Genomic DNA, 144,179 nt, shown 5'->3' with positions numbered 1-144,179 from the left:
TCATGAAATCCCTTTGTATGAAATGATCAAACTACGTCAACAAAGAGGGGTTAATGATAGGATCAACTCATCGCTTGACGACTTTATGATGTTCAATTGTTATTATGTACCACTAAAGGCATATAGTTTTAATTGTACCATGATGGAGGCAAACATTTGTTGAATGGTGATAATATATTGTTACACGCAATTTTAATTGTTAGTATGTTTTCTTTACCCCAGTAAAGTTGCCTAAAGAAGATTGCTTGTTACCTCCTTAATAATTGATGTTATCTGTTTGTATATCTAATAATGCAACAAAGTGTTAATAAATAATTTAAAATAATATACCTATTTGGCATCTAAGAAAGCATATTATATATAAAGGCTCTCAGAGGCTTTATTTTTTAACTAACTATAAACTGTAAAGTCCTATTGAGGGTATCTAGATCATTCTCAAAAGTTTACTGAATTTGACCTAAATTATGTATGTGTTACATAGGAGCTATTATTACATATTACGCATATAAAAAGTAATTGCTTTAACTCTCTGAGACCTTCAAACACATAAGCACTAATTTCTTATAAACATTACCTATCTTGGAAAAATTAATATTTTCTTTAGACCGCTACTTTTAATCAAACGACTGTTGCAGAACTTTGACCTTAATAAGTTACTCGTGCGATTTTCCATTTTATTCAAAGGTCAAAGGTATTTGAATAAAGTTCTAACACGGGATGTAATTATAAGGCAATTAATACTTCCTTAACTTTGTAAATAATGTAGACGTGACAATTTTAATAAGTTTTATATAGCCATTGAAAGTTTAAAAACATGCTTTTTAAAGTTATGATCGTTTAGGATAGTCCTAAACGTATCTCGGTATTATTAGGTTTATTTCTGACGTTTTGACAAGTTTGTAGATAGGAATTTAGATAGCTCTACAGCCTTTTGGTCTCAGCCTCAGATTTGTGTTACTTTTGATCTTCTGTATTTTTCTTAAGAATTTTTTATTGGACTAGTGAGAAGATTGAAGATTGAACAACATTCAAATTAGTGAATTCGAAAGAGTACGAAATATTATTTTCTTACAAGTTTTAATTATTATATAATTAAGACTAATGCGTACGTTTTAAGTGACGATCATAAGCGATGATATAACTGATTTTACTGGAAATAAATGTCGCTATATGCTTACGTCTGATTATAAAAACTAAATACACTGCTGGTTTTTTTCTAGTATAGTCCAGATATCTATACGTCAAGAGGCAACGTACGTGTGGCAAGTAATCCATCACATTGGATGATTCGCTGCCACTCGGACTGATACGCCACATCATCAATCAAACCGGGATTGAGCGCAGAGTGCGGGAACAATGAAAAAATAAACATTTTGTAAGGGTTAAAATTTGAAATAGTCGAGAGTATAAGTGTAGGTGTAAACTGGCTTTAAACATTTAAAATATGAGCTTATAACTAATACAAAATTAGTTAGTATTATTAGAGTTGCGACGCTGGATTAACAAACAACTAACTTGACTTATTGAAGAGTTCTTGAACTGAAGTGATACTTACGTTATTGTTATATTATCAGAAACGAGATTCTTAAATTACAATTTATGAGTGTAGTGAAAAGTAAAGGGCTCATTTTGGCTTCAATTATGCGATGATTGCTTACATTTTGTTAACGCTTCTAATTATTAACTAAAATATATATTTAAGTAATGTAAGTTTACATGCCTCTAGCCGAGTTTTTTAAATTAAAATTAATTTAATTTATTTAGATGTTTGGTTATTAGATTAAGGTTCTTAAGAATTTAAACGTTTTTGCTCAGTATTGTCTTTGTATATTAAAATTACCTCAGTTGCTTATGTACTTACAGGATTTAAAGCAGAAGTAAGGATCATTTGGGTTGTAAGGCTGTAATACTAATATATGTAGTTTGTCGTGATATTATAACAATATTTTTGATATGTAAGTTAAAAATTGATAAAAGTCAAATAGTTTTTAGATTTAAAGAAACTAGCGACAATTAGTGTATCGTACTACGTACGGAGTCGGATTTTTGATCGCAAAGCCACCAGAGTGAATATAAAATCAATATTTATTTTGACACAGGTGTTTTGCCCTTACTATTAAAGATATAGGCTGTTAAAGTGTCCATAAAACTTGCCCTATCCTTTTATCCTATATAAACGAATTCTGATCCGACATTTTATTAGGATCATAGTTTAACGAGCAGTAATGTGCTGGCTTGAGCACCTTCAGAGGTTGCGCCTTCGAATCACGGCAGATCCAATGGACTGCATATTAATTGATGAAACAGATAAAGAAATTTTAGGCTATAACCGAAAGGTTTTTTTATATGTAATACGCAGAGATCCAGAAAGTTTAGTAAAACTGATCGAGACTGGTATAGTGGAGGACACCATACTTCGATGTCCCCCTGGTCGCTGGACCGATCAAAGGCCCTTACAGGTATAACCTTTTTACCTGTAAAGAGGTTTGCCTCAACTAACACGATATTTAGAAGAACCTAGAGGTTAGTGCAAGTGGTGTGTCATACTTTATACGTTTTGAAGATATAAGTGAGTAGATAGAGAGTGGTGTGTGTGTAGTGTCAGTGTAGTAGTTAATAAGCTTTTGCATCATGCTCTCTTTTAAGCTCAAGTTTCTATTTAGTTTAAATTTTTGCTGTTTGCCTGTATTTCATATTTTTAAGAATGCAATAGAACTTATAAATAAATAAAAACAAAATTGTGGCTTAGTTGGTACTATGCTGGTTACCATGGTAACTATTTTATTTCCATATGAAGAAATTGGTAACCATGGCAACACAGTGTTAACTTATATCTACATAACAATTAGATTGTAACCGACAATTTTATAATGTTTATTTGTATAAACAAAGTGTTACATCTTTCTATGTAACGTATTTCTTATTAGGTACATAAGAAAAGTATACAACAGTGACGTGGAGAATTAATGTTTGCAGTTTGCGTCGGACTGAGATAGTTTGCCATTCAACTTTGCCACTCGAAATATTGTCTACTAAATGTGCAAGTTTTGAATACTGAAAACAGACAACTTAGAACGGTGGTTAAACTTATCTGAATTTAATCTAACTGAGTACAAGTTACGTAGTTTTAAATTGATATTTTTCTACGTACACTTCGAAAATAGTGCGCCTGTAGATTAACAACATTATCGTTGCATTTGTTTTGAATACAATTTATGGCAATTAAGGGTGATCCAGGCATCATACACCCAGAAATTACCGAAGTGTGTTACAGAAAGCCTAATTTTATTTCTTTACGCGTTAAGCCAAAAACGATAACGTTTTCGTATATATCCAATACTCAGCACTATTCTTCTTCAGTCACGTTTTTAATATCTGAAGGTTGTGTTAGTAGGGCCGGACAACTTTCTTCACTCTTCACTCAGTACAAACTACATATATTCTTACATCCATAAGGCCATTTTGAAGAAGAAAGATTTGTATTTTTCAGACCACTGCACCAATTTCAAAAATTATTTAATTTTTTTTATCTTACAGGAGACAGACGGGCAGGAGGCTCACCTAATGTTAAGTGATACCGCCGCCCATGGACACTCGTACTGCCAGAAGGCTCGCAAGAGCGCTACCTTTTAAGAATTAGTACGCTCTTTTCTTGAAGCACCCTAAGTCGAATTGGTTCGGAAATACTTCAGTGGGCAGCTGGTTCTACATATGGTGCGTGGCAGAAATTGCCTTAAGAAAAGCTCGGTTGTGGAACGACGGACGTTAAGGTAATACGGATGGTCAAATTAAATGCTGCATTATTACTGAGTAAAATCTATTTATTTTCATAATTAAAAAGACTACATGAAATAGATATAAACTCGCCAGTGGTATATGAAGTCAGGCTCTTAATTAAACGAGTAAACAGTCTTTTTGCGCATAAAAAGTATATTCCTAACAGATTATGTTTTTATCATAGTAGGAAGACCGCTGCATGGTTGATGTTGGATATAATTTTTTTGCGAGTCTGTGGTCTTCCTCTAAGTTTTATTTTCGCTGTGCATGTGGTAATATTTTAAAAATAAATATAGACTATGTTACTTAGGGATCATGTAACATTCTAATGGCATACCAATTCTTGAAATCGGTTATGTACTTTTTAAATAACATTTTTATAATGTATTTATTATAGGTACAGCTTATATGCAGATTCAATAAAAAATGTGTGCGTGTACTCGTGTACACACGTAAGAAGTGAAACTTCTTTATGACCTTATTTTAAAAAAAATGATCTACTATATGCAACTTTACAGAAAATGGTTAAATAAAATAAAATTAGATAAAGTTTAACATACATGGCAAGAAACTAAACGAAAATAACATACAAGAAAAAGATGGCACGTAACGGAAAAAAGGTGTCACATACCCAAAAAATGTGACGGTAATTTTCCTCCGGTACACCTATCAGCCTTATCCCGACACATGACGTCAACTTTTTGTCCGAGGCATGCCGGGATCCTTAACATGTTTTACTCTACCGAGAGAATTTGACGACCTCAGTGATTGGAGACGCACGCTCAAGCCTCTAGGCCATCACTGCACTAGAAGAACGACAGTAAAACTTAAATTAACTGTAGAAATTATCTTAAACCATGGAAAGTTAACTGGAATTCAAAACTTCATACTGCGATGTATTTATCCAGTAACTTTCAATGAAATGAAACTACGAACTCGCAAGATACATTAAGAAGCTTAAACCTAAGTTTAACTTAAAACAACTATGATACGTCTTTATAGTAAACTATTTTCCGGGGCCTTATAACAGAACCGTTATTTTAAATAATACAATAAAAACAGAGTAAATTGATCTTAAACACTTGGGGTTTAACAATCTTTGAGGCAAAAAATTTAAGTTTCTAGTTGGTTGAAATGCCAAAGCCCTCCCAAGACATATTCCACATTTGGAAGTATTACTCGTAGTGATCTGCATGCAAGACGCTATGTCCACATAAGGAAAACCAATGTTTAAAGAACTTTATTTCGCATAATAAAAAATGTATTTTATTTACACGAGAAACTTAATATGTATATATACGAAGCCATCAGCCGTCCCAAATTTAGACAATTAGGCTCATTTTGATGTTTCTTTAATGCCTTTTTGAATTAGTTAAACGCGCTAATATTACGAATGTTAGCCGGTAATTGATTAAATATTTGCACACCCTCATATATTTAATATATTTCTTCGAATAATTTTTACGCGGCGGAAACTCGCACGACGAGTATTGCGTGTAGTGGTGTGTTTGATTTTTGAAGTGAAACTTCTTTATCGGAAAAAAATACCGTCACATTTTTCGGTTACGCGTCACATTTTTCCGCTACGCGCCAGTTTTTTCTTGTCCCTACCACGGTTGAGTCAAAGCCATTAATAAACAAAAATATATAATAACAAGAACTATTATAGTAATAAATCTATTACAATTATTGATATTCTGTAATAATCTTAGTAGGTATAAGGTAAAATGATAATTGTATTATTTGTATTCATGTCTATGATAATAAAAGCCTTTTGTTAAACTTTATCTAATTTAACTTTATTGAAAAAAAATCTGTAAAGTTGCATATAGAAGATCATTTTTCGAAAAATAAGGTCATAAAGAAGTTTAACTTCTTACGTGTGTACACTAGTACATGCACACATTTTTATTTAAAATGATACTAACGCCCATAAAAGAAATTAAACGGTATTTTTTCTAGCAACCTGTTCTAGTGTGTACGTCCTGAGTCAACTGGATGTTTTAGATAATAGAGAACATTCTTTTCACACACCTACAACAGAAGGATACGTTCATGCTAAATGATTGAATGCTATTAATGCTAAATATTTTTCTTTTAGTAAGGAATCTCGCTGTTCGCCTTAAGGACTTTACAGCTCAGGTCGGGCTGTTTTGGCCTGAGTTGGCGTTTTACCCGCGGCTAGCGGAAGGGCATCTCCTGTGAGACTCGAACCTCGGCTTGGGCCGTCGCGGGGTGGTCAATCGCCTGAAGGGCAGATTAGAATCTCACTGTAGTGAGCTAAGTACGTAGTAAAGGTCCTAGTCTTTCCCGAAATGCTAAATAAAATCTTATGCTACGCTTACAATGCTGAATAGATTGCCTGCTACTATACTCCTGGGTCGTAACTATGATGATTTAGTTTATGGTCACGCTTATAAAATTAAGAAAGCCCTAGTGAGAAAAACGTACAGCATAGGTCGCACTGTTTTTAACAAACTAAGACAAGGCAAGACATACATTTGCTTCATACTAATGTACATTTAAAGAACTAATCTACAATGACAAATTCACATCAAGTAATTAAGCTGCGGTACTTGAGTAAGATTGATTAATACGGGCATCAATCATTGGACCAAAGATCGAAGACGTCACGTCACATAGATTTGTTAAACCAGGTGTGAAATATTTGCAAGTGGGTTTCTATTAGGTATAACGTTTTCCTCAGAGAGGCACGTCGTATACGTATTTTTTTACATTTAGGTACATGATTTAAAATTTAAAATTCCCTTTAAATATAGGAAATTAAGAATTAATATCCCGGAGGCATCAACTATATGGTACATGTAGTGTTTTTATAGCGTTATATATATTTCATTTAAGTAAATTGTGAAGTGAGAGAATAGGAAAACATTAAATAAAAAATATATTATAAAGCAGACTTTTTATTTAGAGTTACAATAGATATGTCTTTTCGACATAACTTTAATATACACTGTTTGTGAATTTGAACAAAGGAGTTACAATTATTTAGAAACGAACACGGGTAAGGCTACTTGATAAAAATGTTTTAATTTATTTTCAAGCAGAAGCAGAACACAAACAGTGTTTAAAAAAACACCGTCGTTTTGGTACAGCGGACTTCTGTATAATTACTAACATTACAGCACAGTTATTTCGGTTTGAGTACGTTTCAAGTCTACCGTTTAATGTTTCTGGAATGTAATTAATATTCAACTGCTTTAATTAGCCTTTAATACAATAACTTGCTTCTATGGTATTTACTTCACACAAACAGAGGGGTTTTGAGTATTTATTCTATGGTAACATTAAATAGCACGGAACATTGTATTGTATTTTCACAAGTAATTTAAGTTCAAATCAAATTTATAGTAATTTTTTTTCCTAATTTTATTCTTTCTAAGATGTGGGAGCTAAAATAAACTCGAATTTAAATTATATAGATTTTTAAAATTCGAATGAATTCGAAATATTATTTGATTTGAATTTGGAAGCTTCTTTTGGTATATTCGTGTAAGAGTAGTGTTTTTATTACATATTTCTTATTTTAAATTTGGAAGTGACATAGTACGAAATCTCTTGTAATAGTATCATGCATGCATATTTTCTGACATTCTATTGGTTTGCAGGAAATAAAACCCAGCCTAAAAAACAAACGGTTTTAATAATATTTCCTACATTCATAATTTTGTAAAATCCGAAGCGTTAGTAAATGAAAGCACATAATAGAGAGCTAGAGGTATCCATTTGCAACCAACGCCGAGGCATTATCGCTGGGGAACAATGTATTGCGAATAAAAGCAAAAATATTGCAGTCTAAACGAGATGCGTTTGAAATGTCAGATCAATGTGAACAGGTGACCTGGTTGCATTAAACCTTCGTTCACGGGTCACATGTCACGATAATTGAGACTTTAAAAATGGAAAGAAATATTCGCATTTTGATGTTTGACAAGCAAGGTCGTTAATCTATTATGAAGTTGAGTCAGTAAAAGATAAAACTTTTCATTTATTTTAGTGCGAATATGGGAAGATGAAAAACCTAGTGATTTTAATGATCCATTATGATTGTCCTATCGGTTGTGTACCGTGTTTCGGTATAACATTGTTTAGTATTACCCAAGCCCAATTAATACACTATTCTCTAAATGTAAAAATAATTACATCATACCCTCGATCATGTGATCGTGCAGGCGCTTTGGCCAGTCGCAAGAGGCGAAATTCCATAATTTGTATCTAGACGCATGGCGTTCCACAACACAGTGCTTTTTAAGGGACTCTGTGCCGTGCACCAACGAGAAAAGAGCATACCATTCCCTGAAAGTGACATCGTACCCACCAGGCGTTGCAGGCGATTAGCACCAAATTCAAAGTGTGTGAAGAGGTAACGTGGAGGAGTCATAATCAAAAAAAGTCATCAGAGGGGCAGTTCTGTAAATGTCAATGATCTTGTTCAAGTGGGAAATTATTTTATACAACAGGGGGCAAAATGGCGGGAGGCTTATTTGATGTTAAATGATACATGCCCATGGACACGATGCCAGAGGGCTTGCTTGTGCTTTACCAGGCTATTTAGTATTTGGTACGCTCATTTAGTGAAAGACCCTAAATCGTATTTATTCCGATCAACTCCTTTGATCCATGGTCCGTGGTAAATCCTGTGATGAAGAAGATGCAGATATAAAAAACCAATAAAACCTTATTGTTCGAATATTAATCTATTCTTGGATTATTTATCAGATATTGGTAACGCACTTGGGCGTTCCTGTATTGTGGGTGATCAGTCTCCTCCGAAGTTTATATATAATAAATAACAAATACTTAGTCCTATAAATATGAAGTAAACTAAATAACTAAAAAAACTAAATAAATAGTGAATCAAATATTTTGATAGAATTATATACGCGTGATATGTGTGGTTGTATATGCTTGTGGGTGAAAGGGCGCACGAAAATGGCTTCCGTATCCGTAGACTGCTTCACCTCAAACCACCACAATTAATCAATTTTCTGTTGCTCCGTAGTCGTTATGTAGTTTTTGGTTTACAAGGAAATTGTAGGGAACTACAATCATGACGTTTAACCTGACTTATTGAAACAAAATATCATAATAATAAAGTACACCAACAGGCGTACATTTACGTACATTATAAAAAATTAAAAATAAATAAATCAGTGGCGCTACAGCCTTCCAGTCCATTTGGTACACAGGGGATCGAACCTACGACCGCAGGGATGAGAGTCGTATGCTGAACTCACTAAGCAAACACTGCTTTTACATTTGAGAACAAAACACAAACACACAGTCAAGAAAGTTTAAAACGTGCAGTAACCAGTAGACATTATTAATTTGTACCTACTCTAAAGATACATTAAAAGGTTTAAACATTATATTTTTTTTATAACTTTATTCATAAGTAAAATTCACAAGTACTCTTATAAACGTCAGAAAAGAAGTTAAATTAATTTTAAATTTACATTTACTACCAGTAAGGGGAGCGGGCAAGAAGAACTGGCAAAGATCCGCCACTCTTTTTGATCGCTAAGTTTTGAGGCATACAAATTGTTTGGAATCAATCCCAAGGATTAGGAACATTTAATATTCATCAAAATATCACCACATTCACGAGTTTAAGCACGACGCATGGACAGCCAAGTTAGTGGTATACAATAATATATCTATTATTCCAAGTTTCCCTGACAAGATGTACATACATAACCGGTGTGATACAGCAAAAGTTACCCATTGTGGTTGAAGGCAGACTTTGTCGTTTGAAATTAAACGTAAGTTCTGCGTCGTTAAAACTTGCTGTTTGTTTTAACGGTAATTAAAACTAGTCTATTCGGATGCTTTGAAAAGTGAGCTAGTGAATAAGTGTTCTCCATAATGATGTTTGTTCCAATCTATCTTCTCTCTATAGATTCCATCAGCACTTGGTCTTCTGTGAAGATTGTGACACCAGCGTGTCTTACCATCAGATTCAGATACGAATGGCTTTAAAGGTGGCATCCGTTTGTGAACATGTTTCATTTGACGACCCGAAGATTCAGTCTCGTCGAACTTACCTTTAGATTCAAAATAATAGATTAATCATAAAGGTTGATGTTTTAGACAGACAAAATTGTCAATTAAATCCACCATACCGACGCGATAATAATTTAATTGAAGATTAATTTACGTAATTTACGCATATTCACCTTAATTTGAAATTCCTTATTACATTTTCTATTTTTATATTCCTTGTGATATTTTTCTTGAGAATTTGCAATTAGACGTAACCAAATCTGCGCGCAGGTGTTCACGTTCTTGAAGGTGGGGTGCGAACGTGGATAAAGCTTTATGCTTTAAGAAATTTTGTCCTCATTAACACCCATATTTTACATGTACAATTTAATTTAAATGCCATTGGACGGTTTTAACAAGTGTTTTAAAGTAAGAAGTACCATAAATGCCTTTTTGAATTGCTATTTCTCTGCCAAGTTTTTACGTTTATCTATTGATCCTAGAACCATAGAATCTATTGTTGTTATTTATTGACATAATTAATCTAGGGTTAACACACTTAGACCTTAGACTATCCTTGATGAACGATGGACGAAAAGAAAAGACAAATAACGAGTTCTATTGTCGTTAGGACGAAGGATCGTGTTGCGTGTCTGTAATTGGACTAAACTCTTAAATTAAACAGTGAAAGTATTGATTCTGTTTTTTGATCATTATTGTTAAAGTTATATTATTTTTTTATAAAAATCAGGCATCAGGTGGTTCGTGTATTTGTTTCGTGATCGTTCGTTATTTCTAATAGGTACGTATGATCAAGCTTTTTCACGTGACATTCGCCGGTTATATTGACCAAATCGGAGGTCCCGGCTGAATTTTATTGTATTAGTCTACTTAATAACAACGTCATCGGCTTTTACGACCAAATATGAGTAATCCCTTCGATGTCGTTATTACATATAGTGTGAATTTTGAGTAAGGTTAAGGTGGTTCATTCATGGTTTTATGTCAATTAACTTAAAAATAAAGTAAATGTTGAAGACCGAAGGTGCGGAAGGTTCATTATCATTTCCTATTTGGTATGGTAATACAGTCAAAATATGTTTTAACGTCATCGAAACTACTACGGACTACTCAAATTTGGTCGTAAAAACCGATAGTCGTAAACGACGATGACGTTGTTATTAAGGACCGAATAAAATAGAATTCAGCCGGGACCTTCGATTTTGGTCAATATAACCGGTATGTTGTTCTAAACGATGTCGTAAACGGTTTTGACTGTATCTTCAACATAATCTACATACAAAACAATTCATATATATATATTTCAATAGTCATATTACCAAATCAAGACAAACAGTAGATCAAAGTTTAGAACTGTCAGGTCAATGTTAATTAGAATCGTCGTGAATACGCATGCCGTAGTAAACACTAAAAACTGATGTTGTTGATATAGCTCGTTTTGAACTTCAAAGTGCTTTTCGGCAATTCAAGTATAATTACTTGAATTGCCGGTGTTAATACACCAGCTATAAATTTGCAATAGGTAAAAATAAGTTCATTTCACTTTGATATAGCACTTGGTGTTACTCAGTTTCTCGCATTTGTTTATAAAAATACAGCTATACTTGTCAAGTTTCAATACTTACAATGAAAATTGAATCAAAATACACATTTACAATTATATACATATACAAGACAAGGCAAATTTAGCTCCATGTCTTTATTTGTTAAAATCTCCCCTCTCATCAAAAACTAATAATTTAAAAGCTGGCGCGGCAGAGCAGGCAGAAAATAATAAAAACGGCTCAGTCTTTCGTCCAACTATGATTTTGTACCTTGGCGCTTGGTACATAGTATCGGCGGCACCAAAGTTGGTGATTTCCAAGCTCGACAATCGACAATAAATACAGCTGGAAGAAATGCTGCCAGCGTCAAAGATATACTACAATGCCGCAGGGAGCAAACTTTTTAAATTTGTGATATATCTATTTATCAATTTTATTTCTCTTACAACATAGTAATGTTGTATAAGAAATAAATACTGTATAATACAAACACTGTAATAAATTAAATCACCCTATTTCACATCAACTGTAACGTAAGCCCTTTGCAATCCGTTTTCGTTGAATTCCGAGACGTGACTTGGTGAGAATAAAGGGATTGGTGTAATACCGACCTAGTTTGAGTTGCTTAATAGATGCGTATCAGGCTCTAGGATTAGACTTAGAGGCTAGAGTAATGTATGAGACGGATATAGATTAGGAGATCAAACTGTAATTAATGCTTCTAATAATCAGGGCCTGGTTTATAGGGGTGTTCAATATAAAGTGTTAATGACTATGATGCATGCAAAATTATCTTTTGTTATTTTTCGACGTAGACAGGGATGGAGTATACACTACGCTACGCTCTACGCTTTATAAACGTTTGTTCTAAAGCAAAAAAAATCTAAAAAGCTTCTTACTGATCCGTTGAAAAATTGTGTACCGTGGCGACTGCTGCGTCATCATCTTCAAATTTATGGCCCCTGAAATTGTTTAACCGCTGAGATAAGTAGAAATCACTAGGAGTTGGGTTCGTTGAATATGAAGGATGTTGTTACATTACAAAGGTAGATTGTGCATGGCATGACTGAAAGGGCATCGTAGCTTAAGACTTGGGTGTTATGTCTATGAACTATGAACAAAACAACTTCAGCGAGCTTTCCAGGACGTTGCTTACGTTTTTTCTCAAGTAGTACTTTGTACCTTACGTAGCTTTGTCATTTATCCAGCATACTAAGTCCCCATAATAGTGATTACATGATTAGGGTTTTCGGACAGTATTACTAGGCTGGCGCAGAAATAGCCATTTCTTGTAGTTGGAGGTGACGGTGTTTTCCTAGTAAAGGACTATTTTTTTCCTGGGTCATAAAATTGAAGCCATGTTTCAACTGTGAATATGAATTAAACCAAAAATCGGTCAGGATATGTAACTCAACATCTTATTAAAATTCTTAGTCAGGTTTGTTTTTGCGAATTGAAAGCATTCAGGGCTCACAGCGCTCTGAGCTGTTTTCGTACTGAAACGGTTGTTTATATTATTATGGACATTTCCTATAGAAGTTTTTATTTCTTCAGGTATATAACAAACAGTAGCAGGACGATTCACCAAGATAAAGTATTTTTTTTAAAAATTTGAACTGTTATGTAGGACCGTGCGTGCGTTAATGTAAGTTCTTCCTTGCTTGAACTCAGCTCACCAACGCACAACCGTAGAATAAAGAGGATCAGGAACCTAAAAAGCACTCAGAAGCACTAATATTGCTTTTAGGTCTTGATTTAACAGCTATGTTGTAAAAAATTTAAGTAATTTTACTACCGTGTGAACTTCAATTTTACCCATTTTTAACAACACCTTCCAACACGACGCAAGTAAATTACTTCTATTTTTAAATTATACCTAATGTAAGCGTTACGCAAAACAGTATTGTTTTTATTTGCAAGGAAAATGTTTCTCATCGTTATTATTTTATGAACATCCTTCGTAAAGTGTGGGTTTCTAAATGTTTAATCTATTCGAAACTGGAATTTTCGGGATAAATAAACGTGTATTATTTACTAAAGCAATACCATAGACAATAGGGTCAATCATTTGAAACCAATATTTGTAATGGTAAAGCAAATTAACGGCAAACAAAGGAATCTCGTCAAATTAATTCCCTTCAACGGCCATTAAAAATATCACATTACAGAAATATAAATCATTGAAGTTTGCTTTATATGAAGCCTTTTTTATTTGCTTTGTTTCGCCTTTGTTACTTAGCTTACTTATTTTAGTAGCTACATACCAACATGTAGAACATTTTGGTACCCTATTGAATATATTCGCTTTTTCGGAATAAAAACCTATGTACTATATAATATACATTTTTAATGTTTTGCTAATCTTTCTCTCCATTAAAAACTTGCTAAGAGTTTAAGGAATAAATTTATAAAAAGACTAGAATTGGTCCTCCCGTCTTTTGCACTTGGATCAACATACTACTGAACATACCGATCACATGGAACAAATTTGCGATTCAATTATATATATATATAAACACATATATATAATTCACGTAAAAACAACCAAAACCAAGTAAACTATTTTTTTTATTAATTTGTATCTTAGTAAACAAACGAATCAAATAAAATTTAATTTAATTATCAATCTCTGAACGACAAATCGATTTGGCTTTAAGAAGCACGATCATACTCGCACTTAGCTGAATATGGAGATATAATTAATTCACCCATAAGCCTTCAATAAGAAGATTAACAAAATTTTCTATAATCTCATAAAATTGTTAAACAACAACTACAACTACTTAGCTCAACTAAATCCGATTCCAAAGTTCAATTTGGATCAAACAATATTCTGCGAAAATTTAGATCTGTTTACCTTTTATTAAAATACTAAAGAATCACGCCGTTTCATTCCCTAATCATCTATGTTTCGTTAAATTTCCCAAGATAAAATATGCTTACGTGAAATAAGATTGTGTCAAAGATCTTATAGTTGCGCTTAACTATAGGAGGCGTACTATTTTTTAAATTTATATAATAATTAAATATTTGACGTACACGTGACGTAAGTGTAACGGACTAGCAACGAATTCAGACGTAAGATACCTGCCCTGATAGATTGCCCCCAGTTTAGTTCGTAGTTGGCGGCGCTGGCGTCGTTATCTGTCTCTCTTGCTCTCGTAGATATGATACACAGGGGGAACGTCCGTCTCTCGTGCTTTCGTATTGAAGATACACTGGGGGAACGTCTGAATTCGTTGGATCTACTGAAATGTTAAATTATTATTAGCTCCCTACCGTCTTTGTGTATCATCATATAGTTATATAATAACATCCTTGGGGCAAAAGTGATATTGGCAAATCTTAATAAAATCGTTAGGTGACATTTAACATATTTCATTTTACAAAACTGACAATTGACATTGTTGTTTGACAATAACCAGTCAACCTGTGAGAGGTGCGCTTTATTCTCACTTATCTTTAACTACTTAAGTAGTTACCGAAAATGCTAAAGTTTTATTGTTTTAGATTTTATCTTATTAAAGGAAATACAAGATGTATTTAATATTATAATACAAGTGATATTTTTAAACATTATACAATAGCGTCTTTATTATATGTATATAATGAAAGGTATTAAAAGTTTTCTTATAACTGAAGGTTGTTTAAATTTAAGGTAAAGGGATGCTGATCTCAATCAAACTTTACCGACCACTCAGAGTTTGTAAGTTTGTCAACTTATGCTAACTGCATTCTTCAACAGGATAATTAGTAAACAATTTTTATTCTAGGAATATTTTATATATAATATAACAGGAAATTGTTTTTTGTACAAAACTAGCCAAACCAATAAAGAAAAAAATTGAAAGTTTTCCATTAATAACATTCCATTTTTAGAAATATTTTCTAAGAGTTAAAACGAAAACAATCAACAAATATAATTAAAAAATGTATAGTTTGAATTGCATTAAAACTTAAGGTAATACTTAGATAACTTAGAAGTTAAGCTGGTAATTTACTGTTTTTTTAATTAGGCCAAGCAGATAACAAACAAAATCATTAACTAACAAATGTACTTAAGTAAAGAGAGTATAATTCAGCCTGCTAATAGTGACGCTTTCTGTGGGTAATATAAGTTAATATACATACAGACAAAATTTTTAATTTATATTAAATTAAACATTCCTATATCATATTATATTTTATTAGTCCTCCGATCGATCAATCAATCGTAAAATAAATTGGTGTAGTATACAAAAAAAAATATTACGAACCTCTATAGAAATGTATATTCGGTTTTTTATACGTGTATTTTTTACGGATATTGACTGAAAAACCATCACTTTTCGCCAATTACCACATTTTTCTGAATCCGCTGGTAGAAGCGATAAGCACCATCTCAACAGCGAACCTAAAATTGTTTAGGTTAATACCGTCTGTGAAAAAACGGTATTATTTACTAAAACACCAGTGAAGCTGCGACCAAAGGTCTTGACCTCAGTTTTGTGTATCTGTTTCGTGATCATTTGCTTTCTTTATTATAACATACAAGGTAAGTAAGTCAGCCATCTGTGCCTAGACCGCAGCATGCTTAACATTAGAAAAATGAATAAAATAAGAAGCGTTACTAAAGCTTTAGGCACGCTAAACTATGCTCTAAATCTTAAAAGGCAGGGCATGTAGCAAGACTCTCTGACGATCGATATACCATAAGGGTGATCTGGCCCTATTGGGAAACGATACAGAGGAAGAACGCCCACGAGTTGGGCGGAAGACATTGCTAAAACGGCTGACTCGAGCTGGATGTAAATCGCCCAAAACCGAGATACCTGGAAGATCCTTGGAGGACGCTTTCACCTGTGGAAGGGTTCTTGCAAAATAATTAGGAAATTCTTAAAAATATATATGTAATATTTTACTTGAAGTTACTATTCTTTTGAAAGAAATAAAAAGAGATTTTTTATTTTATTTTTATTTTTATACACGTGACAGCAGTTTCTATTGGAGATAAGCTCTTCTATCATTCTTACAATTTAAAAAGCTTTGACGACGTCATTATATGATTATAAATTTCACAAACACACATACATGTAAATGCAATCTCCCCCTCGCCCCACTCTACATTAAACAGATTTACACATTGTAACCATTTCACTGTAGGTGTTTTAATTAATGTCCGCAATTCGTAGTACCGGTCATCTTCATCTTAAGTAAGGTGGAATTGTCTTGTAAATTACAACTGTGGAAGTTCCTGACGTGGATTGATATAGCGGAGCATTCACGCTGAAATATCCAACTTTGGGGTAATTTGTATTCAGGATAAATATGTGCTTGTAAAGTTAGGGTTATAGTCTACGTCTTAAGTTTACCTTGGCTTATTTAGTGCCTTATATATTACGTGCGAAAATCTCTTTGTCAGGATTGTTGAGTTACTTAAGATTTCACCTGTTTGTGATTAAGTTTATTCTAAAACTTAAGGTAAAGTGTTTAAGTAGTTTATGTTTTAGTTTAAAGTCCTATCCACATAGTACTGCGTTTTTATTATTATTAACATAAGTATATTATATCATAAACATGATCATTAACATTCTTGTATTCTTTCAATTTTAATATTATATTTACGTTCTTAATTGTAAGGAAGAGATTTCTTAAATACATTATTTGTTTCCATTCTAATCACCCCTCTTCCAAAAATAATTCCTTAAATTCTTTATCTTCTGTCATATAGTAAAGTTGTAATTTTATGAAACTTTTTTTTATAAAGTGTTATAAGTTACAAAAATTTCACCACATAAAGATAACTTTACGTCGTAATTGAATCCATTAAAATCTCATCTACGGGTCCGTAGGTATATTGAAAATTATATTTACACATGATACTTTTAATATATGAACTTTAAATTAATAATATTGTCGAACAATAAATATATTTATTTTTTAATACACTTACGATACTAAATCAATTTTAACTATGCAATAAGATAGTAAAAATTACACATTTAGTTGAAGGTGTATCATAATTCAACACATTTATGTAAGTATGAGGCTATATACGTAAAAATGAACACACTAAAACATTACACACTACTTAACTTTGACGTTTCACGAACTGTCATTGCCATACAAATAAAATTTTCGACTTTCTACATACAAATTACTTTCTTAGTACACTACTACAAGGCATCTTAACTAAGTCCCGTCAGTGAGAGACTACCGCACGCCATATAACAATTTGATATAAATGGTTTAATATTAATCTTCAATGTGTAACCTTCCATAACGCCTCGATCGTTTAACTAAATAATAGTAATGCGAGGTTTATTTAATTATTTTTTTAGTGTTACACAGATCCTAGCTATTAGTGTGTCAAACAGAAACTAGTTAATAAAGCAACATACCCAGGCCTTTGTCTCAAACGACAAATTAAGTTTCGAAAGCGCTTGGCCTCCAATTTTCCTTTCATTGGTCGTTCAATTTACATGAAGAAAAATATACCCCTATTGTCTTAGGACTATTGCTTGTAAACATTTGAATTAAGGTAAACCTATTTTATAGCTTTATTATTGTTGAAATTGTATTAGACTTGTTATACATAGATTACAATATGATGATCGCTTATTCTGCCAGTCATAATGTCTTTGTTTTTTATAGTTTGGTAACATGTTGAATTTAATATTCACAAGACTCAGATACTTTATTATTACATTATTTTATAACTACGTCATCATAGTATTACTTGACCCATTATAATAAATATGACTCGTAATACATTTATTCCAAAAGTAGATTTAGTCGATTTCTAAAGGGAGATCGTCAAATGTTTTTACTGGTTTTATGGTTAACTAGCATTAGCATTTTTTTGAAGCGTGACTATCTTTAATAAACTCGTCATAAGAGCCGTCGTAGATGGCAACTGAACATGGTCACCTAATATTTTATATTAAAATAATAATGTAATACAGAATACTAATTTTATTCATAATAAAATCCAGAAGCATTACAGACACTGTCGTTGCTTAGGTTACAAAGGCCACTACTTTCCTCTACATGGGTGGGCTTCATCAGCGAAAATGGCAGTTCGTGTCGACAAATTTTCATTCAAATTTAGTTTTCCACTTTCTGCATACACTACTCAAACTCAAAATAACTTTTCACACAGGTAAACAAGTACACTTATGAACGTCAGAATATAACTTAAATTAATTATAAATTTCCATTTACTACCAGTTCGCAAGTCAAGGGCGTAGAGAGAGCAAGAAAGTTGCCGCCGAAAGTTTTGAGTCATACAAATTGTTTGAACTGGAGCAAATCAATCCCAAGTATTAGGATCATTTAAATATTCATCAAATTTATAAAAACCTCTATTATATTATTGCTTATACTGTTAAGGCATTTCGACTAAGCCCCATAAAGGACGTATACGTGACACACGTCAATCTTTAAGCCTATAGTCCGCATTCAGAAACTGCACTCAGATCCAAAATAACCTGAGACAACATTTGAAATTAAATCGGTCATTGCTACTCAAGTCACAACTTTTTTCCAGAATGTATTTTAAGCGGCGATCTACTTTAGTTAGATTCGCTGTAAAATAAATCGACAACATTTTTAGGTTTGGGCCTCAGAGTTTTCTATCTGTTTCATGATCGTTTATCAATCTAGGCAAAATAGGCAAGTAGGAGATCAGCCTCCTGTGCCTGACACACCCCGTCGACTTATTGGGTCTGAAACAATTCCTCGTGATGTGCACATAGACAGAAGGTCCATTGGTGTACGTACAGCTGGGGCTCGAACCAACGATTAGGGATGAGAGTCGCTCGCTGAAGCCTTTAGGCCAACACTGCATTTTTTTTTGCTATTTTACTACATATAAATCAAATATAACAGTGATTTTTTTATAATGTTTTATATGCACAAAAAATTTATTTTATGTAAACTTCATGATTATGTACTCCTGGGGTATAAATTATTTTAACAGTGTAGAGTCTACTGCATTATCAATCTTTCTACGACAGGTATTGTTATGTTTTCCTAGTTCACAAAACTCTTATCTATATGTGAAAATATCTCTAAGGTGTATCTCTAATTGCATCTTAATTATTTGTTCCCTGCGGAAAACTTCTGGTTGAGTTACATTTAATAGATCCTCAAATACCGAAATCAAAAAATGTGTGTGAACTTATGTACACGCATTATATTTCTTTGGCGTAACAAGATATAAATATTTTATTAAAATTTATCTTTCGCCTTAATCTAAGTTTGTAAAAAAAACGACACTAACATTTAAAAAAGGTATTTAATACAGTGAAAGTTTTTTTTATAACGCCTTATCTAGTTAAATAAAGTTTATTTAAATATCACAAAAAAGTATTTCTACATAATTAAAAAAATGCAGATTATTTATTTTAAAATGTTGACTATGCTAACTTAGGGTCGGTTTTTTGTGACGGAGTGCGCGCGCATCGTAAGAATTTACTCTCATCATTAACCCTGACGCACCAAAACAAGTATAACTTCAAAAATATACATCAATTCTAAAAATAATTACCCGCCACTACCCGTTATATATTGAACTTAAAAGGAATAAACATATTTTATTATTACCAGTTCTACAAATATCATTATGTAAGGTAAATTATACTTACTTGAAAAGTGCTGTTACATAAACCGAAGGTATATCAGTATTTGCAACTCAGGTACTGTTAATCCAACAGCCTGCGAAAATCTGAAATCTCTTTTAAAATTATGGAGACTCATTGTTTATTGGTCTTGCGGTCTTAAAAGCTGCCTCGGTATGTTAATGTCTAACCGTCTATGATTCTAGTCATCAAAAAGATTCCTGTAATAATCGATGTCATCAAAAATGTCGATCTTTCATCTGTAAAAATATATGGCTTTGTAAAGTAACTTCGACATTAACATATCGAAACTTAAGAAAAATAAAAAGATATTCACAGAAGTAACCAGAAAACAGCTGGCATTACAATAATATACACACAAGAATCTCCTTTCACGCTACCCATTCATGGTAATCATCTGATTGACATTTAATATTCTTTAGGATAGATCTCGACCTAACGACTTCCGATAACCAGAGAGGCGTTCGTTAAACTATGTAATAAGTCATCTTTTAGAATAAAATAACATCTATTAGTACTTGGGTTATGAACATCGGCGAAGTTAAAGAATGGAATGCTAATAACTGAGAACCCTAATGAGATGAGAATGCTAATAATCCCTGAACTTAAATCAATACATAATTGAAAATATAATTATAAAACAACTCATGAATCAAATTCTATTTATTAGCTGGGAGCTACGTACGGCTAAACAGTAAGGAGATAGCTTCTTTTTAATTATTCAATATTTATTTAAAAATAATATCTCTACTGTACAACCACGCCTATATCGTATCAATAACATAATTATTATGATTCATGTGACTTCCTCGTTGTCTATGTTATTATTAGTCTTTGTTTTTATACGCAAGCGTGCTGTATCTCTGGTGAAGCACGAGCAGGGGAGCTCTAACGGTAATAGCGGGAAGGCTGGATGGCCTTCACATGGATGCCCTGCCGCCTTCATGTGCCAACATGGTAAAAAAAATGATTTAATATACCTAAATTAATATAATATTTAAGACGATCTTGTAACTAAAACAATAATAAACATATGATCTGCTTAAATTAATAAATTATTATTATTATTTATGTTAAAGTTCTTGTACGCCTTATATAGCTTTGCATTACACTTTGTGCTCACATAATTTGATTACGATTATTCTTACGTTTTGAGGAGATTGAAAACAACAATGCCGCTCGGTGCCTGTTATTATATGACTGTCCTGATATTTGCCGCAAGGAGTTTTTATTTTTCTTACAATTTAAATAAATAGACCAAGACTATCTAATCTAAAGGAATACATTCAAAGGTGGTGGAAACACTGTTTTTTTACCAAATTTACCAAAGTATTTAATAATTCTTGATGACATTTGGAAAAGACATCACACAGCTTGTCTGAAAAAGAGGAACTTTGTGGGATTATCCCTTTTTACTTGAGCGTTACGCATAATTTAATATGCCAGTTCACTGTCCACCCTCATCCAGATATATAACTATACCCATAGCTAAACAATTTATAAGAAATTGTGTTTCCGTTATCACTGTATCTATTATAGGGATATATGTAGTGTAGTAAATATAACGAGTGCGTTTTCTAGGACAACTGATCAGTGCCAATAATTATTTATAGATAATTATGGAAATTAGGCACAGGAGGTTGAGCACCACTTGCCTATTAGATTAACAAATGATCATATATGATACAGATATCTGGGGCCAGACCTAAAAAGGTTGTAGCTCCATTGATTCATTTTATTTAATTATGGAAATTGGTTGCAAGGAAATAAGAGACCAATGGATGGTTTCTGTCGCCCGTATATCAGAGGAAACCGGCATGCTTTAGACAGAAAAAGTCGAAGGTGTGTGTTAAGGAAGTACAAAGTTTGATCACATACTTGCCTATTAGAAATCATCAGGGAACAGTTTCTGTATAGAATCCAGTCCAAGTCCAAGACCGTTAGTATACGTTAAGAATATATTGTAAAGGAGGATCTGTGTAACAGACTGGTTCTGATTCTTGGTATCACTAACAACCTTGGCCTTCGCTGTCGCACATGTCCCCTAGGTACAAAGAACCCGAATTCTTGAATAACACTCGGATTGCTTATAATCCCAAGACAAAATAGTTGACCAGCTGTTTTGTTTCTAATTTATTATACCCCAACCCTAAGACGTGATAATATCGTGAGAATAATCACGGCTGTGATTTCCACAAGCGTGAAAATGTTGAAACCTATGGCCTATTAGGCACTTTACAAACTCACGAATGTTTCAAACCGTCTTTGACGTTATAATAAGCATCTGTTCCTTGCAAAATGGTTTTGATAACATTAATTATCTGTTAAAATATGACAGTTTTGGTGATAACTTTTAATGACACTTAATAGTTTAAATCTATAAACGCTCTCAAAAGTGTTTAAGTTTAGCGAGTACTATTGGCCTTTCTATCTAAATTGTATTAAGTAAAAGTAAAAAAGAGAACAATTCAAAATAATTAAATTTATGTGTTATGATGATTTCGTTGTTTATCAAAACCCATTGATTTAACAATTTCCAAACGATTAATACACTGAAAATTATTACAAAATAAATATCAATATTATTATATTCACACATTCCCGAAATTGAATCATAAATTAATAAAAATAGCAATATGATTAATATGCACAAATCCCACTAATTTATAATTATTGAATTCACATCTTACAAATAATCTATTTTCATTTCATATTCCAATCAACGATTAATTAAATAATAATTTCCTCGTATTCCACACTAAGTAACATCATCATATGTTACCCGACAATGATGGTTTAGTACCGTGCGATAATACGTAAGCAAAATAAATGGAAATCGCTATTGTTTTTGACAGAGCACCAGTAGTCTCACCTCATCCGACGATCTACTTCTAGTAGCTTCTCTCGACTCTAGTTCTTGTGGTAGCCCAAGCTAGACAAGCGTGTTTCCTCTAGACATAAAAACTATGTTTAATACGTTTATTAAGACATCTACAGTGTGCGGCTCGAACCATTATAATGACGTCTTGTATTGCGCTAACGATTACAAGCTTTCAGACTTGTATCGACTTAGGCCGTGACCAGTCAGTCAGTGGTTCGACTGTTCATGTCCTCCTTTTAGGTTTGAGGACGAGCACATCTTGCTTGTTCAAGACTATTCGAATTACAATGCTTAAAAACATTATTACTATACTTTACATTACTAGACAAAACTCAGAATTCTATTTACTCGTGGGTAAATTATGACAACATAGTAATTTCTCGGTGAATGTCTCTAGCAATCAATTTAATATTCAGAAATCCAAATCCAGCCTCCATTTACTGGATTACATAGAACAAATTAATTTCGTACCCCGCCCTCATACCTCCGCTGTCTTGTTTTGTATGATTGAGCTTTAACTACATACAGTATTTCTAGTTAACTAGGTGAAGAGTTAAATGCTCGCTAGAAGTATATTTAGAGATTTTTGTTAAAAATAATCCAAATGTCAAAAACAAATATGTTTCAACAGCACACATTTCTATGAATAAAAATTATGATGCATTTTATTGATTCGCCCTTGCTTCTATTAAACAGTAGGAGAAATTGAATTCTGCCATCACTCAGTGTAGATTGTATGGAAAAAACTGAATTCAGTGAAGAATTTTGTCTAGACTAGTTTAAACATGTAATCAGTCTGATTGAAGTGTTTTAAATTATGTGTTATTTCTAGTTATACATTGTATTTACATTGTACAGAAAAGAGTATAAGTACAGTCCTTAAAACGGTACAATTTAGTATTAATAAGTTTATTTGTGATAACCGATAACTTAAGATATAACATGTTAAGATTTGACACTTTTCTACATTCTACTTTTAAAATAAAAAGCGGATAAAAGGATTAATGAAGTGGCCGGGTTTCGGAACCAATACATCATTTTCAATTTCAGCACTAGGCAGTTGTGTATAAATATATAACATATTTTAATCAATTTGAAAAAATTATAGTAAATTTCTACTTGTCAACTGTCTCCAACACTTGCAAATGTACCTATTCGACTTGCGACAGCATTGACAGATTGCATTTCCTTTCATCTGACAATGGAGTGTACGGCTTTGTACCTGTGAAATTATAATATGGCCCGACAAAGCCGCGAACAACACAACTGACGATTGAAATATATGTCAACTTTAAGACTTTATGAATATTTAAATATATATTATTCGATTCAGATCTATCAGGTCAATATGCTGTAATTTCTTGATGTCCTTAAGGTCCCAGACCCAACGTTTCGGACGTATAGGCTACTTAAAACTTAGTACTCATTTTCACATTTTGTTTAGTCAGGTTGGTATATTTTAGGTTTCGTAATCGTTTGGTTTTTGATTTTACACTTATCTAGCCCATCGCAATAAAGACACTCATTGGGGCTGGCGCCTAAGTCCATGTGCTTGGCCCTTTAATTTCAGTGTTGGTCCCTTTTCTGGGGGTGGGGTGGTTCTGAAACCTAGGTACTTGGCAAGAAGGACGAGGCCCTACTTATTGTCGAACGAAATATTCTTCGTATAATTTTTGGCACTAGTGACGGTGTACGCAATACGCCAAAGTATTCGCTTCAATAAAGAATTTTATAAGGTCGCCCAATTTAAAGTTGGACAAAATAAGATAAAGTTTCCGATAACGAATGATACTTGCGGAGGATAGTGAGTGATGAAGATGATAAATTTTAAATGTATAAAAAGTGTTTCTTTACTGCTAAAATAATTTAAACATATATTATGTCACCGTAAAATTCAAAACACTAATATAATCCATGCCACGATGTTTCAGTCTACAAAAGACATGTCGCAGTAAAGTAGTTCAATCAGAGAGTTAATTGAGTCCCTAGACAGTTAATTAAATGACGATATTCAATCAAGTCGTTAAAGTTCCGTCAGACAAGTGAGTGAAAGAAACGTTTGACGAGTTTCCTAAACGTTCCTAGGTAACAAGACTAACCTAACCGTGTTCAATAAAGCGATCTTCACGATCATACCGAAATTACAATAACAAATGAAACAATCATGGCCGAGTGTGTTTTACTATCTTGTTTTATATTGTTAATCAACACGCTGGCTTTCGGTCAGACACAAAGTTAAACGTTTTCGACGCTGCTTTATTTAAAGCAAAATGCTAGCGAGTTGATTGAATATCGACATTTAATTATCTGTCTAGAGATTCAATTAACTCTCTGATTTAACTACTTTACTGCGATAAACACGAGTTTGAAACGCATGACACGTCAAGTGACTGTCCTGTGACTATACCCAAACCCGCTTTTGCGGCATAAAGCAAACTGTGACATGTACAGATGCTGTATTTGGGAAAACTATATTTAGTTCAATTTTTAAATTAAAAATAGATACTTCTTCTTTAAATTAATTTGAAGTATTAGGCACATTAAATATATAATCAAGATTAGTAGTTGTACAAATATATAATTTAAACCAGGTTTAGATTCCAAATACAACTGTTAGTTTTTAAAAACGTACCTATTCCTACTTTCTATATATTATAATAACTAATAAGCTATTATTTGTTTAGATTTTTTATAGCGCTACAACATACATATATAACATATTTATAGTTTTGTTTTCATTATAGATATATCTAATTTTTGTAATGCAGTGATATAAAAATATTACAATAAAATTTCGAATGCGGTATATTGAAGAAAAATCCAAAACTTTAAGAAGTACGGATTGGAATTGGGACAAATGTGGCGTAGCAACTCTATTCAGGCACTGCTTTGAATATCCTTAGAAATGTATGAAATTTTCCCAATAATACGGTAACAGGTTTGGACGTGGTCCAACGTTTCTTATCCAGACTCACGGTTGGCCATTTACGTCGTGTTGCCAGTTAATTAAAACATTTTAGCCAAGATAACATCCCAACTTAAATTACCAACTAGATAGTCTGCTTTATAGTGCAAAGTTACAGAGCGTTTATACTTGATTATGAAGCGTACTGTGCTTAGCCATTTCTTCATAAAAAAAAACATATTATTCACCACAGAGTAAACACGACGACATAGACAAGAAAGCGCTTTTCAAATAGACAAATAGTTTTTATAGGAATAAATAGCGGTTATATTAGCCAACATATTACAAACATCGTTTGACCGCTGAGCTAGATGAGAATAAAGAAATAGAAAAATGTTATTACTACGCCAAGGCACTTTTGAATATTGCATTCAATGTATTTAATAAAATGTTTTGCTTTGATTCAGCCAATTTCGTTTCCTTTGTCATGCAAAGTAACATTTTTAGATGTAAACTGTAACTGTAATATAGTAATTTATTTCAATGTAAATATTTTATTATTTATTTGCCGAAGTCTAACAAAGATGGTACCCGCTTTTACTTTTAGGTTTATTTTTCTATTTAGCGTTGCTTTTCTCTTACATTTTTATTTATGACAAAAAGCTTGACTAATCTTATCAAAAAAGTATTTTTATATTTATTTATATATACATTCTAAAACAATGTGAATGCCTAAAAAATACAAGAAAATATAACTTCTCCAATTTAACATACATACACATCAATTACATTAGAACATAAGCAATATATCAAAAGATAAAAAGAAAATTAAACAAACAACCACAAAATAAATCAAAATAAAATAATAATAATAATAACTAAAAATTAATAATAAACTAAAACTAAAAGATAAAAAATAACAATAATAAACAAACAAACAAAATGAAAACTTAAACAACAATAAGAGCCTGCAAAACAAAGTTACGGTTCTGGATCTTAAAAGACTATTTTAAAACCGGAAAAAACTATCATTGTTCAAATCAAATATTATTAAAGTACATTATTGACAAAAACTAAATAAACAGTTCCTATAGAGGTCGCTCCGTGAAGTCTGCAAAGTGCGTAGGAAACTTCTGTGCTTCTGAGCTAGGCTGGCGTAGTTAGCCAGAACTTTACGCTCAACGGACCTAATGAAAGTCTAAGTGTGCCAACTGAGTACCGTTAATGGTAAATCTAAAACTACCCGTTCTCAAATCGTAGAACGGGTGACAAGATCTGAAAAGAAACTTTCTGCTCCTGATTATTCGCCAAGATTTTCGTTTGATTAATTGATTTTTAGAACGTGTAATGCATTTTCTATTGGTAACTTTGACATTCATTTATACTGTCAAACATTATGATCAAAGGCATGTCCAACCAAGCGCCCAATTGGTAACTTCAAATTGCGTAAAATACCTTGACGTTTTTATATCCAATTTCGATGCCATATCAGAGCTACGGATAGTAAGAGAACTATTTTTTTGTACATAACAACAGTGGTGGTACTCTTTAACTTACAATACCGACACTGAATATGAAAGTACCATATCTACATAATAATTTAGTTATCTGCTACATTGTTTTTCATAACACCAAGCGCCTGTTAGTGTAGTTTTTTTATATACCTAAGACGAAGACCATGTGGCCTTCACATGTAATTATCAAATCAATGTATACAAAATATTGTAAATACACTATTTTAAAAGAGTAAGTATGAAGTTTCTTGAAATGACTACTACCCATTCCTTTTATTTTATATATTTTTAACTTTTAATTTTGACTTTCAAAAATGCCTTTTTAATAAGCCTAATTGATATAAATGATTTGACTTCGACTTCGATCGTAACAATTTTTTATGCATGTTCGATGTGGTGTTCTTTAAATAGCGATTGCCAAACTTGGGATCGTTCGGAACAAAAACTTATTATTGGCATTGCTTTTGGAAGTTACAGAGTAAAGTCCCTGGTGTCTATTTCCGAGTACTACTATCATTCACACTAATAGAAAAGTTCGTTTGACAAAAGTGCATTCGAACCCATGACTAAAACAGCTTATGATAACTTTTCGTTAAATTAAAACAGGTAAAGTAATTATCAATTTTACCAAACTCAGATATACATTTTGAAAATGGAAACATCTCAAAATCTCTTTTCTCTGCGAGGAAGCCACGAATCATAGAAAAGCCAAAAGGGAATATTTTATTCCGTTCTCTGCATAGGTATTAAATTGAATTTGAGGCAATGCAGTAGCTCCGTATATAGAATATACTAACATCAAATAAACATGTTTGAACTTGCAACTGATTTTGTTCTTAAACGCGGTGTTTCAGTCACGATGATATAGGGTTTAAAACGGTTTTGATATAAATCATATTTATACTTACTCCACTGGTCATACTGGTCCACACTGTCTTCAACTACTTGTTAGTGCAAATTAAGGATTTCAAAAGTTTTGACATATAAAAACCTTCTATTATTATAGTATAAAAAAGATTTTGTTTGATCTTAATACAGTTGATTTTAACTGTTAATAGATGTTTTTTTCTAAAGGATAATTATTAAGTCGGCCAATCGCCACGTTATGTCGCTTGCTTTGTATCGCGTGGCTACACACAGATTTTATTAATAAGGGCTTCATACGTGACTGTTTTGTGCGTCTTGTGAAGTTTACATGTTTGTACTTAAAGGTATGTTATTAACAATTTTCTGTATTTATTTTCCGCTTAGCGATTGATATTTGATCTTTTGTCTGATTTACATAAATCAAAGGATTTAGTTACTCAGTTATAATTATAATTGTCTCAAAGCTTTTCATACGCACGATAAGCACGTAAGTTAAACTTCAAGCGATTTCAATCATTACAAAGTTACCAACTATTAATATCAACATCGTTAATACAAGTACTGTACAATCAAATTAGTGTTCCAAATTCAAACAATGACACATGTTATTATAATAGTTATGATGTAGGCTTTGATATTTATAAATTCATTATTACTATTCTGGTTTTACTGAAAATAAATGAAATCGATTGGGTCAACAAATTTTCCTTTGAATTTTTGTAATTTTCGAACAGCGTCTATATACTTCGTAAAATAGTGACTAATTTGATTTAATAAACTAATTTATATGTAAAACGTCTAATGGTATTTCGATATTTTCCCGAGATGTTTAGAAAGTAACGAAGATGAAATTAATTTTTCTCACGGCAATTCCCTTGGCATTTTTAATTACTCGGGAGGAAGAAGCGGCAGCTTTTTGTTACTGTAATTATTATTTCGCAGAGATTCTTTTAAAAATAAGATTTTAACTGATACCTCAATTAATTTTTAAACGTATACGTTACAAGTTTATTGTTTTAGTTAAACCATTCAAATTTCTTAAGAATCTTAATGCTGTGCTTATAAACTACTTGGCTAGATTTTAGAAGTTGTTGTTACGTTATTTAACAATTATTCAACAATTCATTGTTAGAATAATGGTTTACTTCAAAAATATAACGGACACGTACCAAAATGTAATAAATTATAAAGAATCCCATTTTAATATGGCCATATACTCGCGGAAACCTTGGCGGCCTTGTGAGAATTAGTAAGCTCTTTTCTTGAAGGACCCTAAGTAGGATTGGTTTAAAAATACTGTAGTTCGTAGCTGGCACCACATAGTGGCGGTACGTTTCAAGAACTGCCTTAAATAACAGTTAGTTGTGGAACGACGGACGTCGAGGAGATACAGGTGGTACTCTGTATTTTGCCTCGACGTCCTATGATGAAACTCAGCTGCAGCTATTAATCGAAATAACTCCTCTAAACGTGGTAAAAGATGCAGAGGGACCCGACATCTTTACGCAACGAAAAGGAATCAAGCTGCTCGAAATGATTAAATTATTTTTTTTTCTTAGATAGATGTTTAGTGAGATGTCGAGGTGCCTTCTTATTTGGACCTTTCAATATTAAAATTGCTATGATATGATTAAAGACATGATACTATAATTAAATCTAGATAAATGAATTATTTTCAAGTGTCATATATTTTGTATGTAGCTTCTTGTAATCAGCACAGACTCTTCATCTCCGTAGAGACCCGTTGCTTCGATACAAAAAAGTCGGCAGGTTGCGAGAGTTTAAAATATTTCTGTTTCTACACCTATACCATGTTGCATAAATTTCCTTCTGTATTAAACAAATCTACGATGCCATTGGTCGTTATGTCTTCAAGAATCGTTTATACATTTCAAATGCTATTAAGTTTGCTCTTAGAGTTATAGGAATTTGATTTTTATTCTGAAAGAGCTGTAACGTATTTGCCTCGAAGCGAAATGCAATTTTAGATTCGTCGGGATTTTTAGGAAAGCCTAGTAACTAGATTATCATGTGGGTTTGGTAAACTGTATGAAGTTAGAAAATATTACGAACGAAGTAATAATATAAAATGCTTGACCTGGGTAGTCTGAGTATAAAAAAATCTCTTTATATAATTTAACTGCAGAACTTTCACAGAGCCAAATCTGTCAATGCTTTATATCATCATCACCTTGATGTTGATGTGACCGTAATGGCTTATTATATACTAGCTGACCTGGCAAACGTCGTTTTGAGTTGTATATTATGTTCAGGAAACATTTTTTTAGTTCAATAAAAATATAATCTATCTACTATAATATATTATCTACTGTAATAAAAAATCGGGTTGATCGTAGATGGGTGACAAGGGTTGTATGTATTTTTGTATATTTTATCATAAAAAAATTTTTTGGGGTGGACAACCCTTATCACTTAGGAGTTTGAAAGATAGATAGTAGCCGATTCTCAGACTTACTGAATATGCGTAATAAAATTCATAAGCATCGGTCGAGCCGTTTTGGAGGAGTATGGGAACGAACATTGTGACACGAGAATTTTATATAGAGATAAGGCATACTATATTCTGTAATTTTATTAAGCGTTGTATGACAAATGGTACTTTTGTAAACTTCTCACATCATTGAACAGCACGCCCATTATCTTAATGCAATCCCGCAACTTGCGGAGTAAAGTGTATTGAACGAAAGAGTAGTAGAAAGAGCGCGTAATCAAATTAATGACGTGTATAGGGCGCGTTAGCAAGTTGCGCACTTCTCAAAGCAGATTCCAATACATCCGTATTAGCTTAAAGGCCAGTGATATTCGAAGTTACGAGTTCCAAGTTTGCGGGTGAAAGCGGTCTAATCCTAAGTACTTATGTAACCTGTTTCTTTATATGTATTTTTTCGTATAACCTAACGAAGTGTGTAAAATTATACTTACTATAATTTATAATTTAACACACTTTTATAATTATTATAAACGAATAAAAAATAAGTGATGTAAAATTATATTACGAAAATCGATTGGCAACAAAACAAGTTATAATAAAATATATGACTTCGTAGGAACTGTATTGCCTCTGACTTTTTGACTAACTGTGTACAGGACATACAATAAAACAAAATTAAAACTAAAAATAAAATTTAATTGCAATTTCAATTTGTGATAAATTTATAACTGGTAGGTAACTTTATAATGAAAGTCTTTGCTTATGACAATATTTTCGCGGCACACTACCACTATGTGGAACCAGCTGCCCACTTAAGTATTTAGGAACTAATTCGACTTAGGGTTCTTTCAGTAAAAGAACGTACCAAAGGTCAGCAACGCATTCGAAACTTCTGGAAGTAAGTGTCCATGTGTCTGTAATGCAAAAAAACATCTCAGATATAAGGCTAATAACATCACTTCGCTTAATTTAATGCTAAAAGTCAGTCCGCTAATCATAAGTGAAGCGGTAATTTCAAAGTTGTTATTAATATTTTAGAATACGTTTGCACTGCACGTAAACGCATCATAAAATTTACCGGTGTTATCTATTCGATTCAAATGCTTTACTACAGATAAATTTAACTTCGCAGTTAAGTTCTTACTTGAGTGCTAACATTAGGGTTACCAGGTGCGAGATATCACGAGGATCTTCTTTATTTACTACATGTAGCGTGTAAAATTAGTAAAGAAAGAAGATATATCCAACTTCTATCAAACGTGTTGAGCAGCGTTTACCAACGTGTTAATGCTTTATCGTTAAAGAGGGTTAATCGAAAATTTGTTAAAGTTATTTAGAAGTTTTTCGTTATATGTTTTGAAAATTTTCTTACGTTTATTAACAATTTTCTAGTAGTTTCATAAGTGTAGAAACATAATTTTTAATCATATTTTTGTAATTAAAAATTATGCTACGTAGGTGGAATAAGAATTTTAGGAAGGCTAAGGTGGGGCATGGTATGGTACAAAACAGTTTGGGAAAGACCCTTAGAGCGGTTGTAGAGCCTTACATTTTCATAGATATTCTATACATATCGATAAGCTTTAGGTTTTAGAAGCGAACATCGCTCTGGTAAAATATTTTTATAAAAAAAAAAAACAATCCTGATTAAAATTTACAGACGAAACAAAAATAAACATAAGAATTAATAGGGAAAATAAAATATACAAAAAAATAATGAATAGTATAGGCACTAACAAATAATAAAACCATACTCCAGGTTAGCAGGCACACAAGTCCATGTTCGTATGGAAAATATGTAAGCAATGTATATACGTGTAAAAATAACATATTTTCTACTATATATGCTAGCTATATTAAACGAATCTGCTACTTCCAGCAGTATACAGTAAACAAACAATTCCTAATTCAAAAATATTACCTGTGTTAACCCTCGGTGTCTAAGTACCGTTGGAAATTTCATTTGCAAAGTGCGTCCATTACCAGTCATTTAACTTCGACCGTTAAACTAGTGAAATTAAAGTGAAGCTTAGCTGTGCATCGTGGTAATGCCTTTCTACTTTATCTTTTGATAATATAATGCAGGTCCTTAGAGTACAGAGTAATTAGGTTTAAATACATGATACATTTCAGTATCAGTACCAGGGTTGTATAAAGTATGTGAGGTTGAATAAGTTTGTAATAGTGTGTAATATTTTGTCTAGAAGTACAACGAAATAATGAACATTATTCAATGATGTTTAAGATTAATTAATTTATTATACATGAGCAGTGTTGGCCTAGTAGCTTCAGCGTGCGACTCTCATCTCTGAGGTCGTAGGTTCAATCGACTCTCTCAATGTGCGGACACTTGCTCGAACAATCAATCAATCAATCATGAAATAGATATAGAAATCTAAGGCCCAGACCTAAAAAAAGATTGTAGTGCCATTGATTTATTTTTTTTAATTTCCAAAAATGATAACTTACACCGAAACTTCACTGATTACTACCAATTGTACGAGTTTAGCTTCAATAACAAACAAATTAATTCGAAGAAATTTTATTGTTGACATGAAAGAAAATATCATATTTTTATGAACAATATTTCAGCTATAAACTTGGCAACATGGCTTTACAAGCTTTTAAGTGAACATAAATCTTGCTGATACTTGAACAATAATGACCAATAAAACACGATCTATTATTACACTGTCTTCATAAAACAATTTTGTTTTGTGTGGATTTTCACAGGTGTTTAATGTCATTGAACATATATAGCTATGTTTTGTATTATCTATAAGGGTTGTTCACCTCAGAGAAGTAAGGGCTATAATAAGGTCAGTTACAAAGTAATATACGTCGACTCTTTTAAAAATTAATGTTAGTTGAATAATTAAAATTATATAAAATCAACGTTTCTTGTTCGAATAAAGAGTGGTTATGGGATAATACAGTATTAGTTTTTTATAGTTTCAGAACTGAATAAAACACTACATACTACACTGGACATGAGTGTAAAGATTTGAGTTTCTATGGAAGTGTTTAAATTGAATTATTGCTTTTGAGAAATTTATGCAATAAAACTTTGGTTGCTTTTAAACAATTATATAATCATAATATTTTGGTGTCACACCTTCACGCTGTCACGATTGTAATATATACATATATTTTTTTAATAGAACAGGAAACGATTAAGAGGTTAACCTGATATAATGTGATCGCAGCCCATGGACATTCACCCTGCCAGAAGTGAATTGCCGGCGTTTTAGGAATTGGTGCTCTCTTATCTCCAGTTTATGTTCAAGCTGCACCTTCGTGGTTGATGGTGCGTCACCTAACACTGATTTTCTATGAGACAGTGGTAGTACTCCGGTCGTGCACCCATTTGCCTGAAGTCTGAAACCAACAGCATGGCACTCCCAATTAATATAACGTTTAAAACAAACATCTTCAATTGGTAAAAAGAGATCAGAGAAATTCCAATACTTAGAAAAAAAATTCTGGTGTAGCTGAGATTTCTACTATATATTAAGAAAACCACTTTTTGCCCGAATTGAAGCTATGTATTATTATTAAAAACTTATAATTATTTAACGTGTCACCGTGACCACGCACGCTGAAAAGCACGCGAAACGTCGGAAAAATTATGTAAATAATTATAAGTTTTTAATAATAATACATAGCTTCAATCCGTTCAAAAAGTATTTTTCTTAACGTGTAAAAGCTATGTTAAAAAAAGACAATACTTACTATTATTTAATTGGAGTCTTATAGTTTCGTATGACAGTAGTACACAATCCTTATACATCTACGTCACTCAACACAAAGTATTTTATTACGCCGCGGCTTCGGTCCGCCTCGTCTCTTAATTATTTTCTTCCATTTTGTCAAAGAAAAAATATCGTCTACGCGTTTAAGCATCAGATTTTGTGATAAATTTAGACACCCCGCCGTTGAGTGTCCTATAATTATCACCGCTGTCTTTTTTTGTAGGGAATGCACATTTTTAGGATAAAGAACACTATTAATCAGTCCTTCGGGGCTTGTGTTTATATTTTTTAAATGATGTAATTATTTGAAACGTTCAATCTATTTCACTACGATGTCGGAGTAAATATTTATTGAGTTCACTTGTGGTTTTTTAAGACATACGTTACGATACATTTACAAAATACTGCTTCAACACATTATCGAAACACAGTCACGATTTTCTAGTTTTAGTTATTCCATATTAATATAATTGATGAAAATATTTTTAAATAGCAATGCGTGATCTGTCGCTAATATGTATTGAATAAGTGATACTTTATACTATCATTTATTCAATACAAAAAGTGTTTCTTTTTGGTTGCTTCTTGAGAAGAATTGGTAAATAACATTTCATAATATTTTAGGTACATCAAAGTCAGACGTTCAACTTTCGTATTATAAATATGAAAATACAACCAGACAGGCTTCAAGTATGTAAAACGCCCAAAATAAATGTAAATTTAAATGAATAAAAAATGTGTGCGTTATTTTACCTTATTTTTGCAACTTTACAGAAATTGGTTAAATAAAGTTAAATTAGAAAAAGTTTAACAAAAGGCTATTATTATCATAGACATGAATACAAATAATACAATTATTTGATATTACCTTATTACTACTAAGATAATTACAGAATGTCATTAATTGATATAGATTTATTATTATCATTGTTATTATTATTCTATATTTTTGTCGGCTCGAATCTCTTCGAATCAATCAACTGAAAAATGTGACGCGTAACCCAAAAATGTGACGGTAATTTTTTTTCCAACGCCGATAAAAAAAGTTATCTAATTAATTAATGTCTGTTTGCTGTTTTAAGGCCAGTGTCCCAATTGATTTTTTTTCTATGTGCCCTTGTATATATTACTATCCGTATACATCTGGGAGTAGGGGATTGCGCCCACCGATGTGGCACGCCGTACCATCCTTTTCTCGAAGCATCATCATCCCCCTAACTTCGTTGTGGATAAAATTAAAACTATAAATATATATTGACTTGGCAATCGCACTCAAAATATAATTTGATATAATATATATTATTTGTGAGATTAATTGTGTGTTGCCACTTGTGTCCATGTGATGTATTTATTTAAAACATAAAATATTTGTAATATTGATATGGTCAATATAAGTTGTCATTACGTTAACTTATACTAAAACAGAAGGTCCTTTAAGTACTGAAAATTAATCGACTTGGTATTAGATGGATCTCAAAACGTTTGCGTTGCGAGACTTGTTTATGATTTGACCGCATCTATTTATACTTGCTCGTACTGTGAAATTATAACTGAAATGGGCATGCCTTAGGGTAATATTCAAAGTCAACACTTAGCTCCCTGTATGAAAAAAACGTATTGGATGGAGTTGTGAGACCACAAGTTTGACATTCCTATTAAGAAAATTATCAAAACCAATGTAGAAGTTTAATGCCATGACAGGATTGTAGCATCGCTGGATTATGATATCTAGTAAACGTACAAATTTGTTTAAATGAAATTTCTTTAACTTATTAAATAAAGGCGAAGTTATTACATTTTCAGCGAGCGAGACTGTAGAGCGTCCACGCAAGGGAGGATTCAGTTTTTGTTGGTAGTTTTTACAGATTGTGCATTAAAACGGCCACTTTACTTGAACATTCTTTCATTGAAAAAGCTTGCCAACGATGGGCACACAGAGACATTGGTACATAATAAAATACAAGTTTTATAGAATGAGGATAACTAAGCATATCATTATTCATAATATAACAAAGAGACTAGAATACAGCTATATTTATTATAAAGGACTTGAAACATAAATCTATTAAAGGATTTACTTAAACCACTCTCGTACCAAAGACAATTATCAAATTATTTCAATTGAATCGTAGTTATACCAGTTATGAAATAAACCAGATATTCGGTACACAATAAAATCCGTGGAGACCATAACTAATAATTCAAACGATCCGGAAAGCTTTGGGCCACCTGGTCGAGGTAATAACATTGGCTAGGTGTCGTTTACCAGCCCACGATTATTGGTAACAGTAAAATATTAGAAACGTTTTCCTTTGTATAACAGATGGGCGAGATATTTGTATGAAACTTAGATTTTTGAATTATTTGAAATATACAAGCCAACTTTTGTTTATCTTACTTAATAATTTTAACATTTAAATGGTGTACCTATTCCATTAATTAGCTTAATTTATAGTATAATTATTTTTGAAGTGAAACTTCTTTATTGGCGTTGGAAAAATATTACCGTCACATTTTCCGTTACGCGCAATTTTTTTTGTCCCTACCACGGTTGATTCAAAAGGATTCGAAGCTATTAATAACAAAAATATATAATAAAAATAACAATGATAGTAATAATTATATTACAAGTAATGAAATTCTGTAATAATCTTAGTAGTAATAAGGTAAAATGAAATAATTGTATTATTAGTTGTATAGATCGGTTTCGAAAAATAATGTCGTAAATAAGTTTCATTTTTTAGGTGTGTACACTAGTACACGTACACATTGTTTTGCTATATATAATAAAATATTTTGCTATTAACTACAGAACAATGAAATAAAAATGAACCGTTTGAACGACTCCTGTGGTTGTCGCAATTTCTTCGTTATTTTAACGCACTAAACACAACGCAAGTGCATAATTATTCTGCAATTATTATTCACTTCCATATAAAAGCAAGTTTAAATGAAAACTGAAAGTAAATTAATAAGTTTTCTCCTGACGTTGCTAATTTTTAACTCCTGTATATTTAAAGGAATACTTCCATTACTTTGGCCTACGATCGAACTTTTTAAATTCCTCCTTCACTATCACTACCATTCGATTGTGGAATGCTCTGCCTGTAGCCAGAGCAAACAAAATTTACATTTAAGAAATATGAACATTCTACCAATAACGTTGGTTATTTTAACCTGCTTGTATTTTTATGTTAAGTAGTTTTAAGCTCTGTATTGTATTTTTAAATGTTTACTTTATTTATGTTTGGTTTACTTTATTATTTTTCAACTTGTTGTGGTATGTAATAAAAACTATTATTATTAGTATATCTTCACCAAGTGTAAATTGGACTGTTAAAAAGAATAAAGTCAAAGTCAAAAATAATTTATTCATATAGGTAACACAATGTACACTTATGAACGTTAAAAAAAATATACATAAAATGTATCTAATTTTACATTAATGCCACTTTTCCAATCAAGAGCGTAGAACGGAAGAGAAGAACTAGCAATAAACTCTCCTAAACTTTTTAATCGCCAAGATTTTCTTGTTTTACACAACGGAAAATGGTAATGTAGCTTAAGGAGCTGCAACCATTACACCATGTTCCACATGAAATCTTAAGTAATGAATGCTAATAAAATAAATTAAAAACAAAGATTTTTCTCAGATTGTCAAAGATCCTCTATTAGCAGGAGGCATGGTGAAAAAGGAGCACGCACTTACATTCTCCTGGGCACAACACGCAAATACATAGTCAAAATAACTAACATCACCGCATACACGAATTCAAGTACGACCAGTCACCATATGTGGCACCCGTTCCCGAGTATGGCGCATCGGCATATTTTAGGGAGAGAGAAAATCCGACGCATGGACGCCCCCACAAGCAATGACATTTACGCGAGCATGACGATCCTTGAAACGGTATCATGTTGAGTTTTGATCGCAAAACCTCATGGTTAAGATACATGTGCTAAGTTAAAAACTTATTACTTTAAAAGAAAAAAAAGCTTAGTTAACACGACGCAGCAATTTCGTAATTTAGCTACAAATTTTAATTCAGACTCATGTTCTATGTTTTTTCGCGTAACTTTCGTTAATTAAGATCCGTCTACTTTACTTAATGAAAGTTAAATCGCAGTGTAATTCTTCAATGGTCTTTGCAAGAAATATGGCTACCACACCTCAAGGATTCGACGCCACAGTATAATAAAACAGTAATAAAACGAGCAACTATATTTTCTAATAAAATTTAATTCGTTTCACTAATTAGTTCCTCAGTTTAAAAACTTTAACTAAAAATAAAAAAAAATTATACATACGTAGCTTTGTAGGTCATTACCGGTAATTTGCAGAATTTTTTTCCGACTATTAAAATAACCAATGCGCGTTTAAACACAATAGTCAGCTCAGCGACCTGGAAATAGTAGTATCGACTCAATTTCCACACTAAGACACTCATTTGGTGCGTTGTCAGTAAGGTCGTTGCTAATTAGGACAGCCTAGCTCCTTACAGAAGCACTTCGCAGGCTTCACGGAGTGGCCTCAGTGCTCCGAGGAGATCTGTTCGATGGGAAGCCACAAACACGCTTTCCAGGACTACGTGGGTACGCCTAGGACAAAGAGATGTTTACTAATGAGACCTTGGCCCGTAATTGTATCATTATTTTGAGATTAATTATTTTCATGCTTAGAAGTCGCTTTTTCACTTGCGGGTTTGAAGCTGGCGGTGCCATTCGTTGCACAGCGATTATCTTTCATCAAATAAAATCGAACCTTGAAAGAAAATATTTTTTTAACCGGATTAAAGCTGTTTGTACTATTATAAACTTATAATTAAATTTAAAATAATTATAAATTTATAATAATACAAATAGCTTTAATCCGTTTAAAAAATTGTTTTCTTTCAATGTGTAAAAGCTATGTTAACCAAAGACAATACTAAAATCGAACCTAACCTAACATCCGTTGCATATAATCGACTAGTTTATAATTAAAATACTTTTGTTATTCATTAAAATGGTTCCACGACTTTCCTACTGATATTTCTTCATGCCGGGAAGTCATTATTCCCCTCTGTTTCACGCTTAGATATTATTTCCGGTCATGCTATCAGGCTGAATTATTATTTTATCGCGCTAATAAAATTAATAGCTGCCTTCCCCGCATTAGAGAACAATTGATGGCTTCTGTATCTCGTTTTCTTGCGAGTTTAGGGCGTATTCTTGTAATTTATTTATTCTAAATAATAGTTGGGAATGATTTTTGCTCTTTACGTGAATAAACTTCAGTCCCGACTTCGCACTGGATATTAAATATGTATATGACTTTCTCAGACTAGATATTGTTGTTTTCTGTAGAACAATATGTCTTTTAGTACATCTTCGCTCTTTTGCCAATAGTTTCCGCGGCGGCATATATCGATATGTATTTTATTAATATTTTTCATAACATTACAGTAATATATACATTCATACGATTTTAAATATTCTATATCTTAAGTTCGAAATAATGTAGGATTTAATTAGTGAAATATTTTTTCAAATCAGTGTAGTTTTAAGCCTATGCGGTTCAAATCTTTCCTCTGTATAGTGTAGGTTTACAATTGTAGGGCTCAGCTAACATTATTTTTAAACTTCTTACATGATACATTGCATACTAGTTAACTGTAGATTCGATACCCAGTTGTCCATGGGCTGTGACAAATGCTCTTTTTGGGCATGCTGAGGGTAAATTGTAGAGTTTGTTATTTATATTCATTTTATCCTTGTAGTTTCAGAAGCGTTGCAACTTGCAACCGTTTGTGCAAAGACCCGAAAATAAACGATCCGTCATCGTCTAGTACTTATCTTCTACACGTACGGTTGTTAATATACTATAGGATACTTTGACACCTTCTAGAACATTTAACGTTGGAAACGGCGTATAAAAAAAGTGGCATTGAAACATAAATTAATAAAATGTATAGCATAAATATTCAAATATTATGTTACGGAAAACGACGGCCATGTTTAATTAAATAATTAATTCTGTGGTTTTTCTTACAGCTCTAACAAGTACTGAACGAGCCTCAACTTTGTTAGTTATTCGGGTAATAAATAAATGATAGCATCATGAATTATACCATTAAAATACTTAAGGTTGAAGATTTTGATTGGTGTAATGCAATAATTTAAAAATCTTTTATTGTTTCTTTCAAACTATAGGCTATACATAATATATATCAAAGTCTGACCACTGATTTTATCAATGTATGTACTAAAAATGTATTAAAAAAAGATTTAAAAAATTGGCATGGCATACAGCTGGTAAATCATGAGTGCCCTATCCTGATACCGCAGAAAAGTGTTCATCTAATGGCTACACCGTGCGACTCCCATGCATAAAGACGTCAGTGTGTGTCAGACAAAGGCTAAAAGGTTGGTGCCACTGGGTTTTTATAATTTATAAAAGTCTTAATAGCATTCACGTTCCCATTGTTAAATAGACACAGACGTGCTCAGAGTTTATTTAAAAAAATTGAATTGTGTACTTCTTCGGATTTAAGTTCAAAAGTTTCAAAGCTTTATGTAAGTACAAAAATACCTTTTAGAAATGTACTATTAAAAAAAGAGAGTTTATTTAATAAAATTTCCTTTGTAGAATATTTAGATAATTGTAAGTATAAATTATATGAGAAACATTTTAAATTAAAAAAAAATATTCAAAATCTACAAGCCACATGGCTGCGATAAAATTCTAGGCAACAGCTCGATTAGAGGGTTTAGCTACTTTGAATTCATGAGCGAATCAGGGTTGCCTAATAAAATTTCAAATGTCTCAATTACCCAAGTATGGTTCAGAATTAAAAAGTATCACAAAAGTTAATTAGATTAAAAAAATTACGTTACTAGTAGTAGCGTGAGATACACATGTTGGTTCATAATTATTATTTTAAAAAATTAAACAGAATATCGTAACAAAAAAAACAGAACACACTATATAAAATGAAATAATTTGTTTAAATTTAAATTTCTTAATGTTTAGAACACGTTAATCACTCACCTTATGTAGTTTGAGACGCAAAATATTTGTTGTCTATGACATACTCTAAGTGTTACCAATCTATGGCCGCACCCACTTTGAACATTTGGCGCCATTAGGTTTCGCAATTTATGGATAGTTTATGATATTGTATAGAAATTTTTATTAACGCCAATTATGAAAAGGTTTTATTGTACCTACTGCACGTAAAAATACGACTACACTGTCGCTACTAGAAGTTATTGTACTGGTCCATGTGATTTGGCACCTACCATTAATGGAACTTATCAATGCTCGACATATATTACGAGCATATATTTTAAGTATTAACTATAATATATGTCAAGCATTCAGGAGTTCTAATCCATGGGTACAACTCACAACGAAGACGTCATTCCCTGAAACATAGTTATTTTGGCCGCTAAGGATACATACATCTTCTCTAGATTAGCCACTGGGGCCTTTAGCCCAGTCTGTGGTTAGACTGGTCCAGAATCCTCCCTTCAGGTTTGAAGACCTGTTCACCATCTTTCCTCCACATTCTCAATGGGGAATCGAGTAGATATACGAATTAAGTTTGATGGCGATTTTTTATATGGATGTTCAGATATGTTAACATTTTGTTTTGAAGGTGGGTTTATTGCACTATTTATGTATTTTAACGTGACGATCTACCATTGACGGACTGATATAACGCCTATTTGCACATGCTGTTCATTAAGTAAAGAGCATTGTCAAATATAACTCTGTAGTCTTTTCGTTTTGTTATGTGGGTTTCTAAAAAGATAGAAAGAAGGAATAACTTTATTACACATAATAAAATGATATTGTAAAATGAGAATGTACACGTGTACATTCTCATTTTTTCATTTGACATACTTACATAGGAAGATACTTAAATTTATAAATTCTGCATAAGACTTAGTATAATTTTACTATACTTGTACAAAAAGTATAAGACAGATTCAGAAGATGTTGCTAAGTATGAAATGTTTTTTGAGAAAGTGGTCAAATATGATAGGGCTTATTAGGCGTCACTTCCTCTTGTATTGTAACACATTTTTTCCCAGTAATCGAATACAAGATGATACGGTATAAACTACATACCATAATAGCCCATAATTACCACATTATATACAGATATTAACTATACATTATTTAGTATTTGAATCTTGTTATAAATTAACGATATGTTTCATTAATACAGCACTAATCAATTAGAAATACCACAAATAAACCAACAGAAATGTTTTCCTCGCCGCTAACTGAATTAACAAGTAACAGGTACACAAGGAAGACAAATCGCTTGGTATCACGCTTCGCGCTAAATTCTTGTTAAACTATAAATTATTTTAGCCGTTCCACCCTAATGGTAATCGACGGGGTCGGATTTATATTATTGTAGGATTTCTATAATGTTGATTTAATAGAGGGTTTAATACAATAATAATAATCAATGGCGCTACAACCTTTTTAGGTCTGGGCCTCAGATTTTCGTATCTGTTTCATGATCGTTTGTAAATTGAATAGGCAAGTAGGTGATCAGCCTTCTGTGCCTGACACACACCGTCAACTTTTTGGGTCTAAGGCGAGCCGGTTTCCTTACGATGTATACGTTTATAACATACAGTAGTCCTGCTTTAGACCAGTGTTTCCCAATGTGGGACTACGTACCACAGGGGGCAATTGATGATGAAATGAATTGATGGCCTTTTTTAATTATCACCACCCCCCCTCCCTGCATGATAAAGGATAAGAAGCTAAAGCATATCACAAAAAAGGTTGAGAAACAATACTTTACTCAGTTTTTAGTCTCGAATTTGATCCTTACATTGATTGTGCGTTTGAGTAGTGGAAATACGACAAAACACCTGCGTTTTAATATGTTGTAACATTAATAATAATTTAGAACATAGTAAAGGATCATAAACTGCTCTTTAAAAAAAATCTCAATGAAAAATCCTACTTGACTATTTTCTATTATGTGAAAATAATTTCAACCAACCATGTCTCTAATCTGTAAAATCCGCTTGTAGATGACAGAAACGCTGGAAGAGCTACACATGTTAACTTGCATACAACTAGTCCGCCAAAGCGAATAGGGAGCGATACCTGATCCCAACAATATTTTCATAAAATACGGCTAATATTAGGTCCTTACATATGAAATTGGCGTATTTCGTACTAGCCACTTTAATCACGGTGTTCTCCTCTTTGGTAAGGAATTCCAAATTCAAATTTGTACAGCTATTTATACATGTATTTGTGCTTCGACCGTCATTCATTTGTTTTTTTCTGTTTGCGTCACTCATTTTACAAAATGGAAAACTTAAAGTATCGCATTATTTACGAGAACGAGTTCCGCCGTGGCACTAGTGCTGCGGAAACGACTCAAAGGGTGAACGATGTGTATGGCGGTCATGTTGCAAAAGAAAACACAGTTCGTTTTTGGTTCCAACGTTTTCGTTCTGGACATTTCGACCTGCAGAACAAGCCCCTTGGACGGCCTGAGACCCAAGTTGATAATGAAGTATTGAAGGCTATTGTGGAAGCGGATCCATCGCAAACCACGTCCGAGTTAGCTGCAGGCTGCGGTATTAGTGATAAAAGTGTTTTAATTCACTTGAAGCAAATTGGGAAGATTCAAAAGCTTGAAAGGTGGGTACCTCACAAATTGACTGAAGCAAACCGGCAAACGCGCGTCGACTGTTGCGTTACATTACTGAACCGGCACAATAATGAAGGTATTTTAAACCGAATCATTACCTGTGATGAAAAATGGATTCTTTACGATAATCGGAAGCGCTCAGCGCAATGGTTAGATCCTGGCCGGCCAGCCAGATCCTGCCCCAAGCGAAAATTAACCCCAAAAAAGTTACTTGTAAGCGTTTGGTGGACTAGTGCCGGTATTGTTCATTGCAGTTTTCTCAAATCTGGCTAGACTATTACGGCTGATGTCTATTGTCACCAATTGCAAACCATGATGGAAAAGCTAGCGGCTAAACAACCTAGGCTGGTCAATCGCTCCACGCCACTGCTACTTTACGACAATGCTAGACCACACACTGCACAACAGACGGCTACCAAATTAGAAGAGCTTCAATTGGGATGTCTAAGACATCCTCCGTACTCCCCGGACCTTGCTCCAACAGATTACCATTTTTTTCGAAATTTGGACAACTTCTTGCAAGGGAAAAAATTTAACTCTGTTGGGGCATTCCAAATCGCCTTCACAGATTTTATTCATTCCCGTCCGACTGGTTTTTTTTAGTAAAGGGATCAATGAACTACCTATGAGATGGCAAAAGTGCATAGAAAACAATGGTTCATACTTTGATTAATTAAATATGTTATATTTAAAAATATTCGACTTTTTGTTCCTCCCATACAAAACGCCAATTTCATATGTAAGGAATTAGGTCCTTCATGAGGCTTTTTTAAATTATGTCCAAATACAAAAAAATATTTCTATAAGTATTAAATTGCTGTAGGAATAGAAAATAAATCGGTAAAAATTACCAAATACTTTCTATATTTATTTTCTTAGTCCCTCTTAAACAGAGCATAGCATAGAACTTTATCATTCACGGATATGACAAATCCATAAGTATATTTTGTTTCTATGCTATTATATATTCTATACTATAATACATATTTCTTTGTTTTTTTCTCCCATGCACATTATAGACTAAAACTAGAAGAAGAAAGGGCTGATATAATATGAGTATCATAGAATTTTTTTAGAATGTAAATTATCAGCTTTCCTGAAGTACAAAAGTACTATAGATAAGATACCAATATTAATTTGCTACGAATCTAACCTAGGGTCTCGATATTAAAGCTAGCTAGCTCAATGTATCAAGTGGAATGGTGAAAATAACTAAAAACACTTAAACACACTGAAAATCGGCGCTGCGTTTTTGTCGCGACATGTCGAGTGCCTGTGAAATAATATTTTATTTCAGTTTAAAAAGATTCGAAAATATATTTTAATGCCTGTAACATGCCTTGTTACTATTTAATATATTAATAACTATTCTTTTTGTAGAATTGAAACTTTGGCTACAACTAAAAAAATGCGTCATCAAACAATATATGTTATCTTAATAATAAAAATAGTCATATTGAGATATCAATCCAATAACAGTTTGAATGTTTAGTTCGCGTATCCCAAGACACTATTTCGCTCGAATATTATTTTGTTGCATTTACAGAGTAATGCTAAGTGACCACGCACACTGAAAAGTACACAAAATTTAGAATTATGTAAATAACTAATATAATATAATAAATAAGTTTTAAAAATAATACATAGCTTTAATCCGTTCAAAAAGTGTTTTTCTTAATGTGTAAAAGCTATTTTAACAAAAGACAATACTAATGCTAGGCAACCAAACATCCAGCTACGACCAAATAAATTCGTAAGAAATAGTGGGGCGTACCCAGTTGCTAAATAAATCTTAAAATAAGAACACTTGCTTTGTTATTCAACTTAGTTTAAATCTAATATTTTTTGTGATTCTTTTGCCCGTCACAATTGACAAACTGCCTTTAATAATAGTAGAAAATTGTATAAGAGTGTAGTGAAAATGGAATCCATAAGAGAATATTAATATATCTGCTCATCATGCATGCTCATGGACATGCTCTGTCCATGCTCAGCTAAAAAACAAGTTTTTGAGATGCAGGTACTTGTTAAAATGTGGTTTATTTAGCCTTCATTATCTCCTTTTTTGTGTTCGTCTTCAAACTTTGTTTTCTGTTTGAACCGATAGGGTGGTAATATATTTCTAAAAAGCTGCTGTAATCGAACACAACAAACAAATTAAAATTCAACAAAAGCAACATTCATGTTTCAGTTTTACTTAACATTCACAATTCTACATACCTTTTCTTCTTTCTTCCAATTAATGCAGCGTTCTTTTATTATTATGCATTTTAAAATCTTTTAAAACTGGTTATTATAATCAAAATAAACAACCTCGGATCAAAAACACAGTGACTGGAAACGTCAAACTGACAGAAATACGGTTATCACAGACAAATTTGTTTGTTTATTAAGTTTATCAATGAAATGTGACGTTACCGTTTATACCTATGGCATAACGTGGGAATAGTTATACCAACGTTGTAACGAGTTTATAAGTAAGAAATTATGATCTCCTTATTCTGAGATTCTAAGTATAACTATTCCTAGTATAAGGTTCGAATAAGTAAGTTTTTTTTGTACCACTGTATAATTTTAAGAATCCGCCAAAGGCCTTTCTACGCAAGATCGCGTCGCACACGTAAACAAACGTCAAGTTTTCTATGTCTCAATTATAATTCTTAATTTACATACAGATATATTATATAAGTCCAATATTGTATTTGCATTAGACAGGCGAAGACATATTATTTACAAACATGCTATGCCATCGTCGACTACACTATATCTGTGACTGTTTTGTGTCACGTGATCAATATTATTACTTTTGGATTTATTGCAATTTGGATAAGTTATTTTACACAGATAACTCTCAATAATTTGTATTTTTCATAATATTAAATGGCCTATACTACTGTAAATTAATAACGGGAAATTGTCGTTAACTATTCTGTCGAAGTGTGGTCGTCGTCAGGTTACATTTAGATGTGGGCGGAGTAACTTATTCACAAGCTAGACCAAACGCCCACATAATCTTTTAAAAAATAACAAACCCCGAAATAGATAATATAAAATCTGATCTCATATTGCTAAACTAAACACTATGCTCATGGCTAAATGGAATCGAATAAAACGTTTATGAAAACAATGCAGGTGCTGTTGATATCGAATATTTCGGTACGGACATTCCCGTTCAATACAACATTTATATTCGACGGTCGTAATTTCCATTCTATAGAAACGATGAACTAGTTGTAGGTAATATTGAAGTCTTGGACAAATCGAAGTCCTCTTTGTGGCTTTCAAATATCAAATCATGTTTTAAAACCGAAAGTTACTGTCTGCAGCTTTTGGCTAAAACCTAGAATAATTAGACTTGGGGATATTTGACAGTAATAATTATTTATTTAAGCATGTTGCGCTCGCCGCTCACAGGTACACTTACAAGTAACCCAGATGTAATTGAAATAATTGTATTTAATAATGGGATTTGGAATGGATTAAAAGAGGTTCTTATAGATCCCATAGTACCTAATTCAATATTAATCTTCTATGGAAAAAAAGCTCAGAAAAATGAAACAAAAAAAGCTTTGAAATAATAAATAATAACTAAGCGTTTTGGATGAAAAATAATAACAGACCCACTAAGTACCACAACCAATGAAAGCACTAAACACTACTTAAGTATGTATTAGGCAATTATCAACATTTTTATATCCTTCATACTGACATACAAAGTGGCGAATGCATGAGATAAGCTGTATTATTATTTATAACCCGACTTCAGCATATAACCCGTATCACCTCGATGACCGTTGTTCCACAACTGAGCGTTTCCTACTGAAGTATTTCCGAACGGTACTTCAAGAAATGAGCGCACCAATTTTCAAAAGCCTGGCAACGCAATGGCGGCGGTATCACTAAACATTAGGTGAGCCTCCTGCCCGTTTTCACCCTGTTCTATGATAAATAAATATAAGATAATGGTTAGAAGCCTTATATCGATATTTATTAACGATTTCATGAATAGCAACGTGCAGTGGTATATAATAAGTAAATAAAATTTCAAGCCTATCTTCATCATACTGACATAGTTAATTATATGTCAAAGTACACTAATTTTATTGCTTTGTATGTTGATATAATTTTGTCAAACTTTCATGAAGACCGGAGCTATACTTTTAAGTACAAGATGAAAACGTCTCAGTGGGGAACACGAATGTCTTTGACAATCGCGGTGTAGGGCCGTAATAATTACGTACGTATTAACCATGATTTATAAACTTATTATACGGTTTTAAATGTATGATTATTTGGTGTATACAGTATATATACTAAAAATATTGATGGCTTTCTCGGAAAAATAAAGTCCAAGACCAACCACCATATATTCTATAAGTTGGCATGTTCTTATTTTAAATGTATCATAATAGCCAGTGCTGTTAGAATATTATACATAATAAGAGGTTGTATATCTATCATACGCTATCGTTAAATTACGCATTTGTACTGCTTTGAATTAAGGTTCAATTTACGATGAATCAATATAAAGTATACTTTGTATCAAACAATATAACTAGACTCTTTGTATTTTAGTATATACAGAATTATCGCCGATATAAATTAAATAAACTTATATGATACATATCTCCGGGCAAAAAGAATTGCAATATCGCGAGTATTTCTGGCAAATACAGCTATATCCCGGTAAAAATGCTAGATCCGGGATCTCAGCTCGAACAGGAAAAGATAAAGTGAAGCAGATAAACATACAGCTACAGCAAATTGAAGATAAATGGATATTCTCTAGCCTTTGAATAGAAAATCCAACACAAAACACTCTGCAAGGTATTTACCGTAAAGCTGGAATTAATAGTCGCTGTATTAGGAAATATTTTAAGATTTTGTTTCTTTACGCACTTCATTTTCACTCAGAGAAAGGAGGATTTGTTTGCCAGTGCTATGTCCCTCAGACACAAGGTGATCCTGTACAAGGCCTGCATCCGACCGTGCATGACTTACGCTAGCGTAGGCTTTGCGCATTGTGCCCCCTCCTATATTCACCGGCTACAGGTGCTTCAGTCGCGATACATGAGAATCGCGACCGGTGCGCCCTTCTACGTGAGAAACGTCGATCTCCACCACGACCTGGAGCTCCCTACCATAGCCCAATGGATGAAGTTGGCGTCCACACGCCACTTGGACAAGGCTAAACACCATCCCAATCTGCTGGTGCGTAAAAGCATCAATTACTACCCCTTCCCGACAAAAAAGGTTCGTAGGAGGCCTCGACATACATTAACGGATTCGGACGATCCAATTACCGTAGCTAACAATAAATTAAAAGCCGCCCGCGCGGCCAATAATCATAAAAATAGCCAAACACAGATTAGGGTAAAAAACCGCCTTCATCGGGGAAGGCAAGGACCTTTACTTCGCACTTCACTCACTCCACTGAGCTTCCGTCCTGCCCTTCAGGCGATTGACCACCCCTTGGAAAATAGATTTAGATTTGTCTAACATTAGCAAGTTTTTTTTTGTGTTATTGATTTCTAAATCACTTAAATAGGTCGCAATAGTAGTTTCATTTCTTCTCAACACTTCATACCCTACAGATCTCTTGCTACATTTTGAAATTACACTAACAAAATATTTTAACAAAACATAAGTACCCACCTTTAGTAACATTTTGAAAATTTCAAACAGCCAAAACTGTTTATGACGACATCGTTAAGAACAACATACCGGTCATATTGACTAAAATCAAAGGACCCGGCTAAATTCTATTGTATTAGGTACTTAATAATACAACAGCTGTTAAGACCATCGTTTTTTACGACCAAATATGAGTAGTCCCTTCGATGTTGTTCTAATAGATTTTGACTGTATATCTATCCATTTAGTGTAAATCCTTAGAGTATTCACGGAATAATCCATTTTAGCTGACACTTATAATATTTTTATTAAGCTAGGATATTCTTGAAAATTGTAATAATATATACAGATGATAATGTTAGGCATTCCTTGCTCGCGCTGAAATATAATTAATATCTTTAAGTTATCTGTTCCCCAGAAACAATTCACATACACTTATATTACACATATATATATATATATATATATATATATATATATGTGTAATATAAGTGTATATATATTTAGTATATATATTTCTATTACATAGTGTTTCATGACTATGTAATATAAATAAATGTATTGCTTACCTTTAGGTGGTCTTTTACCAGATGGGTTGTACGAAAATAATTTGTCAAAAAAGAATAAGAATACAACAACTTAACAATATTCATAGCAGGTTATTATTGGCAAGGTATTTTTATATTAGTACATTTTTATATATTTTGAATTCAAACAATGTATCCCCATAATATATTTGTAGTTCTTATAATAATATTTTAAGTCAAAATCAGTTAAAATTATCAGGATACTAAGGCAGTAGTGAAAACCAAGTGTGTCCTCTTGGAAATAAAAGTAACATATGTATGGTTGCCTCTGTGGTTTATACGATTTTCTATTAATTGGAACTTTGAGTCTACTTTTTCTATAAAAAAAATCCGTGTCACACATTTAGAAATAACTTTTCTCTTCATAGAGTCAAGTCACATCCAGTCATTGTTACTTTGAAAAACTCGTAGAATATTTATATAAAAACTACAAAAACCGCGTCGCGAGTAACACACCAATTAACATTCTCAGCGTCAAATTGAACGTTTTATAAAACTGAAAAAAATCATCACAGTTGTTACAATAAACATTTTTAAGAGATATTTACAAATAAAATGCCAGGATCATAAATAATCCATGAACTTTATAAGTGCGACTTCGGTTTTAAAGAAAATCCAACAATCTCAAAGTAATGAAACTCATAAAGAACAAAAGGAAAAGAAAATATTATTGGGAATGTTATTTGTCTCCTTTTCGGATGATTCGAGATGAAAACAACGATTTAATAAAAACGAATGAATATTTTATGAATTCTGTAGTTAAAGAACACGTTAACCGCATTCCTTTCTATTATACAATAATACAAACACGAATTATATTGGATGTATAATTATTTAAATGTATTAGACAATTCTTTTAAATATTAATTTAAAACGATTATATAATGAATCGACTAGTACTGTAAACAATGTGGCGACTTTTTTGCTAACAACCTCCAGGCATCCTAAGTAAGAAAAATAATGACTAAAAATGTGTGTGTGATTAATGCCGGCCGCTTTCTCTCAACTTCTTGCTTTAATCTCATCAGTTGTTCAGAATGATCGCAGTAGAGTTCAGAATCGATGGTCCTGCCTGGTAACAGCTCATAATGAATAATAAATCCCACCACACACACACAGCATCACCTTACTGTGAGTTATCGCGAGAGTCTGTGAAGCCTGACTGGCCTATGACCACGACCTTTTTCGCACGTTCTTGTCGTACGTGATCCACTTTTCATCACCAGTTATCAGCTTCTTTTTTGCTACTCTCACAGACACTGCACTAGGTCTATAAACATCTCGTTGCGTTTTTACCTTGTTTGAAGTAAAATTTACACTTTTAATGATACCAGCCAGGTACATATAGTATATAAGCAAAGAGATTTTATTACAAGTTCATACATACTATAATTCGAAAATGTTTTTTCACCAACCTAATAGAATATAGTAAACGCTAGCGGTTAAACAAGGCACTTATAGTTTTCATACTAAATGTTTAAAGAATATATATTAATACTTTGTTAAACTTATCATTGAGCAACTGTATCCCTAAGTCTCATTGTTACAGTAGAAATTCCATTTTACCACAGCAAATAAGATTTTTTAATAAAATGCCACAAAGCATTTTAAAAACCCTGATTCACATTGCCTATTGAAACATAATTTCCAAAATGTTCAAGGAGAAATATAAATATCGACTATGAATCATCAATTGAGAAGTTTGAAAATGCGTGTTTCGCAAAGTTTATTGCTACCGAGAACTCTTTACATAATAACGCCTTAGCTTTTTTCTGACGTTAGAAGTAAAAGAAGAGACAATGAGAGATGTTTTTCCTAGTACTATGTACTAAAGAAAACATAATCATGAAAGCTAATTTATTTGTTAAATATTTGAAATTTACATCAAGATCCAAATCTATTATTTTTCCGGGCCACCGTTTTGCAACTGTATAAAGCGCAAATTCGGCCCCACATGGAGTACTGTTCACACTTCTGGGCGGGGGCTCCCCAGTACTAGCTCCTTCCACTTGACCGTATTTAACGATTCGAATCGTCGACGACCAATACCTTTCCAAGCGACTTGATTCTTGGGCGCTGCGTAGAGATGTGGAGTCACTCAACATCTTTTACCACATTTATCATTGAGAGTGTTCAGAGGAGATGTTTAGATTAATACCTGCAGGTGAGTTTCATCATCGGACGTCGAGGAAAAATACCATTAATTCATTCCACAACTGAGCGATTTTCAAGGCAGTTTTTGCCGCGCACCACTACTATGTGGAAGCTCCCCACTGAAGTATTTCGGAACCAATTCCACTAAGGGTCCTTCAAGAAAAGAGCGTAGCCATTTTTAAAAGGCCGGCAACGCACTTGCGCCTTCTGGCATTAGGCGGCGGTATCACTTAACCTCAGTTGAGCCTCCTGCCCGTTTGCGCCTGTTCTATAAAAACAAAAACTAAACTAAATATTACAGCTCGGATACTTTACCTTTACCTCACCAATACAGCATCTCCCATACTTTACAACCCAAAATAATAAAAATTTAAAAAATAGATAGCAACCTTATATTTGTTACTCATATATGTACGCAACGCAAAGGTGTTGGGACTTGTTTTAAGACAATGACAAAGGTCACCCAAGTAAAGACACTAACGTAAAAAATACCTCGCAAGTATGAAACTCTCAATATGCTGTTTTTAGGGATCGAACATTTAGTTTTTTTTAATGTAATATGGTAATATTTAATGCAAACGGGCAAGAGGCTCACCTGATGTTTATTGATACCGCCGCCCTCTCATTGCCAGAAGGCTCGCAAATGCGTTGCTTGGCTTTTAAGAATAAACGTACATACTCATCACAGCGTAAATAAAGTATGACAGAAAGAGACAAATTATTCGTTGAAGGAGGGAAATTAGATAAATTAATTATTAATAAGGATAAAGTCTTACTTAGCATTAGATTATAATCCTTAGTGCTTTAATAAAAGTGAAAACTTCTACGTTAGTTTATTATTATATTTAATACCAGAAACTTAGAAACTTGCAACTCTGAACGCATTTGAGAATTTTCGCTCAGATTCATACCGGAGCTCTGTACTTATAATATAAAGAGAACTTTGTTCTAGGCATGATTTTGGTATAAGACACGATAAATGTATGTGCCAATTATTACAGGCAACATGCATTATTTTATGGCAGCTATTAACAGAATTAAAAACTTACCAAACTGAACAAAACATATTACCAATAAATTCGTAACGTGGGCTTCAATTAATTAATCACTGATTTTATTTGTCTCAGACATCCATAATACGATTACAATGTACATATTGTTACAAAGACGTGTTGACTGAAATGTTTATTTTATTATAAAATTTTTATTTAACAATATAAATTTAAATCATGCCGTTTAAATAAAATCAAAATTTAATTTTTGAGATTTTTTTCCTAACACCAAATCGTTTTGTCGGTGAATAGAATATTTAATTACTATAAAAAAGTTGAGAGGCGTTAATGGAGGATAGTTTTAATTGAAACTAGTTTGCTTCAAGGTTTAAGGGGACTTTAAAAATGTCAAATTATATCTACGAAAGCCTTAGTAGGGTTGCAACCAACTAAAAATCTGCAAGTTTGGAACTCGGAAGAGTGGATTTCCTCAACATATTTATTTTATTCTATTTATTATGATTTCGACGTATATTCTTTTTAAACAATCATAAAAAAGGGCTAAACACAAACGCCATACCCATGACCTCCAAACTATTTTTGATCATTATTAATACTAAGTATATTATCTAGTTGTAAGTATATACCTACGTATATACATAATATTAAACAATGTTATAAATTGTAAAACAAAAAAACTTGGCGATTAAAAAGAGTTTATTGCCAGTTCTTCTCTTCCGTTCTACGCCTTTGATTTGAGAACTGGCAGTAAATGTAAGATTAGAAGCATTTAGCATTTAATATGTATTTCTTTATTGACGTTCATAAGTATAAACGTACAGACATATTGTGAATTGAACATTGTGAATAATAAATAAATAAATGGTTTTAAATTGAATTGAATTGAAATATATTTAATAATAATAATCAGCTTAGAATAACATTAGGCTACATAACTCCTGTACGAGTAACGTGTTTTATCCAAACTTGTATCATCTCAATCATTGTTATTATAACATACATTAATATATTGACTTAAATACAAAAATATAATTTAAAGGGTAGTAAACAAATGGAATCTTAAAAAATGTAAATTCAGCCTGATATAGAAGGATTTTGTACTCGCTGTCACCAAGTACAGGGAGGAATGATGGATGCTGCGACGGAAATATGCTGTATCGCGGAATATTTATCGGCAATGCCTCGGAAAATGCGGTGCTTTAAATTATATTTTATGGCAAGACTTCTGAGGTTGAAGGGGACGTGCTATCAGCAAACGTCTCGGTTAAAAAATCCACTTTTCAGCATCTGTGTTACATCCTACATTGTCTCATTGTAGTTACCGTAAAGTAGGACATATTTTTGAGCCTTTATTATTTGCTCAGAGTAAGTTAACAAAAGAGACTTATTTTATATGAAAAGGGATCTTGGACCTTGCGAACTACAGAAAAAGGTACAACTTTCATTTAAGAAAAAAAATATTTACGAAAGTTTTTAAAACTCTTGATATCTCTTCGAAATAATATTGTAACAAATCTTTTAGTACCATTGTAAAATTAATCAAATAATTATGTAATTTACAAGCAACAGAATAGCGGTGACCAAATATTAACTTTATAGGTCTTTTATGTGAGAAATATCGTCACATCTAGTATTGATTACCCCAGACTTTTTAAAAACATATATTTCAATAAATGTGTTATAATAAAACATATATTGGTTATAACTCCGTTATGAAATCTGATTAATTTCCTGAGTGATTTTAATCGATACAGGTTCAGTTTCTCGCTTTTAAAAGGCGTCATTATGGATACATTTAATTATTGACGCCTCGGTGAGCTTTTAATAAAGTATTTATGGTTTAAAGGCACTTTAGATTAAAGGATATTTATTAATATATTTATATATAATTCTTTGTTTTATAGAAAAAGAACTTTTATTAGCGTTAAGTAATAGGTTGAATGAAAAATATTGCCTACTTATATAACTCTTGAGTTGTTATGATTCGCAATTAAACTATATTACTTTTGAGATACTTTCATGTTTGTTATATTCGTAATGATATAAACAATTTTGTTACTGAGGATAGAAACTCGTGTTATACGAGAAACATAAATTAGAAACTTTGAATTTAAATTATTCTCGATTACTTTACTAGAACGATATATAAAATATCGCATACGGGTTTTATGGTAATATGGCATCTAAGTTCACACACCTCAAGTCGATTTTGGTGTAACAATAACTGTTTCAGCCGCATACAAAGAGTCTTTGGAAGCTAATGTAGTTTTCCCTTCCAAATGATCGCAAAACCGATGTAGAAAGATTATTCTCGATTACTTTACTAGAAAGATATATGAAAGATCGCATACGGAGCATTATAGTGACATGGCGTTTAAGTTCAGAAACCTTAAGACGATTTTGGTGCAGTAACAGTTTTCAGATGTACTAGCCGCATATAAAAAGACTGGTCTTATTTCACATTGAAAATCTATTTAACAAATGTAATGTTTCTGCTCCAATTGCTTAGTACTATAATTATAAAACTGAATTAAACTTTTAAACATTTGCAATTTTTCTTTCAACTGATTTAATAATTTACATAATATTAGAATTGTAGGTTTAAAAATCGACCCCATTGGGAAAGTTTGAACGTTGGATGTCAACGTGATACGACTCCAGCTGCAGGTAATCCGAACAACTCCTCTAAACACTCCGTGGTAAACGCGATAGAAGATGCAATGTGACCCCACATCTGTACGCAAAGCCAAAGGATCAAGCTCGGAAAGGGGCTGGACATTGACGATTCGAATCGCTCTTCGTTTAATACGGTGAAGTGAAAGCAACTGGTACTGGGGAGCTCCCGCCCAGACGTGAGAACATTACTGATGTAAGGCTGAATTTGCGCTCTACAGACCTGCAATCGGTGGCCCTAAGTGCAGTACTGTCTCGCCTCGCCAAGCACAGCAGCACAGCTATCCAGAACAACATTAAAACATGATTGATTGGATTAAGGTAAATAAATAATACTATTCAATATTGTTTTGATATTGAGAAATTTACGTTATATCAAAGCAATTGAGTCGAATTATTACAGAACCAAAGTTCGCAAAACCGACGGCTCTGTGACCATTAAGCCTTCCTTCTGAGAGTTCAATGCCCTCTCTATTTGCCACTCTCTCAATGTTTTCACTTGAGTGCCCGGTATAACATTATTGTCTATATACTTCGTTCTATACAACTCATCCCGGAATATTCTCAATTGTTCTCGAATGTACGAAACGGGTATTTTGGATATTGCTAATAGTTTTGGTTGAAAATCCACATCATCAACGTTCTTCGTCTGATATAATTCGTATGTTAGGTACTTGTCGTGTGCCTGCGGTTTTCTCAGGAATATAGCGTAGTCTTTGCCAACGTGGAGTTGTCCTTGGAGGTTGAAGTCTGACTTGAACCCGTCAAGCATTTGAAAAAGGCTGTTTAGCCTTACGGCATTCGCTATATATGCTGTGAGCAATATGATGATTGGATGCTGAAATGTACTTTTTGGTGAGATTCAGAAACAATTGACAAGTAACCCTATCATTTGAGAAGTATCTATACGATACACATAAATTAAGTCATAATATTTTTTTACATATTATGTTTTATATACATATATGTATATGTAGATATTTATTAGTATAAGTAGTAAAATTTGTAAAATTTAAAATTTCAGCCGCTATATTTTTTTTTATTACTATACAACTATCTTTACAGTTACCAATCTGAAATATGTCCTTTACATGGGGTAACAGTATCAGTTTTTTTATTAGCAGTTTGCAGCTGAGTGGGAGCGGCTCCATCACGAGGTCGCTCCGGCTGTGAACCGTGTTTTAGATCACAGCGATCACCTACCTGAAGTTTCAATTTTGTATTTCTTACGTGAAGTAGCTGAACTCATAAAAGGTTGTAGTGCCACAAGATTATTCATTTACCTTAAGTAATTTTATTTTCATACTACGCGAGTGTATTAACAACTTCATTCCATTAATATGAAAAATCGTAAATTCACAATACGTACATGCATGACGTCACACGAATATTATTTTAATTCCAATAAAAAATTACTGCAGAAATATGAAATTGTGAAACGACGCATCAAACCATCTATGAATATTCAACATTTAACTCCGTGCGAAATAAAAACCATACAATATTTTATTTTACGAGGCTTTAAAGTTTAATATTTGGATTTTTTATTATTAAATTTGTGTCAACACTATAATAAAATATATTTGCATAGATTGACTGTTATCGCTCAGATGGAATGAGACTTCAATAAAAAATTGTGTGGAAATAATTTATCAATCAAATTTTCGAATATAATCGAATTACAACGTGTTGAGTTATCACTGCTATATAGTAATAATTTACGTGGCGTACCCAACGATTTGACAGTTGAATAATTTAAATTTATTATTATTTTTTTATTGCGATAAAGTTCACAAAAACTGTGCGACTTTACATGAATTACAATCTAGCCTATACAATAATAATGACTAATCTTAGTTTGCCTGTTGACATAAAATTCTAGATTGAATTCACAGTAAGTGTGTGTGTGTGACAATTGTCTTTTCCGGTTTTGCGATGCAGATTCTTAGTACAAAAAATGTGTGCGTGTACTAGTGTACACACGTAAGAAGTGAAACTTCTTTATGACCTTATATTTCGAAAAATGATAGACGATCGATGACGAAATTGTTTCAATAAAGTTAATTTAGATAAAGTTTAACAAAAGGCTTTTATTATCACAGAAATGAATACACATAATACAATTATTTCATTTTACCTTATTAATACTAAGATTATTACAGAATTACATTAATTGCAATATAATTATTACCGTTATTATTCTATATTATTAATTATTGTTATCGTTATAATATATTTTTGTTATTAAAGGCTTCGAATCTTTTCGAATTAACCGTGGTAGGGACAGGAAAACGTGTAACGGAAAAATGTGACGGTAATTTTTTTTCCAACGCCGACAAAGAAGTTTCACCTCAATTAACATCATCTATGTATTCTCTTCATTTAGACTTTAGATACTAAAATCTGAAGATAATTAAAACCGCAAATGTTACCTGTTATCAAAATAACATACAACGTTATACGAAAACAGGCGATTAAGCTGGCCTTAGCGCTGTAATAAATTTTAGCTATCGTAATTAATAGCGTGGCTATTAATATTTTTACTCATTAGGTTGAACATACGGTTGGTAATGGGCTTTTAAGGCTGTAGAATTACTGTTTGGGCGTGTTTAGTTAGAGCATACTGCAATATGTATGTGGATTAATAAGTTGCTTGCATACGTTTCAAAAGATTATCTTTAACTATGATGTGATGGTAGCATTAACGTGTTTGTTAATACAGGGGTATTGTTTTTACAGTACCGCCGTTATATGAAATCGCATGACAGTTGTTGTAAAACCGTTTTTTTATACATTTCAAATACTGGAACTTCGAATTTAATAAAGTTATTCAGTTTTATAAAAACACAATTGGAACAGGTTCAAAGGTACGCACAACTTATTATAGACTTGATTAATGATTATAATTTTCACACTATCAAAGTATAATTTGAGAAATCAAGAATTTTAGGGGGATATACCGCGTTATAACATGTGGAATGGAAATCGCGTTAAAAAATAACCGCGTTGTTTGGGGGGGATTACTGTACTTTATATAATTCAATTTTAAATCCTCTTCACTCACTCTTTATTATTATTTACATTATATTTACTATTATATTTGCACTTTTGGATGACAGTCAAAAATAACTATCAAGATATTTGCTAGTTAGTAAATATCTTAAAGAGCCTGACGCCACGTATTGTATATAATTTATTGAACTTTTTATCACAATATATTGAAATATGATTTTAGATCAACTATATTTTATGCTTAAAAGAAATATTAATAATATCCACTCGTACATACCTTTACTTTTACACCATCACACAACACACTGAAGTATTTCCGAACCAATTCGACTTAGGGTCATTCAAGAGAAGAGCATACCAATTATTTAAGGCCAGCAACGTACTTGCGAGCGTTCTGGAAATGTAAGTGTCCACGGGCGGCGGTGTCACTTAACAAAATTAGGTATTACTTAGTTAAATGTACGAGTATTTAATAATTTTTAAGGACTTTCCTTTCATAAATGTTTGAACCGTTTTTGTATATATTATGTAATTCATCTTCGGCAATATCTTTATTATAATTGTTTTTTTGTTATATTTAATTACTGTTAGCTGTGCTGTATAAATAAATTCTTTCTTTATCTGGTACATCTGGTCTTGAATGAGCGGTCGTGATCACTAGGTAGTAGTGGGATTAGAAGGGGCAGATGTGATGCGCTTCACGGCGGTTTGCTATTATTGCATATTAGAGGTCATCCTGCTGCACTCATTGAGTGAACCTCTTACGGCAGACTTGATCTGGCCAGTCCAACGTGTAGGTGACCTTCGAGGTCATGAGCCTTCCCTTGGCAAGGCAAAAAAATATAGGCTAAAATTAAAAAGCTGATTAATTGGAGGAGTAAAATACCTACATTGCAGACATTATAAATAAATGTCTTACAGATAATTTTAAAAAATTTGAGATATTTACTTTTTACTTCGTGTATTATTGGCCTTAACACTGCTAGACCTTGTTTTGAACCTAAATAATTATTTATCTCTCGTATAAAGAGATGACTCGTAAACTTGTTTATTAGATCTTAATTTATCAAAATCTACCTATTTCCCCTGCGGCTTCGCATGAAGAAAATCGTAATCTGACCGTGGCATGTGACTTGTTATTTATTCTATAAGTTCCAACGTAACAACGTGTATGCATAAAATTATACAAGAAAATATGACATCACAATTTTTCTCATCACATACTATGTGTATCATCGCATCAATTATATTAGAATAAAAGCAAGCTAGTAAAAGAAAAAAAAGTAATGAAAAAATTATAGTAATAAGTTAAAAAAAATAAGAAACTTAAACCTCATTAAGAGCCTGATAAATAAAGTTACGGTAAGTTGGAAGATTTTTGTAAATATATCAATATTTTCGTCAATGTTAGTAATTAAGTTGTTTGAGCGAGGCTCAAATAGGCTATCTATTTACTGGACTATTAAAAGTTGGATTTTTCTTTTCTATATGTGCATTTAACACTTACTTATACGCTGAAGATAAACATGAAACATGTCTTACACTTGTTGCACAGGTGACTGTATCTATAATAATATTTAATTAGCAAAGAAACAAATCATATCTAAGGCCAAAGCCCTACCTAGACACACTTTGTATGATTCCTGGGTCACCGGGCTATAAACGGAAGAATTTAGTTTCTCTCTATATTATTAACCTCTCGCGTACAGCATATAATATAAGCAAAATAATGAAGTGTTAATTCCTATATAACGAATGGATGCAATGTAACCTTTGAAGAGAGCGCCTACGTCTAGTTATACTCTCGGGGCGTAAATCCGACGATTTAGGAAATTGCCACGCTTATACAACAAAGAAATCCTGATTGAGCAAAATGTATAGCCATATTTATTACATAAAATAACAATTAGATTATTTTTGTAAGGGTGTATTAATTTTACGTATGTGCTCAGCTCACTCTTCACAATTACTTAGTTAGGATGATAGGGTGCCGCTTGACATCGCCTGATAGCCCTTTAGACACAACCAGAAAATCTTAGTGCCTACTGGCGCCATTTTTATTTTCACACCCATGTATTTTTAAGTATCAACAGTCAAACAGGCAGAAGGCTCACCTAATGTTAGGTGATACCGCCCATGGACATTGCCGAAAGGCTCGGAAGTCCCAGAAGGCCAGTCTTTTAAGAGTTGGTACGCTCTTTCCTTGAAGGACCCTTGAAGTATTTCCGAACCAATTCAATGGTTCGGAAATACTTCAATAAACAGCTGGTACATAATGGTGGTGTGCAGCAAAAACTGATTTACGCTTGATATATACTCTACTAACACCTGACAGCCTTCATCGTTAGTAACCAATGCGTGTCAGTTTTTTAGCTGTCATCATATTATACATTAACATTAATATACGGTTCAGCCAACTTATCGCTTTTACCGCAAGATTAAGAATAATTTTTGTTCCTTTACCCGATGCACAACAAATAGACAGAGCATTATGTGGAAACTAAAGACTTTAGTCCGACTTCTCATCAGGGCAGGATCATACGCTCTGAGCAAATGAGTCACTCGCTTGCTCTTTGCCAAGTAATAAACAGGCGAAGTATAGAAAATGATTATAGTATAATTTTGTAATTAAAAATAAATATACCAAGTTGGATTAAATTGAAATTTTAACTTAATAAGGATTATCTCGGAATTATCTTAAATTGTAAATCCACATCTTAAACTAAATGATATTGATTAATTGATATAAAGAATATTCGTTGAAATAATATAATTTAATAGAATTAAGGTATATAAAAATAGGTGTTTTATATTTCACTATAAATGAACATTTTATTTATTCTATTATATATTTAAAATAAAAAAATTAATATAGCCTTTATATTCCGTAACTCTGTGATCTGTGATCTTATTATTATGAATAAACATTTTATTTGATTTCAAACAAACGAGAGCCATTAATTACTTCTTATTGGACTTTAGAGTATAGTGATGGGCCTTCAAACCAGTTTAAGTAGTATAGTACGAGCGTAAATTCAGTACTAGTAGTAGTAAGTATAAAACAAGTAACTTATTTTACCTATTATTCTTTCAATCATAATATATGAAATATCTAAGGAATGGACCTATGTTCATTCAGTCCTGTTACTTGCTCTAGACCAATGCTTTCGAACCTTTTTTGTACCATGTCCCACCTTAGTCTATCTAAGATTAAGAAATTACTTCGAGTAGGATAAAAAACCGTAATCTTTTTTAAATAAAAAATGAAAAACTGATATTCAGATTCTAAATAATTTAAAAAAATTTCGAATAGCCGAATCAAATTGCCACTCTATGTGGCGTGGGCCCACATTGGGAAACACTGCTCTACATGATGATATATTCTAAATCAGTGAAGTAGTAAATGTACCACAATCGTAAGCAAGTATTCCAACGATTTATTTGTAAACGTACAAACACAATGATTTAGAATTCGAGGTCTGGACAAAAATATTAGTTTTAGGTTCGACGATGATGTTGGCTTAAAAATAACCATGGAAAATATTTACGACTCTGTTTGGTTGGTTAACAGGATTTAAAACTATAAATTAAATAACATAAAAATTATGAAAGAGAGTATTGTTAACTATAGCCTAATACATGATCTCTTTAAATTGTAAGATACTCGGTATTTATAACAGTCCCAGTAAGTATTTATTTGTACTAGCTAGTATGTACTAGACGGGCACGTGACTAGATTTTGTTTTGTGTTATGAATCGTTTTAACATTTAAGGCACCTTGACAAGGGTAGTGAATGACACGCTATCGTTCCGTCTTCCAGTTGAATTGCCTCTGACCTCAGCCTTATCAGTGTTGCTATAAATTCCTGGTCGCTTTTGAGTGAGATGGATCTTGTACGATTCAGTGAATTTTAGATTTATTTTGTACACATTTTATTTACAATACTATATAGTATTGTCTTTTGTTAACATGGCTTTTACACATTAAGAAAACACTTTTTAAACGGATTGAAGCTATGTATTATTATTATAAACTTATAATTATTTACATAATTTTAAATTTACCGTGACCACGCACGCTGTAAAGCACGCCGAAACGTCGGAAAAAAATTAAATTTAAAATTATGTAAATAATTATAAGTTTATAATAATAATACATAGCTTCAATCCGTTTAAAAGTGTTTTCTTAATACTATATATACAAGCATTGATATAATTTATATTCTATCAATTTAACCCATCGGAACTATCATCCATCGTCTTGAAACATAACCTCCCATGATCCGACCTGAAGGTGTCATATGATGGAAATTAGACAATTTATCCACAGAAACAGTCCTATAGGATCTTCATCTTTATTGATGTAACTAAATTTATTAACAATTGTCTTAACCTGCATAGTAATAATAAAAATAATTAAAAATTAATAAAAATAACATTTAAAAAGTTTAGTCCGTGGCAGTGTACCTTTAATGCTGGTGAAATTTCCTCGCTGTATGGCGATACTTATTCGTTGAACGAGGGAAGCACCAGCTCTGGGATCACCGGTACTATCTACTAGGCACCAATTTAACTCTTTAATTAGCATCTGTGCACATGAACCCCACCAGGCCACCAGGAAAGACTCTCATATTTGAGCCGTTTAGTATTTTCGCCTGCTCTGCGGCCGCTCCACTTTTTTGTTTATCTGAATCATATTATCATTTCATTCATTTCAAATGAATCGCTTTTAAGTGTTTTTCATGCTGTGTTTTGTTACGTATGTTAAGTATATACATATTACATTTACAAAGTAAATTAAACTTCAAGTTTCGGGTTGAAACGAGAAACGTAATAAAATATATATTCACGTACAAACTTTTCTCGAAAAATGTCAAACGTGTTCCATTTTCATCAGCTTCAATTACAAAAAAAATAATACTTATTTGCTCACTTTCAGTTCTGTTAGCACAATTTTTAGTCACACATCGTACATCGCAGTATGAAATACTTTATTCTACGATTTATAATATTTTATTCGTACACACACACATTAACGAACATTAAAAAAGAATTTCGAAAATTCGTTCCCCCACCTTACATCAGAATTTTTCATACTAAAAGAAAAGTTGGTGACAAAAGAATCCTAGTTTTAAATATATCTAGATAGCAAACTTTTTCCATGTTTGTTTTGCGACAAGAGGCGTTGTACGTTTTACAACCAGCTTTCTATCTTGTAGACTGCATAGAATAAGCGTTTTCGTATGTATATATATAAGCGTTTCGTATATAATACGTAACATAATTTATGCTTCGGAATAAATTCAAGAAATCGTTATCTGCACCGTACCTTATTTAGTCTACGTAACTTTTTCGGTAATTTTACAGAAGAATTGTTATTCATCGTTCAACAGAGATTTAAGTTTCATAAAAATATTTCAACCGAATTTTTTTCTCTTTTGATAAAGTATTGGAAAAAGGCTGGTAAACGGCCTTTGGCTAGATACGAGCCATATTCGAACAGCAATATGAAACTAGGCATCTCTTTGAAAATATTCCGGATTTAAAATAGTTTTCTTCTATTTTGGTATGAAAATTCAACCTAAATAACTTTGAAGAAAACAATATTTTAACCGGATTAAAGCTATGTTTTTTATTTAAAATTATGTAAAATAATTATAAGTTTATAATAATACAAATAGCTTTAATCCGGTTACAAAATAGTTTTCTTTCAATGTGTAAAAGCTATGTTAACCAAAGACAATACTAAATACCTTTGTTTGTAAGAGTCAGAGTTTAATCAAAATATCATGTACATGTAAAAATCTTGACGTGTATTACGTGCTTACAAGCATGGGAGGTACGGTGTCGGTAGGTGTTGCGACGCTAGTTTCCTTAAGAGCTCATTTACACGTGCGGTACGATGGCAACGCCAAAGGTAACTGTTGCCGTCAACGCATCGGCGGTAGTGGTCGGCCTATATCGACGCTTGCAGTTGTTTGTGTTTTAAGCGGGCCGTGTCCGTGATTTTGTCAGTTGACTGTAAAGAGTTTAGGAGTACGCGTTTCGATTTTATAGAATGGTCTCCAGTGACAGTATTGATGTTAAAATGCTTATTGCGGCAGTAAAGAAAAATGGTTTCATGTGGAATTATAGACTATAGGAGGAGAGTACTCCTCGGCAGCCATCGTCGACTATCTTTGTATAGGAGCCAGTTGCAAAATAAATTCCGAAGAAGAAACACTGTTATTGCGTTTACTCTGTCGACGTCGACAAAAACGAAAAAGAAACACAGGTACATTTCGGGTTCAATAAATTTTTCATTTCTTTTATGGATTTATTCTTACCCAGGTCTGTTTTTTATTGCTTGTTACTGTACTCTTGTAGTTTATAATTCCATTTTTCTTTACTGCCACAATAAGCATTTCAACATCAATACTGTCACTGGAGATCAGTTTGTAAATTGAAACGCGTGCGCACTGCTAAACTATTTGCAGTCAACTGACAAAATGGCACACATGGCTCGCTTAAAATACAAACAACTGCAAGCGTTGATAAAGATCGATTACTACCGCCGATGCGTTTACGGCTGCGGCTACAGTTGCCTTTGCCGTTGATATCGTGCCACCCGTGTAAATAAGCCCAAGCAGCATTTTGGCGAGGAAATTATGAATGATTAATTTGAATTTTTAAACCAATACAAAGTAACAGTTTGTATCAGATCTGAAATAGTATTTAAAATCGCATATTGTAATTTTCTAAGTAGTAGGTATACGCGACGGTCTATTCGTCTGTTATCCTTACATACAGTTTTGATAGAACTTTATTATAAAGAGTTGGTTACATTTTAAAAACTGTGTGCAGAAAAGTGATAAAATATTTAATTACTGTATAAAATATATTAAATAGATTGCCGACACACGATAGCCTATGGATGAATATTGCCCAGAACTCGAGTCGTCGCTTTGTTCAGCACCATTTTACACAAATTCAAAATGAGGCTTCATTACACACAACCACCCTTATCATTCCGTGTATATCCAGTAGCTGACATTATATACCCAATTCTCATCGTACCACAAAAAAGTCACTAGATGTTACTTGAAGTTACTTTGCGATTTAATGAAAATTTTGTTGTAGGTTTGTTCACAAATTCGAATTTAGAATCAAATCGAAACGTCTGCACATATCATCTTAAAATGGACGATAGAATTTTAGAAAAAAACTAAATATCTACTCATGTGCTTCAAATGTGCGTAATAAAAATGTTTGGACAACGTCCCCAAACACAATTTGAGAAAAACATTTCCCACAAGCAACACACCAGCTTGTATCGTACAAATTAACCGACATTTTTGTCGTTTTTGCTTGAAATGTTGTGTCTATTAGCAAAGCTTTCGTGTTTCCGCGATACAATTTCACGGTAATGGATCACGATCAATCTTTTGTGAAATATAAAACACCGCACATTCCGCTTGTTTTGCGGCACAAAGTTAAAATGAGTTAATTGGACGGGTAGGTATGATTTGGATTTCCGGATTCAGATTGTTGATTGTTGTATTTGTTAACCGTATTTACACATAATTATTAATAATAGATAGCTTGGTTTTATAAAAATATCTATCGAAGTATGTGAATTTTTTGTTTGTATATTGTAATAAATTAATTGCCGGTCACAATACCCGCGTTTTTTTATGTTTGAATGGATGGTTAACTCGAGAAAGAATTAGGAGGATTATAATGCTTATAATAATGACATGTACTTAATATAATCCTGATTATGTAGTACTCTAATACAGGCTATTCAATTTTATTCATTTAATAAATGAAACTTCCTATGTTTCATAAGTTTTACAATTCAAAATTAATTGTAAAGTTTTCATATATGGATAAGGTTACGTTATTTTCTTACTCTATTAGAACATACTATACGTTCCACATGCTTGCGCAAATATCTGCTGATTAAGGTCCACATTGTCCGTACTTTTTATATTTCCCTTATATATATACGTTATATGTTACATTAATGTACATTGAAACTGTTATTATTACAAAATTCTTAAGTTAAGTAAAACGAAAATCATTTGGCGTGTTTTTAATGTTGTTAGAGAAACATTTGAAAAAGTATTTTTCACATACAGAGTGTATGTGAACGGCTTTCTATATCAAATGTTATTTCTATATTTGTCATAAATAAGTCAATTAGAACATTTTCCACTGGTTCTGCGATTGTTTGTAAATTTTCCGCTTACAAGTACGAATACGTACAATTCATTCCCATAACTATAATGGGTAACAATGCAACTCGACTTTAACAAATATGCCTCTATCAGATATTCTGTCACTCGATAAGGCACGAACAGTTTTGGGGATCTGTTGGGAAACTGAAGATAAATTAACTTAAAATAAACGACACTTAGATGATGTACGTAGTAGATTAAGCGTAGAATATTCCGAGAGTAAGACCCGTAAACGAAATATATTAGAGTAAGGGAGACAAAGATGTCTTTGATTTACGTATGCGTATTATTTAGTTTGACTACAGTCACTGAAGCCAGACAAATGACTTAATAATTGTGTTTGTATAAAAACAAAATTCCTTACTTGATTGATTTATAACTAAGCTGTGTATTTGGAATTATGTTAAAAAATGTAGCCATGGTGAAATGCAGTCAAAGTGATTACTAATGGGTGTATAAGTCGCAGCAATTTTTTTATAGAGGAAACTGACAAAAGACAGTGATGTTAAGTGATACCACGCCACCCATGGACATCCTCAATGTCAGGCAGCTCTTCGTTGCCGGCATTTTGAAGGACCCTTTATCGAATTGGATTGGAAATACTTCAGTGGGTTGCTGGTGGTGGGGCACAGCAAAAGCTGCCTTAAAACCGCTCCGTTATAAAACGACGAACGTTGATGTGATACGGGAGAATAAACATTTATATTATCAGTGATATAAATGACTATGAATTAAAGTGAAACTTCTTTATCGGCGTTGGAAAAAAAATTACCGTCACATTTTTCGGTTACGTAACACATTTTTCCGTTAAGCGCCATCTTTTTCTTGTCCCTACCACGGTTGATACGAAGAGATTCGAAGCCATTAATAACAAAAATATATAATAACGATAACAATTCAATTAATGAAATTCTGTAATAATCTTAGTAGTAATAAGGTTAAATGAAGTAATTGTATTATTTATATTCAGGTCTATGATAATAAAATTTTATTAAACTTTATCTAAATTAACTTTATTTAACCAATTTCTGTAAAGTTGCATATAGTAGCTCATTTTTCGAAAAATAAGGTCGTCGTCGTTTTACGTTGGTACAGAGGTAGATATTGTTTTATCAATACATTAATACAATGAATGAATGCTTATGCTAGTTTTTTTATCTAATAAGATACTATGTAAGTTACTATAAGTTCAAAATACGCCCACAGAGCGCTGCACAAGTTCTCTATGCGATTTCTTTTTCGTTCTAAAAGCACTGAAAATATTGTTTCGAAATATATACACACTTAAGAGGGAAAAGAACGAATGTTTCGTAAATATTGAGAGCTATTGACTATTCAAACATCCCTTTGACGCTTTCAAAAAATAAAACAACACGAGAAATAGTCCTTTTATTGAGTTAAATCAAGACACTGGTGAAATTTTTCATAGGTAGTTTAGATAAAAACATGTTATGACACGACTTTTACAAATTAACGAACAAGTTAACAAATAATTGTTCTCATTAAACGGATATAGCAAAAGAAAGATAAACTAATTTGCATGGATAGATTAAAAATAATGATGAAAAAAATATAGTGACCTGTCTCTTTCATACCAGCGTAAACACAAGCTGACAGAGAGAGACGAGAGAGTACTATTTTAGTTGAAAATTCAATTAAAATTATTCAGTTTTATAAATAAGATTTTATAGTATAGAAAGTCTTTATAAAATACAACGGAACGAAGCCTACCTGAGTGCCTTACACACGTAGCCACTTTTATTAACCGGAAACAGTCCGTGTGAGCTGAATTAATATCCGGTTATTTCGATTAAACGGTTTCATTTCCACTCGTGAGTGCCACGGATGAATTGTACGTATATTTGCTTCATTATTGACATCAATTTAATAAATTACATCAATTACTTAAGTTTATTTGACTTTTAAAGGCGTGTTTCATTGATATTGAATACTTTTAACCCATTTCAACAAATAAGGGTATGTTGGTCACGGTGGCTAAACTCTACATTTTACGCCAACTCTCTTGAAGGCTGGAACTCTTCGTTCCTTTACCAGTATAGTAAACTATGGATTCTAATGGATGATCTTTCCTTTCATTTCAGATACTTTTACACTTAAACACATTTATATTTCTATTATCTCATTATTTTCGGCTGTGCCCTTTCATAGCGGCGGAAAATTACTACTTGTACCGAGTTGCATCCTAAAGATCTATGTTACGGCCTTTAACTTTTTACCCTTCAAGGCATCAATTGATTGAATCGCTGGCGTCCATATGCGGCGGGAGTTGACTGTAAGCGGACTCATTTGAACCATTATATTATAAATAAAATACCTATACAATAGCATTAGTAACTGATTTGCAATAAAGACAGTCTTACGATTAGTCCAGTAAGAGCAATTCCTAAAAAATCGAATATCAGATGGGGCAGAGGGCGTCCATCGTGAGCCTCCATCGTGTTCCAACTCTCGTTAATTACAAATATTAAATGCAACATATTGAAAAACCTATAATATTTTTCATCAATGTGTTTAATATCACAGATAAATTAATTTTTGAGTACTGAAGTTCCTTTAAAATCAAAAATAATATGAAATTTTAATGACATGTATTCAAGTACAATTAACCCTCGAATCATGACATCAATTAACGCATGCGTATTCATATAATACTCATTGAAATATTCATACGCCAGTTAAATTGATCTCGAACTCTGAATTTAGATTATATGTTAATAATTAAATACATCGCCTGCCTCATAAGCACGTACACCACCGCACAACAGTAATACAGCCTAGTACCTAGTACACTAGCCTATGTACAAATATATTCTCAGATAAATGGTTTCTTTTTCTTTAAGTATAAAGGAATTAGTTAAAAAGTTGTATAATACTAAATAACACTACTGCACCCATTACCACCGTTGCTGCCCGCTCAGCACTCTCTTCGATCTAGCTTCTGCCGCCTCTAGAGCAAGAACCGCCAAGACTTCTCTTCGTATAGCACTCTCTTCCTTTCTTCCTCCTTAATTCTTACCCCTAGGTCCACCTGCCACCGGCCGAACGTGGTAGGCACCTCAGTGATGACAGTTGCACTCTTAGCCACTATATATTGTTATATATTGCATATAGGCCCTCAACAGAGAATCTTGTTTAAAACTTGTATTAAAGTTAGTTAGATATTTGTTACCATTTTATTCATTGAAATACACTGGGCAGCAGGTTCCACATGGTAAGCAAACACTGCCTTAAGAAACGCTCAGTTGTGGAACGACGAACGTCGAGGTTATACGCATGGTATTTTGTATTCTGCCTTAACGTCCTATTATGAAACTCAACTATTAATCCGAACAACTCCTCTGAACACTCTTCGTGGTAAATACCAGAAATAAAGAAGTAAAAGATGCAGAGGGACCCCACATCTTTACGCAACGCCAAGGGATTTACTATAGATCTAAATACTTTTATGTTATCCTGTAGAGTTTTACTAGAACGAAACGTAGTAAGATGAGTTTCCAAATTAGTCTAAGCCAAGATAATAAACAATTCATAATATTAAAATGTTGGCATTCACAATCGCTGCAGATAGTGTTATCTTATATGTAAATTCAGCATTCGCTATTGTCTTGTGCCAACTGCGTGGAATTATAACTACCGACTTAATGTACGCTATAACAACTTTAATAGCAACTTAGGATTTCATTTATAAAGACCAAAGAAAGTAAGAAATTAATACAAACCACTACACAATAATTCATCATACTATTTATTTTTAATGTAAAATTTTCCCATAAAGTAACTTTTATAGCAAGTGAGCACCGCAGCCCATACACACCAAATTAGTCAATTGATGCAAAAAGTTAAGGCTGGAGTTCGATATTTCCTTGAAAATAGCAGACCGACGCGGCGTAGGATTTAGTTGCCTTTATAAATAGTATACGAGTGTATAAATATTTATTTACAGTATTTAATTCTTATATAAAAGTTTAAACATTCTCGCTAACACATATCTATGCGTGAAACACGCGTAAAACAATTCTAGCATGGTTTTTGTTTGAACCTACCTATATCCATCAAATTATTTTAATAATCTGTTGATTTTAAAGTTTCAAAGATCAGATCAACACATTCAATCCAGCGAAATTGTAAAAAGAATCTTTTAATACCTTATTTAATACAAAATGTATGTAATTTTACTTAATTTGGAACTTTGGAAGTCGAGTAACGTAACTTCCAAGAACGAGTGACACAGATTACTAAAAATAGCAATTATAAAAAAATTGCGCCTGGCATCAAAATATAAACTCATTAGTTATACTTTGCAGCACCTTAACTATTGGCGACGATAATCTTAATAGTTCCACATTACATTTAATAGTTTTATATATTTTTTTAAATAACAGTTTAATAAACGGTTATGGCGCACTTATTTTAAACCATATTCAAACATTGGGTACCTCTTTGGAGTTTCAATCAAAAACAAATTCCAAACAAAACAAAAATCTTTCATTACTACAGATTTAATAGACTTGTAAACTTAAACGGGCTTGTAAAATAAAACGTATTGGTTACCATAGTAACGACGTCATATCAATAAAAAAAAACTAATAACGAACAAATAAAGTACTAACTTTTATACAAGTTTTCCAACAAGAAGAGCCAATCTAGGAAAAGAGGCCATGCAAAACCTCGATTGTGTGAATGTAAAGCGAATGATGTAGACACTAACAATGAAAGATATATACAACCACAAAAAAGCGCAATGTTAATTTGACTTCACTCAGTACGCTCGCTGTCGGGCGAGCCTTGTGACCACACCACTGATTTTCAGCGAGGCCATTGAGAATTTATAAATTAGAACGTACGAAGAAATACGTACTTATCATGTCACGTCAACCAATCAGAATTACACGAAACGCGCCTTCGTTTCGCCCATCGAAATTACGTCTGGGCGGTGCCAGTCATAAATATTTATTTGAACTTTAACGAGGTAATAAATTAGGAATCCTGTCCATTACTTCGTTGATTTTGTAGTCAATAGATGGATATAATTATTAATCTAATTTGATTTTGGATATGAACGAGTTAAAATTTACTAATTGCGATTTGGCAACGCCGTGATTGAATAGTTGGAAAATATTTTTAATGAACGGGAATGTTCTAATTATCATTTATTTACGTAAACATGATAAAAACCAGTTGATATGCATTAATTGATGTTTAATTACAACAAGTTTATTTTAACATTCTAACTAAACTAAATCCTACTAATAAAATAAACGCAAAAGTTCGAATAGAATTATGGATTGATGTTTGTAACTCTTTCAAGCGAAAACTACTAAAATTATCTTAATGAAACTTTAGAATAATATGGGTTATAGTATCAAAATAAGAAAGGTTTTTATTTGTAAATATATTGTGTTAACTGGATAAAATATGTATAATCAAATAAGTCGGAAAAAAATCTCCCTTTTACGAGGCGTTCTGACGTGCAAAAGAGTTACATAATTATAATGTATAAGGTTTTTAAAAAATATATGAACCTTGTCTTTCTTTCATATTACAACAGTATTAATAATATTTGTAAATTAAAAATATTAGAAAATTAAGATTGAATAAATAAAGGATGTAAAGACAAATAAAATCCCAAAGATAAATAATATTAAAATAAAAACAATAAATAAAAAAAATACACTAAACTACTTAGTATAAAAAACACATAAGTATAAATATCAAAAATTTAATCAATCAATTGTTTCTTGAATGTAATTTTCGTCTATGAGTTCTGCACGGCTACAGGCAGAGGATTCCACAATCGAATGGCAGTGACGGTGAAAGAGGAATTTAAAAAGTTACTATTAATCTGTTTTTTTTTATTGTTTTGGCTGCGGTAACCAGTATCGTTATTCGTCCTTAACGTTGATATAACGAAAAATATCGCCGCAAGCGGAACTCTAATTAAGATGAAGACAACATGATCCTATCGTAAAATAGGAGAAAATATTAAGACAAGTTCTGATTTTTCTTAATAAGCTTTTATTCACCATCGTACACGCAAAAACAAGGAAAATTTTGCTAATATAATTTATGTTTTCTCGGGGCTCAATAAAAATAATGACAAATTAAATGAAAGAAAAAATGATACATACGTAACACACAAAATTCACTTGTAATAGATTTTATGAACAAACGATTTTAAATAGGATTTAAAAATAAAAATTTGCGTAAACAAAGTCGCTGGTAATGCTCGCTATCGGGTGGCTGCGCAGTTCCAGCGTGATGTCTCTCAGAGCTTAGAAATATTTGTATGGGTCAGTCCGCAGTCGTCTGCGCGCCGTCGTCTGTTACAGTCGCGTGCGTTGGTGTACCTAAAGTGAACTTACGACAAGTGAAGTGACAGTGATCGTAAAGGATTTTCTGTGTAATCCATTCATTAAATATGGATTGATTTATAATCAATGTAAGTAGTTTATAAAAGTATTATTAAGTTTTATTAGAATTATATACTTTTCGGGAATTTTAATGACATCTTTGCTTAACATTTCTTGTAAAAAATGGCGTATTTTTATTAATTGTTTAAATAATACTATAATTATAACTATCCTTCTGGAAAATTTCTAGAACTATTGATTTTATATAATATAGCCGTTGAAGTGTGAACTTGTCTTAGCACCTTTCAACGGATTAACTATGACTTTTCAAAGTAAATCATGTGTGCTACGAGCTACGAACATTTAGTGCCTCCACCGTAGGCGTCCACGAGGCGTAGCAGATAGCCTCAGTAGCAAAGATTTTAGCTACTTTATGATATTTTTAAAACTTTACAATAGTGTTCACGAGGTATATGAAATAAAAACCCGTCGTAGCAAGAAAAGATTAAATTTCAATAAAATATGAAAATATTCTCAGTTATCGGTAAATAAATGAGAGAAATTAAGTAATAATGTGCCGTGATAATATAAAAATGTAATTGCATTATACAATATATACATATGATTATTAATTTTAAGGTTTTTATGGATCTTAATTATTTATAATAAATAGGTAATAAGAACGTAAAACCAATCTCTTGGTAATGCCGCGTTGTTTCATATACATATTTGAATTACAGCAAGAAGTGTTTTAGTGAAAAATATATATGATCATTTATTTGTGTGTTAAAACACAATGTCACAGACATGTTTGTATAGTGGATAACTTCAATATCAACAATCGAATACAATTGTATGTAATTTCAATCATGACGGTACACAATCCCGTAATTTGTTTTTGAAAATACAATCGTACATATTGAGATCTCAAGTCTGTTAATAACATTTATCTTCCAAATCCTGCAATATTGGTATTATCTTACCTAAATGTTTATCAAATTGAAACGATTATGTACCACTAGCGTGCCACAATTATGAAAAGATAAGATTAAATAAAATAAAAAAATAGATTTTTTAAGTGTATGACAGTTCCGAAGCCAGATTGGTTCTAGTACAAATTGTTCTTAGAGATTTATTTAACTTTTCTGAGGATTGCTTGTGACATTAGCATTACGTCTATTCTGTCCTTAATATAAAACGTGAAATTCAATAAATTTAAACGTTTCAAACATCTTAACATGTAAGTAGGTTATAAACCTTCTGTGGAGCCGAAAGGTTAATTCACGATATTTTTAAGTATTCGTTCAATGCATGGGCATAATAGCGCACCTTAAAACCCAAATCCTTTGTTGCTAGGGTGCCAAGGTAGGACCTAGAAGGGTCACTCCGTGAACACTGTTTTGTTAAAAATCATATAATTGAATGCTTAAAGATTGGTTCATGACGTTCAAATTATTACTCAAGAATTATACATATATAATGTATATTTTTATATACCTATAAAATTTTATAGGTATATAAAAATATACATACATTTATTAAATCTTTTCGTTTATAAGCACTGTTGTACGAAGCTGTTTATCACTATTTTATACTTGAGGAACTTAGAGCTATTTATACTTTTAACACGCTCTTTGATGCAAAAGATAAAATAAAAGCTGGAGCTTTCAGTACTATCTACAGAATTTGTTTCAGTTGTCATTTAACGGAAGTTAAAAGGAATTAAGCCGGAAGGTGTGAATTACAGAAATAAATGTTAATATATAAAAATACAAAGTGAATTAATTAATCCATTTTTAGTAGGTAAATTTTCATCATTCTTTGTTTTAAGGTATTCAATTCGATACCATCTATTTCGGAGAACATGTACATTGAGAATCCACTAAAATAATTGTTAAATTTTAACGCGTTATGTGTGTAATATACTAGTAACACACTAGTAAGCACTACAAATTTTGAAAATCGAATTTATGTATACGGCCTTGTTTTATTAAACTTTATGTATTATGTACTATTATGTATTCATAATGCAAAATGTAGGGTGGGCAATGTTATGAGTGAGCCTAATAGAAAATGTCAATTACTTCCTTAAAACTATGTTTCAGCGTTTCTGTCTAAAGTGTTTTGGCATTAGTTTCGGTACACTTTATCACTTATGTACAAGGGTCTACGCTCGTAATTTTGGTAATATGGTAATACAGCATTTACATAATACGCTCCGCTTGTTGGCGGTGAACAGTGATTAATCATTCTCGAGCCACCCCTATACTTTGTCCAAGACTATACAGGTTGTATGAATTTACTATGAGCGTTGAGAGGGCAAAAAGGTTTTGTATTTAATCATATTATAACAATAATTAGAAAAAAGAGACATTCTTGCGTACATGTTACTGCGCCTACGAGTTTTCCACCTAAATTATATATTTCTAGTTACATTTTTTTATCAAGAAATTCAATTGTAGTATTATTTTTTTATCTAAAGAAATTGTAGTCGAGTTATGCAATACAATAAATGTCACTCGTTTTGACCCGGATAAGAGTCTAATGCAACAAGAGCGTAGAAGAGGTGAGACGGGCCCCCACTATCCCTTGAATAAAACATGGAAATATGTAGTAATATATATTAGGATTTTTTTTAGTGTATGTATGTATATATATATGTTTATACAAAATATATGTATAAAATAAGGTCCCGCACCACAAGAGTCGGGGAAATTTATACAATAAAAAAAAAGATGTCGAGTCGAATGTGCAAAACGAATCATTTAGAAATATATCTATGAGCACTCTGTATATAATACAATGAATATCCTTGACTGCGAAACGTGATCAGTCATTTTACTATACGCTTTACTTAGTTTTTCGGTAATATGCTTAAGAATTTAGCAGAAAATCCAGTAGCTACTCTCGTCCTGTTTTTTTCTAAACATTGTTTGTTTGATATAGATATATCTTCTCAAAATAATTTATTTCACCAATTTACGAGTGCACTGTAAAAACTGTTAATACATAAAATAATTAACTATAAACATAGTTATCATATAAATCTTTAAACCGAGACATCGTAAGAGAAACGTCATCATGGCTCTCGATAATATAAGGCTATCGCGCTGGCCTCGGACTTAAGTCGAAGCCGTTGACTTAGTGTAGTTATGTCAATATAAACTCTTAAACCCATCATAGTGGATGAAACAATATTAATCATATGAAACCAATTCAGCATAATCGCTTTCATTAAAAAAAATCAGTGTCGCTACAACCTTTTTAGGTCCAAACCTTTGGCCTAGAAAAGGCCTCAGAATCCTGTATCTGTCTCATGACAATTTGTCAATCTAATAAGCAAGTAGGCCTGAAACATGACAAACCGTTTCCTCACGATGTTTTCCTTTACCATTTGAGCGAATGTTAAATGCGCATAAGAAATGAAGTCCATTGGTGCACAGCCAGGGCTCGGACCTACGACCTCAGGGATGAGAGTCGCACGCTGGATCCACTAGGCTAACACTGCTTCTTTCATTATAAAACATATGTTAAAAATACAATATCTGATATATCTGCTGTTAACAAACATATATAAGTCTAAACCTTACTGAATGTGTAGAGCAGAAAGCTGAAATAACGCAAATAATTAAAACATACAGTCAGTGACGAAGACTTCAGGTAAAAATTTGATAGAGTCTGTGAATGCGGTGTGTGACGGCTGTAGGTGTGGGTGTGATGATGTGATTATCAGAATGTATGAAAAAAGTATTTTAAGTTTGTTCTAATATATTCTTCTTCTTCTTCTTTTATATACACATACTAATTGTAGCTTTAGTCGTTACAAACGTGGCATTTAAGAAACCCAATAGATGTGAATCATATAAACGTATAATGCAAAATAGTTTCTCTAAGTGTGAACGAATAAAATGAAAATAGAAGTAATAAATAGGTTATGCCAAGTCACTTCAGCAAGAAAATGTCTTGCCATTCGTTTATATAAATGGAATCGTTTCACTTTATTTTATCAAAACTACTGCATAATTATCGCTTTGAACACGCGATTTACTAATTATGGAATTACTTTATTTAGAACGAAATATTTTTTATTTGTATAAATAAATCCTATTGACGTACAGTACTTCGCAAAATCATAAAAGTATCTAAATATAATATCTATTTACAAATCAATAGAAATTGTAAATAGTTTAAACGTAAAAGTATTTTCTCGTACTTAATAAACAGTAAACCTTTCTGTATTCGTTATTAAAATATTATTATTCAGTTTGATGTGTTTACTAAAATAACATATTTTTGTATTCCTGGGGTTTGAATCCAATCGGTATATATACCTTAAGTCTCTGAGGTGAATAATGTTAATGTAATCTCTGATAAATAGGAATTTAATTGGCGAGGCAAATGTGTAAATTTTATTTTAAAATAATAATTAGATAAAGCGATACCTTCGTGTTTAAAAGTTAAATTAAATTATTTAGCAGCAGTAGCAAGCAACCAAACAAACCAACAGATAAAGTAACTATTAATGTATTCAAATAATTATAATAATGCTTATAACAGTTGTTATATATTATATTGAAACAATTTTGTATTTATACAATGGGAAGTTACAGCAAATATCCGTAGAAAAATCAAGGAAGATGAGTCTAAGTCCCTCAAATGAAAATTAAGGACGAGGCTATTACAACCGCGTCTCAAACCAACAGCTAAATTTTTCTCCAAAAACACGTTTTCATTAAGAGGAAAGAAATTAAAGTCCTTCCTTGAGGAGTAATTAGATATCTTGTTTTTCAGACAAGAGGGAAACAGTGATTTTTGTTTCCATTTTTAAATTATACCGGAAAATTCATAGAGGTTTTGTGCAAAATAAATTTGTTCCTTTTTTAAAAAATTTAGTTTACACCTCGAACGAGTTTCTGTTCTTAATTTTATAAGGTCTGTTCAATTAGATGGGATTACATTAGATTTAACAGAGTAATAATTTATATAATTGGCATGTGCTTATTAATTTTCTTAATAGTGTCATAACGAGGACACTCAAATTTGGAGCAGTTCTTTACTCAGAATCACGTAATACGAATTCAAAAACTCAATATTGACTTGAATAACGCAGAAGCTTGCACTTCGTTAGTGCTTTATTTTCATATTTAACAGACTTTAATAAAAGCCTGTGTAAGCGTCCTTCTATACGACGCATTATTAATTTGGTTGAGTTCTATATCATGAACATGACAGAGCGTTCACTGTATTATTATAAGTATTAAAGCAAACATGAATTTTTATATATTCAAAAATGTTATTTCTTGTCGTCTATAGAGAATTCGATCTGATTCAAAAGTAATTTTTGAAAAAACTCACCAAGCGCCTGAACTTCATATATATTTCAGATGTCAGACCTTTGAAGATCGTTGCGTGTCCAGACATCAATAAAAAATAAAGTTAATACAAACACTCTAAAATGTGTTCTTTTTATGTCAACACAAACATTAATATTGTTTTTCATAGATTATTTTTATTGGCTGTACCCGGCTCAAAATGGCGAAGGCACAAAGTATTTATCACAAATATGAATCCCAATCACTATATTTCCTAAATTACTTATGAATAATATTAATTTCGGCGGCGGGACGTGACAACCCCATCGCCCACACGACACCCAGGTTATTTCACCAGCGCAATCTGACAACTCCCTTCCTAGTGGGAGTACCATGCTGTTGCTTTTGGGTTTCAGCCAAATGGGCAGCCACGACGGCGGCAGTACCACTGTCTCACAGAAAACCAGCGTGAAATTATACAATAGATTTATCTTGTTGTACATCCCATTCGGCCCCACACGGTGAACTTTTCACACCTCTGGGCGGGCCTCCCCAGTACCACTCCTTCCACTTGACCGTATTCAACGAAGAGCAATTTGAATCGTCGACGACCAATACCTTTCCGAACGGCTTGATCCTTTGGCGTAGCGTAGAGATGTGGGGTCACTCCGCATCTACAGCATTTACCATGGAGAGTGTTCAGAGGAGTTATTTTTCGAACCAATTCGACTTAGAGTCCTTCAAGAGAAAAGCGTATCAATTTTTAAAAGACCGCCAACGCACTTGCATTAAAAGTGTCCATGGGCGGTGGTATCACGTAACATCAGGTGTGCCACCTCCCCGTTTGACCTCTGTTCTAAAAAATAAGCTGTCTACTAGTGAATCATCAATCAATCTAAATCAGTTTACTATGAAAACAGGGTAATTAAATTAATTGTTTAAATAAAAAGTTTAAATAACTCGTTATTTAAATAATCTTTCCAAATAGATTTTTTTTAATGTTTACTTTAACAAAACCTTCCTTGAGCTCCTAAGTAATCCTAAGGGATCTATCTACTTTAAAGAGTATTTATCGTTTCTTTGTAGCTAGTATAAAAGAAACCTATTCAATTTATGAAGTGTGGGTTCAAAGAAAGTAGATTAAATTGAAATAACAGATGACCTTATCGAAGTATTTTTTATATATCTGAATTTTATCCTGAATAAAAAAAATCTTAACATTTTTAAATAATATTCTATCTATTGTTACTACTACGACTTTATTAATTTACTACGATTACGACTATATAAATTATTTTATATTATTATTTTAATTATACACTTCTACGAAATTTTGCATAACCGCTTATTATTTATTTATTTACTTTAAATTCAATTGACCGCAAAGCCTGAAATGTGTGTGGTAAAGTAGTCTCGTGAATAAAAACATGCCATTCGTTCTTCGAATTGTCAAATTTACAACGCATAAAATCAATTTAATTTAATTTTCAAATACAGATAACAAAAAGTGAAAGCAAACTTTAGGTTTTAAAGAATGTTAAAAGTCGCTGATCAGTGTTAGACAGCTGTATTAGAAAACGAAAAAGAAATAAATTTCAGCATCTCATTAGAACATTTTTTACATAAATATTAGGTCCTTACATATGAAATTGGCGTTTTTTATGGGAGGAACAAAAAGTCGAATATTGTTAAATGTAATATATTTAATTAATCAAGGTATGAACCATTGTTTTCTATGCACTTTTTCCATCTCATAGGTAGTTCATTGATCCCTTTACTAAAAAAAAACAGTCGGACGGGAATCAATAAAATCTGTTGAGGTGATTTGGACTGCCCCATCAGAGTTAAATTTTTTCCCTTGCAAGAAGTTGTCCAAATTTTGATAAAAAATAATAATCTGTTGGCAAAGGTCCGGGGAGTACGGAGGATGTCTTAGACATTCCAATTGAAGCTCTTCTAATTTGGTAGCCGTCTGTTGTGCAGTGTGTGGTCTAGCGTTGTCGTGAAGTAGCAGTGGCGTGGAGCGATTGACCAGCCTAGGTTGTTTAGCCGCTAGCTTTTCCATCATGGTTTGCAATTGCTGACAATAGACATCAGCCGTAATAGTCTGGCCAGATTTGAGAAAACTGCAATGAACAATACCGGCACTAGTCCACCAAACGCTTACAAGTAACTTTTTTGGGGTTAATTTTCGCTTGGGGCAGGATTTAGCTGGCTGGCCAGGATCCAAGCATTGCGCTGAGCGCATCCGATTATCGTAAAGAATCCATATTTCATCACAGGTAATTATTCGGTTTAAAATACCTTCATTATTGTGCCGGTTCAGTAATGTAACTCAGCAGTCGACGCGCGTTTGCCGGTTTGCTTCAGTCAATTCGTGAGGTACCCACCTTTCAAGATTTTTAATGTTCCCAATTTGCTTCAAGTGAATTAAAATAGTTTTATCACTAACACCGCAGCCTGCAGCTAACTCGGACGTGGTTTGCGATGGATCCGCTTCCACAATAGCCTTCAATACTTCATTATCAACTTATGTCTCAAGCCGTCCACGGGACTTGTTCTGCAGGTCGACATTTCCAGAACGAAAGCGACCGCCATACACATCATTCACCCTTCGAGTCGTTTCCGCAGCACTAGTGCCACGGAGGAACTCGTACTCGTAAATAATGCGATACTTTAAGTTTTCCATTTTGTAAAATGAGTGACGCAAACAGAATAAAACAAATGAATGACGGTCATCGAAGCACAAATACATGAGTAAATAGCTGTACAAATTTTAATTTGTAATTCCTTACCAAAGAGGAGAACATCGTGATTAAAGTGGCCAGTACGAAATACGCCAATTTCATATGTAAGGACCTAATATTATGTATTAGCTGATATTAACCAATTGTAATTAATTAAGCAAGTATGCACAATGGAACTCTTTACGAATTGCGGAATACTGCTTCATTTCGAATTCTGTTCGTTATTTTACCTTTAACAGCATAAAATTTCAATGTAATTGAATACGTAATTGCCCTACACTAAAGCTAAACCTTTTCGGCTATTAATTCTTGGGTCCACCGCTTTTAATTATATCAGTTTTGAACGATCTTCGTATCAGGGTAATTTAATGTTGTGGCATTCGCGTGACTTTGACAATTCAGCAGAAATTACTCAGACCAATAACTTGAAATGTTTGTTAATTTAATAATCTTAAAAAAATATTTTACATGACTTTAAATCACGTTATCAGAGCAGTGTTGGCCTAGGGGTTTCAGCGTGTGACCCTCATCCCTGAGGTCGTAGCATCGATCCCCGGCTGTGTACCAATGGATTTTCTATCAATGTGCGCATTTAATATTAGCTCGAACAGTCCACGGTCCACGGCCTGCGTCAGGAACAGAAGGCTGATCACCTACATGCTTATTAGTTTAACAAATGATCATGAAACTTAAAAGCCAAATCTTAAAAAGGTTGTAGCGCCATTGATTTATTTATTTTTTAAATCACGTTATATATATTCTAGTAATTAGCATAAAATTTGAATTCCCGTAGTAGCTTATTGTCGCTAGACAAATTAAAGGCACACGTGTTGGTTTGATACTACTTTGAATAATTATTGAATATATGGAGGCGGCTACACAGAACTTCAAATTTTTTTTTGGAAATGGGATCTCGCTGTTGGGCAAGGGCCTTTTACAGCTCAGCTCGGACTGTTTTGCTGAGCATAGCGTATGGCCTGGCCTGGCCTGTATAGCGCCGGGGAGTCTCCTGTGAGACTCGAACCTCGGCTTGGGCTTGGTGGTCAAACACCTGAAGGGCAGGACGGAAGCTCACTGGAGCGAAGTACCAAGTAAAGGTCGTCTTCCCCGGTGAAGGCGGTTTTTTACCGTAATCTGTTTTTGGTTATTATTATTATTTGCCACGCGGCTAATAATTTATTGTTAGCTACGGTGGATCATCCTGATCCGTTAGTATGTGTCGGGGTCTCCTGCATTCCCTTTTTGTCGAGAAGGGGTAGTGATTGAAGAACATTATAGGAATTAGATACTACATTTATAACAAAAATGCAAAACTCAAAATCATTATAGTGGCGCCACGGTACAGCGACAAATGCTTTCAAAATGAGTGTAGCCAACCCAGAAACAAATATATAAGCACCGAACTAACTTTTGTTTTAAATATATTTGATTATAAATAATAGTTCGAAATACATAATTTCGATTTAATAATTTTTGATGAGGGTGATCGCAAATATTTTTTATGTAATAACAATAAACGTCTCAAATATAAGAGACTTTTCGTCAACTTCGACTTTGTTCCCTTTGTAGTAGAGGCTCTTGGGCCGTGGGGTGCAAGTGCACAGGCGCTTATTAAAGATTTAAGTTGGCGCCTGGCAGTGACCCCAGAGCTGGTGCTTTCCTCGTTCAACGAATAAGTATCGCAATACAGCGAGAAATGCTGCCAGCTTTAAAGGTATACACAAAGCTACAGGGCCCAAATTTTCTAAATTTGTTTTATTATCTTTTTAATATCACTTTTATTAGGTTAAGAAAATTTTAAAAGCTGTATATTTGATTGTTATGATTACTAACGAACGAAAATTTTATTATCTCAGTATAAAAAGTCTCAGTAGTAATTAAGTTTAAAACCTTTTTATTTTGTTACAGAATTGCGAGATGGAAGGCAAATCCTATAAAACATGACACGGATGTTGTTGTGCAGCTTATGTGAACTTTAATATGTTTGGACTGTGATATGAAAATGGAAAGAGGAACCGGCCTTCTTCTTGTGCTTTGGGTGGCAATTATACCATTACATCGTGCTGATAATTTAGGTAAGTACATTTACACACCTTGTATGGGCCTGGGTATCCGGAAGTAATATCCACGATCCTCCCTTCCCTCAGTAGAATACTATTTTATAATTGTAAAAAGAAAATGCTGCACGGTATGCGGTGTATAGTTAGTGCGCACGCGACCGTGGTTAAAATTTATCTACTCATCTCCGGTTCATCTGTCAAAGTCAAAATCGATAATTGTCATCCTTTTTTGACTGACACCGATTTCGCGCAAACACCTGATTCGAGAATTTGTAACAAATTAACATTTTGTAATCTTTTCACTAAATGATGTATAAAGCATGCAAATATTAGGTCCTTACATATGAAATTGGCGTTTTGTCGTGACTTTGACCTCAAATACCTCCTCTTCGGTTAGGAATTTCAAATTCAAATTTGTACAGCTATTTACTCATGTATTTGTGCTTCGATGACCGTCATTCATTTGGTTTTTCTTCTGTTTTTTTCTGTTTGCGTCACTCATTTTACAAAATGGAAAACTTAAAGTATCGCATTATTTACGAGTACGAGTTCCGCCGTGGCACTAGTGCTGGGGCTCGAAGACTCGAAGGGTGAATGATGTGTATGGCGGTCATGATGCAAAATAAAACACAGTTCGTTTTTGGTTCCAACGTTTTCGTTCTGGAAATTTCGACCTGCAGAACAAGCCCCGTGGACGGCTTGAGACCCAAGTTGATAATGAAGTAATTGAAGGCTATTGTGGAAGCGGATCCATCGCAAACCACGTCCGAGTTAGCTGCAGGCTGCGGTGTTAGTGATAAAAGTGTTTTAATTCACTTGAAGCAAATTGGGAAGATTAAAAAGCTTGAAAGGTGGGTACCTCACGAATTGACTGAAGCAAACCGGCAAACGCGCGTCGACTGCTGCGTTACATTACTAAACCGGCACAATAATGAAAGTATTTTAAACCCAACCTGTGATGACAAATGGATTATTTACGATAATCGGAAGCGCTCAGCGCAATGGTTGGATCCTGGCCAGCCAGCCAAATCCTGCCCCCTGCCAAAGCGAAAATCAACCCCAAAAAAGTTAGTTGTAAGTGTTTGGTGGACTACTGCCGGTATTGTTCATTGCAGTTTTCTCAAATCTGGCCAGACTATTACGGCTGATGTCTATTGTCAGCAATTGCAAACCATGATGGAAAAGCTAGCGGATAAACAACCTAGGCTGGTCAATCGCTTCACGCCACTGCTACTTCACGACAACGCTAGACCACACACTGCACAACAGACGGCTACCAAATTAGAAGAGCTTCAATTGGAATGTTTAAGACATCTTCCGTACTCCCCGGACCTTGCTCCAACAGATTACCATTTTTTTCGAAATTTGGACAACTTCTTGCAAGGGAAAAAATTTAACTCTGATTCCCGTCCGGCTGTTTTTTTAGTAAAGGGATCAATGAACTACCTATGAGATGGCAAAAGTGCATAGAAAACAATGGTTCATACTTTGATTAATTAAATATATTATATTTAAAAATATTCGATTTTTTGTTCCTCCCATTCAAAACGCCAATTTCATATGTAAGGACCTAATAAATCGATTTAGTAAACTTAGGTTCGCATAGATGTTGTGTAAGAATAGGATAGGAAGGAGATGTAAGAATAAAATATTTAGTTTTAATAACGAGATACTAGAGTTTTTTAGTAGATATTATTTTTCAATTTAATATAGCTAGTATCTCTATATTTCCTTTTATCTTCATCGGCATCTAATGATATATACCTTTAAAGGTTTTTTACCACATTTCACTAGATTTATAATTTCTGATAAAGCATGATAAATAAATAAACGCGTTTGCAATATAGACTAATCCAATTTTTTGATAACCAAAGTACAAATCTAAGTGGTAATCAAAACTTCCGTACCCGCAAATAAAAACTTTCAAAACTTTGTATTGGTTTTATATATTACGTACAATATATCGCAGCCAACTAGCTTAACAAGCCGTTCAATTAACAACCTAACCTTTTAACTAAATAGCGCTGTTTAACTAGCGGCCTGACATTGACCCTTTACCAAAATATCAATCAAATAAATAATGTTTTATTTTATATTTATTTACTATGTGTGTGTTCCAATACTAGTAAATAAACAAAACAACAAAAACAAATAGCGAGGAATCCCGCACGTGTTTTATCTAGCCATAGACTGTGTGCTCTGTGGTATCACTCAACTCCATCCTAGTATGATATCATTTATTTGATTAAATAACAGAAGTAACTTATAACATAACTAAAAATATTTCTAACAAAAACATACACATCGCATTTTAAAAACTAACTAGATTGAAATATATTGAAATAATTTCTTAACTCAAGTCAGTGGTGCCTAAGATTATCGCGTTCAATTAAATAAACTAACATTAGTGTGTCAGGTCCAGAAGGATTATTTATAAAGTAAAATAATCAAAGAAAGATAAATGTATCTTCCTAATACTCGGGGTCAGGACGATCACAACGAGAGTGATTATAAAATTTAATTCGACTAATTAAAATCTTTTAACTGAAGCTATTCGTGAAGGAATGGTGGTGCTGCTCTCTCTCTCTGTCCTAAAGCGTGGATCTTGGACAGTCTAATCAATGGCCGGCCTAAAAAGCCCCAATGGCTAAGGTCGATTGGTTGTATAATATATTCATTGCGGTCGGCATAACTTTGTTAGCGTGTTACATCATTATTTTATGACGGCATCGCAGTAATTTGTAGACGAAGATTTAAGATTCTTTCATCTCTTTCTCTTAAATATCGTTTACGCTTTGATGTTAACCTCTCTCCACGCTCTTTACAAGGCGACACGAAGGGCTGTGAAAGCGAGAGTGTAGACGGTGGGCTCGTAGTTTCTTGTCATGACGGAGTAACGAGTTGTTAGGCTTTTATAGAAGTTAATCAAATGAAATCAATCATTTGGAATCCAAAAGTGTGGTAGCATTTTATTTATGTAATAGGAGGCTCACCTGATGATAAGTGATAGCGCTGCCCATGTAAACTTTCACTGCCAGAAGGCAAGGATCGTCATGCTCGCTTAAATGTTATTTCTTGTGGCAGCGTCCATGCGTCGGGTTGTCTCTCTCCCTAAAATATGGCGAGGGGTCGATGGCTGGCCATGCGTGATACTCGTGAACGGGTGCTACTTGTGGTGACGGGTTCGTACTTGAATTCGTACCATGCCTCCTGCTGATGTCATGTGGAACATGGTGTTATGGTTGCAGCTCCTTACACAAGACTTTGAAGGCTCGCAAGAACGCTGCTGGCTTTTTAAGAATTAGTACGTTTCTTTCTTACAAGACTAAGTCAAATTGGTTGGGCTATATTTCAGTGGGCAGCTGGTTCCACACAGCTGGTGGTCGCGGCAAAAAGTGCCTTAAGAAACGCTAAGTTGTGGAACACGGACGTCGAGGTGATAGATTTGTATTCTGCCTTGAAGTTCGATAATGAAGCTTAACTGAATAGAATGTACTATATGTTAAAAACTAAAAAAAAACGAGGCACTCAAATCACGTCCATATTGACTACAATAGTTGCTCACGACGTGACGCTCTACGACGCTCACGAGCAGTTGCTCGCTACAACTACTATAGTTGTAGCGAGCAACTACTCGTGCAGCCTCGACTCGCCAATATTCGAGACGACGGGCCACGATGAGGCGCCTCTCGTGAGCGTGGAGCCAACATTAAAAATGACAGTACTTTAGTTAAAATGGTTTAATTAGACTGATTTGTTTCTATGAATAAAGGGGTAATACATCATTAATGGATGCTTACAGTTCTGTCTCACAGACTTTTTAGTCTATAAGCAAAGCTATAAAAATCATTGGAGCTACCCCACGGCACAGTTTAGCATCAGATTTTTTATTTTAAATGAAACCAGTAGTTACATACAACGTGAATATTTTTCAATGAATACCGTGAAAATTCCGTGTAAACCTTACATTTGACTTAAGAATTAGCAATATTAATTAATGTTAATACTTCAGACTGAATTAAAGGAAATGTAAATTTAGAGCCAAACATTTTGAAAGCTTAATTTTCCCTTTCATATTTCCTTAAATAACTTACTAACTTTGAATTAAATGAGAGATTTTGTGAACAGGTGAAAATGTTTTTACCACAAGATACAACAAAAATATATACAAAATTTAATAATAAAACACTAGTGTAATGTCAACGTCAAGATGAACTCGGGATAGGGCACGTAGTGCCCCAGAAAGTTAGTAAAAGAACCTTTTTTGTAACGGCAGGCAAACGTTAAGTGATACCGCCGCTCATGGACGATGATGATGATGAATGAATGATGAATTTCAATGTATGACTTCTACAAAATTATACTACTTTAAAATTTCTATGTACCTAATAATAATTTTGAGAACATAAAATTCATTTTTAAATTACCGTTCAAAAAAGTTACGCATAGAATTTTTTTTATAAATTTTCTGGGATTAGCCACTGCGGCTTGATATTGATTTTTAAGACATTCTGTATAATAGTTAGTGAATCATCTGTTTCATCGGAAACATATCTGCACTAAAATAAAAATACTATATATACAGATTTTTTCTGTATAGCTTTAAAGCAGATTCATAAATTCTCAATTATTTAAAACAACCCGAATTTTATTACGTAAAAGAGTAATTTCTTAAAAAAGAAATTTTTTGAAGGGATTTTAATGGATTAATTAATGGTAATATTTTTGTTAGTTAACAATTTGTTTTCTTCTAAATGAGTTGATTCCTTTTACGCCCCTTTTTTGAAAGACACCGTGTCCGCACAACCCTTGGTCTTGGCCTCTGATATCTGTATCTGTTTCCTGATATTATTTTCTTAATAGGTATCAGCTATTATGTGGCTGGTACATAGTAATTTTACCGATTACTTTAGGAAGGCGTTAAATGTGATCTGTAAACTGAATTCGAACGCACGACCTCAGGTTTATTATCCTCGATCCTGGATAGAGTGCTGTGGAAAGATCTGGAGGAAGCCTATGTCGGAAGACAAGCAAACACTGCGGAAGATTAAGTAGTTTAATAATAATATTAAATTTAAAATATGTAAATTCATAAGATAAGTCATTACGTGTAAGAACTTGGTTGTTTGAAATAAAGCCTTCATTCATTCATTCATCAACAATTGACTTTATCCACAAAGCTTTCTCCACGAAACATTGAGCTAGTATAAATCTAAAAAGCATTACTTAATTTTGTCTAGACAGGTTCGTTAAAGTATCACGAACAACATTTTTCACTGCTTGAATGTAATTTCCTGTCAAGCCTTCTTTGCTTAGTATCTTATTAAACTCCTTCATTCAATTTATTTCAGTATATAGCAGTAATATCTGTGGTTTGTTCATATTAACACTACTAACAAATATACGAAAATAGTGGGTCTAGTATGGAAAGTAGTGGTAAATATTGGTAAAATAATTATAAACATTTAATAAACAGTAAACGACATTTTGAGGAACATTTTAAAGTTTATTTTAAAACAATTTAAATTATTTCATGACTTTACATAACACATAACAACAACATAAATATTAAAACATTACGCAAAAGTATTCGTCATAATTAAAAAATCTTATAAGTAACGCGACATATGATAGTAGAACAGCTTAATATTTTATATCGATATACAAAAATTATGAAGTTAGAAGAAATCGCACAAAGAAAATTTCACACAAGACGAACTATTTTGCATCGGGGTTCGTACAATTTATTTAGATCTACGGTTTGTTCAATACATATGTAAAATCTTATTTTACCAATACTAAAAGCTTGTTATCTTAAGACTCACTTCTTCTATATAAGACCCAATAATACGAAGGGACTACATGACGATTTTGGTCTCAGACCTAAATCTTTACCCAAATTGAAATTACTTTACCCGCCATGCGAGAAGGTAGACCTCTTGTTATAGCCCTCATAATATTCAACAGCACAAATCCAAAATTATAATGTCTGACAGTAAATTAAACCGGATATTATATACTTGACACGATTGAACTTTAGGTTTCAATTTGATGAGATATCTTATAATATTTTTGAATGTCACTTTCCTTTTACGTATTTCACTTAATAAATAAAATAAACATTTTGCTAGTTAGTTACAATTACATATGATATGGTCTATAATAAATGAATAATAAGACCTCGGCCTACATAATAACGTCTGGCCCCATATTTCTGTATCTGTTTCATGAGAATTTGTTCAATCTAATAGGCAAATAGGTGGTCAGCCTGAAACACGCTATCGTTTCGGGTCTAAGGCAAGCCGGTTTCCTCACGACGCGATGTTCACCCTCACAGTTAGAGCGATTGTTAAATGCGCATATAGAAGGTAGTTCATTGCTCCACAACAGGGAATCGAACCTATAACTTCAGGGATGAGAGTCACACTCTGAAGCCACTAGGCCAAAATTCTTCTGTAAATATAACTATGTATCTGTTAAATAAAGGAACCCATATATTATTTGGGAGTAAATATTCCACAAAACGGGCTGTTAAGACGTCAAAAGGGTAACTTAAGCGGCTCCACACGCCTCAAGTACTGCCTTAAACGGAGCCAGAGCCTACTGATTTCTTTTCATGTGAGAAATAATACTCTCAGCCACTCGTAACGTGCTTCCGGACACTCGAAATCGAGTATTTGATCCACCATGTTACGTGACAAGACGTGTCGATAAACCCCAAACGAATTTCAGCTGAAATGATATCTTCGTACAGTGGAACTTTTTAAGGAATCTTAGTAATATTTTTAGTAGATTTAACTTAATAAAAATCTACTGATTTTTTTAAAACTTTATAGCAAAACTTTTACAATTTTTAACTTTTTTATTTCATAATAGTCCTCAAGTACTAAGTAAATCAAAGCACATTTAGGGTATCTACACTTAACCAATTCAGTCACTTACGGCGTTTATTTCGGGTTCTAACGATATAAGAATAAAAATAAATCAATCAATGGCGCTACAACCTTTTAAGGTTTTGGCCTCAGATTTCTGTATCTGTTTCATGATCATTTGTTAATAGGCAAGTAGGTGATCAGCCTTCTGTGCCTGACGCATGCCATCGACTTTTTGGGTCTAAGGCAAGCCGGATTCCTCACGATGTTTTCCTTCACCGTTCGAGCGAATGTTAAATGCACACATAGAAAGAAAATCCATTGGTTCACAGCCGCGGATCGAACCTATGACCTCAGGGATGAGAGTCGCACGCTGAAGTCACTAGGCCAACACTGCTCGATACGAACGATATCAGAATAAGAACAAATATTCATATTTGTTTCCACGTATTTTCTGAGGATAAAGGACCCATTGCTTTTGTACGGCGTATAAAAGAAAACTAAAATATATGTACGGGTAAGTATACATATTGTATACTGCAAACGGACTCGCATGTCATATGCCGACAGCGAATTATATCGGCATATCACACCTTTCGGTCACACAATGCGCAGAGGCAACGAGAACTTGGAGAAACTGATGGCGGTTTTTAACGCAGTAGTCAAAAGATAACGAAGTCATTCACTAACCAGATGGACCGATCACGTGAAAGACTCATCGTCCTTATAACTATACAGTGTTATAAGAGAGGCGCTGGACAGAAACTGGTGGAAACAGATTGTCCGCTCCAGTTGTTTCCTTACTATCTACGACGCTCAGACATGAGCTATCGACTAAAGATTAATACATATTATACAGTTAAGAATGATACGTATAGTAAATAAGAGTATGATAATAGTAAAGTCCTACGGTAACTTTGCTATATTATTTTGCATAAATTGATCTGGATTTCAAATAAAACACGTAAGTACGGCGTGTTCCGTTTGTGATTGGTGAGCACACAAAGAAGGATGTTTTTTTTTAATTACTCTGTAGTACAGGGTAGTAAAAATTAATTTCCGAGTGTGGTAGTAATGCTTATACATTTATTAATTCAATACATTTAATAGACCTAACGACTGTGTCAGTGATGAAAGCTTAAAATCAATGAACTAATTACGAAACTGACTGAATGGAAAGTCCGCGTTTTGCACAACAAATTGCGACAAATTATAAATTATATTTATTAATCTATCAACATAATATTAATACCACAAATAGTGTATGTAAAATATATAAACTTTTATAATGAAATAAAAACTCGATGTATTCAAGTACTACACAATTAGGATTATTTTAAGTCCATGTCACTATGTTTAACGTTAGTACACGTCCTCCGACAGAGTGAAGGCCTCTTCCAAATTAATATATTTGTCTCTCATCCTCGCCACCATTTTTCTATACTACCCCGCTATCCCTTTTAATATATCTTACCAGGTTTCTGGTGGGAGTCCTCTCTTTTTTCTTCCCGCTGGACCCTTTAAAGTAAGGGTCTGTAGATACGATTATAATACACATAAGATAAAACTATTTCTTTAGTTCTAGGCTTTCACAATATAAACATTTGTTGCGGAAAATAAAAATAAAAAATACTGTATATGAGAAAATAAACATTTGTCATAGAAAAATTGTATTGGATTTTGACATACTGGGGTTGCGCTTCTTCCGTTTCTGTCTACTGTCTGCCTTTATGATGGGAATACTGTCTTTATGATGGGAAAACGCTGCCAGCATTGCGGTTGAATTGCAAGAATAATGTGTAATATGCAGCGTGCATATTTAAGTACTCGAAGTCTCTGATGAAAGATTCAAAAACAAGACTTATTATCGCGACACCCGCATGTCAAAATTATTATGTATTCCATCTTTGGATATATTAGGTCCTTACATATGAAATTGGCGTTTTGTCGTACTGGCCACTTTGAACCTCAAATACCTCCTCTTTGGTTAGTAATTTCAAATTCAAATTTGTACAGCTATTTACTCATGTATTTGTGCTTCGATGACCGTCATTCATTTGTTTTTTTTCTTCTGTTTGCGTCACTCATTTTACAAAATGGAAAAATTAAAGTATCGCATTATTTACGAGTACGAGTTCCGCCGTGGCACTAGTGCTGGGGAAATGACTCGAAGGGTGAATGATGTGTATGGCGGTCATGATGCAAAAGAAAACACAGTTCGTTTTTGGTTCCAACGTTTTCGTTCTGGAAATTTCGACCTGCAGAACAAGCCCCGTGGACGGCTTGAGACCCAAGTTGATAATGAAGTATTGAAGGCTATTGTGGAAGCGGATCCATTGCAAACCACGTCCGAGTTAGCTACAGGCTGCGGTGTTAGTGATAAAAGTGTTTTAATTCACTTGAAGCAAATTGGGAAGATTAAAAAGCTTGAAAGGTACCTCACGAATTGACTGAAGCAAACCGGCAAACGCGCGTCGACTGCCGCGTTACATTACTGAACCGGCACAATAATGAAGGTATTTTAAACCGCTACATTACCTGTGATGAAAAATGGATTCTTTACGATAATCGGAAGCGCTCAGCGCAATGGTTGGATCCTGGCCAGCCAGCCAAATCCTGCCCCAAGCGAAAATTAAACCCAGAAAAGTTACTTGTAAGCGTTTGGTGGACTAGTGCCGATATTGTTAATTGCAGTTTTCTCAAATCTAGCCAGACTATTACGGTTGATGTCTATTATCAGCAATTGCAAACCATGATGGAAAAGCTAGCGGCTAAACAACCTAGGATGGTCAATCGCTCCACGCCACAGCTACTTCACGACAACGCTAGACCACACACTGCACAACAGACGGCTACCAAATTAGAAGAGCTTCAATTGGAATGTCTAAGAAATCCTCCGTACTCCCCGGACCTTGCTTCAACAGATTACCATTTTTTTCGAAATTTGGACAACTGCTTGCAAGGGAAAAAATTAACTCTGATGGGGCAGTCCAAATCGCCTTCACAGATTTTATTGATTCCCGTCCGACTGTTTTTTTTAGTAAAGGGATCAATGAACTACCTATGAGATGGCAAAAGTGCATAGAAGAACATAGAACATAGAACAATGGTTCATACTTTGATTAATTAAATAAATTATGTTTAAAAATATTCGACTTTTTATTCCTCCCATACAAAACGCCAATTTCATATGTAAAGACCTAATATTTATAGTGTAGTTGTTGCCTTTTCTATGTAATTTTGTTAGCTGTCGGATTAACGTATTTTATTTATTTATTTCATATAAATAAATAAAATACTTAATAAATAATAATTGGTTTTATATTAGAAGTTGCATAAAATCATTTAAATAAATGTTAAAAGTCAAATCATTCACCAGTCATGTTGAAACTTTTTCAATGTTCTGGTGTCGTGATATCCATCAAAATGCCACCCGGAAACAATTGTTTTGTTTATTATAATTTATATTTTCAAACAAATGTTAACATCTATCACAGTGTGATTTCTTTGCTTAGATTTTTATTCGTTCCATCTTGACCCAATTCCTAGAAATGAATGCTAGCGACACGTTTTTTTATTCACTAGACTCGTTAGCCTTTAAATATTAATTACATTTTTTCAATTAAAAACTGCGACCACTTAAGAATTCTTTATCAAGTTACTACAGTGATTGAATAAGACAGAATAAACATTCTACAGCTATTACTGTGGCTTTGTTACTTCATGTATGAGATTACTTAATCCTATTTATAGATTACAAATGAATAAAATTTTGTCGCAAAACTATTTATTGAATCGTAAATAAATTCTATCATGTTCCTATTTATACAATATGACTTATATGGACTGTATATGGTAAACTTAAATCCAACCCATTATGACAGCACGGCAGTTTCTAATTGTTGTTCGGGTTGGTTCGGACGAAGTATGTTTAACGTAATAGTATGTTTTACTATCTTGTCAATATATGGAAGTTCTCTGACAGCATTCCGTAGGATTCACTCACTTACTACTCATGAAATTAAAAAATCCTTTCTATTTTATACTAGCGACACGGCGAACTACGTAGCTCCTAACAGTCGGTGAATGTCAGTGTCACAGATTAGCAAAACTTAATTTATGATTTTATGAAAGTAATGCAATTAATAAAAAAAACATATAATAATTTTGCTTATTTATAAAGAAATTAACACAAATAGAAATAAGCGTCTCAACGCACGAACATTTGACCACCAATATTTATGTCAGTTCTTGTCATTACAGACATTATACTACATTTTAAAAGTCTAAAATGAACCAGTATCTGAATATTGTGGATATATCTTGAAGATTTGAAACTTTTATCTAAATATGTACTTTAATTTGAGGGGAGATTTTACCGTATCGACGGTATGAACATTAAATGTTTGACGGCTACGAAAACCCATGAACATTTTGGATTTATTTTTCTTTTATTTTATTTTTTTCCTAAAATTTCCAATGTTTTTTGTTATTCAGTATACAAATACAACAAATGAAAACATATGAAGATCATCCGGATTTTTTGTCGTGAAGGGACTCATCCCTTTAATAGGCCCTCAGGCCACACCAATCAGTGCTTGCATTTATAGCAATCCGAATTTCGTGACATTTCGTGTACTCGTTCCGCGAACGAACCCCAATCGACTACAGAGTCAAATGGCAGTCATAAAAACGAGTGTCAAATGATTACTATATTTATTGACTTCAAGTTTAAATAGTTTGAAGCTATAATAAATAACTATAAATTATAATAACAATAATGCTATTATTATTAACGACCGATTACTATCAAAATGGTAGGTTATTTATAGATCTAGCAACATTGACAATGAAAGAAACCACAAGTATTTACCGTTTTGAACTAATTTGAATTTTTTATAATGTAATAGCAGGCAAACGGGCAAGAGGCTCACCTGATCTGAAGCGATACCGCCGCCCATGGACACTCACATTGCCAGAAGGCTCGCAAGTGCGTTGCCGGCCTTTCAAGAATTGGTCACTCTTTTCTTGAAGAACGTTAAGTCGAATTGGATTCGGAAATACTTCAGTGGGCAGCTGGTTCCACATAGTGGTGGTGCGCGGCAAAAAAGCTCCGAGGTTAATCAGCTATAATGACAGTGGCATCTGACACTAACGCCATTACTCCAACATTTATTATAATAACTATAACATTACTATTCCTACAGACTATCAAATAATAAATATTTCTATTAACTTGTAATCTAGTAATATTCTCAAATCGAATAAACCACAAGTATTAACGGTCATAAACTGACAATACGAGCTCTGTAACATATATTGACTTAACGTCTTGTATATATTATTATATGTCTGTGTGTTGTCTTTATTATAACGTCATCTTTGTTTGAGGTAACTCTGCTTAGATTAAATTAAATCTATCAAATATATTCTCACCGTATTAAGACTTAGAACGCGACATTGGCGGAATTGTGATTTACATAGAAGTGAAGTGGCATATATTGAAAATGGCAGGTGATACCAGTGCCATTGCTCTGACATATATTAAGACTAACCTGATGCTAACAAACACAAAAATACCCAAAGTGCACTGACTTTGTTAAAATTTGGTCAACAACGGTAAACATTCAAAAGAAATTGCCTTAAATACGTTTCTATTGTCTACATCAACTTTTGTGTGAACAAAGAATTTTTTTCATATATTTAGTCGCGTTTATACAAATTTATACATTGGATAAAATAAACGAACACTTGAGCTGGAAGCCTTCGAAATCCTTCATCATTTGAACACAAATAACAATTGTCGATATTCATTGAAGTGAACAAGTTTTGTGGAGTATAAAATCCACCCCGATTACGATTTCTAAAGGGATATGTATATTAATATTTCGATTTTAATGTTACTTAATTTACAACACACAAATATACAGGAGGTAGTGCAACATTCTTAACCTACATCAAAAAATAAAATAAATCAATGCCGCTATAACCTTTTTAGGTCTGGGCCTCAGATTTCTGTATCTAATAAGCAAGTAGGTGATCAGCCTTCTGTGCCTGACGCACACCTTTTTGGTTCCAAGGCAAGCTGGTTTCCTCACGATGTTTTCCTTCACCGTTCTAGCGAATGTTAAATGCGCATATAGAAAGAAAGTTCATTGGTGCACAGTCGTGGATCGAACCTACGACCTCAGGGATGAGAGTCATATGCTGAAGCCACTATGCTAACATTGCTTTAACCTATCTTAACCTACAGAGTAATAATAATACAAAATAATGAATACAAAATTAAAACAAATTTAAAACGTTTGGTCTCTGTGGCAGTATACCTTTAATTTAGCTTATCTGTGGAGATGTTAATATTAGTGAAGGGCTTGTAAATAGGAATAACTAGTTACTTTTAGTAAATATTTATACAAGCATTATTTATTTTGTAAAACTTATGAATTACAAACGTAAAGTACCTGTCATTCTAATACAGTAGTACAGTGTGTATTCAAATATTTTTCTATGCATTAGTGTAAACAGTTATAATCCAGCGGTGCCACTTGGCCCAATATAGGGCTTAGATAGCATTTGATACTTTGAGCATGTCTTATTTTATATCAGACCATCCGCCAGAATATGTCAAATTTCTCATGATATCTGCCATGAATCGACCGCGCAAAACTTTCCTATATGAAACAATATTATCATATTCACTCAGCACATACTCACATAGTACGTATGAAACAACTTTCCCTTGTCAATTCTTAAGGAAACTTTGGCCCAAATTTGCTAAATAAATTTTTGTTTATAGTACGAATTTCGCGGGAAACGAGAAAGAAATCGCGTAAATGTTGACTCAATATTTTACCCAAAATGTCAAATGTCAAACCCAAAAACTAAGCACAACAGACATTAACAGTACGTAATGGTAAAAGCCTCCTCCAAGGAATTCCACAAATAGTACCATAAGTTTTTCCACGACAGCGCTTCACAAGGCAATTTTTGCCGCGCACCACCGCTATGTGGAATCAGCTGCCCATTGATGTATTTCCGAACCAATTCGACTTAGGGTCCTTCAAGAAAAGAGCGTACAAATTCTTAAAAGGCCGGCAACGCACTCGCGAGCCCTCTGGCATTGAGAGTGTCCATGGGCGGCGGTATTACTTAACATCAGGTGAGCCTCCTGCCCGTTTGCTTCCAGTTCTATAAAAAAGTACAGTTCAACTCACAACTTTAACGTCAGAATAATCGTCGTTGAACTGTGGAAATAATATATTTCATGCAAGTATAGAAATAATATAGTTTTAAAATAGGAAAAAATATTGTGAAAATTGTAGTGTTTTTAAAACATCGTTTAAGTTTCAAAACTGCTGATATAAAACATAATTAAATTGAAATAATTCAGTTGAATACCGTACTGAAAATGTGACAGAAAATCATTATTTTGACCCATATCTTCATGTCACTTGCATGAAAGAGCTTGGAAAGCATCGCTCTAGCCAAGCCTTGTCAAATGAACTTTCAAGTTTTATCAATTACGTTGATTATTTTTAACCTGTATGTATGGAATAGGATTTAGTAGTACCAACTGTCCAAGAAATTAGATAATTAATGGTCATCATAGCTAAAAGCAAAGACCTTTACATTGCCTGTGGAAAAATGTTAATTGCACATTTTGACTCATTTTGTATTAATGTATTAAAATTTTCCGGACTCATTTTGGATTTTGGGATATTAATGATGTAATTTGTGGATTATAAATGAAATCTTTGGTACAATATACAAATAATAAAAACTGTTTAGTGCTAATCTGTTGTTATTCCGAATGATGTGTGAAGTTAGCAAATTATTGTTTCATCTTGACAATTGACAATGAACTTATGCATGAGGCTATTGCGAAGTATTTTATATGAAACCTATTTTAGTTAAAATTGACGGGTACATTGATCTCCACTTACATTCAAGTAATAAACTAAAGTGGCTAGCAACTGGGGTAATGTTTCATTTGAGACTGTCATTCCTTGTTACTAGTTATTGTGGTTTGGATTGGACTTGAAATGATACACGAAATATAATAAATAATACGAAGATGTTTTAAATTTATTTTACTTAATTTTTTTTAAAGAGGATTAAGCAATATTGTTTTCTTATTTTTGGTTTTGTTATTTTATTTAAGCGTGGGTTGAATATAAGCAAAAAAATATAAATAAACCTTTTTATTTATATATTTTTGCAAAAGAATGGAACGCAAAGGCCTTGAGGATATGAATAATTTTACACTACAGCCTAGGAGACTCTTGTCCTAATTTATAGGTAATATGGCCCCCCGAAATCATCATCACTATCACCGCTAACGGCCCAGCTCACCTCGTGATGTTTATTTTTAATAGTAGGTACGCGTGCAGAATTATCGAAAAGATAAGTTAGTATGAGATTTTTATGTAAGTCGTTCGCATTTTACTTAAAGCAGAAAGTTTTAAGTCTGATTGTATTATTAAATAATTTCTTGCTATAAAAAAAATTTAAAGAAACTCTTCATCGCAAGCCAAGTAAGAAAAGAAAAAATAATAAAATTCATTCAAACCTAAAATGAGTTCAAAGTCTAAAAAATACGCTATGTTTGAATTTTCGCTATCGCGCGAAGTTATTTAAATCGTGTATCGATCTTTCAAAATGGATACATAAACTACTCAACTCCACCATATATTTTTTCCATTTGCTGAACGAAACGATGACAAAAAAAACAATGTATTTTTTTTGAGTTTGGCGACCGAATAGGTCCTTAATCGTAAGTGTTACCGGTAAAGAAGTTATGATTTGTAAAGACCCAATAAGAATTAATAAGTTAATAAGTGATGTGATAATAGTGGTAGTAGCTTAAAAACCTAGGGGTACAAATAAATGTGAATGAATATTTGTTAACAACAAATTGAATTTTCTTCATCATAACTAAATGTTAACCGTTAAAGAGAAGTGCAAAAAAGTAAATCCTTTTCTTTTCTTACCTTATCATTGTATTTGATTTTAATTTAAAAAGGATTACGTGACGTACACGTATAAAAAGAACTCATACGTCATAAAATAATAATTTCTGTAAAATTTATTGAATCATTTTGTATGGAAAAATGAGTTTGTTATTTATTTATATTTCTCTTGTAGCTTTACGTTAATATGCACCGATATCCGTAAATAGAAAAAATGTCTAAGCGTTTAAAACACGTTGTATATATATGAATTGTTAGAAAACCGTGTTAATTTTTATAATGCCATTCTGTCTTTATTGAAAGCAATTTTCAAATGAATTATTTTTGCGCAAGGACTGAAAGTGATTTGGGCTTTGGTTTGGTCACTTGGAGCTCACGCAAGTCTTTCTCCACGTCGTCTTACCAGCACATATATATTTGTACATTCAGATATACAGTAAGAAAACTATAAGAAAGTTACATGTAAAGGTTAATAAAGACATTTTGGCGAGAATCCCTCCATATGCCACCCAAACTCTCGCATTATGTGTAAGCACGATATGAATATGAAGTGGCCTTAACACGAGAACTAATCGTGGTTTCAGCTACGCTATGTAAATACACATCTAAGAATCAAGATAGACTTATATATAATGGTACCCATTTTTGTATGATAATATTGGATTTCTTTATGAAGAAAGGCATTTTATAAACAATTATAATTCTGTGATGTCTTGGGTCTTCAATTGGATCTACTTGTTTAATCATATACTAGACAAGAAGGTGATCAGATCTGACACATGAAAGGGTAAGACATGCCGTTTTCCTCACGATATCTATCTTCATGGGACAAGTTTTAATCGGGCATAAAGACAGTAACAGGGCTTCAATTGAAGAATAAACCTTGAGGAAGGAACTTCTGCCTAAAAGGGAAGAGCCTTTCCTAGTCAAGTCTCTGACTGTCCGGCGGGATTACCAACGGCTGATCAGCGGAACGTCAATAGCTCAATACAGGGTATAACATCTCGAATTGATTACAGCTGACGGCACATACAGTTTCTACCCCTCCATTAGGCTCTATACTAGTCAGTCGTTAACTAATCAGGCATACAATTTCGTTGCTAAGTTGCTGCGCTTCATATATAATTATTATTATGGCATTACGCAAAGGACGACTTGGGAGTACAACTATAGTATACGTTTATGTTACGATACAATAAAAACGTAGTGCATTAAACCAATGTGATTCGTTCAAAGTAAAGTCGCTTAAGTTACATTTCTGATTAGATTACATTTTTTTAAAAAAGTTGTATTTCTACGAGGTACGTTAGAAAATTAAAGCACTTAGCAACTGGTCGTATAAGCAACAAAGTACTCACTTTAATAACTTTCTAGAATATGTCAAAAACACTTTATTTGATGATCATAAGTTTAACACGTTGTTTACTTGGGTCTACGCAAGTTTCCTATAACTGTGTGGAAGTGATGGAAAGATTCAAGTTGCAAACTCGCAGGCCAATTAATTCTAACTTTTGTAGAGAAAGTTCGCTTTACTTGGAAACACATAATTCTTTCTTAATATATCAGAAGTGAAGACGAGGCAACTGTTTAAAGTTTAGATGAATGTGAATTTAAATTTATTTTGAAACTTAGATGGGCATGTATTCATTCCCTATATGCAGTGCTAAGTTATTTAGTCACTAGAAATGTTAACGGATATTATATTACATGACTGACACTATTTTATTGAAATTACAAATACAAATTTATTGAAAACTAGCTGTACCCGCAAACTTCGTTTCTCCTTAATGTAATTTTACTTAGCCTAGCTTTTTAGAATATACCAACATGGAACATTTTGCTATGCTACCGTAGAGACTGTTCGGTTTTCCGGAATGAAAACTTATTAGGTTTTTCTTTGAATATTTCTCTCCATAAACCTCAATTCAAGTCATAATTTTCTAATTAATAAATAAAATATATAGGTTAATAGAAGAGGGGTGAAAATTAAGGGTTGTATGTATTTTTGTATGTTGTATTATTAAAAAAAAATTTTTTTGGGGTGGACACCCCTTATCATATAGGGGTTTGAAACACAGATAGAAGCCGATTTTCAGACTGAATGTGGATAATAAATATCATCAGAATCGGTCGAGCCGTTTCGGAGGAGTATGGGAACGAACAATGTGACACCAGAATTTTATATATATATATAGAGTGACGGGAAATTGATATGGTTAACAATTGGTAATTAACATTGCGGTTGCCAATAATAGATGTGTATGTTTTGTTCAATCAGTAAAGAAGTAGTTTTCTCTTCCCCTACATTCTAGCCCGTAATATCCCAACAACAACTGGAGACAACACCCGTGACTATTTCATTGAAAATTTTTCTTCAGAGGCGTGAAGGCCTTCTACCTAAGCCGGACAATAAACTAATTAAAGAAATTAAAATAAATATTTCGCTGAATCTTTTTAATTGGACTAACTGTTGAATACCACCGAAGCTGGACAATAAATTAATTAAAGGCAATCGATAAGTCGGAATATTACCGCAACGACTCGCTATAGGACCTTCAGGAAAAAGAAACGTGGGAAGATCACAAAAGCGATGGGCTGATGACATAATTTAGTTTCTGGGGAGTAATTGATGGAGGTAGCTAAGAACAGGTCCGAATGGAAAGTTAAGGAGGAGGCCTTTACCCAAAAGAGGTCCATACTGCAGAACACACAGGAACACACATGTGCTCCTGAGTTGGCTCCGGTCCTGACGCGCCTTTTCCGGTACCTGTACTCGCTCGGCACTGTCCCGAAGTGCTGGAAGACCGCTTCGATACATCCGATCCCTAAAAAAGGCGATCGCACTGATCCATCCAACTATCGCCCAATCGCAATAACCTCCTTGTTCTCCAAAATAATGGAATCCATTATTAATGGCCAGCTCTTGAGTTATCTAGAGGGCCACCAGCTGATTAGCGATTATCAGTACGGCTTTCGTCGTGGTCGTTCAGCTGGTGACCTTCTAGTATACCTTACTCATAGATGGGCAGAGGCAATTGAGTCCAAGGGGGAGGCACTAGCGGTTAGTTTGGACATAGCGAAAGCCTTCGATCGGGTGTGGCACAAAGCACTGCTCTCGAAGCTACCAGCCTACGGGCTTCCTGAGAAATTATGCGACTGGATCTCCAGCTTTCTAGCCGATCGGAGCATCAAGGTCGTCGTCGACGGAGCATGTTCCGACCTTAAACCCGTGAATGCTGGGGTCCCACAAGGCTGTGTTCTGTCCCCGACCCTGTTTCTTCTGCATATCAATGACATGTTGCAACTTAGCAACATTCATTGCTATGCGGACGACAGCACTGGGGATACTCTTTACACTGGCCGGGCAGGTATTTCTCGGGCAGTTGTCGATGAGTACCGGAACAAACTTGTGTCTGAAGTCGAAACTCTTTTACGTGGAGTCTCGGACTGGGGTAGACTAAACCTAGTCCAATTTAACCCCAAGAAGACACAAGTTTGCGCGTTTTCCGCGAAAAAAATACCCTTTGTCGCTACTCCTCTTTTCGAAAACACTCTTCTTGAAGCCACAGCCAGCATCGGAATACTTGGCGTTGACATATCGAACGACGTTCAGTTTCGCGGTCATTTGGAGGGAAAGGCTAAATTAGCCTCCAAAAAGCTTGGTGTGCTCAGCAAGGCGAGACGGTACTTCACTCCGGGCCACCGCTTGCAACTCTATAAAGCGCAAATACGGCCCCACATGGAATACTGTTCTCACCTCTGGGCGGGGGCTCCCCAGTACCAGCTCCTTCCACTTGACCGTATCCAACGAAGAGCGGTTCGAATCGTCGATGACCAATCCCTCTCCGAGCGGCTCGATCCTTTGGCGTTGCGTAGAGATGTGGGGTCACTCTGCATCTTCTACCGCATTTACCATGGAGAGTGTTCAGAGGAGTTGTTCGGATTAATACCTGCAGCTGAGTTTCAGCATCGGACGTCGAGGCAAAATACAAGATTCCACCCGTATCACCTCGACGTCCGACGTTCCACGACTGAGCGTTTCTCAAGGCAGTTTTTGCCGCGCACCACCGCTATGTGGAACCAGCTGCCCACTGAAGTATTTCCGAACCAATTCGACTTGGGGTCCTTCAAGAAAAGAGCGTACAAATTCTTGGAAGGCCGGCAACGCACTCGCGAGCCCTCTGGCGTTGAGAGTGTCCGTGGGCGGCGGTATCACTTAGCATCAGGTGAGCCTCCTGCCCGTTTGCCCCCTATTTTATAAAAAAAAAAAAAAAAAAAAAAAACGGAAATAACCACAACCAACTTAGTAAGAGTATAATGACAAGATTAACACATATTTTATATGTAATTTATTTAAGTGTGGAATTAAAGTGGCTTTATTATTAATAAATGGAGTAATATATTTTGATAGTTTCGTTATTACTTTTTGACTATTAAAACTTGTTGATTCGCAGTACTTATTGGTACCAGACACACAAATTTATTATATGTACACTTGTGCCCTCCTCAAAAGTCTTGTAGTAATAATACAGAACGCATTTCAACAGCTTGAATCTTCCATTCATTAAACATGTATGTTTCAATCGTAAAATGTTAATAGCCCAACGCTGTGCCATAAATGTCAAGTCATCCCTCCTTTTTCTTGACAGCCATAAAGCTTCGAGTGATTCCTGGGAATTTAGTCCGCTGTGCTTCACTTCAAACGATGTATTATTCGTTTATATTTTTGTTGCGTCCATTAATTCTTGTATTAGCTTTGATCTCGTACATATTGTTCTATTGTTTCCCATAGAAAGTGAGTAAACTTTTTATAATTGCTTTATAAACACAGATATTATATTATATGAACTTACTTTATAGACTTAGAAAGCATGTCACGACTTTTGTTTAAAGACTTTATTTCTCAACAAAAGACAGAAATCTTACTTAGATGAGAAAAATACTTAAGATTAACGTTTCATTATTATCGTTCTTAAAATAATCGACATAAAAAGATAGCCGTACATGCTATAAACTTAAAAGTAACCAATTAAATATGAATTAATAAAAAAATAATTTAAAAGTAATTTTGTCTAACATATTCACTTAGCTTCAATTTGAATGAATTGAAAGAAGTAATATTTTTTTTATATATTTGTGGGTAATTTATTATACAGCTTCGTAGGTCAACATTGTTTTGCCGTAGGTCGTATGTATTTTAGGTAATTCAAAATAACTGGTTTGACGCTACTTCTATGAGTCACACGTTGCGGTTTGAAGAATGTTAGGCTAGTTTGGAGAGAAGTTTTTAATATTTTTTACAAGACTACATATATTATAAATATTGTATGGGCCTGGGTATCCGGAAAATATATCCAGGATGCTCCCTTCCCTCGGTAAAATAATATGCGCTGGTTCGGCTGTCGCGTGTCAGAATAATAAAAAAAGGAATCCAATAATCGATAAGACTCAAACTAGCACGTGCCATCAACGGTGGCGTATCTCACTCCAAACACTGGATCCTTCAATGATGAATCAAAAAAAAGTTAGTGCTATACGGTATGCGGTATATATTTAGTACGCACGCGACAGCGGTTAAAATTTAACTCCCTTGCGCCATTACACCGGGACACCACCTACCATCTCCGGTTCGTGTCAAAGTCAAATCGACAATTGTCATCCTTCTTTGATTGACACCGATTTAGCGCGACCAAATATAAAGTTTTAGATTCAATAAGTTCGTGTCTCGATATATATTTAAGATAGGTGCAAAATAATTTTAGTGAACAGTATTTCGATAATTTTATTTTGCAATACTTGAATGTTCGTTAACTTAGTTTCGCGCTTCCCCATACTTCAATTAAGTAAGTGTGGCTTGACCAACGAGTTGTAGATGGTGTAACGTATCTGACTTAACACAAATAGAACTTTTTTTAATATTTTGGAAATAAATATAGCCTATGTTACTAAAATACTATGTTATTCATGTAAAAATGGTAACTTAGCGATAGCGTAATGGTGAAATTTTGAAATGGAACCAGTAGTTTTTGAGATTATCATTGCAAACAAAGGCCTTAAAGAAATACCTAGTAAGCAATAAATTGTTTCTTTAAGAGGATTCAAATACAATTTGATAGAAAAAGACTGCCTTAGGTAATTGAACTGTAAGTGTGTGTATGTATAGGTGCGCGTAAGGCGAGCACCATATAATAATAGTTTCTAGGCTAGGCAGTAGGGAAACAAAGGAGACTTCTTCAGGTCTTAAGTATCTATATCAAAGTTGAAAGTTTACACCGAAGAAACCACGTTAAACGAAAATAATTGAGAACACAGTAAGAGAAAAGAAAGCGTTTAGACAAGAATAAATTAATTATAAGTTACAAAGGGAGAATTCGTAATTCGCGCGTACAGGTTTCACGTTACAGAGTTCGAATCGCACTGTCCGCTGGTCGCGCTGCCACTGGTCGCAGGCTCCACCCACCGCGCCCGTGTCGTCACACATAGCGATAAAATCACCGACGCGGTGGTAAAGAGGAGTGGTATTATTTGGTCGCCACATATATAAGGTCAACTCGCACAAAAATAGTTTTTCCCCGGCTGTCCATCGTTTCATTACTTTCTTTAAATGTGAGCATTTAACGTTTGCTCGAACATAGTGAGGACACAATGTTTTCCTTCAGCGTTGCATTAAGAACGTTTAGAAGTACACATACATAATGATGGGCACGCGGGTTGAACGGATTTGTCGAGATAGACCAGCATCACATCCACCGAGGACATGTTTTGACTGTCCAATTAATGTTGTTTACAGCTAACATTCGGTCATGCCCATGCACATTGCCTACCTGTCGTAGGCAAAGTGTTACCGGGAGAAACAGTATATTGTAATAATAAAGATACAAAATACATATAAAAACCAGTGCCGTTAATATATGAAACAGATGGACATTCATAGCTAATAAAAGGTTTAACTATCAATATTTACGACGGTGGTGAACAATTACATATGAAATAAATTTTGCCGAAATGAACCAGAGTTCTTCGGACTAATACCTGCTAAGTTTAATTACCGAGCGTCAAGACCGAATACAAAATACCATCCGTGTCACCTCGACGTCCGTCGTTCCATAACTGAGTGTTTCTTAATGCATTTTTTGCCACGCACTACCACTATGGAACCAGCTCACTGAAATATTTCAGAAACTAAATTCGACTAAAGGACCTTCAAACAATGAGCGTACCAATTCTTTAAAGGCCGGCAGTATGCTTGCGAGCCTTCTGGCAGTGTGTGTCCATGGGTGGCTATCACTTAACAACAGCTGAGCCTCCTGCCCATTTGCCCACTGTAACATTAAAAAAGTAATTAATTAAAAGTATTTTTTAAATTCTTAATAACATCACTTGACCTATTTGTACAAGTTTCATAAATGGACTCTATATATTTGCCCAGTGCGTAGGAAGATATCTCTTGAAAGTGTTAAGGCCGCTCGTTCCCAGCCTTATTAATTATTTCACAAATTTTCTTATAAAATTAAGTTAAATACATATATAAATATCTCTGTAGGCCTATATACTACGAATATTTGTGGATATAAAATGGTTTATCACGTCCCGATAATAATTCCCAAAGTCTGAGAACCCTTTTAAGCCGTCCGTAAACATGTAGCAATAAAATCTAATAAACACGTGAAAGCTATTACACAAGATATAAATCCAAACATCGGATTGGGAAACTCAAAATAAAGATAAAATTTTTATCCTCACATGACCACACACCACTGATAATAAAATTCAAAAGCCAACTGTTGAACTGAACAACGGGTCATTATGGGGCTGCTATTTATAAACGCATGCGTATGGAGCGTAATAAGACGCACGTGCAGCCATCCTTCAAGATATGACAAAAAAAAACATAATTGGGTACTGACAGACGTAATCTCCTTGTTTTTTGATGGATGAGCTTAGTTTTTATTCGTTTGTAGATTGTACTTTAATGATATTGAATCCTTATTATTAGTACAAGTAAGAAGTTTTTAAACTTTGACAGCGTCACATGGAATAATGTACGGTATGTACCGAATGGTAAGCGTTGTTTTTATACAGAAATAATATTTTTACCAAGGTAACAAACACGGTACTAGTATGTAATCCACGTTTAATTATAAATCCATAAAGGTAAACTAACTAATAAATGAACCCTGCGAGGCTTAGTAAAGCAAATGGCTAAATTTTTGATAATACAATAGTAGTAAAGTTTTAGATACTACTGGATATCTTTACCCAAACCTTTACTATTTAAAACTAAAATTAAAATAAATATAAAATGAAAGACAATTTCTATAAACTAAAGTTTTTTCTTCAATAAGAAAATTTCTATAAAATAAAAAGTTGATGTCGGCTACAGTTGATTATACACTTTAGAATTATTTCATTCCATATTTTTTATGTTAAGCCAAAACCAATAAGCTACTTATAATTCAAAGAACTACAAGCCACATTGAATGCGGGATATAAATATCTCAAGTATTTTTCAAGAGGGCACGTTTCAAAAATAGCAGAGTCATCGCTCTTGTACGGGGTAGCATATGCGGTTAACATGCATCCTACTTAAGCGCTCAAATAATTAAAGCTGAATAGGATCGACATAGTTAACACGCCATCTGTCTCTGTCACGTAAGGAGGAATACGGGAACGCACCTTAACACCGGGGATATATTTAAATTGTCAGGATAATGCGTTTGGAATGCATGGAATCGCACGGAAAATTTATTACACAATAATGTAATGTTAAAGGCATTTAAATGACTGGGAAAATTCGTTATCAACTCAATACAAGCACATATTTCGCGGCCATGTTTGCAGATTGTGGTACGCTATTGTTTGACTTGCAGTTCGGTAAATTTGAGTTAACTTTTCGATATGTAATTTCATATATTTTTTATATTATTATAGTAAAACCATAATGGTGGTTACACATCATCAATCGTGGCTGTGGTCTACTTGTTTGACTTCACTAGAGATCCTGTAACTCCTGGATGGGGCAGAGAGCGTCCACAATGAGTCCATTGCGTTCATGCTTGAGCCTCGTACACATACATTACACCTCGATCCAAGTCTTTGGGTCTCTTTGCCTCAACTGTATGACGCCAGGTTTGCTTGCGACGCTTCTGCTTTTGTCACGGGTTCCAATCAAGCGCTTGCTTGAAAATATAATTGGAATCTTTTTGGAGTATATGACATATCAACATCCACTTGCATGAAGGGAGTTGAATCAATTTTTCTTAAGCGTTCGACGGACGAGGTTATCTATTCGACATGTAATTATTATTATTTTCTTTGATCCGAATTACATTACGAATATCCGACAATACGTGCATTTGTTACTATTTTTAACTCCAGCAGTAGATTTTTCTTCAACTTGTATCAGTTTCCCAATTTACTAAAAGTACAATTTCATTGTACACATGAAACTTTTAGTAACTAGAAGAAAATGTGGATACAGAGTATAAAATACACCACATATTTTTCTTATACCAGTAACGCTTAGCTATTCTTTCGATTATCGTTTGTATCGTTACCTACATCTGTTGTTTATTCAATAGTTTGTAGTTGTAGAACTGTGATCAGAAATAGTTAGTGCATCGACCCGTCACGTGTTATTGCACGGGTCATTACGATCCGGTGTTATTACGATGAGCGTTGTCTTAATAATGATAATGAAGCTCGATATTTAATCCATGCTACCACAGGCTGAAACTTTTCAACTTGTGCCTTTAACTATTTAGTAGAGAATGTATATCTCAACATTTATGTATGAACGCCAAAGCCGTGATAGAAGTGACCTAGTCCAAACAAGTGTTTATTAATTTAAATAGCAGTAAATGCTGCGTTTACAAAGTTCCTATCTGTACTTTGATACAGATAAAACTTATTTATTTATTTATTTTACTTTGTTACATAAGATATTAGGCAGGCTGACTTATCGCTAACAAACGATTTCTTCCAGGAAACCCTAATATGGAACAATAAAAACAAGATATATAAACACCTACAGAGGTTAAAGTACAAGAAGTGCATAACTAATTAACAAAAAAAATAACATGCATCTATAACAAAATTAAAGTAAATAAAATCCAAAGAAAAAATAAATGATAATATGTATGAACAGTAATGTAAATTGTAAAAGCTCTGCCAAAGGTTAATTGACTCACAATTAATATATATAAGTAGTAACTAATTACAAGGCAGAAGAAAAATGATCAAAAAGAAGATTTTTCAATAAATTTAGAGAATGAGCTCGTCTGATATTAATTAATTAGTAAGGAATTCCAAAGTAGGCACAGTGAAGGAGGAGTGATAGAAATCAGTTTTATGTATTATTTCATTTATATGTATGATTATATAAACCCTTATATAGTCATCATGTGAGCTAGTCTCAAATGTTAGGATACGTTTTCTGCCAACAAAATTAATTATCTTTAATCCTAAAACTTTCCTTGTTAAAACTATCGCTCCTAATTAAATTTTTGCCAAGCATATTCTAATATTATTATTTTTGTTTTTCTTACTTTTTTTATCTCATATATTGGATATGATTTCTATTCCTTCTATTCTTTATATTATATTATATTCTTTATATTTTATGACAGCATTTCTTCACTTTTTTATACCAAAACACCTACAAAGAAAGTGGTGTTCATGGATTAAAAAATTAAAAAGAAAGAAGAAAACTTAGGGTAGTTGCGTAAGTTGATGTGTTAACCTAAGAAAGTCATACCAAATCTCATACTGTCTATCTGCTAACCATTTTAACTTTTTCATCGAACCGGATCATCAGTGACTTAGGAAATTTAAAATGATGGCACCGTACTATCGGTATAAGCTCTATTCGGTATTACCTATACAAATTGTTGGTCAAATACAGAACATTCTTACAGAATATTAACCTTGTCTTCCCTTATTCATTCTAAGGTTCAAACTCAGCAGAATTTTCCAAATTCCGTCTGTAAATACCAAGCTAGAAGTTCAGGCAGATCTCATTCGAATTCTTCACGAGTATAAAATTCGGTAGGGCTGATTAATTAAAATGTGTGCGTGTACTAGTGTACACACGTAAGAAGTGAAACTTGTTTATGACCTTATTTTTCGAAAAATTATCTACTATATGCAACTTGATAGAAATTGGTTAAATAAAGTAAAATTAGATAAAGTTTAACAAAAGGATTTTATTATAATAGACATTAATACAAATAATAAAATTATTTCATTTTACGTTATTACTACTAAGTTTATTACAGAATTTCATTAATTGTAATATAATTGTTACTATCATTATTATCGTTATTATATATTTTTGTTATTAATGGCTTCGAATCTCTTCGTATCAACCATGGTAGGGACAAGAAATATGGATGGAGAAATAAGATAGCGCATAACGGAAAAATGTGACGCGTAACCGAAAAATATGTAATAAAATTTATGTTCACCATAATTATTCATGTATTCTAGAAAAGATATAGAATGTAACTCATACCATAGAACATTTATTATACGTGACGTAATGTACTTTAATACATAAATAATTAACCTTTGAATCATGGAGCATAAACTCATTTCAGTTATACCTACTCGTATGTAACAAGAGCCCATGTTACTTAATGAGTCCATGAATAAAAGGTCTCTCAAAATGTCGGGTAATACGTAATTATAAGGAACGGTACCTAACTGTTTGTTATACACACATTATCGCAAAATGTAAAACGCGATTCGCTTGTAATATCTGAGGTCCTACAATTAGCGTATCAGCGTCGAGACACGTATAACTGTAAAAGCTTAAAATGAGATCCGAATCCACCGTGTAATTATTTTGAAAGCGATTTGTCAATATCGAAAAATGTGAATCGTCTATAAGGAAGTCTCAAAGCTCGTAAATCTGAATTGATCAATCGTAAAATCTCAACGGAATTTTGTTTTCTCTTTTTGATGATTAACAGTGTCGTATTTAATATTGAACGTGCCAATCGGTTAGTTAATATTTTTTTTAAGACGCGCTCAATTTATAGTTCAAGTTTTGCTTGAGATGGTGTTCCCAAATACCAGCTTCTTCCTTTTGACCAAATTCAGCGAAGGGCTTCTGAAATTGTTAATCTCCAATGATTTACTGATCGGCTTGATTCTCTATCTCTCTTCGCAGAGACATTGCGTCTCTTTGCGTTTTCTATAAAGTGTACTACGGTCAGTGTTCTGCAGATTTATTTGGGTTGATCCTGCCCTGCCTTCCTGTATGACTTCAAAAGTTCATCAACATCATCTTTTAGTGGTGGAAGTCTTCCTCAAGGCATTTTCATTTGCAAACGAGTGAACTGTGGAATCGACTACCGGTGGGGGTTTCCCCTGAGATATACGACCTCCAACTCTTCAAAATTCGAGTGTTCTTCTCCTTCAAGGGCCGGCAACACACACACTAAAAATGGGTGTGCGTTACGTGTGCGAAAATAGGTCTGCGATGACTGCCCTTTTTTCGGCGTCCCCCTATTATATAGAAAAAAGAACTTGCACTATATTTGGAATTTTGTAATATATATTTTTTAATATATTTATTGCATGAGACTATTTTGTAGTCGCATATTAAGTATATATATCAATAGTTTTATTTATTTCTGTTAAAAACTTGTTGTATATTGACAGCAGATTTCAGGAGATTTCAAACTTTAACATTTTTATTTAACGTCACAAAGCTGCGTAAAGGTTTAAAAAACAAGTTCGATTAATGTTAGAGAACAATGGCCTTTAGAGGTGCGATTGTCAATACTAAGGTCGTTCTAACCTCGAATACTGAAACATTTTGTTTAACAATATGTGAAGTGAACTTTTGTTTTCAATATTGTAGGCGATTAAAAAGTGTAGTGGAGGCTTTTTTGCCTGTTCTTGTCACCCCCACTACGCCCTTAGTCTGGGAACTATTAGTAAATGTAGATTTAGATCTACCATTTTTGCTTAGTAGCGATTCGATTTATTTTTAATATTGTTCGTAATTTTACCTAGTAACCAATATGAAACAATAAATTATTTTATTTCTTTGTGCCGAATTATGATGTCCAAAATTGTAAGAAAATGACGTGATTTATGATAAAAAATTGGATAACAAGTGTCAGGCGACTTTTTATAGACGACTATAAAAAGTTTAATCAATGAAACATATATTTGACTCATTCTCCTCTACATTTCAATTTATTAAAATTTCCATTGATTCATACTTATATTTTGAAATGTATTGAAAATACCTTTTATAATTTTTAAACGATTATATATGAAATTTTCCCGAAGCAATTCGACTCCAAAATACCAATTCTTAAACGGCTGGCAACATAATCGCGAGCCCTCTGGGATTGAGAGTGTCCATGGGCGGTGGGGTGGTATCACTTAACACCAGAATAAGCCTCCTGCCCATTTACACCCTCTTCTATAATAAGAAAAATAAGTATATCTGTTTAATTCAAATAATACTTAGCACCAAACATGAGACATTTACTTTAGAAATATAAAATACCAAAGAGAATAAGGAAGGAAATAAAGAAATAAATAAACACATACTGTCATTACAGGGTGTAATAAATGTCTACAGAAACAAATCCAACGATAGATTTATGTATCGGAAACAAATCGATACGGCTTTTACATGAACTAATTCAAGTAACAGTATACTGTTGACTGATCAAAATAAAATATTTAAATTAAACGAAAAATACGTTTTCAGTTATATATTATTAATATATAAATATAGAACGATGACAATACGTTAAAACAAAATACATGAGGCTACAACCTTATTAGGTCTTGGCCTCAGATTTCTGTATCTGTTTTATGATAATTTATTAATCTAATAGGCAAGCAGGTGATCACCCTTCTATGCCTGACGCACGCCGCGAATGTTAAATGCGCATATAGAAAGAAAGTCCATTGGTGCACAGCCGGGGAACAAACCTACGACCTCAGGTATGAGAATCGTCCCATAAACAATAACATCATTAGAATTTAAGCTTCCAAGAAACTTGGTTTTTTTTATTCGCCTGAAATAATTATATAATTATTTGTTCTAAACACCTTTTTGCTACTAAAAATAAATATAGGCGCTCAAAATATGACGATATAAAATGATCATAAACATTAAACGTAAAATAAAACATCCATAGAACATACTTTAACAATCTTATGACGGGGCCTTTGAATAATCAATAAAATAAAATAATAAATAAAATACTCATGCAAATTCTAGAAGAAATCAAAGACAATACCTTGTTACCGATAAAGTTGTTTGTAGAAGCGCTCGCACGATTAGGGTATAATAATATATTGACATAGATCACATTAGCCTGCTCTAGCTGATAGCTGTTTGCACTGATAGTAAACTTAATCAATTGCTCTGATTACGTGAACTGCTTGAACGCTCGATAAAGTTAAGTGGAAGCTTCCGACGGATATTTGAACATTTGTTTGTTGATTTTTTTACCTCTTATAAAAACTTAATGTGATATCTAACTAAAGTAATGTAAGTTATTTTATTGTAAAACTGATTTGTTAAACGTAATAAAATGAAAAAATCGTGTTGGTTACTATCTAAGAAGCTCTATTTAGAGTATTCGCATTAATCAATGACAATATTTAGTCTATTTATATTGCTCAACTATCACTTTTCATCACAGCGTAAAGCCAAAATGAAAGAAAGAAAGAAACTAAAGAGAGCAAATAGACTGAAATAGGAATAAATAAAGGCTACCCGTTGTATATTAGTAGTTAAGATTATTTTAACATTATCTTGCAAGCTAGTGGACTATGAGATGTTAATTACATTTATATGTACCTAATAAGTGTTAAGAGTATATAGTATATCTAGTTTATGTATTAGCAAGCTGCACAAGATAACTAAATAATGGTGCAAACTAATAACCTAACAACTATACGGAGTCTATAATAAGCCCTACAGTTGTACCCTAACACAAACTATTTATAAGTAGTTAATATAAGTAACAGATCACAAGTTCATGGTGGTGGAATTTACTCAAAGCTATCGAACAGGCTCACGACCACAATACTGCAGGGCTCGAAGGAGTCTTGGCCACTTTGTAGGGAAGAGTCAGAAGAATATTCAAATGTGTTTTATTGTTTATTAACATCATCTAAAGTACTTACATCTATTCAGAAGTACATAAAATTACTCTTGTAAGATATCAATATATCGCGCGAAATAACGTGTGAAATAACCATGTGAGCCGTGTCAGAAGTTCGTCAAGGCTAAAATGAAATATGAACAACACATATTTAAAATGACTCTCGTGAGCTGTTGGTATATTGCACCATCAACTATTCAAATTTGGAACAACCAGGTTCATTTTTTACATATCTTTACATCGTATCTTACGCAGAATTCCTGTCATCAATTTATATTTAGAATTATTTTAAAGAAAATAACTATAATTTTAAAACCTGTTTTCTGTGCTCCCTGTTTGTATTAAAATTTCTATAAAATAAAAATTGGAAGTGCAGTCACGAGAAATCCTTCGGTTTCGGGTGGCTGAAAAAGTCAAAGGACTCAAATTCTTGTTGAATATTGAAATAATATACTCTTTAATGAAATTGATTTGAAATACTTCAATTAAATTTTAATATCATCTATATATAGACGATGAAATATAAAAAAATACAACGTAAATTAAGTTCTTATATAATATGTAAATAATAATAAATTTTTCACACTAAGCAATTAAACTAACTTATAACAATTGGCCGCAGATTGCATCCGATTGTTTGATGATTTTATTGTTTTATAAACATCTCGTAAGTATTGGGTCCAAGACACGAGTTTTCTTCCCCTTCACCGAAAGAGCCAGGATTAGCAGTCATTCAAACGCACGTTAGGGCTGAGAATCGCACGCTTAAGCAAAAATGGGCTACATTTTTTTTCTTATCTATGTGAACTTCGGCTTTTAAGATGGTGGTATCATCGACAATTTCACTGTTGCTATCTAATCGTACTCTTCGAGCTCGTGGTCCCCCTCGACGTCCAGCAGACCTGGTCATTTTTCTTTTTATTCAAAATTAGGTTTAAGAATTTATATAAATGCTCTGCGACTTATCAGAGTTTTAGTTTTCTTGCTTTACTAGTCTAAATAATTTAATAAATGCATGCTGTGTTAGAATGTCACAAATATTACAAATTAATTTGCAAATATTCTACGTTGCACAAATGCTGTATTCTGTTTATTACACTGTAAAATTTTAAGAGTTGCACTCACCATTTACTCCATTCAGAGCGCGTAAGCGTATTTAAACTGGTTGGCAGAATTAAAACAAGTGCTTGCACGTGGGCGATATGTGTTTTCAACAAAATTATTTTATAATATCTATAGTTGCCAACTTGGGTTCAGATGAAAAATTTATTCAACCGTTACTAAAACACACATTATATTTACATACATATATTTGACGTAGTATTTAAACTCCGAGGGAAAAGGAGGCGTTATATCTTTAACGTATATGTGCGTCTGTTTAATTGTGTGTCTCGCTTTAGAGTCTAAATGAATGAACCAATTATTTTCGGCTTTTTATTGCTACACAACTGTTGTAAGAGAGATGGTTCGAAGTTGTCCATTTATTAAGATTTGTTTACATATTTGAAAATAGGGATGATCCGTAAAAGGTGATGAATACCTCTTTTTGTAACATTTCGAATATTCATATGTTGTGGATACACAAAAAAGCTACTCCGAGCTATATATATTTTATTTTAAATGATTTAAAACTTTTTGTTTATCACTATAAATTGCGAATGGTTTGATATAAAATAAATATCCTAGTATGCCCGCAGACTGGTGTTTAGAATAAAGGCATTTTGGCAAGAAATGTTCAGACTCACCGTTATATTTATATCTTAAAATATAGAAATCGTGAAATGATTCTGATTTAAATGTAAACGTAAGAGGGTATAAAAACGAAATGTATTGTTCTCTCTATTAATGTTTTTTTTAATCTTTCAGAGCAAGTAAAATAATAACGAGTTGCATATGTTTATATATGTATATATGTTTATATGTGATTTAAAATATAGCTAAAAATAGAAAATTATACTTATTGAGGTATAGACAGCTAAGAGCCGACAACTATTTAGAATGAATCAGAAAAGGTCTTCGGGTATGATAATAAAATCTTACAGCTTCAAACATATAAAAGAAAAAATTCAAACTTATATATATATACATTGTGTGACTACAATCTTCTAACTAGAACTCCTATCTTTTCAGAATTGCTTTTGGACACACTAAGAACCCACCAAAAAGCGGCGTGCGATGAAGACATGGTGACGCTGATATGTCCGAGAGGCACCACGATCAGCATCCAAGTCGCGCAATATGGGGCCGCAGCATCGCAGAGCTCCTGCTCTCCAGAACTAGCGGAGTACCAGCCTGTAGCTGTAGAGGTTCTGGGAGATACCAGCTGCACATGGCCAAGCGCTTTGCAGGTGTGACCAATTATTATTAGTTAAATGAAGTATTTCTTAGATTTCACAACCCACTCTTTAACCTATAGTAATATTATTTTTGTTTGAATGAGCTTGTAGTAGGGGAGCCCAAGAGGGGATTTACTACAGCGTGGCAGATTTACGTAGGACATTGATGCTATCAATATCTAACGCGCTCGAGTATGTCCATGGCACAGTCTTTTTATTATTATTTTTTAAATTTCTAACACCTCCCTCTTAAAGGTATAACTCTTTTCATCGGTGGGGGAGGTGAGATTATATAAAAAAATCTTATTATTTATTCTGATGGGAGACTTCAACTCTTGTATCGATCAGCAGCAAAAAAATGAAGAACGAAATAGGTCATTATTGTTATCTCAAAACAGAGAGAGATGGAGCCAATTGGAGGAGGCTATACTCAATAAGAGGTCCTAAAAAAAATATATATTATGTGTGTGTATATTTTGTAAATTTTTCAAGGAATAAATGAGGCTTAATTATTATTATTATCTAAGCTTGGCACCCTAATAGGTCTCTATCACGTTCGAGTAAATCCCCATTTAGCATCGTGGGGGACTAGGGGACGTAGGGGACTACTATTGTGTCAGTTACTACTAGTCTATTCTTTAAAATCTTCTTTATTTTCATTGGGCATTTGTCGACACTAAAGGCCAGCGCAGACAACGGCTAGTCATTTATATATAGAATTTTTTTGTCATTATGATACATAAACACAGAATAATGGTACAGAGACTTCGTAAATGTATTTAACGTAAATTATAAACGATATAAAGATTAAATAATTATGAAAACACGTCATTTATTAAATTAAACATTAACGTTAAGTATTTGATCTTATCAATCTTATAGTGTGTATTGCATGCTGATTTTCATTAAAAAAAAAGGTGCTTAAAAATATTATTACGTGCAAAAAATTACTACGATTGACAGTCATTTTCGCGCTAATGATCAAATACTTATCGCACCTCAATATCGAATCTGATAATCATTTCACTATTTCATAGAACATGAATCCATATGAAATAACGGACGTTCCTAACCGCAAAACGCAGTACAAAACAACAAAATTTATACGAACGTAAATGGGATGGATATATTTGCGGTGAATACTAGTGTTTATTAGATCTACAAATTTGGAAAGCTATGAATTATGATTTTGTTAACTGCTTCTGCATATAATACAGACGTTATGATAAAATAGAAAATAATTTTTTATCATCATTGTATCGCTAAAATTTATGGAATTCATCTGTAATTCGGTGTCGTCGTCATTTTTAATAATCATATTTCATCTAAGTTTCTACGGTTTACGATGTTTTGTCTTTATTATACATAAACCGATTTTTGATAGATTTGAATTATTAGTATTTTTTCCATCCACCAAATTACCATCGAACCGTAACATTTAATAAAAAAGTTTTAAATGATATGTTTAATCTTGTATGAGTTGTTAAGGTTAAATAAATAAATCTCTAGTTAACCATCATTTAAGCTCATTTTAGTACTATTTTTATACTTTAAAGTGACGGCTAAAAACGGTGATGCAGTTATCTTTAAGGTCAGTCTCTAGTCCAATCACAGACGCGCTACACATTCTGACAAATCGGCCAATCAAAAACAATCAAATCATTGTATCGTTTTGTTTGTTTTACATTCTCAAACCCAGTGTCAATCAAGAAAAATATATAACTTTCAAATACTTCGAAAACGTTTATGCAATGTTAAAATTCTAAATGCACTACAAAGTATTGAAAAACAATATTGCTTATTTCTATTGATATGAAGATCATATAAGCGTATTTTTTGTAAATCTGAATCGACATTGTTCGACACCTCGATCAACCACATCAGTCCACGGAAGGTGCTATGCTTGAACATACACAACAAATTGATCGTAGCATTAATGTCGCTCCCGTCGTTGTTTTAGTGAAAGAGTATTTTGGGTAACGTAAAACTATAACTAAATTTAAATTAAATTCGGAATAAAGCGTGAAAATCCTCAAACTTTCACGTTTATATTATTATCAAAATTGGATTTCAATTAGTGCTATTTTGTTAAGCTTAGCAAACTGGACTATCACAACTCTAATGTAATTCGCTTCTTTAAAGTGAAGAAAATAATACGAGATCTGCGAGTATGCAGATAAGATAAAATTACTTTTGTAGAATATTATATATTATAAATTGTTGATTCTATTCCTGTTATTTAACACCCGCATATATAAAAATATAAGCAATCTATGACATTTGTAATCTGTGGAACGAATTCTTGGTACATATAAACAATAATCTGTGTACATGTATTTTGTAACAGTTCTTTAAATCTATACATTTATATTTTTAAAATTCTAAATTTAAAATTAATTTATATCGCATATCATGAGTAAATTATTTCAAAAAATATTATTTGTAGGTTGCCTTGACTGTTGCATGCAGATGCAATCTGCATTGCTAAATTTACACTTGTCCTTTGTGATTGTAACTAATTGAATGTTACTTTGACTAAAACTGTGTTAATTACTCCATATTAAGCCTTTAATTAATAAGCTTTACATATATTATCAACAGTAAATAGGATATTTCATTTGTTTATTGTTTGTAATATCAAATACAGTACACTGTTGAACACCGAATTGTAAATATTATTTACAGTGCAATTAGGAGTTGCCGCTTTAAATTTATTGATATTAAATACATTTAGGTTATGAAAATTGAATTTTCATCAAAAACATTTTTATTTATCCACATCGTTACACACTAGAAAACAATAAAAATATAACTTATAATAAGATAATGAATCTAAAAATGGAATGTTAAGAGTGTGAGAAAAAAAGAAACGAAAGTGATACACAATGATTACAAATATAAAGTTAAAGACCGGCAACGAATTCGCGAGTCTAGAGAGACTCGATATTGAGAGTGTCATATAACATCAGACAAGTCTCCTGCTCGTTTGTTCTATATAAAAAATAAAAACCAATGAAAATGCAGAAATCTATATCGTATTGAAATGACAATCAGGCAATGTCTACTCAGAATCGGCATACTAACTCATATTTGCAGTACTCCTTATTGCAGACGGTGGTGGAAGCTTGCCAGAAGAAACGCCAATGCAAGTTCCATACAAGTCCAAAGGCGTTTGGCGTGGATCCATGCCCTGGTTCTAGAAGATTCGTCGAAGTTGCATACAAATGCCGACCATGTAAGTTGACAAAGAAGTGTATTCGACGGTAAATCTTCAAACGAATGTGTAGTCTTGCTTCAACCTAAAGGGGAACCAGTCTAACTATTAATTAGCCTGAAGGCCCTAGTGTCTAAGGTAGAAGGGAGGCTAGGAGAGTACCGGTTAGAATAACCTGGTAATCACAAGTTAGGATATGACGTCATAGCAGTGCTTTTAGTCGTAGATTGTGGGTGGCATTGGGTGCCTTATTCAGATAAACAAAAGCCTAGGTGTCATGGACCGCGATCACTCTTTTTTTTTGGTCGTCCCTTAGGCTCGTTTACTATCCAATGAAATTCGAGTAATTATTATCACTAGCGTTGTCGGGAGTTTCTAGTATTCCCTTCCATGAAAACCCATAATTGATTTTATCTATATAAAACACCTGGGCAGGTTTATGACGAAAACATCGATGAATCAATATGAATTAATACCTAAATAACAGAGTAAACTTTTTAAAAAGCATTCCACTAGATCAAATAGAGAATATAAATAGGATATAGTTCCTACTTAAAATTCATCTCTATAACAAGTTATTACGATTGCAAATCCCACAGACGAATTCCGAAGCAAAGTGGGCTGTGAAAACGACGTGCTTCATTTGAGCTGTAACCCACACTCCCGGGTGGCGATATACTCTGCGCAGTATGGTAGGACGGAATACGACTCGATACAATGCCCTCAACCTCGAGGGATGAAGGAGGAAAGTGAGTATTTATTTACTAAGCGAGAATTCTTAATGGATTTCGTATTTGTTGAACACGAACTATATTTAACCTAATCCGTATACTCCGAAATAAAAATCAGTCTAATTATATTGCAAAACGGTATTTCATTAGCGTATACATAATTTGAAAGAAACAAACGAACGCTGTTATATTACTTATTTTTTTGTGACTATAATGATTCAAATTTTCGTTAAACGAGATAATTTTTTCCAAGGCCTTATTGTCTCTAAATTTCGTTAGTATCTTCTATATTTCCTTACTAATCGTTGCAATATGATATAATAATATTTTTAAGCCGAAAAGCTTATTTGGTCTAATGCACTAATTTACAAGTATTTTATTGTTTCACTTTATATTGTGTTAGATCTCACACCATACAGTTGAGAATCATACTTTTTTATAGAATACACACAGGACAGGGCAGGCAGGAGGCTCACTAAAAGTTAAGTCATAGCCCATGGACACTCTCAATGCCACAGGGCTCGCAAGTGCGTTGCCGTCCTTTTAAGAATTGGTACGCTCTTTACTTGAGTCCTCACTCTAAGAATGAAGTCGGAAGTGGCTCAACATAATTCGGGTGGAATTATGTTGAGCCACTTGTCATTATATGAAAAATATCACAAATACAACATAAACCATTATTGACTTACAAGTTACAAGTACATTTATTCTAAAATAAAAAAAGACTAGAGCCTGTTAAATATTAATTATTTAATTAGGCATAATAAAACATTTTCTCGAGGGTAGGAGGTAAAACTTCAAAACAACCAAATCAGTTCTGCAAAAATACCGGCTTATTTTATTATCCTCGGAAGACTCTCTTGATAAATAAAGTAATTCAAAGTAATGAGTCTACAAGTTTCCCGTGCATAATTTATTTTCTAGTATATACGGAACTTTAGGTTAAAGGGGACTTAACGATATCAAAGCAACCCTTTACGCATGCTTTATCAATCGTGAAGATAAAATCCTTATACATCTTTAGTTGAATTATATTCCTAAATTATCATATTTCTAAGTAAAATTAGGGCAAGCAAAAGCTTTTACAGTAATTATTGATATTGTATAATGTCATTTGTACAGATGTTATGGAATTTTCTACTCTTTTCTTTATAGTGGAAGGTAGAAGAGCAGAGTTGGCCTAGTGGAACCTACGATTTAGTCACTGTTATTTTTTTTTGTTACAGCTTGTATGGAGCCTTACGCAACTGAGACTGCAATGAGAGAATGTCACGGCAAAAGACGCTGCGTGCTATCAGCAGACAGCAAAATGTTTGGAAAACCTTGTAGGACCGGAAGCAGGACATATTTGAAAGTAGTTTATACATGCGGTGAGTATTGTTTACCTGTCATAATAACATAATTTTTTTTTACATTTATAAGGCTAAATATGTGCGCTAACCATTTAGGTTTAAAGGCTGGGCTGGATGTAAAAAATATTAATTCTAAAATGATTTCAAATGAGAATTACATCAAAATTTGAGTTTTTTTTATTGGCATCGAAAATCGTGGGATGTTGCTGGCTAAAAGTTTTACGATTTCCAAAAAATAAAACATTCTTTTTTTATTAATCTCAGAGGTAAAAAAAATTATGGCGTTATAACTATTACACCATTTTTTTATAGTACAATACCACTGAAATCGCGATAAAATCCCTAAATGGGTAATACGTAACCATTACTGAAATTTTTAATTTAGAACACCAAACATCGCAAAGTTTTAGACTTAACAGAATACAGCTTTAACCGAACAAGTGTTTGGGAATTTTTATTGTTATTTTCGCTTGTTTTTTCCCTTGACCCATGTCTGTTTAATATCTCCGGAATGAAGGAAGTTCGATACAGAAATGCTCTCGAAGCCTTAAAGTACACAAGCCTGAAATAAATTGTTGTTTACAACACTTCGACACGAGTTTACGTCAAAATATAAGGGGAGAATTAGAAATGCTCAGTTGAAAACGAGCGACCACTGGTCTGATATAAAAAAAGGAAACTAATGTTGTAAAAGGGGCATTATTATTTATATATTGACTATTTAAAGTTTAGATGATACATGGAGATGATGGCTGGGATACCCCATATGATATTGAAGATCGAAAAGTTATAAGTTTATATATATATATATATATATATATATATATATATATAAAGCATATTGTTTAAGTACCTATTAGATAAAATAATGATATTGTCAAAATAATTCAATTATCATCACCACTGTGGCTGTAAAAATCACTTAAGGTGTATACGAGCCACAAAACTTGTTAGAAATCGTAAAATTAGCCAATAGGAATCTTAGATTTCGATATCAGTAATTGATTATTTTTAATTAAAAAATACAGTAAATAAATCGCAATCTTTCTCCATCATGGAAGACTTTAAATTGATTTTAATGGTAATAAAAGAAAGTAAATTGCTTTGCGATAAAGGGTGCGTTCATTGAAAGTTGCGTGATATCTGCCTTTCTCGATTAATGGAAAATCCAAAACAAAAATATTTTCTTAAATTAAAGCCACTTTACGTATTGGTACGTAAACAGTCAGTTCCGTAGATTTTAATCTTTGTACTATTTCTGACGAAGTATTTTAAAAAATACTTAAGATAAAACGAGTTGTATAACTATAAAAAAATAGTATATGTTTTATTTACCGTTACAAATATCTTTAAAAATAAAAAGAGTATTTTCGTCCATTAGCGTAATATTTTTGCGTATCTGTAAAAATATCACGATGAGTAATTTTTAATGAATGCATTTCTTAACAAACATTGTCTAGACTCACTTATTATACACCAACGCATAGTTATTATCACATAATTTATTATTTTCCAGCCTTTAATAATTTAAAAATATCTCTGAATTTCAACTAGTTTAGCAACAATATCGATAATATGACCTAGTTTCGTGATATCAATATAAAAATCAAAGTTTATCCGTCTTGAAGTAGTCTTGTATACAAAAGCACTTAACGTTGCACAACTTTCCATAAATCGTACAATGTTTTCAAACTTAAACTATCTTATAATACTTTTAAACTTGCTGAGTGTGTTCCAACTTTTTCTCCATATGTTTATAAGCTCCTGTTTATTAAGACTGCAGAGTTGGTGCAGTGGGCTTTTTGCCTGTGCTAATATTATAGATATGCTGGTTAATCCCAATATGTGAATTAAAATCAAATCTTTTACTATTAGAGCCTATATTTGTTTCCAAAATTAATAAAAAAAAATATCAGTATCAAGCAGAGACAGTCTGCTGGCGTATTAATATTATGTGCTATCGACATGGCGTAAGTTATTAATAATATTTTGCGTTTACTAAAAATAATAGATATGACGATATTAATATTATATAAATTAAGTCCTTATACATAAATACATACAAAATATTTAGTATATTTACAATTCAACACGAAAATATACAGTATATTTACAATTTTCTTAATGCATCTAGTAATAATAAATATTAATAAAAAATTATAGAGAAAAATTATTTTTAATAATGACTATTCTTAAACATATACCCATCTTTTATTAAGAGTTCAATTCAATTCGAAATCATTTATTCATATAGGTAACACAAATCTGCTTCTAATTTTACATTTACTACCAGTTCTCAAATCAAGGGCGTAGAATCGAAGAGAAGAACTGGCAATAAACTCTCCGTCACTCTTTAGCTGTTAGCCATGTGCTTCTGCTGTGTTTTTTTGTATATTTTGGAAATAATTTTATTATATCTATTGGTTTTTGAACTGTCATAATCGCCAAAAACGTATTGGATTTGACATACAGTAGTCAAATTAAGCCAAGATGTTGAAAATACAGATTTATTTTGATTCGTCCCTTTAGCCAGATATAACGATAGATAATATGTATATTATAATTTTAATAACTAGGATTTTAACAGTCGGTAATAAATCAGTAAACGCTGAGACATCTCGGGCTCGTAGACAATCGTTAACACGCTTGAGAGCAATTTCAACCTAAGACGACCTCCTTAGCAGTCCTAGATAAATATAATATATTATTTTAGGCTATGGAGAAAACAAACGATGGACTGGACTACACAAACTAATTTTAATAATTACCTTAAAACAGCTACAATTTTGTCTTCTTAGTTCTTTACGTCTTGTATGTAGTGCCCCAAGTAATATTAAGAATTCGTCAAATTTACCATAATTTTATATACTAACAAACTACCAAACGTCGTTTTACCATGTATATTATTCAAGGAAACATTTTTTTAGTTCAATAAAAATACCTATCTACTGTAATAAAAAAATAGGGGTTAATCGTAGAGGGGTGACAATTAAGGGTTGTGTGTATTTAAATAATAAAAAAAAATGATTAAAAAGTATATTTTTTTCTTTTAAATTATCACTTAGGTGTTTGAAAGAAATATAGTAGCCGATTCTCAGACGTACTGAATATGCATTAAAACATTCATAAGCAACAGTCGAGCCGTTTCGGAGGAGTATGGGAACAAGCATTCTGACACGAGAATTTTATATATGAGTATCAACTAATGATATATTTTTATACCTACAGTTACCGTTACATATCATCTGTTCTTTCGGATCTGTAGTGTAAATGTTAGTCACATTTTAATAAGTTTCACACGGTAGTTGCAGCGTTTCAGACCAGTCTAAAATTGGATATGTAAATGTTTTTGTTAAAGCGTGTTGTCATTGTATGTATGTACATTTATATATATATATAGTTGTAACATTGAATCATTACTTTCATATCTGATTTATTATATTTAATTCTAGCTTTCAAACGGTCATAAAGCATTTTTTCAGTTACAAACCGAAAAAATAATTCCTTAAATAATGGGTGATTCAAAAAGTTTCCCTTGTCCTTATTTAGAATCTATTTATATATAACGTGTACAGACTGAATCATCAACTCAAGGGCTAACACACAGGGGTGAAAAACATGTTGGTTGTTACTTTTTATAACAAAAATAACTAGTAACATTATTGGAAATTCCACAGCTACAGAAATACCCGACATATTCAGAGGATCACGTTAGACGCGAGATAGTTTTATATAAATGAAACATTGTTATAAGGTAATGTTTAAAGCTTCGTTAACGCCCACAGGAAGACATCTTTGTTGAATGATCGCTGTGTTAGATAAGTCACTCGTCACACTGCTGCACACATTGCCACCAAATCTAAAACCCGAATAGTTTTGCCTGAAATTACAACTTAAATTAAGCAAAGCGTTCAGTGTGAGAAACATTCAGATTTTTGTGTATATATTGAATGAATAATCACTTGAACACACAAAAAATTTGGCCTTCACCTTGATGACTGGAAGTCTTCCACAGTCCGCTTAACAAAAAATTTTCTTTTGCGAACAAGTGAACTGTGGAATCGACTCCCGGTGGGGGGGGGGGGTACTTTCCTGTGAGATACAATGACCATTCACCAAATCTTTAAAGAAAAAGAATATTCCTTCATCAAATGCCTGCAACGCAACCACTTATATGGGTATCTATGAGACTGCTATGACTTCCCATTTTGGGCGTCTCAAACGTAACATTTATATAGTAATATTTTTTTTATATAGTTTGTTTAAATTTAACTAAAGTATGTAGGTACCAATTTGTTTTTGTTTTTGTTTGATAACTTTTTGCCATCTTGTAGGTAGGGACATGATCCCATTGCTATAGAAATTTTGGGGCTTCTGCTCCACTTTTTCAAAAAAATTCGTCCATTTTTCCGTCCGTTCGCGGCTTTCGTTGCTTTTTTTTCCTTTTTTGTAGTAAAATTTTAAAATGTATCGAACTTCTTCATTAGATTCACTCATCTTTACATTAAAAAAATAAATAAAAATCACACATTTTCCTAATTTAAACTTGGAATTATCTTCTTTAAAATTTAAATAATACCAAAACCATCTGGGTACAAATAGTATAGCCAAAGAGATTTTATTACAAGTTCGTACATACTATAATTCGAAAAGACTTTTTCCCCAACCTAATACGTATAATGCTTGATAATAACGAGCCTTAATCCTCAACCTTAAATAAATATATTTTATTACGTTAAATAAAATTGTTAAGAGATTGTTTGCAACGTGATCGTTTTTGTAATAAAAACATTTAGGAGAATCGTAAAATAATACTGAAAGTTAAACATATTTTATGGTAATACCCAGTTGTTAAATATTTTCTAGTTTACGACGTCATTAACGACCAGACTGAACTTTAGCAGTAAAAACAATTTTTTGTTTCGCGCTTCGAGCGAAAAGTGCCTCTTAATAATTATGTTTATATAATTCAAATTAAAATATAAGTTATGTATTTTAAAGCTTAAACAATAATACTGTATTTTTTAAAATAATTTAATTAATTATTTAGAGCTTGATTTAGCGCATGCCCTTTTCATGCCCACTTCGTACAAACAAGACTTCGTAAAACGGGCATATAGAAAATCAGTTGGTGATCCTGGGTTCGAACCTACGACCTCAGGGATGACCTCATGCTGAAGCCACTAGACCTACACTGCCCTGCCAAAGGAACATCTTTCCAGAATGAAACTAAAACTCTTAGCTGTAAAATAAATGATTGAAAACGTAAGATGATACCCGTGGGTAACTCAATTGTAAAAAATCCAGTCCGCCGGGCGTCGTAATACGTGACATAAAAACCGCTTCAAGAATCGTGTTCTTGTCTTGTTCAGACTTCTAGCTCTCAGTTGTCTAGTCTATAAAGCTATCGATTTTACTTGTGGAAAAATTTATAGAATTTGACGATTTTTCACAAAATCCTGTTACGTTATATCCATCCAAATACGTTTAGATCACGAGTAAGCCGGCGTGTTTTATACCCAAAATTGATGTAGTCTTAAATAAAGCAAGTTCCATTAAAACCCTTGAGAACCTAAGAGATTTACTTTCATACAAAAATCTGATAAATGTAATGTAACTTTGGATATGATTACTAAGCTTATATTCCTAATTCTTTCGACACCATGAAAGGATCAGTAAATATACCGTATAAAATAAACAGAAACCCTTTCTCAGAGAATACAATATATCATTTTCTTCGGTAAGTGACTGGTTATTTGAGACTCCGAACGTCCGCGATAATTGAGCTGGCGAACAAGAATAGATGTATAGAGTTGCAAGTCAGTGCGTAATAGTTGACAGACGTATGGGTTTCAAAGAAAATACAATATATTAATTAATTTTGTGTGAAAATGCTACTCCGAAATGTTTCTAAAATCTTGTAAATGTAAAGATATAATATATATATGAAGTGATTTAGTTTTTAAACTTCTCAAATAATTAAACACTTAAATAGCCGTGCGATTTTTTATCTATACAATGGAATTGAACTGTTTCATTATCGGACGTCGATCAAGATTACGAAATACCACCCATACCGCCTCGACGTCCGTCTTTCTACAACAAGCGTTTATTTGCTGCGCACTATGTCAAACCAGCTCCCACTGAAGCTTTTCCGAACCAATTCGACTTAGACCACTTAGAAATAGAAAAGAGCGCACCAATTATTAAAATGCCGGAAACGCACTCGTGAGCCCACTGAGTATCGACGGGTGACGGTATTAACATCAGGTGAGCCTCCTGTACAAAGGCCCTCTTCTATAAATAAATCCATGACGTAATAACAGATAAAGCTAATGATATGTAATCTGTATATCTCCACTCTAGAATCTATGGAGCTATGTAATAGATTGTGCTTCCACTTAGTTCGGCTTATGATTGGCGAGAGATTAATAAATAATAATTTGTATACCAGCAAACATAAACGTCTTAGTATATAATGAAATATCAATCGTTTTAGAAAGGTAACATTTTCCGTTGGATATAGATGATAATATGAAAATCTAAGGATATATATATACATATTATTATATTTTTAAAGCTAAATTTGTTTGCCTACTCATGTACTTTTTTGTTATGACTCAGTATGACTTTGCTGTGGAATGGAAATGGCTTCCACTATTACCTAGTTTGGAAACCAGTCTCCCAGCACCTTCTTAACTGTAATCGTCTTGTTTGTTTCAATTGTTATATGGGAGAAAATAAAAATAAAAATATATACTATGAATAGAACTAGCTGACCCGGCAAACGTCGCTTTGCCATGTATAATTTATTATTTCCACGAAACATTTTTTTTATTTCAATTAAAATAATCTATCTACTACTATAAAAAATAGGGGTCGATCGTAATGCGGTCACAATTAAGGGTTGTATGTATTTTTGTATGGCTGTATATCATAACAAAAATAAAAACTAAAAAATATTTTTTTTGGGGTGGACACCCCTTATCACTTAGGAGTTTTAAATATAGATAGTAGTCGATTCTCAGACTTACTGAATGTGCATAAAAAATTCATAAGCATCGGTCGAGCCGTTTCGGAGGAGTATGAATTATATATATATATTTAGAGTAAAATAATCCAGCTGTTAAATGTATTAAATTTTATTGACGTTTGTTTAGGCTCTATCCATATTTTGACGCAACATGTGGCACTACTTATTTCTATTTGTAATTATTTCTAGTAATTAATGACGAAAACTTTATACCTCCTATTGTAAGTTTAATTGAATTGAGCAGCAATACATAACACGGATTATTCAATGGAAAATCAAATACAGGGATTACATCTAATTAATAATGTGCTTAAAGGCTTAGTGACTTTGCAGGCCTCTCAGAGGTCGCGGGGTGGAATCACCTCCGGCTGTGCACCATCTGTTTTTTTTCTAACTGAAGGAAATCGTGAGGAAACCGTGATGCCTTAGACCCAAAAAACAATGGCGTGTGTCAGGCACAATAAATGATTCCGAAACAAATACAGAAATCTGAGGCTCACACCTAAAAGTTGTTGCGCCACTGGTTTTTTTTAAAATTAATAGCAGTGACACCGCTTAAACAGCAGTGTTTTTATAGAATAATGGGAAAAGGCGCCCATGGATATTTTCTCGAATTGGTTCAGAAATACTACAGCGGGCAGATGATAATAAATAAAATCCTCAATTAATATCCATTTCCATAGATTTGCATTTACATTTGAATATCAAATTCGGCGATATGAAGAGCTTGCTCTATGTAAAGTAGAGCTATGCAAGCTCTTCATATCGCCTACATAATTTTAAGCATATAATGGAGCAATAACGATATATCTGTTCCGGTACCAGCCAAATTACATCGGATTGGTTAGGCAGTGTGCTGAGGTGCATTAACTGAACATTGTTCATCTACGCCGCCTTTGTGCCTTATTGACCAATGGGATTTAATCCCAATCAAGTTTTGTACATTCGTTGAATATGCACAATAGACTTACTATATTACGCATTTTATATAGCTGGCTGGCTTTTAACCAAGCAATCCCGTCCTATATCAACAACGCAATTCATAAAAAGTCTAGTATAGTACTAGTCAGGATATAAAAACTGTTAGATAACATTTATTCCTCTTTTCAACTTTTTAATTATTTTGAATTTGGAACACGCTAATATTTAAAAAACTTCTGTCGATTTTGCGCCGTTTCACACATTTTTCGTGTTGATTATCAAATTGCAATATGGAATGGGGTGTTAAAGAAAATAGCATTGCAGTCATCGCCTTGCACAAAGTGGGTATGGAGCCGTAGGTCATATTCCAGACACTTTAAGAGCTTGGTATTAGCCGTATGTTCCGTAGTATCTATAGATACAACTACACTTCGTCTGTTGCTGTTAAAACTACAAAGGCTGTTCAAGCTGTTACAGCCAGAATTTGTCGAAACTCCATTAGGAAAAAAATCTTATCGCGTGAAATGAAGATTCCCGCTAGGACTCTGGTCGCATATTATAAAACAAGAACTGAAGCTCGGTGCTTATCGTCGATATAAAGGACATGCCCTAAATCAATATTAACAATTAAATAGAGTTGATAGATCAAAAGTCTTCTGTCGCGATAAAAAGCTCAGAAATATTGTCTTTACCGAGTAAAAAAATTTCACGATTGAAGAACACTACAATAAGCAAAATGAAGAAATGTACGCTCATTGTTCTAAAGAAGCTGCCCAAGTGGTCGAAAAGATACAACATGGTCGTCATCCTGCGTCAGTGATGGTTTGATGGGCAGTGTTTTATCAAGAAGTCACAAAACTAAATTTTTGTGAAAAAAGAGTGAAAACTTCAACCAAACTGTATCAAGATACAGTTTTGGATCATATTGTGAAACCTTTCAGCAATACACTTTTCAAAGTATACGTGGCCAACCAACGTTGCGGATTTTATAAACGCTGAAGGCCCGTTTATACAACCCTTTAGACTTTAAATGATGGTCAGCTTTAGAGGATATGGTCTGCTCTAAATGACACGGCGACATTGAGCCACTTAAAAATCTTTGGAGGAAGCAGTGGCGAAATTTCTCTTGGAAATAGTGCGTAAATCCATAGATCCGTGACCAAATTAAAGGCATTATTAAAAGCCAAATGTGACAATTTCCAATAGAATATTTTTGTTTACTGAGACTTTAATAAATATGTAGGTATAAATTTTAATAATATTACATTACTACATATAATGAAGAATATTAAAAAAATGCTTTCCATTTATAACAGAACTTATGGCTGGACTAGATATTTCAAAAGTGATTTGAAAACTTGGTTGATAAAATTAAAGTTCGTTAATTTGATAGTTTGTCTAGACGAGGGTGTGTCTTTGAATCGACTTATGTAGTTTGAAGTCATAAATATGATGTAAAATGCAGTTGGTCCTTTATTATTGAGCAATATAAATATTAAAGCAAATCTTACTAAGTGGTTAAAGTAATTATCAAAACGGTTTTAATAACAATAACATCAAAATTACAAAAATCCCTCCGTCCTGTTATTTAACATTTATAGCGGATTAATCTGTTTTCACAGACATATTGAAACCGATACCAGCTAAGTCACGTACGCAGCAACATCACTTAATACTGTAAAAATAAAAGCCACTTAAACCGAGTACCCTAAAACCCAAATCGCCCAACATCTAAAATTAACGTCCCTTTTTTGCTGCTAATAGCCCTCGGGCAATTTGAAGCTCTATTAAGTGGTTTTAAGGACTATAATCTGTTCTCAGTGCCTCGGACAGTCTTAAAGGAGAGATATGAAAGTGCCCCTGAAGAGGATGAGGTAGCCCATGCTGCCTACCCACTTGAGCACGAAGAACTAGGTAAGTGTATTTAAACATTCAAAACAAGATTTTAAAGAGATTGGCTAACTGCATTGATTTGTACGAACTTAAAAAGTTCGATGATTTCCATGATCCATGATCCAGATCCAGCCTATATGATAAGGCTAATGACACCTTCAGAACACGGCATATCTGTAACGAGATGGCTTGGTATATATACATTTCTCCGTCTTTTTCATTACAATTTTTTTAGAAAGCTTAATCAGATTTTTGGAATATCTAAGAGAATCTAGTTATAATTAAATTATTATACTAGCAATCGTTTAAAATATATTTTCTCAACAGGGTTTAATCTCTAATATCTTAACTGGTTAAAACAAAGAAGAGTTAGAATCAACTGAATTTCATAACGGAGACAAAATTCCATCGAACAATGTTATTTGAAGTCTGGAATGCTTTGCGATATTAACAATTTTCATAGAACAAATCACACAAGCTGATATTCCAAGCCGTCTTAACTACCAAAAATTAAAAATAGATGTCTGTCATATAATTTGTTTGACAGTTTTACTATTGTGCAAAAAGACTCCTGAGCATGGCAAATATCTTCAAATTACAGGAATTGATTAATTCAATATATCTTTTAATCCACGTATAATATAAGTACATAACTCTTTATAATAAATATAGATTTTCTATACATATATATAAAGGAATCTCTATTTCCCTTGGTCACGGCATCACGCGTGAACGGCTGGGCCGATTTCGCTAATTATTTTTTGTTGTGTTTGTTATTGTCGCCTGTTCCCATGTCGGAATACCAAAACGCCAGACAAACAAACAAATAATCTTGTATATCATAAAGCATTTTTAGTCAATTATACCAATTTGAAATCAATATTCTTAGTTAAGACAGGATAACGTCTGTTGGGTAGTTTGAAAATAATAATCAACATATAAATATGCTTTTAATCGTAAGTAACGGAAATTAAAAATTAAATATTACAAAAACAAAGCAGTTATATGTAAAGAAGTTTTGTTTAATGTTTTAAAATAAATGATGAATTTTACATTCACAACACAGGGATTATAGAAAACTTGTGCAAACAATATTCAGTGTTACTTAAGATTTGCATACAATATTATATTTTATGCTGTCGCAATCGTAAAAATACGTTCTCTGTAATACATGGGTAATCCCCTCCATCCATGGCATGTAGTTTGTTTAATGTAAATATTATTTCTATTTCTCATTAATTATATGTATTAAAGTAAAAACCAGCTCCGTTTCAACTCCGAGAAATTTAGGCTATAATTAAAGACAACCTAAAACAAATAAATATAATAAACAGTCATACACTTTTTAACGCAAATTATGGTTTAGATACATTTTATATATGTTCATAGTTTTTGTAGTCTTGAACATTGCTTTTAATTAAGCTTATAAACGCACAATTTTAATAAAGAAAACAAAAGATTCAGACTTCTTACCTTGTTCATTGCTAGAACCCATTTTATATTGCAGAGAATGTTACACTTAATTATAATAAGTAATTGTAATGTATATTGTTTTACAAGCTGTAAACAAATGCATATCTCTCCGAATATCTATAATAAATAAATTATAATCATATTGTTAATTATTTTAAAACGGTTGTGTTTCTGAATATGATATAGAGAGGACTTAAACAGAATTGATTATACTAGAAAAAACTACAGTCTGGCAATGTCTGATGTATGAGTAAAAAGCGAACTCCATTTGCTTAACAATACTCTAGGGCGAGGTTTCCGAGATTCCCTTATCGATACGAGCATCCCGAAAAACTATCGACGAATAAAATTCTAACATAAAAGAATTTAATATTTTTGTCGACTTCTGTCGTGTATGGTTGGAATTTAGTACATGTAGTAATATTCGATTTGATTTCAAATGATTTATGTGACACAAAACTTGGCGATTAAAAAGAGTGGCTGAGAGTGTCTTGCCAGTTCTTCTTGTCCGCTCTACGCCCTTGACTAGCGAACTGGTAATAAATGTAATTTAGAATCAATTTAACATCTTTTCTGTTGACGACCATAAGTGTACTTGGAGTTGAGTTGAGTAGACTATAAAAAGTACCTTGCTGCCATGGTTATTCAAGTGACATCCAATCCATTTTCCATCTTAAAGTGAAACATCTCACACAATCTAATCCTTCAATATTAAAATTTCTCATAGAAATATTTTACTCTAACAAGTTGATAGAAGCTTATATTTTCAAAGCTCGCTATAATCCTCTCATAATTTGTTTCAGTAGTCTTATTGATTTCCTTGCTTACCTCCTAAGGATTACGTCTGGGTGCAAATGGATTAAGGGATCAAATCTCAATGCTCTTAGAAAAATCATTTTCTCCGGTATAAGAGATTTTTATCTTTGGTATTAAAAAATAAATAGAACTTCTATTCGTTATAATTGAATATACGGTTTAGAAGACACTATAACGTATGCAACTTTTTTATATCGACACTGATTTTAATAATATGAAAATAATTACTTTTTGTTAATCTCGCCGTTGAGGATATTAAATTGCGTAGTTATGTCAACGGTTTAATAACGTTCTCTATGTTTGAAACGAAAATTATTATTAAACACTATATCTGTATTTGAATCTATAATATATTGGTCCCTGTATATGGCTTAAATAGCATTAATCTCTGCATCTCTGGAGATTAAAGTAATTTGAATTTGGATATTTGTTAGTAAATGTTTCAATGATCAAACAGATCCATCAAAAACTTTTTATGAAAATGTTGCTGTTAAAAAATAATCCGCGACTAATAAAAAAAGGCTTTATAGAAATAAAAACACGTGAAGAGCGCGAAACGCATTCCTTTCATTAATGTTAAAACGTAAATTCACTTCATGGGCTTCATAGATGATATTATGATGATGAATTTTAAAGAAATACATTCAATCCCTTGCTACGTTCAAGATTCAAAAACACGTCTTAAAAATATGTTTTGACAACCAATCTAATATAAACAGATTTTGAGTAATTTCTGAAATCTAGCCTTCACTAACTGATTATAAAAATTATTAATACTGATACTAGAATTATAGTAATAACTATACAACAAAAGTATTTAGTTTTTGTTTCCCGTTACAGTTATTTGGTCACACATTATTAATAACCTACAGTAAATGCTCTGGTAAAATAACTATAATGCCCGTCAAATAAACTTGCCAGTGTTAAGCAGACGTAGTTTTTTCTTACAAGAACGTGTGAGATGGAATTTCTCCACTACGCAGTCTGGTACCAACAAGACAAAACCAAAATAGAAAAAATATTTACATAATTTTTTTTCTTCAAACAGATGAACCTGGAGATAGATGGTGGGGAGAATCAGCTGTGCCTCCAGCGCCCGCTGTTGCAGCAGTTCCACCGCAAAGGCCGCACTCCAATAACACTACCAGAGAGGAACCATCCCCATCACCTCCTGGACAACATTTCACTAAGAATAGTATGTCATGTCGTTTATTAAGTTTGATTATGAAATGTTAAGAAATAAATAAATTCCAAAAGCTAGCCAAAAATCTATTTACAATTATAAAGCAATTTAAGTTTGAATATTAAATAATTCACATAAAATACTAATTATAAAATTAAAAAAAATATATCAGAATTTAAGAAATAAAAGACAAACGAATTTAAAAAAATGACCTAATCTATGATAATCCGTTCAATAATGCAATTATCATAGTGTGCCCTGAGCTTTGGCTTTAAACCTCGTACATCTTGATCATGATATTTTAAGACAAGTAGCCGCCTGTGAATAATATTTATAAGAAAAACATTTTATTAATCGAAGCCATTCAGTTGTTAATGCATTCTAAAAATATTGATTACATTATGCACTAGAAACTAACAAGAATTTGACAGTATATTTTTATCGCTAACGGCTAAAGATATCACAAACAGATTGTCGAAGTTAAAGGGGTTAAAGTTCTATCCCAAATACGCAAATTTGTTAAGCGATACATGATATATAGATTTACGTGCCGAGATGTTAGGGATAAAATGATGAATCTAATCTCAAACAGAACCGCAAACGTGCCCGTAAAATTCACAAAGTGACCCAAAAAGCGTCTGACTTGGATTTTGTAGGATTTTTGTTTATTTTTAACAATTTGGCCGTAAATGCTTAACTTATTTTTACCTTTAATGGCTTTAATAAAATCGTTTACCTTACGCCGTATCTCCGAAAACGTCCATCTATTTGAAATTTCGCTTTGAAGATTTCATAGAATTTTAACATAATTGAATATCGTAATATAGGCTGAAGAGTTTCTGTTTGCCATTTTGTTACAGATAGTTGGACAGTAATAGCGTAAGAATTAGTCAATAAAATGTATCTGTAAATGTAGATAGGCTAAACACAAAAATGTCTTCTTTTCATTTTGATACCTTTTTACATTATAATTAATGACTGACTTGTACCATTTCAGCAAGTGAATTCGACATTATGTACTTATACATAATCGGTGGAGTAACTGCCGTTGTTTTACTATGTGGAATCATTGGTGCAATACGCTGCATCATTTATAAACAAAACGCAGACCAGCCCAAGGGCCCAGACGTGTCAGCTACAACTGACATCCCCAACGGCTTCAACGACAGCATATCAGAAGTAGACAATGACATTAATATAACCAGTCTATCCGGACCAATCGATATGACCGATTCAATGAAGCAAGACATCCAAATCACCAACGTAGCCCTTAGTCCCAAAATCAATAGGTACGTCGGTCGTCCGGTACCTAACACGTATCCACACGTAAGCAGTAACATGTATGGACAGGTCGCAGAATTCCCTATTGAAATGCCGCTAAGAACTATGCCACATGGCACATTAGGTCGTGGAGTTGCGGTCAAAACTCTCCCAAGAGTTCAAGTGCAAACAGAAACAGATCCTAATACCAGGAGTTTATATCGCTATTCCAATGCACAATATTATTTCGGGTGACATCAAGATATCGGCCAGTGTTCGGATGTATCGAGGACTTACTGTTTCTAGATCGTGTAGAACTTATTGTCCTACTTTTAAATACAACTGTGATATTAATTGAAACTTTCCTATTGTGTTGTTCTCAAACTGAAGACACGGAAAAGTTCTGTTATGTTGCAACTTTCACATTAGATTCTTTACTGTTGCCAACTCTATTTGCTTCAAGTACTCTGTGGTTGCTATCTATTTTAGAAACACGATTTAATTAACTTGTTGTTAAATGTAGGTTATGTTGTTATTACAAATGTTAATTGCTATTATAAATAGTAACTCGTTTGATGAATTAATTCCCTGTTAATAAAGTTTATGTTGGAGGACTTTCTTTGTTCAAATCATTTTGTTTAACTAATGTAAACTATACAAAATGATTTTAATAATATAAAAAAGCTGTTATAAGAGTTTGCTTAAAATATAATAAATATATTACTTATCGTTTAAATAGGTTCTAAAAAAATATTTATACTAAAGAAATATAAAACGCGGTGCCTTTTTCGTGTCTTCTAGTTAGGGAACAATTATTGTATATTGAATATAAGAGGTAGATAATTATTAGACTGAGTTTGTTTATTTCTCAATTATTAGAACTAAAACTAAAAATCTATTGTTTAAAAACAAACATCCGATGTTTATGTTATTTATAAGATACTGCATCTTTTTTTGTTAGTACTGTCTTAACAAACGAATATCAACTTACCAAATATTTTATTTATATATTCTTTGATATTGATATTTCTTCTTTCTACGCTTTTCGTATACTTCACTAACATGTACCATGTAACATGTAACACTACTGTAATAACCTAATGAATGAATGACACGGGTAACGAAATGTAATTTAGAAAAGTTGAATCGGAATGACACGCATTAGGAGACAATTTGACATTGACAGATAACAGTTGACACTTAATACTTTATTGTTGTTCATGTCCATCTTATTTTATTAAAATGAATATTTTTGTAAGAAAAAAATAGTTTGTTTTTACAATAAATTACTTTCATGTCATGTCAGAGAATTTCAATATGTGAAATTTACAATTAGAGAATTGTGCGACATGCGCTGTAACCCAACAAAATTGACGCCAGTTAGTGGCACCTCACTATTTATAATAGCGAAAAGGATAGAGTAAGTCCTACTTCTTTAGCAATGTGTAAAATTTGGAGTTTCTATTCCGGAATATGTATTTCTTTTGGTTGGTACTTTACTCCATTACACTCCGTAATGGATTTCCGAAAATTAACTGACTTATTTAAAATATGTTAAAAATTTATTCACCTAAGGCAAAACCAAAAAACTCTAGCAAATAAAGTTGTCGCTGACACAATATGTAAGTAGTAATCGAATAATAACAATTAAGTCGGATTTTTATTTCATTTGCATCTATTTTGCAAATTAGTTATAAATACACAGCGAGTGATTGTTAGTATCGATGTATGTTTGTCCATATCGTTGTTTTAAATGAATTCATTATATTTTTAATCAAAATAAATGATTTTCACTGGTATTATTTAATTATTTGAATTCCTATCCTATATCTACCAATAAAATATGATTGTACATATTTTATTGGTCAATATAAAAAGTATATTTTTGTACCTTTAATAAAGTCGAACATGGCTGTGGGTACTGGCAACTAGCACCGCGCTATATTAAGAAAATAGCTATACCATGCCAATCAAATCATTACCATCTAATGCTCTCAAGAAATGTGAACATATTTTTAAAGGCAAAGTGTTCTAAGATTATATGTTTTAAGTTACTAACATATAATATGACATAGTAAATATGTAATTGCTTTCAATTATAATTTGACACTTACGTGCTACTTTATTATGGAGGTACAGGTTTTTTTATTATATGTGTATGTATATATATATATACACATATAATAAAAAACCTGTACCTCCATAATAAAGTGGTATATATATATACCACTTTCATGGCAAATAAAGGATTTATTTATTTATAAAGTGTCTAAACTTATTTCATTTTATTGTTTATGGAAAATCTGATATATGAATTTAGTAAAGACAGATAGCAGAAGAAACTTACACTCCTTACACAAACTTACACTACAACTTACATGATTACGAGACAGTCCACCTTAGAACATACTAAATTTATATACATACCAAATGACATGGCAAATGTTGTTTGGTCATATAATTATTATTTCAGTACTTTTGTCTTTATTTATAAACGGGTGTTTGAATTAGAAGGTTGAAAATTAAGGGATATATTTTTAAATGTAGGGGTATACTGTTTATTTGCGCCCTGGTACATTCGCAATGACGGCATGCATCGGGACCCATCGGGAAATCTTCAGATATTAACTATCTTAAAGACGTTCATTATGATTTAGGGTTAAGTAATTTTTTTACTTTCATTCTACGCAAATGCGATCAGCTATTATTTGATAACACAATACGCAATGCGACAAGATAAATTTGCTATGGAAGTTCCCGCATGCAGGGCAATAAATTTTGATCGCTCACTCAAATCTTAAATTATTCAAGGATTCTCGATGTTACGCTTTGTACATCTTATAGACATAATGTACTTTGATTTTACTGTCATATATTTAAGTATTTAATCAGTTACAATATACACCATAATTAAGCATCTGGCATCTTGCAGGCTAAAAAACTGGAATGTTCGGTTTTATACATGCAGCTGAGTTTTATTATTGGACATTATGTCAGAATACGAAATTCCTCCCGTAACACATCGTCCGTTGTTTCACAACTGAGCGGTTTTTAAGGTAGTTTTTGCCACGGACCACCACTATGTGGAACCAGCTGCCCATTAAAGTATTTTGGAAAAAATCGACTTAGGACAAGAAAAAAGTTACGATTTTTTAAAAGACCGCCATGCAATTGCGAGCCCTCTTGCCATGTGCATGTCTATGGGCGGTATCACTTAACATAAGATGAGCCTTCTGTTCGTTTGCCACCTTTTATATAAAAAATGTGGTGGAAGGAACTGAAGATTAACTAGTCATTTGTTTTTGTAAAATTTAATTATATTTTAAATATATATCAATAAACATATAGATATTGTATATCTTGTAGAGTTTATATTTGTGAGACTTGTTGTTCATTTTATCAATTCATATCTAAAAAAATTCTATGAATAAAAATTTATTTCACCAATTATTCTTTCGAGATAAGGCAAATTTTCTGATTCTGTTAAGTTAAATAATGAGTTCAGTCTCTTGTTTTCTATTGCACTAAAGTAAGTTAAACTTACATCATTGTGACTAGAGTATATACTTCGAAAGACAAGTAAGGTCCAAGGTTTCCAACGTCAGCTGACATAATGGTAGGGTATCTTTATACGTATATACATTAGTTATCAATAATATACAAAACTCACTTTTTCTTGAGTGTTTTTATATCAATGGCGCAACAACCCTTTCAGGTCTGGGCCTCAGATTTCTGTATCTGTTTCATGATCATTTGTTTATCTAATCGGCAAGTAGGTGATCAGCCTTCTGTGCTTGACGCACGCCCTCGACTTGAGTCTTAGGGTGCAGCAAATATGCCGCGAATGTGCAGCTCGCAAGCCGTTTGTGAGCTGCACGCGTGCAGTCACTACAATGTATTTCAAATAAGCGTACACAATTCTCCTCCGTCCACTCCATGACAACACATATTTAGGCTCCAGTAATCAGAAACGAATTGAGCGGGTAAGTTAGGGGTGCAGGGCTTGAGGCGCGAGCGGAAGGAAGACGCGAGCCACTAGCGCGCCGCCCGCGCGCTGATCTTAGGTTGCGAACGAACTGCGCGCGCGCATCTCGAAATATTCGCCAGATGTAGACGCACCTTAAGGCAAGCCGGTTTCCTCGCGATGTTTTCCTTCACCGTTTGCGCGAATGTTAAATACGCATATAGAAAGAAAGTCCATTAATCCACAGCCGAGGATCGAATATACTACCGGGATGAAAGTCGCACACTGAAGCCATTAGGCCAACATTGCTCAGTTCTAGTATATACTTTATTAAAACTCCAGCACTTTGCTATTATGGCACAAATATTCCTCATAATTCAGCATTCATTCTTATCTGTAGATTCACTGAGTTACTTCAGTCACGTTAATAAGTATTAAAACTAATTGCACTCAGCGCTAAGTGGGATTCACATTCCTACTCGGATCACGTAGGTCCAGTTATGTAGATAACTTTGCTTATAACTCTTTTATCTCCGGTGTCTATGATAGGAAAATTATATGAACTAACAAAAACATTTAAACAAAGCAAATTTCACGTAGATATGTGTGATATTTGCATGCAATAGACAAAAATGAATCTGCATTTGTATAGGAAAAACACCTTTTGTATGACAATCAAGGTTTATTACAATTTAATAAAAACATTAAAAGGTCTTCCGACTAGAATTTTAAAAAATTGACTTAATGTGCTGCTTTTGGAAAAAAGTAATTATTATATTAATGATTATTTTCGCAAAACATATTTCATTAATATTAATTTGATTATGACGAAATAATATATTTTTATCACTACAAATACTATAAGAAATGCCTATATTGATATGACTCGTAATGTATGTAACTTCTATGTAAAGTTTATTTTAAGACAAATTGGCACGCATTGGCAGAATATGCGAACTTTACATTGTGCCACAATAACGTTTTTGTATCATATCCTTGCAAATAAATAAATATTATGATTATTAATAATGATATACCATTGATATAGTTAAACCATTCATTTTCCAGTACCGGAATCGGCGGCGAAATTTAATAATAAAGTCTATTTCCTATTGTGTATTTGTTCATTAAAGTGTCCATGGGCGGCGTAATAACTTAACATCAGATGCGTCTTCTGCTCGTTTGCCGCCTATTACACAAAAAATATAAAATAAATAATTAAATCTTTAACGGATATAAAAAAAAATTAACCATGACTTCTGAATATTATTTAAAAAGTTTTAGATAAATGTACTACAATTTTAATGAAAATGTTATTGAATAATCTTCTAATTCTGTTATTTGTAATCATAATATAATCAAAACATTTCACATATGATTTAATCACTTTCCAAAGGTACTTAGAGTATTAACGTTCATATCATTATTAATAATGTCAATATATGCTATTATTGTATTTAGAATGTCTCACATTTTACGACATTTCACTTGGAGTTACGTTTGTATTGTTTGTACAGGACTAATGAAAAGTTACATAATTCATTTTAATTAGAAAAGCCACTGAAGCTTCGTTAAAAAGTAAGAATAAAACAAGATTAAAGCGCAAAGGCCAATTTTGATATTTTTTTGTGTGTATGAGTGGATTCGTGAATTGTTTGTATCTATAGATCTAATTTTTATTGTGATTAGGACAACGTCTGGCGGGCTAGTATTTAAGTAAATGTTGAAATGATAATGTAGAAGTATGAATATATATAGAACCTCATAAATAGGAACTATTATAAAGAGTTGAAATTTATAACTTAATCCTGAACTATCCAGATCAAGCCTGACCAACTAATTTTGATCACATGTAATCACATAAAAATATCAATATTCCATTAAATAAAATTCCCAAACATTGCTTCATTGTAATATTGACAAAATGTGCTGCTTCCACAGATTAAAATTCCAAAACGCTACATAAATATTTAGAATATAACAATGTTTGGTAAAACTACGTGTACGTGCATTGTATTTTAACAAAGATAAAATACAGATTGAGCGTTCGGACTACGAATGGCCGAAATTCAGATATTATATTCAAATCTTAACTTACCCGGTTTTATATGGTTTAAACGTGTTGTAATCATTGAAATAGTGATTTATGTCATAGCTTTTTGGTAGATTAAATATTCGTAGTCTAAATTTACTGTTACTAAATATATACACTGGTTTTTAGGGACTGCCGTCTAGTTAGGTCAGATATCAAAGGAATCGAACTTAGGTAGCAGGTGATCAGCCTTCTGTACCTACAACACGCCATCAACTTTTTGGTCTAAGCCTTGGATTCCTCGCGATCTTTTCTTGGTGACGCTTTTCTTTACTTTTAGCTTTGTTTAAGCCTTGGATTCCTCGCGATCTTTTCTTGGTGGCGCTTTTCTTTGGATGGTTTATGTTTTAAAATAAGAAAATGACTAGGTACATAATAGTTGGTCCTTAAAGGAATAATTAATAAAGAAATTTTAATAGAATAGCTCGCGTTGAAGTAATCAACGCTAAGCTTGTTTCAATATAAGTAGATATAGATGAAAACGAAAATAAAAATTTTAAACGAATTTTTTACTCAAATTTTTTAGTGATTTATCGTTCTATTGAGGAAATACCTGGAAATAGTGGTTTTCTGAACAATTAAAAATATGAAAGCTGAAATGTTTTAAAATTTATTTCACCACAGCTGTTTTTAACTTGCTTTGCAAAAAAAGATTTTTACGTGTTTATATTGATCAGCTACCATGTTAGAGTGAAATGTATGTGTGATTTCATTCGTTTTATTTATAGGCAAATAGTAGACTATTATACAACGGTTCCAGAACAAATTGCTTAGGGACTTTGTCAATGCACCGTCGTATATTAAAAATGCAATCCACAAGGATCTTTATGTGGATACAGTCCTACATACGGTGAAACGGTTTGCCTTACCTCACTTAAACAGGCTATATAGCCATATGAGTACTGAGACAATCCAACTTCTTGACAGAACAGAAATAAGACGCTTAAAGAGAACTAAACCTTTTGAGTTAATATAATAATAAATCTAGTCTAGTGAATATAAGTGCAAGTGCGGCATCTCGGACACATGAACATAGTGTCGAAACATAGAACAAGACTGTTAATGAACATTATCTTAGTTAAGCTATTCACTAGTAGTTGAAAATTAAGTCAACATAATATTACTTAT

The 144,179-nt window shown here is 33.0% G+C and overlaps 1 protein-coding gene across 2 annotated transcripts; it reads left to right on the top strand.

Annotated features, from left to right (window-relative positions):
- Positions 1-73,669: 73,669 nt before the first annotated feature.
- On the top strand, positions 73,670-138,708 carry LOC123711894. Of its 2 annotated transcripts, none has more exons than XM_045664745.1 (9): positions 73,670-73,766; positions 83,645-83,811; positions 116,914-117,131; positions 120,231-120,354; positions 120,933-121,082; positions 122,291-122,434; positions 132,192-132,284; positions 135,601-135,747; positions 136,733-138,708. In XM_045664745.1, exons 2-9 carry the CDS (start codon positions 83,733-83,735, stop codon positions 137,248-137,250), a joined length of 1,473 nt encoding a protein of 490 aa, XP_045520701.1. In that variant the 5' UTR covers positions 73,670-73,766; positions 83,645-83,732; the 3' UTR covers positions 137,251-138,708. The 2 variants fall into 2 exon arrangements, with proteins under 2 accessions (XP_045520701.1, XP_045520700.1); XM_045664744.1 differs by having other exon boundaries at positions 120,216-120,354.
- Positions 138,709-144,179: the final 5,471 nt, after the last annotated feature.

This window comes from Pieris brassicae, chromosome 7 (genome assembly GCF_905147105.1).
Source record: "Pieris brassicae chromosome 7, ilPieBrab1.1, whole genome shotgun sequence".
Classification (NCBI taxonomy): Eukaryota; Metazoa; Arthropoda; class Insecta; order Lepidoptera; family Pieridae; genus Pieris; species Pieris brassicae.
Note: the sequence above shows the minus strand (reverse complement) of the source record. Positions and strands in the feature narration are given on the sequence as shown.

What these genes read in the sequence shown, in the direction of transcription:
- LOC123711894 (XM_045664744.1), top strand. Translation starts at nt 83,733, where the DNA reads ATGAAAATGGAAAGAGGAACCGGCCTTCTTCTTGTGCTTTGGGTGGCA. An exon ending in CATGGCCAAGCGCTTTGCAG is followed by an intron (nt 117,132 to 120,215) that starts GTGTGACCAATT and finishes TCATATTTGCAG; the next exon opens with TACTCCTTATTGCAGACGGT. An exon ending in ACTTGAGCACGAAGAACTAG is followed by an intron (nt 132,285 to 135,600) that starts GTAAGTGTATTT and finishes TTCTTCAAACAG; the next exon opens with ATGAACCTGGAGATAGATGG.